The following is a 144,179-nucleotide window of genomic DNA, read 5'->3' as shown; positions in this document are numbered from 1 at the left end:
CAGCTAAAACCTGAAATGGTATATCAGGCTTAGAAAATTTGACCCCCACTGGAGATCCTGCCTTATATTAGAATGGTGGGGTCCCTGTCACTCCATCTCCTAAGGCCCCATTCACACTTGACCTTTTTGGAACTTGAACCTCCAAAATGCTAGAGGAGCAAAATCAATTCTCTGTGGAGATGGTTCACATTTCCACGCCAAGTGGCCTAAAGCCCCTAAAGGACTTGTTTACACCAGGTACGTTGATTCACACTGATCAATGCAGGCTTAACACATGGTCCCTATACACACCATACATGTACTTTGGGATGCGTTGCTCAAAAATGCAGCATGTCAGCATGCTGCAATGAGCTGCATGCATTAATTGTAAATAAAGTTAAAAAAGAAATATGTAAGCATTGTGATGCATAACAATGCATTTCACCACCCCTACACAACACACACCAACGGTTATACAGACCATAACGTGTGCTTGCTGGTGTGAACGGGCCCTAAGAGGTAATTTCCCCTAATTTGAAGAGACTTCATCTCCCTTTCTTTTGTGTTTCCAGGACAGGAATTATTACAGGGATCTACCGTATTTATCAGCGTATACCACGCACTATTTTGCCCTGAAAATCAGGGCAAAATCGTGGGTGCGCGATATACGCCGATACCCGCTTTCCCGCCACGAGTTTGAATACTGCGCCGGCATATACCGAGCGCAGTACACTCGTGTATCTTCGGGCAGTCTCGGCGCCTCTCGCACTGACGTCCTGAGCATACAGGACGTCAGCGCGACAGTTGCCGAGCCTGCCCGAAGATACACGAGTGTACTGCGCTCGGTATATGCCGACGCAGTATTCAAACTCGTGGTGGGAAATGAGCGGGGAGGACGCCGCAGAAGGACGCCGGACCCGCCGAAGAGGACACCCGACCCGCCGAAGAGGACACCCGACCCGCCAAAGACAGACGCGGGACCCGCCGAAGATGGACGCCGGACCCGCCGAAGAGGACACCCGAAGCCGCAGAAGGACGCCGGAACCCGACGAGGCCGCCGATGGACGCCGCGCAAGACACCAAAACTGTAAGTACGAAAAAAACAAAAAAACTTTTTTTCCACAGGATTGGGGGCCACTTTAGGGGTGCGCGGTATACGCGGGAGCGCGTTATACCGCGATAAATACGGTAACTAATCCCTATGCTCTACAAAACAAAACAAAAAAATTTTTTAGGCCTCAGGTTCTTTATACTTCCTTTGCAAGTAAGTACATATCACTTGGATTTCTACACACATACCTTTACGTAAAAAGGTGCCTTTTGAGTGATCTAAAACGTCTGATGTTACTTGAGACCAGTTAGCCATCTTGTTTTCCTTCATGCTGCTGAAAGATGAATGCTTTACAACGGAGTCAATCTGAGAATCATCCAACTGCTTTCCTAGAAACTTACAGAGCTTCACCACACTTCCACGAGGGTCCTAAAAATAATGTTTCCATGTAATTACTATTTGCATGAATAGTATAATAATGTAATCAGTATATTGCAGAATGACAATGTTCATTCATTGTACTGTATCTATGGAGGAGCAGTGTTGTCACCCTGGGACAGCAAGTGTGTTTAGACTACAGAACACCTTTTTCTCTGCTCATATCTTTAACATGGTGGGAGTGTAACCACAGCTAGGCTGCTAATACTTCTTGAGATAACTCCTTATGCTGCGTACACATGACCGTTTTTCATAATGAGAAAAATGCAATTTTTTTAATTGGTCTTTCAAAACGTTCGTGTGTAGGCTCCAGAGCATTTTTCTCAACAAGAAAAATGGGCATTAAAAATTTAGAACCTGCTCTATTTTTTCTCTACGTTTTTCACGTTGTCGTTTTTCTCATCTTGAAAAATGGTCGTGTGTAGGCTTTAACGACGCAGAAAAAAGGTGCATGCTCAGAAGCAAGTTATGAAAAGGGAAATTTGCATAATCAGCCCAAAGGGTGGTGCCATTCAAATGGAACTTCCCCTTTATAGTGCTGTCGTACGTGTTGTATGTCACCACGCTTTGCTCGAGCATTTTTTTTCACGATCGTGTGTATGCAAGGCAGGCTTGACAAGAATCACGTTGATAAAAACGTTGTTTTTTTCCATGACATTAAAACCGGTCGTGTGTACGTGGCATAAGAGGGGACAGGACACAGCAAAGCTCTAGTTTAGCTTTTCACTTTAACACAGAGGAACCTTTGAAATAACTCTCTGGTCACAGGGAACCCCTGCTAAAAATAACTATATGTTACATTAATGTGGTGGTCAGTGGGAAAAATGCTCCTTACACTTGTGGTCATTGGGAAGAATTTTACCCCCTTACAGATAGCTAAAAAGATCAATGGTGTCAGTGAGAACTCATGTGGGAGGCAGAAACTGCTAATTTCTGAAGGAACTCCTAGCAACCTCGGGAGGAACCCTTGAGTTCCATGGAACCCTGGTTGAGAAACCCTGCTCTAGATTTTGGGAAGGAGCAACAGGTATTTTTAAACCTATTGAACAGATTTAACAAAACCTTGTCAAATGTATATTGTATTTAGAGGATCAAACAGGAGCAAATAAGAGGAGTTCATTATTAGGGGTTACATAGGGTATAGAAAAGAATCACCCCCTTCAAAATAATCAAATTGTGTTGCTTTGAAGCCTGAAATTAAGACAGACACAATTTTTGTTTTATCCAGCTGTATCTACTCTTTACACCTTATAATATCCAATTGAAAGATTTACCACCAACATGTCAGAAAAAATAATAATATTTTGTCAGTATTTTGTTAAATTACATTTTGCTTTAATTAAAGCCTTTAGTAGTGTCAGGACACTCTCTACTTTGCAAATAGAGAAAGGAGCTGTGTGTTAGTGGGCGTCCTGACACTCCTGCTCACCCCCTGCCCCCTCAAGAGGCTTTCTCCACACCAGGGAGAAAGCCTCGCATTTTGGTGTGTAGTTACAGACAGAAGAACAGGAAGTGAGGATTTCTCAGAATAAATAAGGACATTTAAAAGCAAAATCGAAGGATGAGGTAAGTGAAGGAGGAGTGCACTAAGGTAGAGGAAGCTATTTAGGGAAAAGAAAATGTACCTTTACAACTCCTTTAAGTCTGGGCTATGACAAGGTCATGCAAGGACATTCACCTTTTTTTCCTTCAACCACTGTGTGGTAATTTTTGCTGTGTATTTTGAGACATTGTCATGTTGGAAGGCAAACCTCCTTCCCATTGACAACTTTCTGGCAGATTTTCCTTAAGAATTTGATGGTATTTTGCCCCATCCATTTTCCTTCTATCCTGACAAGTGTTCCAGTCCCTGCTGCAGAGAAACACCCCCATAACAGGATACAGTAAAACCTTGGTTTGCGAGCCTAAGTCGTTCCAGAAACATGCTTGTAATCCAAAGCACTTGTATATCAAAGCATTTTTTTTTACAGGGTATAAAAGAGAAGAGAGGCATCTCTAAGTGTAGCAATAAGTTGCTAAATGTTATACCTTCATTAAATGTAACCATATTGCTACACTTAGAGGGTCCTCTCTTCTTTTTTTATATTCAGTTGTGACATGACGCTGCTCTTATATCAAGACATCGCTTGTATATCTAAGGCAAAATGTATTAAAAAATGTTACTTGTCTTGCAAAACGCTCTCAAACCAAGTTACTCTCAAACCAAGGTTTTACTGTATTACCACCTTTATGCTTTACTGTAGGAATGGTTATTTGGATGGTGAGCTGTACTAGATTTCTGCCAGACATATTGTTTGGTGCTGAAGTCAAATAATAACATTTTAGTCTCATCTGACCATAACACTCTTTTCCATGTAGCCTGATGTCGCGTACACACGATCGGTTAAACCGATGAGAATGGTCTGATGGACCCTTTTCATCGGTCCAAACCGATCGTGTGTGGGCGCCATCGGTTATATAACCATTCGGTAAAAAAAAAAAGCCAACTTGTTTTAAATTTAACTGATGGATTCCTAACCGATGGGAAAAAAACGATCATTAGTAGGCACAACCATCGGTTAAAAATCTACGCATGCTCAGAATCAAGTCGACGCATGCTTGGAAGCATTGAACTTCGTTTTTTTCAGCACATCGTTGTGTTTTACGTCACCGCGTTCTGACACGATCGTTTTTTTTACCGATGGTGTGTAGGCGCGACGGACCATCAGTCAGCTTCATCGGTTAACCGATGAAAACGGTCCATCGGTCCGTTCTCATCGGATGGACCGATCGTGTGTACGCGGCATCAGAATCTTCAAGGTGCGTTTTGGCAAAGCTCAGTCATGTCTACATGTGGCCTTTCTTGAGGAGTGTTTTTTTTCTTGCAACCCAGCCATACAAGTCACATTTGTAGAGAAGTTGTGATAGTGTTTTCACATACACACAATGACCACTCTTTGTCAAAAATTCCTGCAACTGCTTTCAGAGATGCTGTAGGCCTCTTGGTAGCCTCTCTGACCAGTTTCCTTCTGGTTCTTTCATCCTGTTTGGAGCAACGTCCTGATCCAGGGAGGGTCTGTGTTGTACCAAATAGCTTCCATTTCCTAATAATAAACGTCACTGTGCTTCTAGGAATTGATAAAGCATGTCGCCTGACTTGTGCCTATCCACAACTTTATCCCAGAGAGTGCCTTGTCACCCATAGTTGATTGTTTGCTTCAGTTGCACTATCAGGGACTGAAATACTCCAGGAAAGCTCTTTTTACACTGAGCTAATCAAAATGACTACAGCTGATCACAGTTGAAAGTCAAATGGCTTTGTGTGCCATTGAGAAGGTGATTCGCCACATCTGATGGAGTTTACAAGTAATTTTTAGGAGGGGAGTGATCCCTTTTTTAACTCTCACTTGGATGCTAGAAGTATAAGCATAACCACAGCTGGATAAAACAAAAAATAATTTTAGGACACAAAATGTGATTATTTTAAAGGAGGGTGATTCTTTTCTATGCCCACTGTATTCAACCTTATATAGTAAATATAGTAACCGTAAATATCAATGTTACATAGTTAAAAAATCAAAGTCAAAATGTATTTATTATTTTGTGCTAAAAAACAAACAAACAGCCAACACGTTTTGGGGGGTCAGAGAAATTTTCCTTTATCAGGGCTTCAGTTAAAATAAGAACGTAGAATATACTCAAAATAGAGCTTTGCTGTGTGAATCTGTGCAGGGAAGCTAATTGCTGTATCGGGAGAGTTAGACCCCTTTCACACTGAGGAGTTTTTCAGGCGGCACATCGCTAAAAATAGCGCTGCTATACCGCCTGAAAAACTCCTGCCCAGCTACCTCAATGTGAAAGCCGGAGGGTATACCGCTCCTTCACTGCTCCTTCCCATTGAAAACAATGGGAAACCGCGGCTATACCGCCCGCAATGCGCCTCTGCAGAGGTGCATTGCGGGCGGTATTAACCCTTTATCAGCCACTAGCGGGGGTTAATACCGCACCGCTAGCGGCCTATTCCAGCGGCAATCCCGGTGGTATTGCGCCGCTAATTTTAGCGGCGATATACCGCCAACGCGGCTCTCGGTCCAATGTGAAAGGGGCCTTACTGGTGAGCAGTATCTGTGTGAACAATCCAGATATCTCATAAAAGTTGTATAGGGAGGTCTAGAGAGGTTTGGAGATGTTAGGCCAGCACAATTAGATTGCTAATTAGATATACTCATCAAATCACAGAGGGTGTGTTTACTCTTCCTTAAATAGTAAGATTTTGTAGAAAAATCAAAGGCACATTGCAAGTGAATGAAAAAACATTTATGGAATGGAAAATGCTGCAAAAAAAATGTTATGTACTTGTTTGTCCTGTACTTTTACCTGCAATTTTGCAAGTTGATGAAACTATGTCCTAAGTCTAACATGGACTCAGAAGTGTTTTTTCAAATGTATTAGCTTATTTGTTTCAGTTCAGGAGGAATGAGTGTACGTTCAATCAATTTCCTTGCCTTTCCATACCTTTAAAAGCTCCTCATATGTAATAAAGAAGAATCTGCTGTCGTCTTTCATTTGCATCCAGCCTTTGACATGGTCAAACCAAGACCCATAGAGAGCTGGAAAAATGAATAGAATATATTAGTCAATAAAGTTACAACTAGATAGCATATAAAAAAAAGTGCACCTTTGTTAAAGGAGTTGTAAAGGAAAACATTTTTTTTTTTTGCTGAAAAGACTGTTTACAGGGTATAGAGACATAATAGTTAATTGATTCCTTTTAAAAATGATTAAAAATAGATAAAAATCAATCATATAATGTACCTGTAGTTTCAGTTTCGTTTATGCATCTAGTTTCATGCTTCTGTGAAGTACAGAGACACAGAGCCAATAGAGGGCAGTGATGGTTTGTAAAACGAAAGTTATTGGTTCTGAGGGGTTTAAGACACACAGTAATCACACCTCCTTGATTAGTGCCACAGAGAGAAAGCTCCCATGACTTTTTTCATCAGGAAACAGACTGTTCAGAACAGAGAAGGATTACAGCAACATCATAGCAAAAACTAACAATGAGGACATGAAAATAGCACTGCAGTAAGGTAAAGGAAGCTATTTAGCTTAAAAAAAAAAATTCCTTTAGTGACCCTTTAAATCAAGTAACGATAGTTTGATATATATCAAAAAGCGAACAATTTGGGGTGTTCGCGGCAAATTCGAAAAGCCGTGGAACACCCTTTAAAATTCTATGGGAGAAATCTAAAGTGCTAATTTTGCGTGCTCGGAATAGGGCCTGGTATGGATTTTTGGGGGGAACCCCACGCCATTTTCTTTTAATTTTGGCGTGGAGTTCCCCTTAAAATCCACACCAGACCTTTGGCGCAGGGTTCCCCTTAATATCTATACCAGACCTGAAGGGTTTTTATTTTTCAATGACTTTTATCTGTATTGCCGGGACCCGACAATTCATAGTTTTAAATGACTATGTTTTCCTTTAGAAACGTTTTTTTTTACTTTAAGCATTATTAAAATCACTGCTCCCAAAAAAACTTTAGTTTGTAAAACTATTTTTGCATTGATACATGTCCCCTAGGGCAGGAGGCAGGTCCCCAAACACCTTTTATGACAATAACTTGCATATTAACCTTTAAAATTAGCACTTTTGATTTTTCATGTTCGTGTCCAATAGACTTTAACGGTGTTCATGTGTTCGGACAAATGTTTTGCCTGTACGTATGTTCTGCTGTGAACCGAACCAGGGGGTGTTCGGCTCATCCCTAGTATGGATATGGAAATTGGCAGTGGCATAGAGTTGGTTGTAAGCACCCAGGGCAAGACAAGTAGTTTGCGCCCCCTAACCCATGGACTTTTAGCCCTCCATGAGTCCCTTCCACTAGTACAGTATTAAAGCGGATGTCCGCTGAAAAAAAAAAAATATTAAAAGCCAGCAGCTACAAATAATGCAGCCGCTGACTTTTAATATTAGGACACTTACCTGTCCTGGAGTCCAGCGCCGTCCGCAGCAGAGGACGATCGATCACTCGTCACTCTGCTGCCCCCCGCCATCCTTGGTGAGGGAACCAAGAAGTGAAGCACTCCGGCTTCACTGCCCGGTTCCCTACGGCGCATGCGCGAGTCGCGCTACGCCTGCCGATTGGCTCCCGCTGTGTACTGGGAGCCGAGTGTTCCCAGAACACAACGGGGGGGACGGGGACGGGAGGTGACGTCATGCCCGCAGTCTGCCCGAGACTGTGTGGCCGGAAGTGGGTGCAAATACCTGTCTTTAGACAGGTATCTGCACCCCCCCTTGAAAGGTGTCAAAGGTGTCAAATGTGACACCGAAGGGGGAGAGGGTTCAGATCAGCGGGAGTTCCACTTTAGGGTGGAGCTCCGCTTTAAGCCCCTTATGGTAAATTTTAGGATTATCCATACATACACTATATTGCCAAAAGTATTGGTACACCTGCCTTTACACAAACATGAACTTTAATGGCATCCCAGTATTAGTTCGTAGGGTTCAATATTGAGTTAGCCCTCCCTTTGCAGCGATAACAGCTTCAAGTCTTCTGGGAAGGCTGTCCACTAGGGATGAGCTTCGAGTTCGAGTCGAACTCATGTTCGACTCGAACATTGCCTGTTCGGCGAACAACGAACAATTTGGGATGTTCGCGGCAAATTCGAAAAGCCGAGGAACACCCTGTTAAAGTCTATTGGAAAAATCGAAAGTGCTAATTTTAAAGGCTAATATGCAAGTTATTGTCCTAAAAAGTGTTTGTGGACCTGGGTCCTGTCCCAGGGGACATGTATCAATGCAAAAAAAAGTTTTAAAAATGGCAGTTTTTTCGGGAGCAGTGAATTTATTAATGCTAAAAGTGAAACAATAAAAGTGAAATATTCCTTTAACCTCTTGACCACCGCCCCATGTCAAAAAGACGTCCTCCTTTTTAAAGTTGAATATCTCGATAACGGCAGCAGCTGCTGCCACAACCGAGACATTCATCTTTTCAGGGGGCGGTGGTGTACACGATAACGGCGGTCTCCGCGGCGGATTCGCCGCGAGATCGCCGTTATCGGTGGCGGGAGAGGGGCCCCCCCCCCTCCCGCCGCTCTCCCGCGCTCTCCGCCGCTTACCGGAGCCGTCGGTAGCGGCGGAGGGGATCCGATGTGTCCGGCAGCTGAGCGGGGACGGGACTGAAGGAGAAATCTCCTTCACCCGTCCTCATAGCTCTGCTGGGCGGAAGTGACGTCAAAACGTCAGTCCCGCCCAGCCTCTTAAAGAAACATTTTTTTTTTTGTCATTTGAAAAAATGACATTTTTTTTTTTTTTTTTTTTTTTTTTGCATTTAAGTCTAATTATGAGATCTGAGGTCTTTTTGACCCCAGATCTCATATTTAAGAGGACCTGTCATGCTTTTTTCTATTACAAGGGATGTTTACATTCCTTGTAATAGGAATAAAAGTGATCAATTTTTTTTATTTATTTTTTTTCAGTGTAAAAAATTATAAAACTAAATAAAAATAAATAAGAAAACCAAAAAAAATTTTTTTAAAGCGCCCCGTCCCGACGATCTCTCGCGCAGAAGCAAACGCATACGCGAGTAGCGCCCGCATATGAAAACGGTATTCAAACCACACAAGTGAGGTATCGCCGCGATCGTTAGAGTGAGAGCAATAATTCTAGCCCTAGACCTACTCTGCAACTCAAAAAATGCAACCTGTAGAATTTTTTAAACGTCGCCTATCGAGATTTTTAAGGGTAAAAGTTTGACGCCATGCCACGAGCGGGCGCAATTTTTAAGCGTGACATGTTGGGTATCATTTTACTCGGCATAACATTATCTTTCACAATATATAAAAAAATTGGGCAAAATGTATTGTTGTCTTATTTTTTAATTCAAAAAAGTGATTTTTATCCAAAAAAAGTGCGCTTGTAAGACCGCTGCGCAAATACGGTGTGACAAAAAGTATTGCAATGACTGCCATTTTATTCCCTAGGATGTCTGCTAAAAAAAAATATATAATGTTTGGGGGTTCTGATTAATTTTCTAGCAAAAAAGTTGTGATTTTCACATGAAGGAGAGAAGTGCCAGAATTTACCTGGTGGGCAAGTGGTTAAATTTCGTACCTAGGGGGGGGGGGGTGTAAAGTTAGCATGTGAAATATCACATGTTTCCAGTACTTAGAAATGTCCCTGCACAAAGTGTAATTTCTGAAAGAAAAAAAAGACATTTAAAACTGACTTGCGGCTATAATGAATTGTCGGCTCTGGCAATTCAGAGAGAATTCATTCATAAAAAAGCATGGGGGTCCCCCCGAATTCAATTACCAGGCCCTTCAGGTCTGGAATGGATATTAAGGGGAATACCGCCATCAATTTAAAAAAAAAATGACGTGGGGTTCCCCCCAAATATCCATTCCATTCCCTTCAGGTCTGGTGTGGATTTTAAGGGGAACTCCACCCCATTACCAATTCACATGGGGGGGGGCAGGATCTGGGGGTTCCAATTGTTAAAGGTGTCTTCCAGATTCTGATAAGCCCCCCGCCCGCAGACCCCCACAACCACCGGGCAAGGGTTGTGGGGATGAGGCCCTTGTCCCCATCAACATGGGGACATCCTGTCCCCCCTCTTTTCTGTGCCTGGTCAGGTTAACGTGCTTGGATTAGGGGTCTGGTGTGGATTTTTGGGGGAACTCCACGGCATTTTTTTTTAAATTTGGGGTGGAGTTCCTCTTAAAATCCACACCAGACCTGAAGGGTCTGGAATGGATATTTGGGGGGAACCCCACGTCATTTTTTTTTAAATTGACGGCTGGGTTCCCCTTAATATCCATACCAGACCTGAAGGGCCTGGTAATTGAATTTGGGGACCCCCCCCCCACGTTTTATTTTTTTATGAATGAATCCTCTCTGAATTGCCAGAGCCGACAATTCATTATAGCCGCAAGTCCGGTTTTAAATGTCTTTTTTTTCTTTCAGAAATGACACTTTGTGCAGGGACAGTTCTAAGTACGGGAAACATGCGATATTTCACATGCTAACTTTACACCCCCCCCCCCCCAGGTACGAAATTTAAAGGAATATATCACGTTTATTGTTTCACTTTTAGCATTATTAAAATCACTGCTCCTGAAAAAACGGCCATTTTTAAAACTTTTTTTGCATTGATACATGTCCCATGGGACAGGACCCAGGTCTCCAAACACTTTTTAGGACAATAACTTGCATATTAGCCTTTAAAATGAGCACTTTAGATTTCAAACATTCGAGTCCCATAGACTTTAATGGGGTTCTAAAGTTCACATGAACGTTTGGTGTGTTCGCAAGTTCTGGTGCCAACCGAACAGGGGGGTGTTTGGCTCATCCCTACTGTCCACAAGGTTTAGGAGTGTGTCTATGGGAATGTTTGACCATTCTTCCAGAAGCACATTTGTGAGGTCAGGCACTGATGTTTAACTAACAAACTTTTGAACCAGTTATAGCAACAGGTTTTTTTTAATCCCTTTTGAAATAAAGGTTTTACATAAATGAATAAAAGCTGACCATTGTAAGAATCCCTGTCTGTGTTGTTATATAGTTTGTCTCATCCTTCTAACTACTGCTTTTGCTGGATATCTTGGTCCATTAAAGGAAGTTGAAAAATAGCAGACTTACTGGTCAGATCAACAGGTGAAAATAAAGCTTTTGTTTTAGGGTTCAATACTTCTGATAGGTCTGGTTTAAGTTTCCATAAACCTGCACTTAGATGAGCACCTTCTGACATTATCATGTAAAAGATGTGTAGCGCCTGTGTACTTTTCAGTACAGGTGCTATGTCAAATTTAGTTGGGGAATGAGAGAGTTACTTGTTCTCATTCATATTGATTTGTTAGATTAGGTTTCTGCCAGCCCTGGGCTGTCCTGTGGGTTCATTTTGTGTTCCAAGGATACCTTTCCCATCTTTGGAGGCAGGTGGCACCAGAGGGGTCCAGGCAGAGTGCTTTTCTCCAGCAGCCAATCAGAGGAGTGTTTCCCTCGCGGGGCATGCTGGGGGAGGGTATTTCTGTGGCAGACGCCATTTTGTGAGGGTCTTCGCGGGTTCCTGGTGCGGCACCCACCTTCAGGGTGTGCGCACATCACGGGCCCCGGTGATATGGCCTACCAGGCCGGGGCACACGTGCCTGACTCTGGGCCCTCATGGCCCGGAGCAACTGATGCTACTAAGGGGCCCCAGTGACTTTCTGGGTTCCCATCTCTTATCAAGAGGATCCCAAGCGAGTTATGCTGTTCGGTGGGAAGTCGGTCTGAGGTGAATCCGGAGGCAGAATCCGGAGGCAGGTGATCCAATAGGACTCAGACAAAACCATTGGGGATCTGGTTGACCGAACACTGGCAGGTTGTATGCTGCAAACTGTCAGTCGGACGGTGACCCCAAGGAATAGAAGTCTAACTGAGGGAGATTCAGGCAAAATATCTACTGGGAGGATTCGCTCTACCATCCATGTTCTCAAGTGCCAGGCCTGTGGCAGAGGTCTCATCACTAATTCTAATCCTAATAGAGCCAAGTCAGTGGCAGAGACTTGTTCCTTCCCAGAAGTTCCTAAGTGACGCTCTGGCTGCCAGGCCTGTGAGAGGGACCTGTCCAGGGGCACTTTACCTACTTCAGCTGAAGTGGCGACGAGGAAATAGTTGCTATTGGAAGCAGGACTGCTTCTGTTTATTAATAGGCCTGAATCTGCAAGTTCTCCTTTCACCAATCTAATTCTATCTACCTCGGTTTGACTGTTGGTCATGTTGGACCATTAATAAAGCACAGAAAATGTCACCCTGCTATCTGGACATTCCGTTATTGCTCTGCACCATCATCATCATCCCTAGACACATCATAGAGGTAACATAATTACGCCGATCCCAAATCTAAACATCGGCTCCTACGGGGGTAGCGCTACAGATGTATGTGGCCACCTATTCTGTCATAGCACCCACTCCTGCCTGCTCTATCGGCAACCCAGTCACACTGGCAACACTGGTAACACAGGTGCCATCCAGCTGGAGACCTCTCCCTTCTTCAAGTTCATCCCCCCCCCGCCACCCCCACCTCCCTCCGTACATTAGCATCCATTGCAAACCTGAATTTCTGCAATTTGACACATTAGTATAAAAACCAAGCTTAGATTAGGATGAAATCTGGTATTGCAGTACCATATACAGGGTGAGGTAAGCGTCACATAATTACAAGAGCTTAGCTGACACACAATATATAAAAGAATAAGTTAGTGGTTTAAATGTTTTTTTCCTGCACCTGTCTTTTACTTAAAATTTTAGTAAATTCTTTGTATTGTGTTGTATTGTGTATTCTTTCACGTCAAAAACTCACCATTCCCTTTCACAAAGTCCTCCATCAGTTGTTGAAAATTTTCAGATTCCTTGAAAATGTAAAGAATCTTGCTGAAGTGGAATAAAGAAACAATTATGTCCTTAGGATTTCGCATTGTATATATAATCTGAAAAGAACCAAAAGAATTCCGGATATTTTAGCAATAAAAGGTTCTCTGTTTTCATGCGTCTGTGCTACAAGGCTGACTTTTAAGGCAGATAATAAAATAAATAAATAAAGGAGAACTAAACTCTCTTACTATTATCTGCCCCCTCTTACAGAAAAGCTAAAAAATTGTATTCTATTTTACACCTTTTCATAACTTTTTGTGCTGCAAACTGACAAACTTGACACTCCTGCTTTAATACATATTATGAAGATATGAAGGTGGTAAACTTGTCTGAATTTCAGTTGAATGTCCATCACATCCAATTATTACAAAGAGGGCTATCCTTCTCCCCAACATCTTCACTAAATGAATTTAAAGTCTTTTTAAGACTTAAATATGTTTTTGCAAAAAGTTTTGGCATTAAAGGAGGGACTCTTCTTTGGGCCCCAATCTGGACAAAACATTGGAGGAAGGGGACAAAAGAAGCCCTGAATAATCTAATCTCCCTTCTGGAGGAGAACATAGATAGCAAAACGGATAAAGAACATGTTAAATGACCTTCTAATATTCGTATCCGGTCAACTAAAATGCCATCTCTCTCTAAGCATAAATGGCTGAGACTCTAAAGGTCAATTAGAACTGGCGTTGGATTAATAATTTATCAATAGAGGAACGTACAGCCCTTAAAGTATTAGATGAGGCCCCAAACCTAGTGACAAAGAAGATCTATAAGGGCAGCAATGTGGTTCTCCTGAGTGAGTCTGTGTATGAGATGGAAGTCTTGAGACAACTCAGGGATACTACCACCTATAAAAGTTTCATGGGGTACCCAATTCCCGCCCCTGCGAATGCATTCAATTCTAAATTAAAGCTAGAGTTAGAAACAGGATTGATCTCTAAATAAGAGTACCTGCTAGTAGGGGTTATAATATGCAAACTTTTTATATTATCCCTAAAACTACACAAATCTTTACAAAAGCCCCCCCCCCCCCCCCCCAGAATATCGATTGTGCATGTGATTAAGGGTCTTCTGGAAAAAATAGGGAAATATGTAGATTCACTAATTAAGAAAATGATTAACCATCTTCCTCTCAGGGCTGGGCTCAGCCCTTCCTTCTCTGAGCTGGCCGCTTAGTTGTCGACTAATTGCAAGCTCCTATCTCTTCACAGTGACTCTGACTCACCTGTTGATGATATCCTGCTCGTCCAGCCCAGATGATCTCTGCCTTCGCCTTGGTCAACATCTCCTGCGTTTCTGTTAAATACTTGCTTGTCTGACATTTTTTCTGGCTCCGGATCCTGCTTGCTGTTCCACTACGCTGATTCCTGTTTTCCTGACTTTCTGGCTTGTCTGACTATCCATTCCGGTTACCGAACTTTGGCTGTGTTGACTATGTTTGTTCTTGGTCTTTACTTTTATTATTAAACAAGTGTGATTTAACTGTACTTCTGTCTCGGTCTGATTCATGGTTACTGACACTTCCCTCCTTTGTTAAAGATACCAGTAATGTCCTACTTAAACTCCTAACAGAGCCTACTGGAGCCCTATTAGTGGGTATAGATGTAGAAACACTATAAACATCTGACCCCCATGATTGAGGCTTAAAGCAGTTTCCTATTTCCTGGAAGATTAATACCCCCACCTTGGGGCACACAATGAGTTCATAGTTTAACTCCTGGAATTCATGTTATCCCATAATTTCTTCCAGTTTTTAGGTACTAGTTATTAACAACAAAGGGGTACTTCCATGGGAGCAGCGTACTTACTGGCTTATGAATGCCTTCATCTGGGTTTTTGGGAAGAGGAGGTCGGGTATAGATCCTCGATGTCCCTTAGCCACTGCAACATGTGGCTGAGGTACATCGATGACATTCTCATGGTGCAAAGTAGTACCACTGAACAACTGGCGAAATTCCTGAATGAACTAAATGCTAATGAGAGAAATATCAAACTTACCTACTCCCATCATGAGAAGACACTGCCTTTCCTAGACTTACAAATCTCTATTGAGGGTACTAAAATCATTGCCAAAATCAAAAAGAGACAGCGGCATACACCCTCCTACAGGCGCAAAGCCGTCATTCTAGTTCCCTGATTCACGGATTTCCAACTGGTCAATACCTGCGGATCAGGAGGAATTGTTCCAAAAATCAGGACTTCAGTAATGAAGCCATAGATATGTACCAATGCTGTAGGGAACAAGAATATTCTCATAACACCATAAGGAGAGCTAGGAAGAGGGCAGTGAGTGTAAAAGGGAGAACCTTGTGAGGAAATTAGAAATAAATGAAAATAAAGTTAAAGTGTTTGTTACTGCAAAATTATTCATTTCTGCCAGACTCTCTATTATGGGCAGGCATATCACACTGTGCAAGTATTTTTTTTATAAAAATGAGGCATGTAAATACCTTTTTAGAGCTATCTTCAGGCCGGTCACGTGACTCGTTACATACATTGCCACTGCAGGAGGGGCCGAGATCTCCCTCTGATGTCAGTTGGGGAGGTCAGGTGGGCACTCAGTCCTTCCCGCAGAAGTCATGTATTGGGGGAGGAGACAAGGAGACACATGACGGCGGGGGGGGGGGGGCGTCGAGAGAGACACAGAAGGCAGAGCTGAGAGGCAGAAAGGAGGGGGTGAGGGGGAGAGAGGACAGATGTAGGTGACAAAGGGACGTACAGTGGTCAGGGCTCAGTAGCCCTGATTATCGTGGTCAGCACAGAGAGGGGGATACAGGAAGGATTGAGTTTTTTTTGGGGGGGGTTAACAAACACTTTAACAAGTTGGAGTACCCAAGAATTATCACCAGATGTGGCTCCCAGTGGCATCAAGTCAAGACCATTTTCAAAAAGCATTGACACATTTTAACCTGATCTCCACTTATTACGGATATAGTGGTACTGCAACCTCTATTGACCGCACGTAGAGCCTGTAATCGTAATGATACCATGGTTCACTCTGAGTACCAGTGAAATCTAACCAAAAATTGGTTGACTGATCTCACTCCTATCCCTGGAATGAATGCTTGTGGACACTGTTACATTTGTAAATATGTCCATAAAACTGATTGGTTCCAATTTTGACATGGCAAAGAACTTCAAGATCAACAAATTCATTAACTGCTATTTGACTAGAGTAGTATATATGCTATACTGCCCATGCAATAAAGCCTATGTGGGCAAAATGAAGAGACCACTTTGTGTTAAAATTGGTGAACACCTAAAAAGTATTAAAAAAAAGGATGATGAGCCTCCGCTGGCAGTGCATTTTACCCAGTTTCATCAGGGCAATCCCAGTGGTTTAAGAGTGAAGGGCATATATGTTCTAAATGTACCTACTAGAAGAGGTGATTTTGATACCATCTTTCAACAGAAGGTAAAAAATTTGGATTTATAGACTCTGAACTTTAATTCCCAATGGCCTCAACAATGAATGTAGTTTACAACCCTTCCTTGAGGCATGACCTTCAACTTGTACTCAATAATTAGATAATTGCTTGCCAGATGCCACCGTTAGAGTATCTCTTTAAGATGGGCTTGCCCTTTTTGTTAATTTATCCCCTATTGTTTTGGCTATTTTGGTAAGTTCTGTGTCCACCCCCTCCTTTTTGCTGTAAATGACTAGAATTTTCTGTAGTTAGAATCGCCAATATATTTGATCTGTAAGCACTCAGTGGTATTTTATCTATAACAGCTTGATAATTGTTTAGAAGTGTTAATGTGTTATATCTTGTGGTGAAAAGGCATTACTACATTGAGTAAATGGTATTAAAAGATGATGCAGGTAAACCCCTGCTCGCTCTAAAGGAAGCTAGTGCTAATTGGCTAACAAAATGCGTCAACATAGCGTCAACATAGCGTCATCACATCAGCGTTGTGACATTTTCTCCCAGGACAGCAGCTCTGGACATGCGCAGATGATCCTGTGGACGCTGAATCTGTGATAGTCGTTTGGAGAGCCTGATGCCGGTGCTGTGTAGGCAACTTTACATCCGGGGTTCCGCAATGCAATGAAGCAGGATGCAGCCAACATGCTCAAGGTGGTGAGAAATGGTGATATCTAATCCTTGGCCATATCATAGACCTGTTGTTCCACAAGTAGCTTCCTGGACATTCCCCCATTACATATGCACTTAGGCTCCAACCCTCCCAATATATCAGCATACTTACATCGTTTCACAGAAGTAGCTTCCACTCAACATCTGCACCTTAAGGAAACACATTTGTTGTCGGACAATTTCAGAGCATGACTATCCAACATTTGTTGTTGGAGATTCCGACAACAATTGTCCGATGGAGCATACAGACAGTCGGATTACCCGACAAAACCCTTCCATCACACAATTGTTGTCGGAATATCGGATCGTGTGTACGGGCCTTTAGTCTTCATTTTTTTTACATATATGCTTTGGTTATGTGGACTGTACCAGATATTGTTTTTGTTCATTCCATGGTGTTATGGTTGACGCAGCCAAGACAGAAAACCTTGCATTGTCTGGTGTCTGAAATTCATTACTGTGTGTGTTGATCCAGGGAATCCTTTTTATTCTTTCGTGTTATTTATGTCAAAAAAACCCTGCCTGTCAGCAGTTTTGTCAAAAGTGAGTTTAATACCACATACCCAGTTTGTATAGGTACCTTTTAAATGTAAGTCAATTCTAGCTATAACTTTTGTACAGTTCCTAAGACAGTAATTTAGATTTGAAAGCATATATAACAGTCAGGTTGTCTCATACACACCTTTGCTTTAGATTTGAAAAACGATTTTGCAAACAAGTGGTGGGGGAGGTGGGAGGATATGATTCTTGGCTGGGTAAGACTTGCTTCTTGTTCTTGAAAAGCAACAGTCTCTTGCCATGGTGCCCTGTCAAAGCTTGGTATACTCTGACATATTGTTGCATCCCCATTGTGTTTGATTAAACTCAAGATCTCTATCATCCAATTTGTACCTGTAAACAAACCAAACACAATCTATATGTAAAAAAAAAGCCAGTGGGGGTGATTTACTAAAACTGGACTGTGCGAAATCAGATGCAGCTCTACATAGAAACCAATCAGCTTCCAGATTGTATTGTTAAAGCTAAACTAAACAAGCTGAAGTTAGAAGCTGGTTGGCTACCATTTAGAGCTGCACCAAATTCTGAGTATTTCAGTTTTAGTAAATCTTCTGCACTGCACAGTGAATCATGGAGGATTGCATCCACACTGCCACAGATTTAAAAGGATTTCAGCTAGAGTTACCTAAGATCAGTTTGCAAATAGTGATGTACAGTAATGAACATGAACAGTTATAGTAGAATAGTTGCCAACCTTCTTAAAAAAATAATAGGGACACTTTTTTTTGTATGTAAGCAGAGTCCTATTTTAATTAGGGGCGGGAATTCATTTGTAGGCATGGTTTAGCTAAGAGAAAGAATGCGGCACATGTAGAACAAAGATAAAAAGCCTTCTGTGGGCAGCAGCCTCCCCAGCACCCCCTAATACCTACCTGAGCCCCATCTCTGTCCAGCAATTTCCACAAGTCCCTTGGCCACCCGAGACTCTCCTTCCTGATTGGCTGAGATACAGCAGAGGCGTCATTGGCTCCTGCAACAGGCGAGAAAGGGGCGAGGCCAAACAGCGGCTCCATGTCTGAATGGACACACAGAGCTACAGCTCAGCTCGGATGCCCCCAGAGCAAACTGCTTGCTGTGGGGGCACTTAACAGTAGGGAGGTGCCAGGAGCAGCGAAGATGAACCTGAGATGAGGAGGATCCAGGCTGTTCTGTGCAAAACCAACTGCACAGAGGAGGTAAGTATAACATGTTTGTTATAAAAAAAAAAGAGATTTTACAATCCATTAGTCTGGAGGTTTTGAAGTTTTGATAAAAGTTTTGCTGAAGTCAAGTGGGCAACCCATAACCTCCCATTCCTATCCAAGTTATTAAACTTAATAAATAACAAAAACAAAGTCACAGACTGTTCTCGGATTCTGGGTGAAAATCTGGCGTGCCTGGCTGGGCAGGAGTTGGGGATCCAAGTTCATCAGCAGTCCTTATGGGGGTGTGTTACATATACATTCTCTGCCTTATAAATACTGTATGTGTAGCGCTACCCCCGAAGGAGCCGCTGATTGATTTTGGGATCGGCCTGCTAGGTCACCTTGGCAATGTCTAGGGGTGTTATTTGTGAGAACAGCAGGAGTGAATGGAGGTCCGGACATTCAATAAAGAATTTTCTATGCTTTATTGCTTAGGCCAAACACGGCCAACATCAACACAATGCAGGGAGGTCAAAGTTGATGAAGGAAAGAAAGAACCATGCGGTATCAGGCCTGGATGTAGAACTGAGCAATTCTTTGCTCTGCGTTAAATCAATTAGAGAACACACCACCACTCTACACGGAGTGGGTAATGTGCCCCCCGGACAGACCCCTATGACAGGCCTGGCAGCCAGAGCGTCACTCTGGATAACACTGGGATAAACAGGTCTACAACACAGACCTCTCTCTAGGCCCCATCATAGGCCATCTTCAATATATAGACTTTAGTAAGTGAAAACATTCCCAGTAGGCTGATTTAAAGCAAGTCCCTGGATGACAGTAAGCATACCTGTCAGCTGCCGGACTCCCGATCCTGTCAATAAGTCCTGGAACCCAGCAGAGCGTGGAGATTTTCTCCCTCTCTAGAATGTGATCCACTGCAAGGTCCGGTCCTGGCCAGGAGGGCCACGCCGGCGGGGTCCATGGATGCGTGTACTCTAAAGGTGGGTACCGCACCTGGAATGGGGACCCCGCGGGAAAAAGAGCACACGGACACCTGACCTCCCTCACGGATATACCCTCTCCCAGCATGCCCCGCGAGACTAAACGTCCTCTGATTGGCCGCAAGGAGAAGATCTTCTCCGTCAGAACCCCTCTGGCGCCATCTGCTGACCAAATGTGGCACTGCACTTCCTGACCACAGTCTGACCCAGTGGATTTCTGAAACGACAGAGGTCCCAAATTTAGACAAACACATAGAAGGGAGCAAAGTAACTCTCCCTTCTTCACTAAATTTAGGCGTAGCGCCCATGATAAAAGCAAGGGGGCGCTACATATGGAAAAACAATAATCCCACTTTAATGGAAAAAGTGACAGTGGGACTTGTGCTGCCTCTGCAGGACATAGAAAATGCTGTTACATTTGTGTATTCAGCCTGTGTTGTTTTTAGGTTAAAGGGATTGTAAAGGTAAAAAAAAAAATTCCCTAAATAGCTTCCTTTACCTTAGTGCAGTCCTCCTTCACTTACCTCATCCTTCGATTTTGCTTTTGAATGTCCTAATTTCTTCTGAGAAACCCTCACTTCCGGTTCTTCTGTCTGTATCTACACACAGTAATGCAAGGCTTTCTCCCTGGTGTGGAGAGTGTCAGGACACTCTCTACTTTGCAGATAGAGAAAGGAGCTGTGTGTTAGTGGGCGTCCTGACACTCCTGCTCGCCCCCTCTCCCCTCAAGAGACACCAGGGAGAAAGCCTTGCATTACTGTGTGGAGTTACAGACACAAGGACAGGAAGTGGGGATTTCTCAGAAAAAATAAGGACGTTTAAAAGCAAAATGGAAGGATGAGGTAAGTGAAGGAGGACTGCACTAAGGCCACGTACACACGACCGGTTTTCTCGGCAGAATCCAGCAAGAAACTCGATGGGAGACGTAGTCGTGTGTACACTTTTCGCCGAGAAACCCGTTGAGCCAAAAAGAGAGCATGTTCTCTATTTCCTCGTCGGGCAATGGGAAAATTTGGCTCGATGAGTTTTTTGACAGCCGAACAAGGAACTCGACGGGGAAAACGATGTGTTTCGCCCGTCGAGTTTCTCGGACGTGTGTACGCGGCCTAAGGTAAAGGAAGTTATTTAGGGAAAACATTTTTTACCTTTACAACCCCTTTAAGTGTTGGTTCACCCTAGGGTGACTTGTCAGTCCATTCAGTGCAATGGAACTGTTCTAATTGGAGCGACTAAAGTCACTCTGACTTCAGCAAGCTGCCAACCATCAAAGCAGGCATAAGACTGAGAAGATTATTGTCTCTTTACACTTCAAATGACTGGTCCAATGTACTGCATGTTGTATTAAACTGCAATGTTTTTTTTTTGGAGAGTTGAGCTGTCTTTGGAGGGGACTTATTCAGTAGGTGATCATACTGGCAGAATAGACCGAACCATATAGTAGATATGTCAATGGCTAAAGCCCTCAAAACAACAGTTCCTGTAGACTTATAACTAATAGATTTGCTTTCATTTACCTGATTTGGGGTAGGTAACATTGAAAATATCATCATCCAAGACTTTAAGTTCATTTTCCACATAACTGACACTCTTTTCTGAGTGAACTGTATGGGCAAATCTGACTCCTTTGTAGTCAAAATGATCAAATGACATGTTTATCTGTAATAAGATGAAAATACAAATGTTATAAATGAATAAAACCAATGACACAATCCAGACCTAACTGCTTAGTAATGACTACACTACCTACATAGAGATTAGATAACACTGATACACTGCTCTCAAAGGTCTAAAAAAGTCTAATCAACTCTCATTTGGTCAGAGTTCATCGGTCAAACAGGGTAAGTGTATGTCTAAGCAAAAACACTCAGTACAACTCTTTAATACAATCACATTTACTTAAATGCTAGTGGGGGTTAAAAGCGCCCCGCTAGCGGCCGAATAGCGCCTCTTTTTACAGAAAACGCGGCCAGCTGGCAGTGTGAAATTCAGCTTCACTCCATGCCCATATAAATATAGCCTAGAGAATGTACAGACCCCCCTTCAGCACAGATGGACCCCCCTTCTGCACAGACCCCTCAATTCAGCACATATGGACCCCCCTTCAGCACAGACCCCTCTATTCAGCACAGACCCCCCCTTCAGCACAGATGGACCCCCTTTAAGCCCAGACCCCCCTTTTAGCACAGATGGACCCCCACTTCAGCACATACCCCCCATTCAGTACAGACCCCATTCAGCACAGATGGACCCCCCATTTAGCACAAACCCCCCCTTCAGCACAGACGGACCCCCATCTCATTCAGTACCCCAGATCAGCCATCAGTTCGGCACAGGTAGCAGGTTCCCTCCCCCTGTGTACACATAAACACTGGAGGGGGAGGCGGCTTCACTCTGCTCGCTGTGCCTGTGTGACATCCGGCCCGGGACTGCTCAGACAGCCCGCGACCACGAGACTTTTCAACACCTTCTCGATTTTCCAGGGGGGTCAATTGCCCCCCCTTGCCCTATGGAGCGGACGCCAATGGCTCACAGATATTTTCTTTCATGTTGGAAGATCTCTGTGATTATTGAAGGGTTGGTCCTTTTTCTACAACTATATGCCACAACAATGTCACCCAGTGTCAGGGGCGGACTGACCATTCGGGAACTCTGGCACTGCCCGAGGGCCCCATGTCACTAGGGGGCCCCATCAGGGTTGCCAGGCACAGTAAAACCAGGGACAGTATGGCAACAAGTAAAACACAGGACACTTTGGCCCAGATTCTGAAAGGACTTACGATGGCGCAGCGCCATGTACGCCGTTGTAAGTCCTAATCCGACCCATGGTATCTATGCGTCTGATTCTTAGAATCAGTTACGCATAGATATCCATTAGATCCGACAGGTGTAAGTCTCTTACGCCGTCGGATCTTAACTGCATTTTTTTTTACCGCTAGGTGGCGCTTCCGTCGAATTCTGCATTGAGTATGCAAATTAGCTAGATACACGAATTCCTGAACGTACGCGCGGCCGACGCAGTAAAGTTACGACGTTTACGTTAGGCTTTTCCCAGCGTAAAGTTGCCCCTGCTATATGAGGCGCAGCCAATGTTAAGTATGGCCGTCGTTCCCGCGTCGAAATTTTAAAAAGTTACGTCGTTTGCGTAAGTCGTCCGTGAATGGGGCTGGACGTCATTTACGTTCACGTCGAAACCAATGACCTCCTTGTGGCGTACTTTGGAGCAATGCACACTGGGAAATTCCACGGACGGCGCATGCGCCGTTCCGCAAAAACATCAATCACGTCGGGTCACAGTAGTTTTACATAAAACACGCCCCCCCGATCCAAATTTGAATTAGGCGGGCTTACGCCGGCCGATTTACGCTACGCCGCCGCAACTTACGGAGCAAGTGCTTTGAGAATACAGCACTTGCCCGTGTAAGTTGCGGAGGCGTAAACCTGCTCGGGTCAGTCTTTCCCCTACACACGGCCGGTTTTCCCAATAGAAAAACTGCGATGGAGCTTTGGCCGAGAATGCCAGCCATGTGTATGCTGCATCGCAGTTTTTCCCATAGGAAAACTGCCAAAAACAGCCAGGCAAAAGTCCGCCAGATTTCCCGGCGGGAAAAAAAAGAGCCGATTCTCATTTTTTGTCCGGCGGTATTTGGGCAGTTTTCCCGTCGGAAAAACTGCGAGGAGCATACACACGGCCAAAAGCTCTCCTCACAGTTTTTCCTGTCTGGAAAACTGATCATGTGTACGAGGCTTTAGGCACTACACCATTGCAGGGAGGGGAACCGAAACAAAAGAAATCCAGACAAATCTAAAGCAGCCTGACTATGTACTCAAAATCACCCAGGTACAAGAAGAGACGATTGCGATAAAGGAAACAGTTTCTCATTCATTTGAACACAACTCTGAGAGCATTGAAATGACTTTCATACAAATGCCTGCAACGTCAACACAGTATCGAAACATGCCTCTAGGCAGCTATGCATATGGGAAAGAGGAGGAAAGTCCAAAAAGAAAACATCTGGGGCAACTGTTAAAGAGTACTGGGTTGGAAGAGGTGTTAAGGCCAAGTTCACAGAATATGCATATTATATTCAAGATACAACCAAAATCCAAGAGTAAGACAAGACTTCAAAAAAGAAAAGAAAACACAAGTTTTCACAAGAATGATACAGAAGAGATACTGTAGATGCATGGGAAATCCCCAGATCCCTCTCATATACTGTAGAGGTCACAGCTTAAGGAAGGATGGCACCAATAAGAAGTAGCTCATCTGCTTTATATTGTGTATTTAAACAAAATGTAAACGTCTATTAATGTCTTTATATGTGTGAGTAAGTGTTGCATGAGAGGGAGTCCTACCTACAAATTACTGTATACTGTAACATTGTACTTTTTTTATGCACTGGAGAAGGAAACTGATGGCAAGTCCATAAGGCTTAAGACCCTTGGCAGGAACCCTAAGGCCCCGTACACACGAGAGGATCGATCCGCTGAAATTGATCCGCGGATCGGTTTCAGCGGATAGATCCGCTGGTGTGTACGATCCAGCGGATATTTATCCGCGGATATATTTCGGGCCGACCGATTTCCAGCGGATAAAAATTTCTTAGCATGCTAAGAAATCTATCCGCTGGAATCGGCTCCAGCGGATCGATCCAGTGGTCTGTACAGACTCACCGGATCGATCCGTCCGAACTCATCCCTCGCATGCGTCGTAATGATTCGACGCATGCGTGGATATCCTTATATGACAGCGTCGCACACGTCGCCGCGTCATCATCGAGCGACGGCACGACACGTCACCGCGAACGGAATTCCGCGGGGATTTTGATCTCCTGGTTAGTACAACCAGGAGATCAAAATCCGCCAGAGGATTTATCTGCGGATACGGTCCGGAGGACCGTTTCCGCGGATAAATCCTCTCGTGTGTACCCGGCATAAGTAGGCTCCTATCACTTTTATTTTCTCTGGATAAGAGGGAAAAATATTTGAATAGAGCTCTGTAACAATATAAACAACTCTGTTACAAAGAACATGTTGCCCTATTCATTGAAGCAGAGTAAAGAGCAAAGTACATGCAGAAATCAATAAGTGATTATGGGAAAGTCAAGGGAGTTTATATTGTGCATTCCAGGTCATGAAGTAACAAGTTAAGGCAAGAGTATGGCTTGTTCATACTATCTCCATTGAACTTCATTGATCTACATGGATCAATGCAGGCTCAACGCAAGGGCACATAGAAAACAATTGTTTTCACATCGCAGCACTATTTTTAGGTGGATTACGTATAGATGCAGACAACAGGAGTCCAGCACTCTGCCTGGGAGCTGAAACAATCAACTCCTGGACTTCTGATGTAGTGGCGTCTCCAGCTTTTATATTGGGGGGGGGGGGCACATGGGGGGACAGGGACAAAAGTAGGGGGTTCAACCATAAAAACACAATTATATTAGGACTGTTACTGATCACAATTTTTGTGTTTGATGAATCAATTTTTTTTTAATCAATTGATTGACTAATTTCGATTAATTATAACGCACAAACAGATCCAAAGTTTCCCAGTGCAGCTACCAACCACTGGAAAAATGGATAGCAGGATGCAAAAAACACACAAAGGCAGCGCTCGATGGGAATAGCATTAAAACGTTTATAGTCTTCAAGTAGGTAACTAAATAAATATTGCACTGGAGATAAAACCGATGTAGCTACATAAACGTAAAAATACATAAAAATGGTGCGAGTAATACCAAACAGTAGCAAAAGGAGTCATAAAAACATGTAGCTAAGTATGATACTGGTATAAAAATGTGTACAACGATGCCACTGCTGAATCCAGATGAGGAGGGGTTAACATCAGTCCGTCGGCATGTAGATGTCCCGTGAAGGGAACTATCACAACTCCCAGTGGATGGTTGTAGAATCCCAGTTTGATAGAGGGAAGTGTAACAGCCCTTGCGTGTGGCAGATAGTAAGGTCCCACCGGCATGCACATATGAAGGCACAGCAAAGGAGCCCTTCAGGCGGAGAGGTGAGTACCAATCAAAAGAATTTTGATCGATCAAAAATAAAAATTTTATTGATCAAAAAAATTAAAGATTAATCGATGAATTAATAGTTAATTTTCACAGCCCTAAATTATATATATGTATATATATATATATATATATATATATATATATATATATATATATATATATACATATACACATATCTATCTATCTATCTATCTATCTATCTATCTATCTATCTATCTATCTATCTATCTATCTATCTATATCAAGAATAGAATGCGCTCCAGAGGTCATCAATGCAGCCTCACCAGTGCCCATCAGCTGCAGTCTCACCAGTGTAGATCAATGCAGCCTGATGAGTGCCCATTATTGCAGCCTCACTAGTGCCTATCAATACATCATCACCAGTGATTGGAGAGAGGAGAGAGAAGGGGGAGCGCCGCCGGATCGCACAGAGCGGGGATCTTCCACTTACCCGGCAGCCGCTGTTATATGAAGTCCCGCCTCCTGGATGGGTTCCTATGATAGACTGCACACAGCGGCCGTGCCATGTAAAGGCAGCCCAATGGGCCCAGTGGTACTGATGTTAGGGTTGTGGGGACAGACTTGGTCCAGGGACAGTGTCCTCAGTGCAGGGACTGTCCCTGGAAACTGGAGACTTCTGGTCACCCTAGGCTAGGGGCCTGCGGGACTCACAGATCCACGGCCAGCTCCCAGCAGGACCCACAGTCCATAGGTCCTGCTGGGAGCTGGCTGTGGACCTGTGGGTCCTGCTGGCCACTGACCTTTGGGTTCTGCTGGGAGCGGACAATAGTCTATGGGTCCTGCTGGCCTGTGGGTCTTTCTGGGAAATAGACATGGACTATGGGTTCTGCTGGCCTGTAGGCCATGGCCAGCGGCCGGCAGGACCCATAGGCCAGCAGGACCCACAGGTCCGCGGTCAGCTCCCAGCAGGCCATTGGCACTGAGGTGTATGGGGAGGGGGGGAGATAGATGGAATGATCATGTGGGGGTCAGCTGGGGGTGTCAGGGTCTCTCACCTCAGCTATGGGCCGAATTGGCAGGTGCCAGCTCAGGCTCAGCAGGACAGGTCCTCCTCCTTGCATGGCCTCCTCCAGTCCTGGGTCAACTTCTGGTGCACAGTGTACTGCAGCCACCAGCGGCATGCCCAGGCCAGCCACTTTTTTGTCCACTGTCCAAAAACAAGAGATCGACTGCGGCGACCGGGAGTTGTAGCTCTCTCTGGCTGGCCGCGCTGCTCTTCAGACTCCACCCACTGGGAGCAGCGAGCTGCCGCAGACTACAACTCCCATAAACAACAGCGGCGGCCAGCGAGTGATGCCACTCAGCCCCGACTTCCTCGAGGCAGCGGCTCCAAGACTGACAGACGATTCAGTCGTGTAGCCGCAGTGCTGGCCTTTTTTAATGCGTTTTACTTGGGGGGCACACTATAATATTGGGGGTGTCTTGGCCCCCTCAGGCCTCACCCTAGTGATGCCACTGTTCTAATGCTAATACAGATGACTCCATCAAAGTGTGCTGTAGATGTGAATGAAAACATTACATACGTAATGTTTGTATCAGGATTGTTTTGACTTCACCACACTTCCTAACAGTTTGAAGAACTGGGCAGAGCTGATGCATCCCTCTCCAACTTCTCCCTACAGCAGTAGATCACTGCTATAGTGATCAATTGCTGGCTGATGGCTATTTCAAGTGATCTCCTACTGTAGCTGCATGAGGGGTCTGGATCTTGTCTCCACTAACCAGGTCTATACACCCCCTGAAGAAAAAAAGTGTAAATAAAATAAGTAATTATGCAGGGTATTAAATGTTTATATACACCAATAAGCCATACCTTTATGACCACCCACCTTATATTTAGTAGGTCCCCCTTTTGCCACCAAATAAGGCCTTGCCCAATTGAGGCATAGACACCACTAGACCTCTGAAAGTATGCTCTGGCATCTAGCACCAAGCCATAAGTAGCAGATCCTTTAAAGCAGTAGTAAACCCGGCTGCATGTACAGTAAATATTTCCTAAACAGTGAAAGTTTAGGAGATATTTACAGTACCTATAGGTAAGGCTTATATTCAAGTAAAAGTCAGAGGCCCAGATTCAGGTACGACTTGCGCGGGAGCAAGTGTGATTTGCGCCGCGCAAGTACGGATTTGCTCCCAGGCAAATTTGCGGGTGACCCAGAAAGCAAGCTAAGCCAGAAATGTGCCATTTTTGCACGGAGGCAGTTTCTCTGCCCCGGCGCAATTAAGGGGCAATTTTGCTCAGGGAGCAACTTGCGCTCTCATGGTTTTCCCTCAGCAAATATGCAAATGAGGAACTGCCACTGATTCATAAACTTGCGCTTGTGAGGAGCATTTTGCTCCCAAAGCGCGCAAGCTGTTTGGCCGGGGCAAATTTGCACTTTATAAAAGCAGGGGCAAGTTAGCAACAGATGGCCACAGGTCAGCTGGAGAGCAACTACAGCAGCACCAAGACGGACGAGCTGAACAAGCAGAGCACCCACACTTTCTGGATCTCACATCTGTGTGCCAACATGCCAGGGGCAGCTACAAAATAAAAAAAAGCTCATAATCTGAGCATCAATAAAAATAAAAAAACTCAAAATCTGAGCATAACCAAAAAACAAGCTCATAATCTGAGCCACAAAAAAAAAAAAAAAATGGTCATAAATGTTTTTTTCTTTTGGACATCCTTGGCCCAAGAGTGCCCCGGCTCTGGCTCCTCAGACGCCGTGGTGGAGCATGGGGTGGGGATGGAGGGGGGGAGCATCAACCCCTACTTCATCTCTCCTGGCAGGTGGTGCCTGCAAGCCCTCCATGGCGTTGGCCAGGCGGTTGAGGACGGTGTTGGTCTGTCCCAACATCCTCATCTGGTGGTGGTGATCCTCAACTGCCGTCGGGTAAGTCTCCCCTCCTCCCACATAGCAGCAGTGTTGGCCTCCACCGCACCTGCCAACCTGCTCACCTCCGAAGTTAATAATGCAGTGGCATCCTGCTGTTCAACCAGACAGGTCACAATGGCTGCGCAGTTGCCACTAACATCCTCCACGGTCTCATTATGTCGTCCCCCCGGTCAGCATGGTGGGTGAGGGCCTGCTGGACAGAGGAGGAGGAGGATGCCAGGCTGTCCGCCACCCGCCTCAGGTCTCCCACCATCTCCCCTATATGGTGGGTCTGCCGGGCCTGCTCCTCCTGCAGACCCTCATGGAGGCTGGAGGGTACACCCCTAGTTTTAGAAAGAGCCTTCCTTGGAGGAGAGGCTGGGGCACGAACTGAGGGAGCAGAAGGGGAGGGGATCACACAGGAGGGAGTGACACTGGAGGGGGGGACACTGGAGGGGGGGACACTGGAGGGAGGGACACTGGAGGGAGGGACACTGGAGGGAGGGACACTGGAGGGGCTTGCCCTGGAGGGGGATGATGTTATGGTCGGGGGGGTGGTGGGTCGGTCAGGGATGGTGGGATCCTCCTGGAGGGACACTGCTTCCTCCAGATTGAGGATAACGGCCTCCTCCACCACTTCCTCCTCCCTAGATGGACTCTGGCCGAAATCCTCCTCCACCAACATGCCCAGGATCTGCAGAGGGCCTGACTGCACCCCATGATGTTCTGGGGATGACGTGGGTCGCCCTACAGCCGACGACGGCCCAGCCTCATCATCAACATCTGTGGATGACACAAAACAAAAATGTTGCTGGAGCAACACACTTATCATATGTTCACTTCTACCCCCTCCCATGATACACAGCGAATATGAGATAACAAAACTTGTTACATGTTCCCTTCTACCCCCTCATATGTTCACTTCTACCCCCTCCCATGATACACAGCAGATATGAGAAACAAAAACTTGTTACATGTTCCCTTCTACCCCCTCATATGTTCACTTCTACCCCCTCCCATGATACACAGCAGATATGAGAAACAAAAACTTTTTACATCTTCCCTTCTACCCCCTCATATGTTCCCTTCTACCCCCTCCCATGATACACAGCAAATATGAGAAAAAAAACTTACCAGTCCCCAAGTCCCCAACAGTGGAGTCATAGCCTGGCAGTCCCTCCACCTGCTCCAGCGCTAGACTCTGAGAGATGACCTCCTCCTCCGGATTGAGTCGCACAGAACAGGCTGGTCCTCTTCCGGTGCCCCTGCTGTGCTTTTTAATGAGGACAATTTTGTCCCGGACGCGACGCCGCATGTCTGTGAACTTTTTCTGGATGTCCATCCAAGTCCGGTCCTCAAAGCCCAGGGCATTGATGTCTAAGGTTATCGCCTCAAATATTGCCCTCCTTTGGGCTACGGTAGTATTTTGGCGTTCAGCGCCATACAGAACAGCAGTATGGCGCGTCAGTGCCTCCAGCATGATCTCCATCTCCGCTGCCACAAAATTAGCCTTTTTTTTTTGGCCGGGAGGTGCCATCTCGCAGCAAAGGGCAAAATTACCTTGCTCAGGGGGGGGGGTGGAACAAGCAGGATGTAATTTTGCACAGGACCTGCGCAGGTCTGCCCCTATTTATTTGCTCAGTGCAAGCAGTTGGGCAAAATTTGCCCTGAAAATAGGCACAAACCACTGCTGAGTGGAAAAAAGATCATTTGCATAGGGCACACCCACTTTCACTTGCGCTGCCTTAGGCCCTGATTTTTGCCTTACAAAGGAGCAAGTTAGCAGACAAAAGGAATCCTGAATCAGGTGGCAATCTTTCCAATTTGCCCCAGCGCAGAGCAAATCAGCTGCTCTTCACATGTGCAACTAAAGGGCAAATCTACCTGAATCTGGGCCAGAGATGGGAGTTTACTCCCACTTTAGGTCCTGTAAGTTGCACGGTAAAGCTTTCACAGATGTTTGATTGTTTTGAGATGTGGAGAATTTGGAGGCCAAGTCAACACCCCCAAGCTGGTTGGTTTGTTCCTCAAACCACTCTTGAGTAATCCGCAGTGCAACAATATCGTTGGATGATCTGGATGACATTTGCTGTCACAGAAAAAAGCATCAAATGCTCACGTAAAGGAACGCAATGTCAGTCTAATTTTTAGTGATGCCAAGCCTATGAAGAATTCACTTTGTGCTGTTGTGCTCATTTTTGCCCTTGCCAACCTGACTTAATTCTTTGTTAATATTACCATAACAATTTACGTAAACCCTTTATTTTCCCTGTGTGTGTCGTAAAGTAACATTAGCATCGCAAGGGGAATAAAGCACTACTAAAGTACCGGTAAATTGCATTTAACATTTTGCTATGTTACATAAAAGCCCCACTAATGTGATATCATTTAAATGTGCAGACTTGGTTGATTACATTTTGAGTTAAGTTTATGGGGGTGCGTAATTTACATTTACATTTTGTTCTCAAAAGTTACAGGAAGCTACATTTTGTTTTCAAGTTTTTATCTATTTATTGCCTGTAAAAGTAAAATTGTATCCAAATTTGCTACCAAATTATGGGCCAGTTTCACAAAAGAGATACGACGGCGTATCTCCTGATACGCCGTCGTATCTCTGAGAGTATCTATGCGGCTGATTCATAGAATCAGTTACGCATAGATAGCCCTAAGATCCGACAGGTGTAATTGACTTACACCGTCGGATCTTAGGATGCAATACTTCGGCCGCCGCTGGGTGGAGTTTGCGTCGTTTTCCAGCGTCGGGTATGCAAATTAGCTTTTACGGCGATCCACGAAGGTACGCGTGTTCGTTACGTCGTCGCTAGTCAGTTTTTCCCGTCGCAAAGTTAGGCCTGCTTTTTCATGGCTTAACTTTAGACAAACCATGTTAAAGTATGGCCGTCGTTCCCGGGTCGAATTTCAATTTTTTTTTTGTTTTGCGTAAGACGTCCGGGAATACGAAAGTACGTTACGCACGTCGCCATTCAAAAAACACGTTGGGGCGCCGTAATTTCACGCAATGCACGTCGGGAAATTTCCTAACGGAACATGCGCAGAACGTTCGGCGTGGGAACGCGCCTAATTTAAATGGTACACACCCCATTTGAATTAGGCGGGCTTGCGCCGGACGTGTTTACGTTACTCCGCCGCAAATTTATACTCAAGTGCTTTGTGAATCAAGCACTTACAAGGAAAACTTGCGGCGGTGTAACTTAAAGACGATACGTTATGCCGCCGCAGTTCTCTCTGAATCTGGCCCTAAAGCTCTATCTGGCTAAAAAAAACTACTGGTATGTATAATACATTAGGGTAGATTACAGAACAAAAAAGCTATAATGTGCGGAACCTACATATCCCCAAATGGAAAAACAAATGCTCTGGGATTCAAGGAAATTCATAAGAAAAAGTCTTGGGGCCCTAGTGGTTTAGACCCCATTCACACATTAGCTATTAAATGCGGCAAACCCAGCGGGGGTTCATGGTGGGTAGCTGTAGGCAGAAGCCCCATTTAAAGCAATTGGAGGTTGACAGCTTCCCAGCTAATCGTGGTCACGGGCATGTAATTGCTCATGGAGTGATTACTTTCTACTGATCGACCCTGGGCTGATTATTCACAGCCAATCGCTGCCTGATTGAGCAGCCCCCAATTAGCTGTGGGGTCTGTGAGTCTCTCATTGCTTTCAATGGGACTTCAACCCGCACCTAATTGCCATGAACCCCAACTGGGTCTCCTGCACGTAATCGCTAATGGTCCTATTTGCACATGAGAATGGGGCCCAAAGATTTTTAACTATTTAGGCCAAATGAAAATGAAACTAGAAAAATTACGAGAGTCAAGCAAAAATCACGACACTGGCTCCTGACTAATTATTGGAAAATTATTACTCTTTATACTATTTATATTCAACTTATAAGCAGGTCATCCCCTTCATCTAAGGAGGTCAGGTATAATTTCTGTTATTAAATAGCTTTCATGGAAAAATATTCATAGGAGAACCATATCATGTGTATGAAGTGCTTGTACACCCATTGCTATTATCTAATATCTACCGTAATTCAGGCACTTATGTGGGTGGCAAATATCCAAATCATCAGATTAGGCCTTCACTGCTAATTGGGTCACCCAATACAATTGACACCCAAATCTGACTAGGTATGGATTGCATTAACTTAACCCATGGCCAGGCTATGGGTTTTCTTACTAAGCAGTGAAGGAGCTTCAGTGCGCTGCTATGAACTTTGAGACTGATGCAGCTACAGAGGTCAGTGAAGGCTTATTTTAAAGGCTAAACTAAAACAAAAAGAAACAGATCTAGGGCCTACATACTATTCAATGTAAAGCAGCTATTACTATGCCCAAATACACAGGGCATTGCATAACAAAAGGCATAGGGCGGAGCTGGAATACACGCTACCATGCATGTGCGAACAGCCATATTGGATTCTGGCAATAGGAAGTCCTATGTACACAATGAATGCCAGCTTGCTGTTTGCCAAATGTAAGTGCATATATTGTACCAGCTAAAATCCTTTGCATCATATGGTTTTTCACTATAGGCAGCCCTTTTTTTCTTACATGATGCCTGTGTATTGGAATCCGGTTATCTTATAAGTTGAATCTATCCCGAGAGTGCCAGTTTGAGGAGACAATGCTGGTGAAGCTTACAATTTGGAGTATTGCTAGAGTAGAGTAACCATATGATGTGGAATACACTAAGCACTGTTTGGCCACTCTTTATTGAGGGTCATTCCTATCTGGTAAGCCCCCCACCTGTTTCATTAGGGTGGTGTGCTGTGCTATCTTCTTTACAGTCTAAAGGCTTCTGGGACCCATGTTTATCTTTTCACTATTCCTTATGAGGATTACCCTTCTCCTCGGCTCTTCATTGGGACTGATTCATAACTAGTTTATGCTATTTATTTATTTACACATTTTCTTCATTCGTTTTTCACGTATACTTTATATACGGTGGAGTTGATCACCTTCATTTTTATGTAGAAATTCATATAATAATACATATATCACTTTTAGAAGTAATATAGAATGATTTTTTTTGCATTGCTCATTTGTATATTTAAAATAAATGTTATCTAGAGCCACTTTTTTATTTTTGGTTTAGAGTAGCCATGCGTTAGAACCACAGTTGATATTTTGATTGGTAGGAAGTAGAAGTAGGACGTTGGGCCCTGGATCTCCTGTAGCAGTGGGTATTAAAGCGGTTGTAAAAAGCATATATAATTTTTTTTTTTTTTTTAAACCTGCAAGGCAAAAGGCGTATGCGCCGCATACTAGCTGATTATGAAATACTTACCTCAGAACGAGGTGTGTAGCACTTACCTGGTCCACGCCGAGCGAGATGTCATCTTGCTCCGGCGTGTCTTCCGGGTATCGCCGCTCCAGCGCTGTGATTGGCTGGAGCGGCGATGAAGTCACTCCCGCGCGTGCGCGCGGGAGATTTAAACGCGGCAAGGTCCGGCGGCTGCTGGTCCTTTTTGCCGTGGATCCCCCCTGCGCATGCGCCACTGCAATCAGCGGTGCATTGCAATGGGAATATCTCCTAAACCGTACAGGTTTAGGAGATATTCTTTATACCTACAGGTAAGCCGTATTATAGGCTTACCTGTAGGTAAAAGTGAAAAATAAGGGTTTACAACCACTTTAAGTAGATCTTAATCAGTGTGGAGGAAATGATTACCATTGGGCAGCTCTCCTAGGAGCTGAGGGAGAAGGTCAATACTTTGTTGAATGCAAGAAGAAAAGTTTAAATAGCAGAATGTATAAGTCCAGATTTTATTTTAGCTTCTTATATCATAAATATAAAAAAAAATTCGAGTCCAGAGGAGTTCTGAGGGGTAATAGGTATGATAACTCTGGCATTGAGATTAATTATACAAAATACCCCTTAAGATTCCTCCAATGTTATCAGTTCAGTATATGCCTCCTACCAAGTCTCGATGAAGGGAACCCTCAAAATGCATTATTTTTTATGATTCAGGAGTCTGAATAAAATTAAATCTGGACTTTTTATGCATTCTGCATTTGGTGCTTTCCTCCTTGCACGCTTAGCTCTAATGTGCAGATTTCTATTGATGTCTGTGGATACTTATTTTTCATGGTGACTGTTGTCAGTGGGGAAGAAACTGATGGAAATAATACTTTTAGATTTGCTGAAAAGGGAATAGTGGGGAAATCTTCCATTGGGGACACTTGGGCCCGGATTCACAAAGCACTTGCGCCGACGTATCTCCAGATACGCCGCGTAAGTGCAAATATGCGCCGTCGTATCTATGCGCCGGACTCAGAAACTAAGATACGCCTGAAAATAGGCTTCATCCGACCGACGTAACTTGTCTACGCCGGCGTAGAGTGTGCGCATATTTATGCTGGACGTATTTGGCGCTCCCATTGATTTTTTATTCACATATGCAAATGAGGGAGATACGCCGATTTACAAACGTCCGTCCGTCCGACGCAGTGCACGTAAAGTCATACGTCCGGCGTAAAGTTATGCCCCATAAAGGAGGTGTAACTCAGCAGCATCCATGCAAAGGGAACACAAGCCGACGTATTTTACGTAGTGCCGTTCGTTATACGTATCTGTCTGGCACTCGGCCCATCATTTGCATGGGGTCACGCCTCATTTGCATGGCTCACTCCCACTTCCACATACACCGGCTTACGCCTAGGAAACCCAGCGCAGTTTTGGCAGCACTGGCTTTATGAATCCAGTGCTTGCCTCTCTGCGCTGTGTCAGCGTAGCGTAAAGGAGCAATACATTCACATTTCCACATGCTTTATTCCTTTAAAGACCCTGCAAGTACAGAAAAAAATGCATGTCTTTTTGCTAGAAATGCAATCTAATGCTCTGCATTAAGGTAAAAAAAAACTTTTATATGCCGTTACCCCGTGCCCTCCCCCCCTAAATACTTACCTTAGTCCGATCTTGATCCAGTCCCATTCCCTAGAGCAGTGTTTTTCAACTCCAGTCCTCAAGGCACACCAACAGGTCATGTTTTCAGGATTTCCTTTAGATGAAACGGCTGTGGTGATTACTAAGGCAGTGAAACTGATAAAATCACCTGTGCAAAATAATGGAAAGCCTGAAAACATGACGTGTTGGTGTGCCTTGAGGACTGGAGTTGAAAAACACTGCCCTAGAGCAGCATTGCTGCTTTCTCCCTCTTCTCACTGGACTCAAATTCAGAGATGAGGGAGCCCGTGTGTATTAATAGACGCACACAGCCCAGCTCGGGATCAATCCTGCACATGTGCCAACACAGGACAAAGCTTGCTATGGTGGCACACAGAGAAAAGGAGGAGCCCAGAGAGTTGGCAAGGGACCCCAGAGGAGAAGGTTCGGGGCTGCTCTGTGCAAAACCATTGCACCATTTTATTTTACAAAAAAATAACCTTAACAATCAATTTAAATCCTGTTGTTGACAGAAAACACACAGCTTTTCATAATGAAGTGGTCTCCGCCCTGCCTAGTTGATCTTTGCTAATCTTACTCAAACCTTCTCAGTCTCCTAATCTCTACAACATGGACACTAAGGGCTGGATTCAGATACATTGGCGCATTGTTATGCCGGCGTAGCGTATATTCGATACGCTACGCCGGCATAACTATGCGCCAATGTATCTGAACAGACGTATCGCAGAGCGGCAAACACAGTATTCACAAAGCCTTTGCTCCCAACGTTGTGCTGGCGTAACGTTAATTAGTCGGCGTAAACCGGCCTAATTCAAAGTAGGTGGAAGTGGGCGTGAACCATTTAAATGAAGCGTGACCCCATGCAAATGATGGGCCGAACGAACGGCGCATGCGCCGTCCCGTGGAAGCATCCCAGTGCGCATGCTCAGAATCACGTCGGAAATACTCCCTAAGACAGCCCTCAAAATTTCCACTCGCCTACTAGCATTTGGCGAGTGGATTTAAGCTGGGGGCGAGTGATGACAGGGCTGCATGACCAATCTTCCTCCAATCTGTGCCTACACTTAGAGTCCCGATGAGATTGGCGGCCGAAGAGGAAAGGTGCATGCTCGGGAAAAAGTAGTCTGGTGAGCCGCACACATGCAGAGCAGTACACAGGTGATCTCCTTACAATTCTCATTAAGCCATGGGACCCAACAGTATGACCTCTCTGAGCCTGCCCCTCTCACCCCCCCGACCAATGTAGCTGGAGAGCAGAAAGTAATGAGTGAGGTGGAGGATTGCAAAAATTACCACTCCGGTGCAGCGCTCACTGAAAGTTGCCCTAACATGAGAGTGGCAGCCTTCTAGTTTGTGCAGTTTTCTTCTCCTTGTGCTCTATGTAAGTTTAGCCTGAGCACTGTGAACAGACTGGTCTCAATGTGTGCTGTGCGCTCTGCTATGGTGTCAATGGCTGTACAGTTGTGTGGATCTCAGCACTGGATTGTACTCCCTCCCGCTGTGCAGCAGCTCCTCTCCTCTCTGCCAGCCTGAATAAAAGGGGGAAGTGGGGACATGCAAGCGTAGAGCCGCACACACAGGCTCCTGATGATGAGATGAATGGGAGAGAGAGAGAGGATGGATGGGAGTTGCAGAGGAGACAGAAAGAGAATGGGGAAGAGACCCAGTTCTAGTGCCCTGTCCCTCTGGTCTGTCCCCAGTGTCCTGTCCCTCTGGTCTGCCCCCAGTGCCCTGTCCCTCTGGTCTGCCCCCAGTGCCCTGTCCCTCTGGTCTGCCCCCCAGTGCCCTGTCCCTCTGGTCTGCCCCCAGTGCCCTGTCCCTCTGGTCTGCCCCCTGTCCCATTTTGTTAAAGTTGTTGTTAGTAATATTTTATTTTGTAACTTGATTCTGCATAAAACATTGTCATTCCATGAGATAATCTACGAGGGCGTGTTTACGGGTGCAATTAGGCGCAGGGCAGTGTATGAATTAGGTGGGGCAACTGGTGGCGAGTAACTTTTGAGGCCTGGCTAGTAGCTCAGGACTTGAAATTTTGAGCCCTGCCCTAAGATACGTCGAATCACTGCCTACGACGTGAACGTAACCTACGCCCAGCCCTATTCACGCACTACTACGTAAACAACGCAAAAACAACGGCTGTTCCCTGGTCCATACCTTAACATGACTTACACCTGCTTTATGAGGCTTAACTTTACGCCGGACGTACGACTTACGTAAACCGCGTATATAAGTACGTTCGTGAATCGGCGTATCTCACTCACTTGCATATTTGCAATGAGGCGGCCGGCGTAGGAAAGTTACGTCGGCCGGAGGAAGCCTATTTTCAGGCGTATCTAGTTCTATGGGCACGGCGCATAGATACGACGGCGCACATTTACACTTACGCGGCGTATCTCGAGATACGTCGGCGTAAATGCTACGAGAATCCGGGCCTAATTATTCTGTAATCCAAGATAAGAACTATGGGCCAGATTCAGGTACCTGCGGCGCAGCGTAACGTATCCCGTTTACGTTACACCGCCGCAAGTTTTCAGTGTAAGTGCCTGATTCGCAAAGCACTTACCTGTAAACTTGCGGCAGTGTAATGTAAAGCCGTTCGGCGCAAGCCCGCCCAATTCAAATGGGGCGTGTACCATTTAAATTAGGCGTGCTCCCGCGCCGGACGTTCTGCGCATGCTCCGTTCGCAATTTTCTCGACGTGCTTTGCGCGAAATTATGGCGGCCCGACGTGTTTGTGAATCGCGGCGTGCGTAACGTACTTACGCCGGAAAAAAAAATTCTAATTCGACGCGGGAACGACGGCCATACTTTAACATGGGTTGTGTAAAGTTAAGGCATGAAAAAACATGACTAACTTTGCGACGGGAAAAAAGACTTGCGACGACGTAACGAATGCGAAAACCTTTGTGGATCGCCGTAAAACCTAATTTGCATACCCGACGCTGGAAAACGACGCAAACTCCACCCAGCGGCGGCCGAAGTATTGCATCCTAAGATCCGACGGTGTAAGTCAATTACACCTGTCGGATCTTAGGGCTATTTATGCGGAACTGGTTCTATGAATCAGCCGCATAGATACGCCAAGTGATACGACGGTGTATCAGGAGATACGCCGTCGTATCTCTTCTGTGAATCTGGCCCTAGGAGGGCTAATTAGACTTCTTGCAGTGAAGTATGCCAAGGAAAGCTAAGAATTTCTTACATGATCAGCAGGTATGTTTGCATTTGTTGAACAGATATTACAAAACTTTTTTAGTGACCTTGACCTTTGATCTACATTAAGTTCATTTTCTGCTTGTTAAAGCAGAACTTCACATTCTCAACATTTACTTTTTTTTTCATTCTTTATTTATGTTGGCATGACATAGTGCAGGGGTAGGTAACCTTTTGAGCACAGTGTGAAAAATGTTTTCAAAGAAATTGAGCGTGCCGATTTTATAACAAATAAATGTCAACTTCACACTCTCAATCACGAAAAGGATTTTTTATAAAGTAAATGCTGTAAACTACTTGAGTAGTGAGAAATTAACATCCTGCACTCTCACACCTCAGATCAGCCCAAATTCCTGAGAGAGAAGGGAGGGGGCTTAGAGAGAGGGGCTGAGAGAATAGGGTGGGCTGATAGAGACGGGTTGGCTGAGAGAGGGGGGGCTGAGAGAATAGGGATGGTTAAGAGAGAAGGAAGCTGAGAGAATAGGAAGGGGTGAGAGACGGGGCTGAGAGAGAAAGCAGGGGGCTTAGAGAGAGGGGGGTGGCTGAGAGAGGGGGGATGGCTGAGAGAGAAGGGATGGGTCTGATTGAGAGGGGAGGGCTGGGAGGAGAGGGGCTGAGAGAGAGGGGAGGAGACTTAGAGAGAGAGGGGCTGAGAAAGAAGGGAGGGGGCTTAGAGAGAGGAGGAGAGCTGAGAGAGAAGGGAGGGGGCTAAGAGCGAGGGAAGGGCTGAGAGAGAAGGGAGGGGGGCTTTGAGAGAGGGGGGCTGAGAAAGCAGGGAGGGGGGCTTTGAGAGAGGGGGCTGATGGAGAAGTGGGCTTGGAGAGAAGGGAGGGGGGCTTAGAGAGAAGAGAGGGGGACTTGGAGCGAGGGGGGCTTGGAGAGAGGGGGCATGGAGAGAAGGGAGGGTGGCTGAGAGAGGGTGGCTTGGAGAGAGGGGGAGGGGGGCTTGGAGAGAGGGAGGGGGGAGGTGGGGGGGAGATAAGAGACCCCTAGCCCGGTTCCTGCAGTCCCACCTCTGTCCCAATCTGTCTGCATGTGTGTATACTATGATGATGACAGACAGTACCTTCAATAACATGATGCCGCCCAATTCCAGCGGCTCCCGCAGCAGCCTGTGCCTCCTGTCCGTCCTCTGCGACAGCTCTGTGTCCCCAGTGAGCGATGAGCCTGTCTGTTCTCCAGCTCCGGGCCTCGAATCAGAGCGCGGAGAGGAACTTGGAGCAGTCCATGCTCTGGAAGCATGGTGTACGCTCACGCTGCGCCCGCTTTCCTCCTCGGGGAGGTGGGGTCAGGGGACGAGGTCAAGGAGGAGGAGGCGCGGGCTCTCGGCTTAGGAAACTTACGTCGGTCTGATAAAGCCACAATTCAGGCGTATCTAGCATTCAGAATCAGGCGCATAGATACGACGGCGCATCTGTGCACTTACACGGCGTATAGAAAGATACGTCGGCGTAAGTGCTTTAAGAATCCGGGCCTCTGTGTTTTTTGGAGTAGCTCATTGAGCATAATAAAATAAATATTCCCCTGTTCAATATTTGTTAACATACTTAGCACCGGCACTTTACATTTTTCAATCTTACTAGCTCCTGTTGTCTCAGTGCAGCTTCTTTGAGTCATCACAGGAAAGAGTTTTCAGTGGACAGCGCAGTCTCCAGTCACTCTGTTAGCTTAGAAGAGGGATGGAAGGAGGAGGGAGGAGCAAGGGAGTGCCTTGCCATTTCTAGGCATCCAATTCGCAATAGTGTGAACCAAGCCTGAATCAGCTGCTGAACGTGCTTTAACAATTGAGGGTTAAATATGACTTGAACTCCAGGAATGATCCTTATTGCATACTTACATTGGTCCAGCTTTGAACTATGTAAAGCTGACCTTACACCTGTAGAATTTCATTACATTATATTTCATACCCTGGCAGAATTTATGATTTCTTGGGTATTTTTCAAAAAATATGAATGATAACACAAAACGTTTCTTTCACTCGTGGTTAGTGTTTGGCTGAAGGCATTTTCAATCAATCAACTGTGTTTACTCTTTTTAAATCATAATCACAACAGAAACTACCCAAATGACCCTGTTTAAAGGAATACATACATACCCTGGTGACTTTGGCCTGATAACATGCACACAAGTTGACACAAAGGGTTTGAATGGCCCCTTTCACACCAGGCAGATTCGTCGCAGCGGAGTCCGCCAGCTCCTGCCAGCTCAGCGGGAGATCTCTCCGTGGATCTCCGCTGAGCCGGGAACTGGCAGAATCAACAGATATTTATGAAACATTCACTCACACCAATATAAAAAATCTTGCATGGGGGCATGGCCTGCCACTGGAGCGAGATGGAGGCTTGAGTACAGAGCTCCGACACCTTGGGCTTCTGTATCAGACTTTTTTCAGCGGGAGAGTTCAAGATTTGGGCAGCAAGGATGCCGGAGAGCAGCAATTTAGCCACCCTTTCCTAAATGGACACTGGCATGCATCCGAGTCGGAATATACCCGCAATGTTCTGAACACAGCAGACTGTCTCCCAGGCCTCCTCTCAGGCTTCAGATCACCATGCTGCCAGCCACGCTGTTCCCTCAGACACCATGGGAACAATGGGGCTGGCACTATCAGTACACAGCCCTCACCGCTGCTCAGTCTAGCCAACTTACAGCTTGTGGCAATGGACAACAAGAACACTTTGTCAGTGGCAATTGCGGACCTCAGGACAGATCTGAGAGCAGTGGCTTCTCACTTAGAACATGTGGAGTCTGCGCCCCTGACTCATGGTGCTGCTATGCAGCAGGTGCAGTGGGTTTCCAGTGTTCATACACAGAATCTGATTGACATGAACCACCACCGTGAAGATTTGGACAATAGGGGTCAAAGGCGAAATCTACACATTAGAGGGATCCCTGAGTCGGTGGAGGGTCCTCAGCTACAGTCTGTTGTGCAGCCTCATCAGTGCCTTTTGATCAGTTCCCACCAGTGCCGCCTCATCAGTGTTGCCCACCAGTGCCTTCTCATCAGTGCCCATCAGTGCAGTCCACCAGTGCCCATCAGAGCTGCCTCATCAGTGCACATCAGTGAAGAAGAGAAATTACCTGTTTGCAAAATGTTATAACAAAATATGAAAAAGCTCTATTTGTGTAAAAAATTTAAATAAATTAGTTTGGGTATAGTGTTGCATGACCATGCAATTGTCATTTAAAGTTCAACAGCGCTGAAAGCTAAAAAATGGCCTGGGCAGGAAGGTGGTATAAGTACCCAGTAGGCAATTGGTTAAATGTATCATTTATGCCTACCACAATAACTACAGAGTGTCTGATTTAGAACTCAACTTTTTAAGCCAAAGACACACAGAGCAGGGCTTGGCCCTGCCCCCATTCTCTCCTTACAGGCTCATTGGCTCCTGCTGCTTTTTCTAAGCCTGAGGGGAGAGAGTCCCGGGAGAGCCTCAGGTAAGTATAAGTAGGGGTCTGGGGGAGGGGAATTAGCAGCACCATTGTATTCAGACCAGTGGCGGCTGGTGGAAAACAATCCACCTGCCGCCATCCTCATCAGTTGGTCGGGACACAGGCACCCCCCTGCCAGGTCGGTCGGTCAGTCACCAGCCCCACACTTATCCCATCTAGATTGCGGGCAGTGCTTCCTCTAGGCAGCGTCTCCTCCTCCTGGTGCTTCAAGGCACTCTTCCCCTGCATCTCCTCCTTGTCGGCCAATGGGATCACTTCTCCTCTTGGCCAATCGGGTGAGGGGTCTCAGGATCCGCTTCCTGATTGGCTGGGAGGAGAATAAGGAAGACAATAGCAAATATTAATTCGCTATTGTCACACAACTGGGTGGGCTCAGGGGCACAGTGCTCTGTGCCCCGAGCCCACTCTTTTTTTGGAGCCTATTAGAGCCTCTGACTCTAATCACATGCTTCTAAAAAAAAACTCAGTGAAATCCATGTGTCCGGCGCCCCGCATGTAGATTAGGGGGCCGAGAGCATGGATTTGATGGATTAGGGGGTGGTGCCCCTGCGCCCTGCATTACGGGCTGCCACTGATTGAGACACTCTGGGGGCCACGGCTGCCCAAGTATAATAGGAATTAGTAGAGATTCCTCTATCCATACTGTTTATTATGGATATGAGATCTATTACTATTCTTTTTTTCAGTCCGTGGGTTGAACGAGAGAAAATTAAGCCATGTATGGCCATTGGCCAGCATTCTACTGTATACCAATTCCAAAAGAAATTTTGCAAAACTGAAGCTGGGAAAAGCTTTAAATCCTATGGGCCTTTAGTATAAGGAGATCCTGTCACCACCTGATACTCAGCAAGCTAAAGACAGGCAAGGAGTATTTATTAGGATTATTTACATAAGCCCTACCTCAACAATGTGCCTCCAACCAGCCAAAATATCTTTTGTAATCCTATAGCGCTTTGATAAGGGCTTACTATGCAGCAGCTTTGGTTCTGAGCATACTGTATGAGTTTTCTTTATGCTGCTACAATGCTGTGATGACTGGCTGAGGAGGGGGGTGGGGGTGCACTGCATGTGGCCTCTCTATTTGAAAATTTCAAATTTGCTGTAGGACTGCAACAAACATATACAGTCTTATTCCGTAGGGTTCGATGTTGAGTTGGCCCATCCTTTGCAGCTATAACAGCTTCTACTCTTCTGGGAAGGCTGTCCGCAAGGTTTAGGAGTGTGTCTATGGGAATGTTTGACCATTCTTCCAGAAGCGCATTTGTGAGGTCAAGCACTGATGTGGACAAGAATACCTGTCTCACAGTCTCCGCTGTATTTTATCCCAAAGGTGTTCAATTGTGTTGAGGTCAGGACTCTACCCAAAACTCGCTCATCCATGTATTTATAGACCTTGCTTTGCCACTGTGCCCATCAAACGCAGCCACTGTACCCATAAATTGCTGCCAATGTGCCATAAATTGCTGCCACTGTGCCCATCAATTGCTGCCACTGTGCCCATCAATTGCTGTAAGTGTGCCCATCAATTGCCATCACTGTGCCCATCAATCAATTGCAGCTACTGTGTCCATCAATTGCCGCTACTGTGCCCATCAATTTCTGCCAGTGTGCCCATCAATTGCTCACATTGTGCCCATCAATTGCTGCCAGTGTCTCGGTGGAGCAGCGGGTCTGTGTCCTCTACGCTCCTTGATGTCTTCTCCCGTCCTCTCTTCCTGTCCTCTGCTATAGTTGGACGCCTGATAGGCCATTAAAGTTCATGTGCGTGTGAAGGCAGATGTCCCAATACTTTTTGTAATATAGTGTATCTGCTGATCCTAGGGACATGACTGCAACTTGCAGGGTATCTGTAAGCACCCTTTATTCATATTCCCTGAGTAGCAGGTGGTGACGGGGTTTCTTTAAGAAAAGTTTGGAGGGCCTAGGATATTGCCAATACTAGGAGCAGTGAAACACCTTGGACTTTTTGTGTGTTTATTTCAACATTTTGACTGAATTAAGGTAAGTATATCTTCCTTCCTTTTTTGGCTTTAGCAATTAAGGGTTTTTGTTTTTGTTTTTTTAGGACTGGCATATACCGTACATTAGTATAAAAATGCATTTATATATACAAAGTACTTTAGCACATCAAAGCTTATCACCAGTAGGTACCTGTGAGTACCATGATTGTTTTTAGATGTGCCAACACACAAAAAAATCCAATCCTTGTTAGATAAGGTTTAACATATTATTTATTTACTTTACAACATCTGCTGCTGTGATATATAAGGGATCATTAGGGATCCCAATTTTCCACCTCTTCCTGATTTATAATTTTTGAGTATGCCGTATTGTTTCTCCCTAGGAAATATATTTACTCCCCTCCTTCAAAATGTATACATTCCAGAGTGTTGCTGGCTTTCCCTGACAGGCTTGCGTTTCATCTTTCCTGGTTTAGGCTGCATGGACATTATCTATAAGGCCTCGTACACACGACCGAACATGTTTGCTGAAACTGGTCCGCGGACCAGTTTCCGGGGACATGTTCGGTCGTCTGTACGGCCGACCGGACCTAATTCCCGGCCTAGCGGACAGGTTTCCAGCGGACAAATGTTTCTTAGCATGCTAAGAAACATGTCTGCTGGAACCATGTCTGTCGGACATGTCCGATGGTCAGTACGACTCATCGGACATCTCCGCTCGACCGAAATCCCTCGCATGCGTCAAAGTGATTCGCCACATGCGTGGAAGCATTGACCTTCCAGGGTCGCGCACGTCGCCGCGTCATCATCGCAGCCACGTCGCGGCCACGTCACCGCGTTCGCTGTCCGCGGGGATTTTGGTCTGATGGTGTGTACACACATCAGACCAAAATCCGGCAGCGGACATGTCCGATGAAACCTGTCCGGCGGACCGTTTTCATCGGACCGTCCGACCGTGTGTACAAGGCCTAACAGGTAGTATTACTTTTCCAAAAAATGCATGTTCTTGTTCAATCTTACCCGTTTATTTGCCCATTTGAATGTATTTACATGATGCTTAATTTGAACTTGTTGGTAATCTCCAGAGTTCTATGCGGAGAAAGCAGGCATTGTCACCAGAAAACATGACAGAGATTTCTGCATGGAACATTCCATAGGACTATCTGGGGATATGTCTATTTGTAACTGGCAATCTGTTAACTGCAGTTTTTCATAATTGACACTTCTGTGCTAGAGCAGGGGTGCCCAAATAATGTTTTGATCTTACATGTTTTTTTTTTTTTTTTAATAATTTTTATTGTTTTTTCAACAGTAACAGCCAGAAAGGATAAAGGCACAGTAATTGGTACAAAATCTGCATAGAAATGACAGAAAGCAAGATTTCCACACCCCCAAACCTTATCCCCTCCTTATTAATAAGTACCCCGGTCCCTCAACGGAGGGACCAATTGTTACACTTGGACACTTAGACCCAACATGGCCCCCTGTCGTGAATACATGACATCCAGTGGAAAAAAACATTCAGAAACCTAACAGACCTTTCGCCACCTACACACACACCAACACACATACCCACATCCATACCGGCCTCCCTACCCACCCCCCCCACCCCCCCCACCCACGCCCAGACCACACACCATTGACCTTACATTTTAATACATCTATGAATCATTGATCAACCAGTCATCACTCCCACCAAAAGACGTCCACCCCTCTTTGCATATAAATGAAAGTACCCCTGCAATTAGAGGTGCAGTAATCTAGAGGTGATCGCTGCCATCACTGCAGGGTTCAAGCTGGATAAACATTGCAAGATTAAAGTCATTTCAGGAAAATGATCAGTGCCAATTACACAAAAACGTGACGTTTGGGAGATACATTTTCCTTTATTTATTCGAAATAATCTTATTCTAAAATAGCATATACATTTCTTTAAAAAGTTATCCTGTAAATTAAAAAAATATATATATCCCAATCTAAAGGTTAAGAGAATAAATTAGGAGAGATGAACAGTACCTTCTGTACTCTGGTCACCAGTTGTAGATAAAAGAGCGTTGTTTGCTACTGTGCCGGGAACTTGTACTTTGTAGCAAGCCTCTGCAATCTGAGCTGAGCTGCTACGTTACTCCTTTTTTATATAGCATGCAATTGTCCCACCTCTTCTTTTGTTATTGGGCTTTTTATTTGGAAGTATTAGTTGCAGAGAAGGAATGTGGATTCAGTTCAATCCAAGTGGATATGCAAGTTTAGAGAAGATATTTAAATAATAACAATACAATATAATAAATTAAGTCATTTGTATACCTAATTATCAAGAAGCTGGGTCAGTGTAGGCTCAGCATAGAAGAGCTGCATAATTTATTTACCTCTACAAACAAAATGTAGTTTCTGCATGTGCTATTATTTCTGAGCCCACTTTGATTAAAATAAAGAGGATGTCCTAAGTCGGACCTACAAAACCTTTCGACTACTTTTTCCTTCAAAACCGGTTCCACTTCCATCCGATACCTCAGAATTCAAGTGCCAGTGGACGCATCCCAGCTCTTTTCCCAGAACTATACTCCCTTACTCCTGAGAACCCAAGCAGACTTATCTGCTTATGCGTCCAAAAGGCTCTCATGGCTGGGTAGAGTGAATACCCGGAAAATTGATATTTTCCCTCGGTTCCTGTACTTTTTCTAAACCATCCCTATACACATACCTAATTCATACTTCCAGAAACGACACTAGATGTTTTCCAAATTCATCTGGAACACTGCCCTTCCCAGAATAGTGTTGAGCGGAATAAACCATATTCGATTTCGCGATATATCACGAATATATAGACGAATATTCGTGAAATATTCGCTAAAATCGAATATTCGTGATATTTTATCAAAAAAATTTTTTGCAAAATTTCGCTAATGCGAAATTGATTGCGAAATTCTGAAACATTCAATTTCACTTGCCCTTTGGAAAAAGTGTGGTTTTACGTAATGGACCCTGCAACTAACAACAAGGTATTAATAAAATAAATACATTATATAGATTTGAGGGTTTACTTTGACCAATTTGTATATTGATTAGTTTAATAAATATTGAATAACCATAGATTTGGAAAATACAGATCTCTCCTCTAGACTGACCTGTATTGAGTTAGGTAAAGATCAACCGCACACTGGGGCCCCTGATTCTGTTGAGTTAAAAAAAAGCCAAGTAAACCGTTTACGTTGACATCTCTTAAATGTCTTTATGTTAAACAGTTATTATTCTCATTAAAGAGGTGAAATGCAAATGATGACACAAGACAAAAGATGGAAAATTCTTTGAAGATGTGATACACTGGAAAAACGCACAGAAACACTCCACTCTCTCTAGCCACCTTGTGAATCTGCACTGAAATACTGCTGGGAGTGATCTTATATACTGGTCGTGCAGGCAGGTTCCTATTGGTTGCTATGGAGGTTGCTAACCTCTGACAACTGTGGTAGGAGAACTCTGATTGGCTCTGATGCAAAAGAAGGGCGGAGAAAGTATTCGCGAATAATCGTAATACGAATATTCGCGATAGCGAATATTCCTCAACATAAAAGGATCGCCTCAGCTTAGCTACTCGGCCCAGGGTCTCTAATCATACCAGCAATGCTTTTAGACGTCGATGGAGATCACTAGGATGTGATCTGTTTTAAAAATAAATTTGAAAAAATGCGAATATTCGTAATAGCGAATTTTGGCCGCGATATTCGAGTTATTCGCGAATAATCGAATATGCAATATTCGTAACGAATATTCCCAATACGAATATTCGTGAGCAACACTATCCCAGAATACGATATGAAACATTATCTCTCCCAAAAGTTCGAGGGGGGCTGGAGCCCTGGATGCCTCACTATACCATAAGACAGCGGTGCTCACTCGCATCTTAGATTGGTTTTACCACTCTTCAATAGGGATAAGCCCGATGTTCGAGTCAAACGTAAGTTCGACTCGAACATCGGGTGTTTGCCTGTTCGCCGAACAGCGAACACTATGCGGTGTTCGCGGCAAATTCGAAAGCCAGGGAACACCGTTTAAAAGTCTATGGGAGATTAACATGAAAAATCAAAAGTGCTAATTTTAAAGGCTTATATGCATGATATTGTAATAAAAAGTGTTTGGGGACCCGAGTCTTGCCCCAGGGGACATGTATCAATGCAAAAAAAAGTTTTAAAAACAATTTTTTTTTCGGCAGAAGTGATTTTAACCACTAGCCGACCAGCCACCGTCATTATACGGCGGCAGGTCGGCTCTCCTGGGCGAGAGCCCGTAGCTATACGTCCGCTCTTCGAGCGGCCACTAGGGGGCGCGTGCGCGCCGCCGGAGGCGCGCGCGCACCCCCCGCTCGCCCCCGACTCCCGTGCGTGTGCCCGGTGGGCGCGATCGCCGCCGGGCACACGCGATCGCTCGTTACAGAGTGGGGACCGGGAGCTGTGTGTGTAAACACACAGCTCTCGGTCCTGTCAGCGGGGGAAATGCTGATTTTCTGTTCATACAATGTATGAACAGAGGATCAGTGTTTCCCCTAGTGAGGCCACCCCCCCCACAGTAAGAACACACCCAGGCATACTTAACCCTTTCCCCACCCCCTAGTGTTAACCCCTTCACTGCCAGTGGCATTTTTATAGTAATCCAATGCATTTTTATAGCATTGATCGCTATAAAAATGCCAATGGTCCCAAAAATTTGTCAAAAGTGTCTGAAGTGTCCGCCATAATTTCGCAGTAAGGAAAAAAAATCGCTGATCACCGCCATTACTAGTAAAAAAAATATATTAATAAAAATGCCATAAAAATACCCCCTATTTTGTAAACGCTATAACTTTTGCGCAAACCAATCAATAATCGCTTATTGCGATTTTTTTTACGAAAAATATGTAGAAGAATACGTATCGGCCTAAACTAAGGAAATTTTTTTTTTTTTATATATATATTTTTGGGGGATATTTATTACAGCAAAATGTAAAAAATATTATTTTTTTTCAAAATTGTCGCTCTATTTTTGTTTATGGCGCAAAAAATTAAAAACCGCAGAGGTGATCAAATACCACCAAAAGAAAGCTCTATTTGTGAAAAAAAAAGGACGCCACGTCGCACGACCGTGCAATTGTCAGTTAAAGCGTCGCAGTCCCGAATCGCAAAAAGTGCTCTGGTCTTTGACCAGCAATATGGTCTGGGGGTTAAGTAGTTAATAATGCTTAAAGTGAAACAATAAAAATGTAATATTCCTTTAACTATTGTGCCTGGGGGTGTCTATAGTATGCCTGTAAAGTGGCGCATTTTTCCCATGTTTAGAACAGTCCCGCAGCAAAATTTAATTTCTAAAGGGAAAAAAAGACATTTAAAACTGCTTGTGGCTATAATAAATTGTCAGGTCCCGGCAATACAGATAAAGGTAATTGAAAGAAACGACATGGGTTCCCCCCAGTCCACTACCAGGCCCTTTGGGTCTGGTATGAATATTAAGGGAAACCCCAAACCAAAATTAAAATAAAAACTTGTTTGGGGGTCCCCCCAAACCCACACCAGGTCCTTCAGGTCTGGCATGGATTTTAAGGGGAACCCTGTGCCAAAAAAAAAAATGGCATAGGGGGACCCGTAAAATCCATACCAGACCCTTATCTGAGCATGCAACCTGGCAGGCCGTAGGAAAAGAGGGGGGGGAGAGAGAGCGCCCTCCACCCCAAAGCACCTGGTCCCCATGTTGATGGGGACAAGGGCCTCATCCCCACAACCCTTGCCCGGTGGTTGTGGGGATCTGCGGGCAGGAGGCTTATCGGAATATGGAATCCCCCTTTAACAAGGGGACCCACAAATTCCTCCCCCCTATGTAAATTGGTAACGGGTACATTGTACCCCTACCATTTCACAAAAAAAGTGTCAAAAATAGTAAAAAAGAGTCCTTTATTAACCACTTCTGCCCCGGACCATTTTGCTGGTCAATGACCGGGCCACTTTTTGCGATTCGGCACTGCGTCGCTTTAACTGACGTGGCTCCCAAACATAATTGGCGTCCTTTTTTTCACACAAGTAGAGCATTCTTTTGGTGGTACTTGATCACCTCTGTGCTATAAACAAAATTAGAGCGACAATTTTGAAAAAAAAAAAGAATATTTTTTACTTTTTGCTAGAATAAATATCCCCCAAAAATATATATATATAAAAAAATATTTCCTCAGTTTAGGCGGATACGTATTCTTCTACATATTTTTCATAAAAAAAATTGCAATAAGTGTTTATTGATTGTTTTGTGCAAAAGTTATAGGGCCAGATCCAGAAAGAAATACATTGGCGCAGCGTATCAGAGATACACTACGCCGCCGTACCTTACCTGGCGCATTTTCGAATCCTCAGCGAGTTTGCGCCGTAAGTTATGGCGGCGTAGTGTATTTCTGGCGGTGTATTTCAAATTGGGCGGGTTGGGGGCGGGTTTCATTTAAATGAAGCACGTCCCCACGCCGAATTAGATGCGCATGCGTCGTTCCTAAATTTCCCGCTGTGCATTGCGCTAAATGACGTCGCAACAATGTAATTTTTTAAACTTAGACGTGAGTTACGTCCATCCCTATTCACGGACGACTTACGCCAAAAAAAAAAAATTCAAATTTCGACGCGGGAACGACGGCCATACTTAACATGGCAATTCTATCTATACGCCGCAAAATACCAGCTTTAACTATATGCTGGAAAAAGCCGACTACAGACGACGTTAGAAAATGCGACGGCCGCGCATACGTTCGTGGATCGACGTAAATCGCTAATTTGCATACCCGACACGGAAAACGCCACCCAGCGGATGCCAAAGTATTGCATCTTAGATCCGAAGGCGTACGAAGACGTACACCTGTCAGATCTAACCCAGAAGCCGTCGTATCTTGTTTTGAGGATTCAAAATAACGATACGACGCGGGAAATTTGAAAGTACGCCGGCGTATCAGTAGATACGCCGGCGTACTTCGTCTGTGGATCTGGCCCATAGCATCTACAAAATAGGGGATAGTTTTATGGCATTTTTATTAATATTTTTTTTTACTAGTAATGGCAGCGATCTGCGATTTTTATCAGTACTGCGACCTTATGGCAGACACTTTGACACATTTTTGGCATTTTTATAGTGATCAGTGCTATAAAAATGCATTGATTACTGTAAAAATGTCACTGGCAGGGAAGGGGTTAACACTAGGGGGGATCAAGGGGTTAATTATGTTCCCTCATTGTGTTCTAACTGAAGAGGGGGGGTGGGACTGACTAGGGGAAATGACAGATCGCTGTTCATACATTGGATGAACATACGATCTGTCATTTCTCCCACTGAAAGAACCGGGAGCTGCGTGTTTACACACACAGCTCCCGGTTCTCGCTCTGTAACGAGCGATAGCGGGTACCCGGCAGTGATCGCGCCCACTGGGCAATCGCATCGGCACCAGGGGCGAGCAGGGGGTGTGCGCGCACCCCCATCGGCCGCAATGCGAAATCACGTTATATTACGTGATTTTGCACAGCCGAGCCGACCTGCCGCAGTAAAACTATGGTGGGTGGTCGGCAAGCGGTTAAAAAATAAAAATGTCAAGCAAGGGCGGGGCCACCTGGTGACTTAAATGGGTTACCTCGCCCCGCCTCAGTCGGCTGGAGCCTCCCATGGAGGCGGAGCTGTTGTGGCTTTTTTTTTACAGATTCTGATAAGCCCCCTGCCCGCAGACCCACACAACCACCAGGCAAGTCTTGTGGGGATGAGACCCTTGTCCCCATCAACATGGGGCAAGGTGATTTGGGGTAGGGGGGCGCAAAGCCCCCCGCCCGAAAGCACCCATCCCCCATGTTGAAGGCGTGTGGCCTGGTATGGTAAAGGGGGGCCGCTGTCTCGTTCCCCTCTTTTCCTGCGGCCTGTCAGGTTGTGTGCTCGGATAAGAGTCTGGTATGGACCCCCTACTGACGATATACGTCGGCAGAATGGCACGGCTGGGCACATCCTCGTACATGTACGTGGCTCTTTAAGCCCAGCCGTGGGGTTGCGCGCGTGCCGCGGGCACGTGCACGCGACCCGGTCCAAAGCTCCGTGACCACGGGCGCGGGACTCGCGGACCCGATTGCCGCTGGAGTCCCGCGATCAGTCCCCGGAGCTGAAGAACGGGGAGAGCTGTGTGTAAACACAGCTTCCCCGTTCTTCACGGTGGCGCTGTCATCGATCGTGTGTTCCCTTTTATAGGGAAACACAATCGATGACGTCACACCTACAGCCACACCCCCCTACAGTTAGAAACACAAATGAGGTCACACATAACCCCTTCAGCGCCCCCTTGTGGTTAACTCCCAAACTGCAATTGTCATTTTCACAGTAAACAATGCATTTTTATTGCATTTTTTTCTGTGAAAATGACAATGGTCCCAAAAATGTGTCAAAATTGTCCGAAGTGTCCGCCATAATGTCGCAGTCATGAAAAAAATCGCTGATCGCCGCCATTAGTAGTAAAAAAAAAAAAATTATAAAAATGCAATAAAACTATCCCCTTTTTTGTAAACGGTTTAAATTTTGCGCAAACCAATCGATAAACGCTTATTGCAATTTTTTTACCAAAAATAGGTAGAAGAATACGTATCGGCTTAAACTGAGGAAAAAAAATATGTTTTATATATTTTTGAGGGATATTTATTATAGAAAAAAGAAAAAAAATTGAATTTATTTCAAAATTGTCGCTCTATTTTTGTTTATAGCGCAAAAAATAAAAACCGCAGAGGTGATCAAATACCACCAAAAGAAATCTCTATTTGTGGAAAAAAATAGGAGGCCAATTTTGTTTGGGAACCACGTCGCACGACCGCGCAATTGTCAGTTAAAGTGACGCAGTGCTGAATCGCAAAAACTGTCCGGGTCCTTTAGCTGCCTAAAGGTCCGGGACTTAAGTGGTTAAAGGTATAAAAAATCTTAGACCTTCTAAAAAAAAAATGGGAACTGTCCTGTCTACAAACAAGTGGTTTTCTAGGCCTGGGCTTCAGTTCATGGTACAGTTAACATAAAATTGATTGATATGCTAACTTACTGTATACTCATTATTAGTGACTTCATTTTACCCCTATTGTGATCTGGAGAGTTACATCAGAGGTCTAGCAGTATTTGGCATAGTGCCCAATTGTCCCTCTGTCCCTCATGCAGCTTCAGTTGTCCCTCTTTTTAGTCTGATATGTACATCTCTATATAAAATGTACTATTTTGCTGCCAAAAGTGTTATGCTGCACTAAACTTTTTATCCAGCCTCTATATTACTGCATTTGTTATTTTGAAAAATCATTATAAAGGAAAAGTAGAGGTAAGTAAAAAGCACATGTATTGTTTAGCCAATCATTTTCTGCATATTAGATCCTTGAGTTCCCTGTAACCGGGGACATGTCCTTTACTACTTATTGTGCAGGGGGGTGCCCCTCTTTATAATTTCAGAAATTTGGGAGGTATGTTTTTGGTACATTTTCTTCGTCATTGGTAAGGGCATTTTCAATGCTAGATTGTGAAGAGTGATTTTTTAGGCCGCGGTGGTGGGATGGGGCGAGGTTGGTAACCTGGCTTTTGGGTAATGTTGCCCACTTTGTGGGTGGACAGTGGTTTATTTTGGTTGTTTGTTAAATAAAAGGCAGAATAGGCCATTTAAATCCAGCAGGTGTCAGCGTTTCATTTGTAGTAATTTTAAAGGATCACTAAAGGAATTTTTTTTTTTAGCTAAATAGCTTCCTTTACCTTACTGCAGTACTGTTTTCATGTCCTCATTGTTCGTTTTTGCTTTGAAGTTGCTGTAATTCTGCTGTGATCTCCACACTTCCTGCTTGTCTGGCTCCTTATGAAAAATCTCATGGCGGCTTTTCACTGTGGTCCAAGCTGTGTGTCTAAAACTCCTCAGAACCAATCAGATTCATTTTAAAAACAAAACACTGCCCTGGATTTGTTTTTGTTCTGTGGGTCTCTTTACTTCACAGAAACATGAAACCAGTTTAAAAACGAAAGTGAAACTAGAGGCACATTATATGATTGAATTTAATCTATTTTTAATAATTTTTAAAAGGAATCAGTGGAGTTCCCCCAAAAATCCACACCAGACCCCTTATCCGAGCAAGTAACCTGGCCGGCTGCAGAAAAGAGGGGGGGACGAGAGAGTGCCCCCCTCCTGAACAGTACCAGGCCACATGCCCTCAACATGGGGAGGATGTCCCCATGTTGATGGGGACAAGGGTCTCATCCCCACAACCCTGGCCGGTGGTTGTGGGGGTCTGCGGGTGGGGGGCTTATCAGAATCTGGAAGACCCCTTTAACAAAGGGGACCCCCAGATCCTGGCCCCCCTATGTGAATTGGTAATGGGGTACATTGTACCCCTACCATTTCACAAAGGAAGTGTAAATAATTGTAAAAAAACACACACACACACCTTGGAAAAAAAGTCCTTTATAAAAAAAGAAAAAAAAAAGAAAATCCAGCAGTGGTAATCCAGTCTCGATCCCGCTCCAATGTTGTCGGTATCCAGCGACGGGCGATCTCCTCCCTGCCGGGGTCCAGCGATGAGAAGATCCATCCAGGTCCGGGATCCAGAGCGCAGCATCGCCGGCCGCCTGTCTCCACCGGAGACAGCCCGGCGAATGACGCGGCTGGAGCTAGTGACTCTTATATAGGTGAGGCAGGGCCACCCGGCACGTGACCCTGCCCCCTCTGATGCAAGGGGGAAGCATGGGCTTTCCCAGTGACATAGCAGAAGGTGCGTCAGAGGGGGATGGGGGCACGTGACGGGTGGCCCCGCCTCACTTATACAAGAGCTGTCACTAGCTCTAGCCACGTCATTGGCCGGGCTGTCTCCCGTGGAGACAGGCGGCCAGCTATGCTGCGCTTTGGATCCCGGACCTGGATTGATCTTCTCATCGCTGGACCCTGGCAGAAAGGAGATCACCTATCGCTGGATAACGACAAAGTTGGAGCGGGATCGAGAGTGGATTACCACCGCTGGATTTTTTTTTCTTTTTAATAAAGGACTTTTTTCCACAGTGTGTGTGTGTTTTTTTACACTTCCTTCGTGAAATGGTAGGGGTACAATGTAGGGGGGCCAGGATCTGGGGGTCCCCTTTGTTAAAGGGGTCTTCCAGATTCTGATAAGCCCCCCGCCCGCAGACCCCCACAACCACCGGCCAGGGTTGTGGGGATGAGGCCCTTGTCCCCATCAACATCAGGACATCCTCCCCATGTTGAGGGCATGTGGCCTGGTACGGTTCAGGAGGGGGGCGCTCTATTGCCCCCCTCTTTTCTGCGGCCAGCCAGGTTACGTGCTCGGATAAAGGGTCTGGTGTGGATTTTTGGGGGAATTCCACACCATTTTTTTTATTTGGAGTGGAGTTCCCTTTAAAATCCACACCAGACCTGAAGGGTCTGGAATGGATATTTGGGGGGAACCCCACGTAATTCTTTTTTTTAAATTGATGGCGGGGTTCCCCTTAATATCCATACCAGACCTGAAGGGCCTGGTAATTACATTTGGGGGGACCCCCACGCTTTTTTTTTTTATGAATGAATTATCTCTGAATTGCCGGAAGCTGACAAATCATTATAGCCGCGAGTCATTTTTAAATGACTTTTTTTCCTTCAGAAATTACACTTTGTGCAGAGACAGTTCTAAGTACGGGAGACATGCGCTATTTCACAGGCATACTTTACACCCCCCCCCCCTCGGTACGAAATTTAAAGGAATACTTTACTTTTATTGTTTCACTTTAAGCATTATTAAATTCACTGCTCCCGAAAGCATTGATACATATCCCCTGGGGCAGGACCCAGGTCCCCAAACACTTTTTAGGACAATAACTTGCATATTAGCCTTTAAAATTAGCACTTTAGATTCCTCCCATAGACTTTAACAGGGTGTTCCACAGCTTTTCGAATTTGCCGCAAACACCCCAAATTGTTTGTTGTTCGCCGAACAGGCAATGTTCGAGTCGAACATGAGTTTGACTCGAACTCGAAGCTCATCTCTAGTTAAGAATATACTGGGACTTTTCAGGCTTTACATAGATGTATTCCACATACACACTGGGCCAGATTCACGTAGATCAGCGGATCTATAGATCCGCTCGATCTACGTGATTTAAGATCCGCTCCCGCAAGTTTGAGAGGCAAGTGGCTAATTCACAAACCACTTACCTCCAAACTTGCGGCGGCGGATCCTAAATCCCCCGGCGGAATTCAAATTCCGCGGCTAGGGGGAGTGTACTATTTAAATCAGGCGCGTTCCCGCGCCGATTTAAATGCGCATGCGCCGTCCGGGGAATTTCCCAGCGTGCATTGCTCCCACTGACGTCACTAGGACGTCAGTGGTTTCGACGTGAGCGTGACTTGCGACGCGCGTGTTTGTGAATCGGCGTACGCAAACGACGTTAGAAAATTCAAATTCGACGCGGGAACGCCGGCTATACTTAACATTGGCTGCTCCTGATAAAAGCAGGGGTAAGTATACGACGGGAAAGCCGCTACGGAAACGTCGTAAGAAGACTGCGTCGGGTCCGCGTACGTTCGTGAATTTGCGTATCTCGCTGATTTACATATTATTCAAGGTAAATCAGCGGGAACCCCCCGGCGCCATTTTTAAATCGAAAATAAGATCCGACAGTGTAACACATTGTAACACTGTCGGATCTAAGCCCTATCTACGCGTAACTGATTCTATGAATCAGGCGCATAGATAGGACCAGTGTAAGTCAGAGATACAATGGTGTATCTGTAGATACGATGGTGTATCTGTAGATACACCGTCGTATCTCTTTGTGAATCTGGCCCACTATATTTTATTAAAAGGCACATTTTTCATTAGGATACAGTGTGCGTGTAAAATTCATCTATGTAGAGCCTGAAGAGTCCCAGTATATTCATAACCTATTCAAAGACATTTTACTTTCTGTTACAGCACAGCATTGCACAGTCTGAAAGGCAGAACAGGTCGGGACTCCCAGGAGGAGAGAAACTAGTCTTTTAAAGGGACACTGAAGGCAAGATTTTTTTTGTTTAAAAATAACAAACATATTATACTTACCTCCGCTGTGCAGTTCGTGTTGCACAGAGTGGCCCCGATCCGTGTCTTCTGGGGGTCCCTCGGGGACTGTCTCTGCTCCTCCTTGCAAAAGCTTTCCACGTTCATGCGAGCTCCCTTGCATGGTGGAAAGCTTTTGCGAGCGCGCTCCCGTGATACAGCAGCGGCCATTTCCGCCGACTGTATCACTCGGCCCTGCCCCCCGGCACGTCGCGTCATCCGCTGTGATTGACAGCAGCGCCAGCCAATGGCTGCGCCGCTATCAATCCCCCCAGCCTAGCCAATCAACGGCCAGGCTGGGAACCGAACAGAATGACAAGAACACGCCCGGGACTTTTGAGGGGTGAGGTAAGTAAAATGGGGGCTCGGGGGGGGGGGGGCGGTGCTGTCAGATTTTTTTACCTTAATGCTTAGGATGCATTAAGGTAAACATTTTTTTACCTTTACAACCCCTTTAACTGTCATCTGTTATCTTCAGTCTACCCAAGGAGAGAGGAAAGCTCCAACAACTACACTGACACGTACACTTACCTACACTGACACATACACAGACCTACCTGACACCTACACTGACGTACCCGACACCTACACTAACCTACACTGACACAGACCTACCTGACACCTACACTGACCTACCCAACACCTACATTAACCTACACTGACACATACACTGACCTACCTGACACCTGCACTGACCTATCTGACACCTACACTGAACTACCCGACACCTACACTAAACTACCCAACACCTACACTGAACTACCTGAAACCTACACTGAACTACCTGACACCTACACTGAACTACCTGACACCTACACTGAACTACATAACACATACACTGACCTACCTGACTCCTACTTCCTGCACTACCCACCCCCCCCACCCCCAGCTTGATGTAGATTGGAAGATCCATCCTCCTCCTTATCTCTTCATGGCTTCATCGTCCATCTCATCAGGGCTCTCCTCAGCAGCAAGGAGTCTCTGCTAGCACCATCCAGCCACTCTGTGGTGTCCCCCAATGTCTGGGAGGTCAGCTAACAGTCGCTGCTGTCAATGCTCCCATCTCCACGAGCCCCACCCCCTCCGCTGTACTCACACACAGGCCGCACCAAAGGGACAGGCTGGAGCAACGAGTCCCGGGGCTGGTTCTGTTCAGCTATTACTGTGAGGAGGAGATGTGACAGCGGGGCACTCAGTGGGGAAACACATCGGGGGATTGGCAGCACCTGCAGCGGATGTGTTCCCGGGATAGCCAGCCGGCACTGAACGGGGACAAGCGATTAGGAGAGCAAAGCTCACACACACCTGGAGCTTCACCGGGACAGAGGCAGTGGCTGCGCCCTTGCTGGTAGTGCGCCCTAGGTGGCTACCTAGTTAGCCTAGTAGTAGCACCGGCCCTGGATCGAAGCTGCGGTGTACTGCCAACTGGCTGCTCCACCCACCTGTACGGGAGCTCTCACTGCCCGATCCAGCCTTTCAGGGAGATTATTTATGTCAATTCCGGAAAGGGGCGGGGAAGCCTGCAGGAGGTATAGGCATATGTTACAAAATGAATACAGTGTTTTGCTGTGGTGAAAGATGATCTTTATTTATATTAAATGTCATCACCAACTTTGGATCGTCTTTAATTACAAAGAAAACATATATTGACAAATTCAACATCTTCTAACATTTGTAAGTAAAGTATGTCTAACAGTTTTAGTTATTACAATCATTTACATTTGCCAGTGACTGAATCAGAATTATTCCCAGGAAAAAGACATGTTGAGGTCTTTCATTTTCTCCTCATAAATTTTATCGAAATACTCACTCTGGGCCACTGTAAAATGGTTTTTCCAGTCTCCAGAGACTCCTGTAAGAAGCACAGCAATGATATGAGTACAGTAAAGCTTGAATGTTTCTAAACAGCTAAAACCTGAAATGGTATATCAGGCTTTACAAATGACCCCCACTGGAGATCCTGCCTTATATTAGAATGGTGGGGTCCCTGTCACTCCATCTCCTAAGGCCCCATTCACACTTGACCATTTTGGAACTCAAAGCTCCAAAACGCTGGAGGAGAAAAAATAATTTCTCTGTGGAGATGGTTCACATTTCTACTCCAAGTGACCTAAAGCCAAACACCTGAAGCTCAAAAAAGTTTTGGCGCTTTTTTGTAGCCTGAATCGGACAGATTAACCACCCGTCGACCAGTGTTAATTTTGTCGACTAAAACGACTAAAACATTTTAGTCTACTAAAATACGACAAAAACAATTGAGATGATTAAAATGCGACTTAAACTAAAATGGCATTTTAGTCTACTAAAATACGACAAAAACAATTGAGATGATTAAAATGCGACTTAAACTAAAATGGCATTTTAGTCAAAAGACTAAAATGGGACTAAAACTAAAATGCAATTTTAGTCAAAAGACTAAGATTAAAACGAAATTGAAATTTGATGTCAAAATTGACACTGGTCTGTAGTGCATGTTCATTCTTCAATACCATAAATAATAACATATTTAGATTTTTCACTCCAGCAGTATATAACGAGTTTGTAAATTGTAGAGAAATGCTTAAATACTGCATTACAATTTAACTACACCAATAAGATTTTAGATGACTAAAGTGAATTTTAGTAAACTAATATGAATTTTAGTCAACTAAAATGTCCTGGAGATTTAGTCGAATAAATATGACTAAAACTAAAACAATTGCAGAAGACTAAAATGGGAGTAAAACTGAAATGCCATTTTAGACCTAAGACTAAAACTAAATCAAAATTTCCTGCCAAAATTAACACTGCTGACGACATCCTAACAACTTTTGGGGAAAAAAAGCAGCATTGGCCCCCCAATCTATACCAGGCCATTTGGGTCTGGTAATGATTTTCAATGGGTTTCCATGTCAAAAAACAAAGCCCAAAAAAAAATGCTTGGAATTTCCTCTAAAATCCATACTAGGCCCTCTGGTCTTCTATGGATTTTGAGGGAAACCCCCACCAAGAAAAATGGCATCGCCCCCAAAAAAAAATCCATACCAGACAGTTATACAAACATGCAGCTCTATCACAGGCCAGGAAAGAGGGGAGAAGACAGGGTGCCCCCGTACCATACCAGGCCACATATGCCCTCAACATGGGGGGACAGGTTGACAAGGGCGTCTTCCACCTAACCCTGGCCCAGTCTTTGTGAGGGTGCGAGGGCTAGCTTATCGGAAACTGGAAGCCCCCTTTAAGAAGGAGGTCCCCAGATCCTGCAAAGTTATGACTCCACCCCTTTTTTTTCCCTTAGAGACGGGCGAAGCAGGGCTGTCAGTTGGTCAGTGACAAGCAAAGGGACCAGTCGGGTTCAGTGGGCGGCTGGTTGTTCTTTTTGGTGCGGGTCGGGTACCGATACTTACAGTCAAGTACTCACCGATACCGAGTACCAATACTTACACATACACTGATACATACAAAATTAATGGGCTCAAGTTGCACTGCAAAGAATCACATGAGATTTGAACAGGAATGCAGTGTGATTCCTATCCAAATCGCATGCGGTTTCCTGCATCGCACTGAAGTGACTATGACAAGCCTGGGTTCACACAGTAGTGGTGGGGGAAACCGCATTCGGTTCGGACGGAAATTGCACCGTATTCCTGTTCAAATTGCATGTGATTCTTTGCAGTGCAATTTGAGCCCATTAGTTTTGAATTCATTGCATCGCAAAAGTATCGGTTTCAGGTATCGGAACATTTTCACGCAAGTACTTGTGCAAATGCAAATGCAACCCTACATCTAATAGTGGATATGCTTGCATTGCCTGTTATGACCCAAGGAAATACTGTATATTGGAATGAATGAGTAGTGCCAGTCATGCCAAACAGGTTTAGGTTTTGTGTAAATTCCCGGCTCGACTACGCAAACTCCCTCTATATTGGACTACCTAAATATCAGATATCGCGTCTACAAGTCATCCAGAACACAGCAGCCAGACTGGTAACGGGGAAAAAACCCTGGGAATCCATCACCCCTTCACTGAGGACCCTTCATTGACTAACCGTAAAGGATAGGGTCACATTCAAGACCCTCTGTCTTACACACAAGTGCGCACAAGGAAACACTCCTCAATACTTGTGCGAAAAAATAAAGCATTACACCCCCAATCGAATTCTCCGATCAACCAACCAAAACCTTCTCCACATCCCCAAGTCCCGCTACAAATCAAAGGGAGAATGAAGATTTGCAGTCCAAGGACCACGGCTATGGAACGCTCTGCCCACAAACATCCGCATGGAAGAAAACCACCGGGCCTTCCGGAAAAAAACTTAAGACTCATCTCTTCTGAAGTATAAGGACGGCACTGGATGGAAATAAGTGCCTTGAGGCGATTTAGTTTGCATTTGTAGCACTATACAAGTTATTCACTCACTCACTCAAATCTTGTGGTGATTTGTTGTAACATTATATGTAGCATGCAGTCCTGCAGGCTTCTCACTAAGAACCATGATGTTCTACTGTACCTTTGGGAAGTTTATGTAAAATAATGAAAAGATGAGAGTGACACACTTACTATAACTAAGGACCTATGGTTTGGGCAGAAATGCGTCAACTCTTTGATATGATGGCTAAAAGGCTTCACTTCCGGTTTTCCTTACCTTGAATGGCGGCGGCAGCACCCGAAAGCCGATCCAAAAATCGGCTTTGGGTGCCGGCATTGCGGAAACCCTGGACAGGTAAGTGTACTAATATTAAAAGTCAGCAGCTACAGTATTTGTAGCTGCTGACTTCATTTTAAAGAAGGGGACATACCCTGAAAGCTTGTCCTGAAAAATTGTATGTTAGTAAATGTTAGCAAATAAAAAAGAGTATCACGGACAGTACTCAATCTTCTAAGTTGGAAACGCAAATACTTTCCATTTTTTTTTGTTATCTTGGGTTTACGTTGAGGGGGAGTTTACATGCCACAGATTGTACATGAAATCTTTGTATTGATTGCAGTCTCAATTATTTTGAGGCTTACAGTACTCTTAAAGGGGTTGTAAAGGTAAAAAAAAAAAAAAAAATCCCTAAATAGCTTCCTTTACCTTAGTGCAGTCCTCCTTCACTTACCTCATACTTCCATTTTGGTTTTAAATGTCCTTATTTCTTCTGAGAAATCCTCACTTCCAGTTCTTCTGTCTGTAACTTCACACAGTAATGCCAGGCTTTTTCCCTGGTGTGGAAAAAGCCTCTTGAGGGGGAAGGGGGCGAGCAGGAGTGTCAGGACGCCCACTAACACATAGCTCCTTTCTTTATCTGCAATGTAGAGAGTGTCCTGACTTGCCTGCTCGCCCCCTCAAGAGGCTTTCTCCACACCAGTGAGAAAGCCTTGCATTACTGTGTGGAGTTACAGACAGAAGAACAGGAAGTGAGGATTTCTCAGAAGAAATAAGGACATTTAAAAGCAAAATCGAAGGATGAGGTAAGTGAAGGAGGACTGCACTAAGATAAAGGAAGCTATTTAGGAAAACATTTTTTTTTTACCTTTACAACCCCTTTAAGGCCCGTACGCACAATCGGATTTTCCGACAACAAACGTGTGATGGCAGGGTTTTTGTTGGATAATCCAACACAGTGTATGGGAAAGAATTGTCCAGAATACACAATACACAGACATGTATTGAGGAGATGTTTTCATGGAAGTTTCCGGTTCATCATTGATTATAGGCTATCACCATAAAATGAACACAATTACCAAATTTCACATCCAAGTCGAGGAAACATCCACACAGTTGTTGATAGGAGGAAGATCTCTAGAATGAATATTGAGTTTCAAAAATAAGTTAATGAATGGAATAAAACTGGAAGCAATATTTTCCAGGTGATAAGGGAAAAGCTCATTAAGATGATCAGCATTACAATGAGCAAGCGCCCAATGTCTGTTCTGTATTTAAAGCGGAGGTTCACCCTAAAACAATTATATAACATTATGTCCAGCATACTTCCGACATCTACAGTATGCTGTTTTTTTTTTTGCCGTACATACCGTTTTATTGTTATTTTCCCCCCGGCTTCCTATTCAGAGGTTAGATGATTGACGTCTGGTGAAAAACTTCCTCTGTCGCATAAGGCGCGTCACCAGTTTTCCGTAACTAGCTGACCTGCAAGTCGGCTCTATATGGCGCCTGCGCAGTCAGCTCTACACCAGGCGGGCGCAGGCGCCGTATAGCGCTGTATAGAGCCGACTCGCAGTTATGGAAAACTGGTGACGCATACTGTAGATGTCGGAAGTATGCTGGATGTAATGGTATATAGATGTTTTTTAGGGTGAACCTCCGCTTTAAGAATATGTCTGCTCCCGTGCGCACAACGATTAAACGCATCCGGCGCATATCGACAGCTGTTTTCTATTTGTTTAAGTATGCGCCATGTTGCAATAATTTTTCCTGCGCACACAAATGCACCAACATGTTCGTAAATCAGCCCCATAGTGTCAGTTCACCTGAGACCAGGTGACAGATGCACACCGCTGAGGTCAGGAGTGCGCCGCTATGCTTGTGGACCTTTTGGCTGAGTGCTGCGGATGGGGCTCTGGGCGGTTCAGGAAAACAGCAGCTCCACTTGAGCACCGACACAGCTCGAAAAGGGAGCTAGAGCAGAAGATTCCCCAGGGTGTGGAGTCCAGCAGGTTTTCACCAGAGCCTTTGATGGTGAGGATGGAATTCGCTGCAGCTGACTCCAGGTTGCTGCCCCCAGGGTCTCCCAGCTCACGCTCATGGCTGGCTCTGGTGGATGGGGAGGAAGCAGCAGTACAGAGCAACAAGGAATAGTCAGAAGGATAAACCAAGGGTTGAGGTAACAAGCAAACCGGGATCGTCAGGAGAAGACGCCAAAGGTCGGGGCTACAAGCAGACAGGAATGGTCAGGAGGACACACCATAGGTAGGGGGAAACAAGCAGACAGAGATGTGTATAAAAATAGTGCTGAGCTGTTAAAATTAAAATGTATATACAATGTGCAATGTGCAAAAATCTCCAATGAAAGAGAAAGTTCGGGGCCCCGCCTTCCTAAACATATTCTGTCATGTGCGTGTGACGTCACCAGACGGCAATACACCCCTCAGCTGTGAGGAGAGAACCGGAGAACGGGGCGAGGTACGGCCTACACTGACCGAGAGAGAGCGGGGAGGGTGTGATTCCCAGATCGGGATTGGGCTGATTTACTTGCTGTAACCTCACAGCAGTGAGGTAAGGAGCCACCCATCCACAACCACAAGAAGAGCACTTCAGGCAGATTCAGGTACATTGGATTATAGTTACGGCGGCGTAGCTTAGCCTGTTTAGGCTACGCCGCCGTAAATTAGCTAGGCTAGTAATGATTCTTAATATACTTGCCTGCTAATATTTGGCGGCGTAGCCTAAAGCGGGCGGGCGTAAGGGCGCCAAATTCAAATGTGTTGGAGGGGGGCGTGTTTGATGGTAATGAGGCTTGACCTCACGTTTTTTACGTTTTTCTTTCACTGCGCATGCGCCGGGCGCCTACATTTCCCAGTGTGCATTTCAGCTACGTACGCCGCACGGGCCTATTGATTTCGACGTGGACGTAAACGACGTAAATCCCGATTCGCGGACGACTTACGCAAACGACGTAAAAAATTCGAATCTCGCGGCGGGAACGGCGGCCATACTTTAACATTGTTATTCCACCTAATAGGTGGAATAACTTTAGGCCTGCCAATGCCTTACGGAAACGGCGTAAATTGACTGCGGCGGCCGGGCGTACGTTCGTGAATCGGCGTATCCCCTCATTTACATATTCTACGCCGACCGCAATGGAAGCGCCACCTAGCGGCCATCCAAACTATTGCAATCTAAGATAGGACGGCGCAAGCCGTCGTATCTTAGATATGTTTAAACGTATCTCTGTTTGAGCATACGCTTAAGATTTCTGAGTTAGGTCGGCTTATCTACTGATAAGCCGGCCTAACTCTACCTGAATCTACCTATATATAAGAAATCGCCACTTAGCACCTTTATTCAGCACATAACACTTTACTTGTGCACTTTGGACTTTCATATTTATCATGCATGTCTTTGTTGATCATGCAATAAGTTATTTATAGTTTTTTTCTGTACTGTGTACTACTTGGATCATCACGCATGTTTTGCATGTTTGTATTTTTTATTCAATTAAGGATCTGTTTGTTTATATTTGCACTTTACCATTGCCACAGCACTTGCTGGTAGGATTTTTTCACATGTAGTACTTTTCGTTTTTTCCTTTGGATCCAGCACCCAGCATTGCATCTGTTTTATATTTTTTAGCAAATAAATTTTTTTACAGCTCAGCACTATTTTTATACACATTATTTTTCATAAGGTATGGTTACACCTTTTTAAGTGTTTTGTAGCAGTTGATATATCACTTATAGTAGCGCGGTAATATTTTTATACACAAGCAGACAGAGATAGTCAGGAGAACAAGACAAAGTCGGTACACGGAATCAAACGTAGAGCACACAGCAAGAAACACACAGGGTAGCCTGAACACACTATTTTTTGGGCAAGGCTGGCTTGCAGTGCATGGTGTTAAATAGTGTTTCCTGTTAGAAGCTTGGGTGGAGCAATGCTGAGAGAAGATTACTTAAACATGCAGGTGTGAGGCCTCGTACACACGACAGAGTTTCTCGGCAGAATTCACCGAGAAACTCGGTCAAACCCGGATTCTGCCGAGAAACTCTGTCGTCTGTACACTTTTGGCCCGATGGAGCCGCCGAGGAACTCGTCGAGAAAATAGAGAACATGTTCTCTATTTTCTCGTTGTTCTATGGGAGAAGGCGGCCCGCCGAGCTCCTCGGCGGCTTCATCCCTGAACTCGACGAGGAACTCGACGTGTTTGGCACGTCGAGTTCCTCGGCCGTGTGTACGGGGCCTCAGAGCGTGGTCCTTAAGCTGATGTACAGTCCAGAAGTAAGCAGACAGAACATGAAACATTACTGCAGATTCATGTCAGTACCACCCCCTTACGAGGCCTCCCCCTCTCTCGCTTGGGCCCAGGCTTGAAGGGGAACCTCAAATGAAACCTCTTCAAATTACGAGGTGCAAAGACATCAGATGCAGGGATCCAAGACCTCTCCTCAGGACCAAAACCTTTCCAGTGCACGAGGTACTGAAGAATAGGGATGAGCTCCGGCGTGTTCGCAGAGTCCATGTGCAGATCCCGCCATGAAGTCTGCATGGCGCTGCGCTAATTACAAGCAGGGAGACATTGTCCTGATGCTTGGCTGCAGAGATCGGGAAATGTCTCCCTGCCTGTGGTTAGCGCAGCGCCGTGCAGACTTACAGGAGCCAATGCAACTAACATCATGTCTTTGGGACGTGGATGGAAACCAGGGTACCTGGAGAGAAACTCATGCAGGCACAGGGAGAACATTCAAACCCCAGGCAGTTAGTGCCTTGGTTGGGATTCAAGCCAACAACCCTAGTGCTGCTAGGTGGAACATAAATATTGTTAATTTGCAAGTTTTATCTAAAGACAAGTTATAGTAGGTGTTTTTCTATAACATGCTAGACTGGCCTACAAAAAAGCATGTATGTAACATAATTAGAGGGCAGATCCAGAACAAGGTAATGGTAGGGGAGGCATTGTGCTATAGAGGATGCAGCTGGTGTGGAAGCATCCCCTGCGTTCTCATTGCCTGGCCATCTCCTACACTGTACTCAACCAAACAGAAAAGCTGACAGCTCAGTTCTGCAGGTAACAGTGGGAAAGTGTGTCTCTCCCAATGTAATCAGCAGGGCTCTGCTATTCGTATGACAGCCACCTACTCTGCATCAGGATCACCGGGCACTACGGATAAATAAAGCACAGCAAACTGGTTACACAGAGGCTTTAATAATGGGTCAAACCACAGAATAAATGTAGCACTTTTAAAGCGCTATAAACTACTTCCAGCCAAAAGAACATATTTTTGTGATGATAACAGCTCTCATTTAAAATGCTTATCATGACTAAATCACACTGGTTCAATTATATCACAGTAACTCCCCCATCAAGTTTGGTTTTCCTTGGTCCAAAAGAAAAAAAACCTAAAGGGACGTACACACGGGCCAAATATCAGGCGTTATCGACATTCAGCCCCTGTGTACAGCAGCCGATCTGACAGAAGCCTGCCGAGCATTTCTGGCTTCTGTCGAAGGGTCAAGACCGAAAAAGGTCTGCCAATCAGTATTCGATCAGCACAAGAGCGCCGACCGGTGTGTTATGGGGGAGGTGTCCCCCCTGTCAGAACACAATATCCCAGTGGGGGATATTGCTGTACTAACATCAGATGGTTGGTACAGGATCTCCTCCCAAGCTCTTCAGTTTTTATTTTTGTTAAAAAAAACTGCTAGTGTGTACTAGGCTTAAGTCCACAGACATTTCTGCACAAACAAGCACACGGCTTTGTTCCCTTCCCACACATTGCAGTCTTCCCTCTTTCACTCTTTCAGAATGCTGAACTGTGTCAGAGTGTACTGCACATGCCTGGGTAGGGAAAAAAGCCAAGTGCTCTTTTGTGAGTTTCTGGGGTTACACATCCATGGCTCAGTACATCCTGAAACTGCAGGATACAAGGAAGGGTATTGAAATAGGCAGATGAAAAAGTAACCCTTCTTTTTCAAAACAGAGCACTTCATGTTAATATACTGAGATCAATGTAATGCATAGTGATGTTAATGGCAAAAATCAGTAAAGGCGAACAAACCCTTTAATTCAAATTTAGGCTTAACACGTATAAAAGATATTACTTTTGCAGAATGAACGGCATAAGCATATTGCTTCAGGTTTGGATGGACTTGTTAGGTCACCAACTAAAGGTAGCAGCTCCCAGGGTCAGCACACCCAATAGGCAAACTAGGCAGCCTCCTAGGGCCAACTAGGTCGCAGACACGGCCGCTGGTTTCCCTACTTTCTGCTGGTTTCTGGGGGCAGGTAGGATGGTGGATGTTGGGGGGGTCTCCATGGCACTGGTGGTCTTTCGCACTCATTGAGGAGAAAAATCCCTGATTAAATGAGATGCCGGGATATCTTCGGGCAGGGGACAGGAGGTGTCCATAGAGGAATGATGACTATTGGGGCCGGACACCAATTATCTGTACTCCACTATGTACACAGCCATCTCTCCTCTCCCTAGCACAGCTCCTTCCACCGCTCTGTGCACAGCTCCTCCCATTCTCTCTCACCATCCAGACTGCAAACACAGATAATCATTGCATCCTTCTTCTACAGGTGGGACGAACCGGGAGGGGTAGGGTAGAACCAACTTACTCTCCGCCTCCATAGTAGGCCCAGGATGTGAGAGCTGATGTCAGGGCTCCGCACTCAGGATATACAGAGACCAAGGTTTCTGTGATTCCAGTGCGGCACACCGCCAGAACCCTTCTGGGCATTACACAAAGTCCAGTGTCCAGAGAAACATCAAAGATATCAGGTGATATAAAGAGGGACTGTGTCACCCGAGCTACAGGCTGTTTTAAAAATGTCTACTGTCTTTGAAAATGTTGAAAAATTGTCTAGCACTGGCCCTGCCAGCTCTCTAGGAATATAGAATGTGGCCCTTAAAATTTTACTGCTATAACTTAAAGTACTTAAAGCGGGGTTCCAACCACAATTAGCATTTTTTAAATGTATGTCCTTTCATCATGTGTTTTTATAATATAAATCCGGTCACTTACTATTTTACAATCTGCCGCGGCTCCGCATAGTTATTCAAAAAAGATCGTTTATAAAACTATGTCCACACTGTTGTCATTTTGCTTGTGGGCATTGTGAAGCCCACAAGCATTTACTTCCTGGAAGTCTTGGATGGGGAGTTATAATGGGGAAGCGCACTGCATCCTGGGAAATTATGACACACATTTCCCAGGAGCATTAGCATGCTGAGGAGCAGAGGGGGGGGGGATGTCAGAATCCTAGGTGATTCCTAAGGCAGATTTTGCGGGATCGCATAGCAACAGGCATTTCCAGGTGAGTAAAACATTTTTTTTTCTTTTTTTAGGTCTAATGAGCACAATAATGATTTTTTTTTAGGATGGAAAATCCACTTTAATATTTGGTTTGTAACTGGAAGGGTTCAAGGCTGCACAGCAGGCATGAATTAGGACAGAGAGGTGTTCTGGCAGTGACAGACATGGAAACAATAGGAACCAGAGGACAAATTAGATGATAACTGGAGAAACAATATGATACCCAAAATAGAGACCATCAGGGACCTTTTGTTGAAGCCATGACAAAATGCACTGAACAGGATTTGATCTACGACTGAAAAAAAAATAACAGTGAGAATCATGTGACCTGGTTTTTGACCATAAAAGGTGGAAGTCTATGTTATATTTTCACAGCTTTTACTGTGAAAAATTATTTCTGTATGTGGAGGGTAAACCTTGTTTTCTGTAAAAGCAAATGGCGCCCCCTTCATTATTTGCAATGACCTTAAAGTGAACAACTTTGCACCAAGTTTACTACATGGACCATTTGAGTATTTATACAAGGTGATCGAATTGTCCATTAAACACCTCTTCTGAAGTGTATTTACATGTTTTATGTTTTGCCTTATGGTGAAATGCAACCTCTCTATTAGTCCCAGTGACAGCTTTCAATTGAGCAAATGATGGGAAAGCCAAAATTTTACAGTCACCACCAGAACAGGAATACAAGTAAAACCTTTTACTAGAGACAAGAGTTTTGGTGACAACTGTCTAAGGACTTGTTCACACCAGGTACATTGATTTACACTGATCAATGCAGGCTCAACACACAGGCCCTATACACACCACACATGTGCTTTGGGATACATTGCTTAAAAATGCACAATGACAACGTCCCGCAACGAGCTGCATGCATTGTTTTTTCATTAACTGAATAAAGTTAAAGCGGTGGTTCACCCTAATAACAAGTTTCTACCATTAAATCCAGCATACTAGCGTGAGCTACAGTATGCCTTTATTTATTGTTTTGGCGCCGTACTCACAGTTTAATCCCATAGTGAAGTTTCAGACTCCCCGAATGGGTGTTCCTATGCAGAGGGAAGATGATTGACGGCCGGCTATGGCACGTCACGCTTCCCGAAAATAGCCGGTGTAGGTCTCGGCTCTTCACGGCGATATACGGCGCCTGTGCACAGACTAGGAGCTGACTGCGCAGGCGCGGCGAAGAGCCAAGTCCTATTTCGGCTATTTTCGGGAACCGTGACACGCCATAGCCGGCCGTCAATCATCTTCACTCTGAATAGGAACACCCATTCCCCACGGGGAGTCTGAAACTTCACTACGGGATTAAACTGTAAGTACGGCGCCAAAAAAATAGATAAAGGCATACTGTAGCTCGCGCTAGTATGCTTAATGGCATGCTAGAAAAAAAAATGTTTTTTTAGGGTGAACCCCTGCTTTAAGAAAGAAAACATGTAAGCATTGTGATGCATAACACCACGTTTCATCACCCCTACACAACACGCACCAGTGGTTATACAGACTATAACGTGTGCTTGCTGGTGTGAAATAAGAGGTAATGTCCCCTAATTTGAAGAGACTTCATCTCACTTCCTTTTGTGTCTCCAGGACAGGAATTATACATAAAACTACAGGGTATCTAATTAATCCCTATGCTCTACAAAACAAAAAAGAAACAGGTTCTTTATACTTCCTTTGGAAGTAAGTGAATATCACTTGAAATTCTACCCACATACCTTTACGTAAAAAGGTGCCTTTCGAGTGATCTAACATGTCAGATGCTGCGTGAGTCCAGTTAGACATCTTGTTTTCCTTCATGCTGCTGAAAGATGAATGCTTTACAACGGAGTCAATCTGAGAATCATCCAACTGCTTTCCTAGAAACTTACAGAGTTTCACCACACTTCCACGAGGGTCCTAAAAAAATGTTTCATGTTGCATCAATAGTATAATAATGTCATTTGTATAATGCAGAATGCCAAATTATTGCACTGTATCTATGGAAGAGCATGACCAGTGTAGTCCAGATGTACCCAACCTCCCGTCACTGCTTTACCACTCATACTCCCCAATCTCCTTTTCTTACCATTCAAATGATGAAACCACACCTGAATTTGGAATATAAATGGCCATAGCAGCCTTTTTATTAACACAATATGAAATAATTCCCAATTTTTACCACAAAACATCTGTAACAACTTTTGAATCTCTTTGACTGCACCCTGAACTTAAACACATATTCCACCACTAGACTTGGGGGACCTTTTTCTCCATGATAGGCCTCCAGCCGTACCACCAGCTCGGAGACAAACCCCTTCCCGCAGTGCAACCATTACCGTATTCCAGCTAACTGTTCTACTGGAATACACCAGAGGGGCACATACTACTGGTGACTCCCCAACACTTCCATCACGTATGTTTACTGCCACCATCAAAGACCAGCAAAACACAGCCATTACACAGCTGCTATGACAAACCTGATTCCACTGCACCTGAAATTAAAGAAAACAAACAAACACACAGAAACACAATATAGGGCAGGTGGGAAAACTGCCTCCTCCTTTCTTTCCCCCAGCTTCTGTTGCCCGGAAGTCCCGCCTCTTCCTTAAATACCACCCCTTCCACTCAGAGTCTTCACACTGTATCCTCCCTCCTTGTACCTCTCCTGTTAACCCTTCTGTTGTCTCCCCTTTACACACTGTCATGCCCGGCCCTGCACTACTTTTCCTTCTTCTATTTTCCGTTCCGGGCCTCACTTGACCAGTGTTGTCCAGATGTACCCAACCTTTCCTTACTGCTTTATCACTCATACTCCCCAATTCCCTTTTCTTACCATTCAAATAATGAGACAACACCTGAATTTGGAGTATAAACGGCCATAGCAACCTTTTTATTAACACAATATGAAATAATTCCCAATTCTTAACATATAACATCTGTAACAATTTTTTTAATCACAGTCTGTTGGTCTTTGATGGCACCCCAAACTTAAACACATATTCCGCCACTACACTGTGGGACCTTTTTCTCCATGATAGGCCTCCAGCCGTACCACCAGCCCGGAGACAACCCCCTTCCCGCAGTGCAACCATTACCATATTCCAGCTAACCGTTCTACTGAAATACACACTAGAGGGGCACATACTACTGATGAGCCCCCCAACACTTCCATCACGTATGTTTACTGCCACCATCAAAGACCAACAAAACACAGCTAAAGCACGCAAGGAAAACACCTCAACCTTAAGGGCCCCTCCACACCCACAGGGACTGCTGAATCCCATTTTGTAGCCCCAGCGCTCATAAATCAATCTCCACTGCTGAGAGGTGCACCTCGCAGATACAGGCCCACATTAGATTCTAACTCAACATGTCGGATGACCATGTCCCCATTCCGAAAAACAAACCTCCCCACCATCTTGTTCACTTTTATGCAAGCCTTATTAAGCCTCACCACTGATCTTGCCACGTCGTCCGCGCAGCTATGTCAGTTTACAGCAGCAGCATGTCAGGAAAAGCCATGCGGAGCTTTAAAAATCTGACTTGATGTCCGAAATCAGCTCCCTGATAGTCCGGACCCCCAAATCATTTCCACCCACATGCAGTACCAAAACGTCCGGCGGCCGATCCAGCCGTGCATAATGTACTTCCGCCACGACCCTACTCCACATCATCCCAGGTATCCCTAGCCAGCGAATACATGCCTCCCTCCTAGACATACCTAGCTGTCTGCCATCTGGTCTAACGTCTGCTCTCCTGGCCCCCCCAACAGACATATGAATGACCAAGAATACAGACAAGGCATATAAGCACTCCATCTGGAATGAAAAATGAATAAAACAATGGCAGCACCAACACTAAACACATAACACACCACAAAAGAAGGCAAAGAGAACAAATTTGACAGCCCTGCCACCCCGTCTTTCACCCACCATAGCTAATCCACCACCAATTGCGGGCAAATTTAAGTCCAGAATCTCCTTGATTCCCACCTGCCAATCCTTTTAACTGCCACCTCATCCAACCCACACCTGTCAGCTTCTGTGGCTGCCCCGATGTGAAAGGAGTGTGAGGCGTATTTTGTGTCATCCAAATCCGCCTCCTTGAGGCATTTTCGGAAAACTGATACGAACCGGAAATTTGACAAATAAGACCCATCCTTGTGTAACAAGAACAGCCCCTCCCCGGTAGCCGGAACCCCCAAGAACTCCCTCACCACCCTCACAGGGCAGACCCGGGAGCCCGGCAGCGTAAACAGCAGCACGCTCACCCCTTTCCCCCCTTGGTCAGTCTTTGACCTGCGCAGCCCTAAGCACACCCTGTCATCCCTGACACACACGTCCCGTTCCATAAGCCCACCTACAATCCGCTGCGATGGGCTCGCTAATTCCCCAATGCGAAACGCACCAAAGAACGCTAAGGAAAACACTGCCTTAAACAGGGAGGCCTCGTAAACCCGAGGTACACAAGGACCCCAATTTGCACAAATGGCCTGAAGATTTTCGAAAAGGATACGGGCTGCCTAGGATCCTTGTGCTTGTGAAGCTTCCAATAGCCCTTAATTGCCTGCCGCACCCAAAAATCCTTTGTTAAATCTGCCATGCCCAGTAGTTTAAAGAAAAACGCCAAACCAGCCAGGTTTTCGCTCAATGGCAGACACCGACCCCCCTCGTTCCATTTTTCTGGAAACAAAGTACAAGACCAACAGACTCCCGACACTTCCATTTCTGCCCCGGCTTGCCAGACCAAACCCAACCACTCCTGCCATACCTTGGAATAAGCCACCCATGTGGACTCACTGACTGCCGGATCCATCCCATGGTGACTCCAAGGCAATCTCCCATATCCAACCCAGGCAAGGAACCCCTTCCTTCTCGGAGCCAGCTCTCTGAACCTGTCCCACTGAAACCAAGACAAGGAGTCAGCCAACGTGTTGTCGATGCCCGGAAGATGAACAGCATAGAGAAAAATGTTCAACTGCAAGCAACGCAACACCAAATGGCGCGGCAGCCGTATTACTGGCTGTGACGACTTGCACTACACCAATTCAACCTTAATTTCAAGTTCCTACAAGACACGTCCCAGAACTACTGGAAAGAGTTCCAGGAGCACCAGGTTATGAAGGAACCCTGCTTCCACCCAAGGCCATGGCCAAGGTTCCGCGCTCCATTGTCCCTGAAAGAAAGCCCCCATATCCTGTCGACCCTGCCGCGTCTGTGACCAACTCAAAATTACACAGTGGGCCGGACATCCAAACCGATCGACCATTATATGACTCCAAAAACACGTGCCAAACCTTTAAATCCTCCCGATGTTCTCTAGTAAGCCGTATAAAATGGGTCGGGCCTGAACCCCAGTGGTAGCTGCCAACAGCTGCCAACAAAAAACCCTACCCATCGCAATAATCCGACAGGCAAAATTTAACTTAAACAATAACGACTGCAACGTCTGAAGCTGCACCTTGCTCAGTCCCAGGATCCCCCGAATCTCCATCTCTAGTGCTTCCAATTTGTCCGCCAGCAGGCGACAGTCCATGGCCCCAGAGTCAATCACTATGGCTAAGAAACTGATCTTAGTAGTCGGGCCTTCCGTCTTTTCGGCCGCCAACGGCACACTGAACCTAACCGCAATGTGCTGTAACATAGAGAGGAGAATCGCACACACACTGGAGGAAGGCGGCCCCATGCAATGAAAACCATCCAAATAATGGATAACAGAATCTAGGCCAACACATGTCTAACCACCCACTCCAAAAAAGAGCTGAACATTTCAAACATGGCACAGGAAATGGAGCAGCCCATGGGCAGGCATCGATCCACATAAAACTTCTCTTGCCAGCAGCACCCCAGCAGCCTAATGCTATCCTGGTGTACTGGAAGCAGCCTCAAAAGAAGTATAAGACACCGTACAAGCTTTGGGGTCAATCGAATCGTTAAACGAACCCCCTTTTGGAAAAGATAGATGTTGAATAAGGCAAAACATTTTTTGGTTCCTTCTTAGGCACCACCCCCAATGGAGAAACCACCAGGTCCTGCAAAGGCTTAACCGCGAACGGCCCCTCCATGCGACCTAGCGCCACCTCCTTAGCCAATTTCTCCAAAACAGCCCCCGGATGCTGCAGGGCTGACCGCAAATTCCGCGCCATTGGCGGTACTACAGACAGTGAACCCGGTATCCTAAAACCCTCCAAAAACCCAGAGGCTAGTAGCCTAGCTGCCTCCCGATCCGGGTACCCATTTAGAAATACTGCATCCTTTCCCCCCTCACCGGCGTCGTCCCTCTTGTTAGCAAACTCACCGGCACGCTTACCTTTTTGAAGCAACAGAACAGGGACTGCGACCCCCCACAGCCCGACCACTCATATAAGTTACATAATAGGTAAGTTTGAAAAAAAGACACAAGTCCATCATGTCCAACCTATGTGTGTGATTATATGTCAGTATTACCTTGTATATCCCTGTATGTTGTGGTCGTTCAGGTGCTTATCTAATAGTTTCTTGAAACCATTGATGCCCCCCGCCGAGACCACCGCCTGTGGAAGGGAATTCCACATCCGCGCTGCACTTACAGTAAAGAACCCTCTACGTAGTTTAAGGTTAAACCTCTTTTCTTCTAATTTAAATGAGTGGTCATGTGTCTTGTTAAACTCCCTTCCAGGAAAAAGTTTTATCCCTATTGTGTGGTCAATAATATGGTATTTGTAAATTGAAATCATATCCCCTCTCAAGTGTTACTTCTTTAGAGAGAATAAGTTCAGTGCTCCCAACCTTTCCTTATAACTAATATCCTAGACCCTTTATTAGCCTTGTTGTCTTTTGTACTCTTACAGGCCCAGATTCTCAAAGGGCTTACGATGGCGCAACGCAATGTACGCCGTCGTGAGTCCTAATCTGGGCCGTCGTATCTATGTGACTGATTCTTAGAATCAGTTACGCATAGATATCCATTAGATCCGACAGGCGTAAGGCTCTTACGCTGTCGGATCTTAAATGCATTTTTTTTTCGCCGCTAGGTGTCGCCTCCGTCGTTTTCCCCGTCGAGTATGCAAATGAGCAAAATACGCAAATTCCCGAACGTATGCGCGGTTGACGCAGTGACGTTTACGTTAGATTTGTGACGCGTAAAGTTGCCCCTGCTATATGAGGGGCAACCAATGTTAAGTATGGCCGTCGTTCCCGCGTCGAAATTTTAAAATTTTCGTCGTTTGCGTAATTCGTCCGTGAATGGGGCTGGACGCCATTTACGTTCACGTAGAAACCAATGACGTCCTTGCGACGTCATTTAGCGCAATGCATGTCGGGAAATTTTAGGGACGGCGCATGCGCATTACGTTCGGTGCGGGAACGCGCCTAATTTAAATGCTCCACGCCCCCTACCCGGCTCATTTGAATTAGGCGGGCTTGCGCCGGGGGATTTACGCTACGCCGCCGCAACTTTACAGGCAAGTTCTTTGTGAATAAAGCACTTGCCTCAATTTCCAGTACATTCTTTCTGAGGACTGGTGCCCAGAACTGGACAGCATACTCTAGATGTGGCTGGACCAGAGTCTTGTAGAGCAGAAGAATTATCGTTTTATCCCTGGAATTAATCCATCCTATTTTTGCCACCCAAATGCATTATTTTACATTTTTCTACATTGAACCTCATTTGCCATGTAGTTGCCCACCCCACTAATTTGTTCAGATCTTTTTGCAAGGTTTCCACATCCTGCGGAGAAGTTATTGCCCTGCTTAGCTTAGTATTGTCCACAAATACAGAGATTGCACTGCTTACCCCATCCTCCAGGTTGTTTATGAACAAATTAAACAGGATTGGTCCCAGCACATAACCCTGGGGGACTCCACTACCCACCCCTGACCATTCAGAGTACTCCCCATTGATCAGCACCCTCTGAACTCGCCCTTGTAGCCAGATTTCAATCAATGTACTCCCCCTATGGTCCATGCTTGTTTTGTACAGTAAACGTTTATGGAGAACTGCGTCAAATGCTTTTGCAAAATCCAGATACACCACGTCTACGGGCCTTCCTTTATCTACATGGCAACTCACCTCCTCATAGAAGATTAATAGATTGGTTTGGCAAGAACGATTCTTCATGAATCCATGATGATTACTGCTAATGATACCGTTCTCATTACTAAAATCTTGTATATAGTCCCTTATCATCCCCTCCAAGAGCTTACATTCTATTGATGTTAGGCTAACTGGTCTGTAATTCCAAGGGATGTATTTTGGGCCCTTTTTAAATATTGGTGCTACATTGGCTTTTTTCTTCAATCAGCTGGTACCATTCCAGTCAGTAGACTGTCAGTAAAAATTAGGAACAATGGTCTGGCAATTACTTGACTAAGTTCCCCAAGTACCCTTGGGTGCAAGCCATCTGGTCCCGGTGATTTATTAATGTTAGGTTTCCCAAATCTAAATTTTAATTCTGTCCTCTAACCATGGAGATGCTTCCTATGATGTGTCATGAGGATAGACACTGCAGTTTTGGTTACTGAAGTCCCAGATTACCTTGTGAAGACTGAGGAGGAGAATAAATTCAATACCTTTGCCATCTCCCCATCCTTTGTAACCAGATGTCCTTCCTCACTCTTTATGGGGCCAATATGGTCTGTCCTTCCTTTTTTACTGTTCACATACTTAAATAATTTATCTTTGCTCTCCACCACTATTTGTCTTTAATGTTCTATCTTAGCCACCCTAATTGCACCCTTACATTTCTTGTTGCAATCTTTATAAAGTCTGAATGCTAATGATGATCCCTCAACCTTATATTTTTTGAAGGCCTTCTTGCTTTTTCTTGCTTTTATATGCATTTTTACACATTGGGGTAAGTAGGATTGTCCCGATACCGATATGAATATTGGTATTGAGACCGATACCAAGCATTTGTGCAAGTACTTGTACTTGCACAAACGCTCCCGATGCCTGACCCGATACTTGGTCGGCGGGCGGACTCAGTGGGCGGGGAGGGCTGGCGGTGTCAGTAGATGGAGAGGGTGGGCGGTGTCAGTAGGCGGAGAGGGCGGGCGGCATCAATAGGCGGAGCGGGCAAAGTCAGCGGGCCGGAGAGTCCTCACCTGCAGTAGAGAAATAGCTAGGTAAGCTGTCAGGGTGCAGCTGCATCAGGATTGGTGAACGGACCATCACATTCGGTCACCGTCAGCTTGGACATCCCCAATGCCCATCTTGGCACACCCTGCACTTGGCCACAGTAAGCCAGCAGCTGACACCTTGTTACACCCAGCCCATATAATTTGGGCTGGGTGTAACAAGATGTCTGATGATACTTACTGATGCCGAGTGCAGGGTGTATCATTTAGTCATGTCATTTATTGCTGCATTTCAGTGCTAGCCACCTGTCAGTGCCAGGCACCCATCAGTGCCATCAGTGCCCATAAATGCCGCCTATCAGTGCCAGCCACCTGTCAGTGCCATCAGTGCCGCCAATTAGTGCCAGCCACCTGTCAGTGCCATCTAACAGTGCCAGCCATCAGTGTCAGTGTCCATAACTGCCGTCTATCAGTGCCAGCCACCTGTCAGTGCCACCAGTGCCCATAACTGCCACCTATGCAGCTGCATCAGGATTGGTGAACGGACCGTCACATTCGGTCACCGTCAGCTTGGACATCCCAATGCCCATCTTGGCACACCCTGCACTTGGCCACAGTAAGCTAGCAGCTGACACCTTGTTACACCCAGCCCACCAGTGCCCATAACTGCCGCCTATCAGTGCCAGCCACCTGTCAGTGCCATCAGTGCCTATAAGTGTCATCTATCAGTGCCATCAGTGCCACATGTCAGTGCCACCTATCAGTGCCATCAGTCAGTCCCCATCGGTCAGTGTCACCTATCAGTGCCCATCAGTCAAACTGTCACATGGCATTAAAAAAAAAGTATCGGTATCGGCGAGTACATGAAAAAAGTATCGGTACTTGTACTCGGTCCTTAAAAAGTGGTATTGGGACAACCCTAGAGTTAAGCCACCCCGGACTTTTGCTTGCTCTTTTAAATTTATTACCCAAGGGGATGCATTGGCTAATGCCCTTATTTAACATGTCCTTAAAGCAAACCTATCTCTCCTCCGTGTTCTTTGTTCCTAAGATTTTATCCCAATTTATGCCTTCTAGCAAGGTAGTTTAGGGAAGTTGGCTATTTTGAAATTCAGTGTCTTTGTATTCCCCTTATGTTTCCTATTTGTGTGATTTATACTGAAGCCAAATGACCAGTGATCCCTGTTACCTAAATTGCCCCGTATTTCCACATCTATGATCAGGTCTGTATTGTTGGCAATCAGTAGATCCAGTAACGCTTTATTTCTAGTTGGTGCGTCCACCATCTGACCCATAAAATTGTCCTGCAAGACATTTAGGAACTGGCGAGCCTTAGATGAATGTGTGGTTCCCTCCGCCCAGTCTATGTCTGGATAATTAAAATCCCCCATTATTTATGAAACAAAAAAAAATAAAATCCCCCATTATGATAACACTTTCCATCCTTGCTGCTAATCCAAATTGTGATAGATCTGTCTCCCCCTCCTCCCTCAGGTAAGGGGGCCCATAGCATACTCCCAGTATTATTTTGCCCTTAGCTTCATCCCTTTGGAGCTCTAACCATAAGGATTCGACCTCCTCCCTAGTTCCCTTAGTGATGTCATCTCTCACATTCACTTGTACATTATTCTTGATATATAGGCATACCCCTCCCCCTTTTTTACCCTCTCTATCCTTGAGATAAAGGGTATACCCTTGAATGGTTGCCAGCCAATCATGAGAGCTGTTGAACCAGGTCTCTGAAATTCCCACAAAATCCAAATCCTCCTCGTACAACAGTATCTCTAGTTCATCCATCTTGTACGCCAGGCTCCTGGCATTGGTGAACATGCCATGTAGTTTAGACCGGTCACATACTATCCTCTTATTGAGTGTTCCGAGATTGCAACTAGGACTTGCTACTATACTTATCTTGGGTTTATGTGCTTTGGTTACCCTACCACTAATGCCCCCAATACTACCCTTTGGAATATGTTCCGCGCTGTCTACCTCTACCTCTGGACCACCCCCCCCCCCCCCCATCGCCTAGTTTAAAAACCCCTCTAACTCTTTGGCCATCTTCATTCCCAGCTGATCTGCACCCTCCTCATTTAGGTGCAGTCCGTCCCTTCTATAGTACTGGTTATTGAATGAGAAGTTAGCCAGTCCTCCAGGAACCCAAACCCCTCCTTACTACACCAGCTCTTCAACCACTTGTTTACATCCCTAATCTCCCTCTGCCTTTCTGGTGTGGCTCGATGTACCGGTAGTATTCCTGAGAATACTACCTTGGAGGTCCTTTTCCTCAATTTGTCCCTAAAATCGTTCTTTGGAACACTCCATTTGCCTCTGAGTTTGTCATTGGTGCCAACATGCACCATGACAGCTGGGTCTTCCCCAGTCCATCCCAGTAATCTGTCCACCAGATCCGTGATGTGCCAAACCAGAGCGCCCGGTAGACAACATACAGTTCGGCGCTTCAGGTCTGTTACAGATTGCCCTCTCTGTCCCTCTAAGAATTGAGTCCCCTACCACCAGAATCTCTTTCCTTTCCCTTCCCCCGCACTCTCACTGGAGGAGTTTTTTGCCCGGCAGCTAGGAGAGTTCCTCAGCTCCAGCAGTGCTGGTCCCTGACTGGTTTCACCAATGTCACTCAATGGAGCATGTGATAAGGATACCCCCTGGCACAACTCCAGGGCATAACCCATTCTGCCTCTGAGCCTAATTTCATAATAGTGAAGCACGCAGACAAGAGGGAAATTCAGTCTACATCTTCCACCATCCCAACAGCAAGAGAGAGAGAGGTGGAACCTTTATTGGCATTGTAGCTTTATAGACAGAGTGACATCATTCATACGAGTACATCTGAATGGCTGATCCATATATGGTCTTCTCTTGTGACGTCTGTTCTTGACCACGAGTCAAGCATTCCACACTCATGGGGGCCATCTTTCTTTGGTTGATGGAAGGGGTCAGAAGGAGGGAGGAGGGGACAAGTAGTCTCTCTCTCTCTCTCTCTCTCTCTCTCTCTCTCTCATATTTGAGTGGTTAAGAGAAAAATAACAAACACAAAATAATCATTTTATCAACTCCATCACACATGCTTATTGGAATGCTCCAGCCCTGGATCAGCCTCCCTGGCACCTTCCTCTCTACCCTTGCTGTCACCCATCTACTATTTTTTAGTACCTGCACCTCTTTGTCTCCGCCCACCTCTGTGCTGGCCCCTGCTGTCACCTGCCGGGTACATTCCCGACTCTCCTTTAGTGTAGAGGGTCTTCTCAGTGCTGACAGTTGCTTCCCCAGAACCTGGGCTTCCAGGGAAACAATGTGCTTACATTTGGAACAGCACTTTTGCCCTCGATCGGACGATCAAGGAGTGCATACATCCCGCAAGACAGCGAGTTGACTCTCCACACCCACTGGGCATCGTACTTATTAATTTAATGAGGATTGGTGCTTATACCCTGTCCAAATTACCTAACAACTAGCTTCCTGACACTAATATTCAACAACACAATACACAGGTACTCAACAGGACAATACAACGGTACTCACAGACCTAAGTGCACTAGCAGACCAAAGGACCTACGTGCACACGCAGACCTACGTGCACACGCAGACCTACGTGCACACGCAATACACTAACGATCCACAACACAACTCTCAGGTACTCACACTACACAGGTACTATGACCCCTGTTCTAACCTCCTGTTTTGAACTCTTAGTTCCAGAGGCCAGAGGCCTAGACCTCCGTGCATGTGGGGACACATCACCTCCCGCAGTGGATCCTGTCGCTTGGTCCTCGATAAGGGCAGACACCTGACTGTGCAGCCACTCCAGTCCCCTGCTGGCAGCCACTGCCCTCAACCAGGCCAGGATCATGTCGATGTCGGCCATACCGGAGGAGCGTTGGGTGAAAAACTGCCTTCTCTTTTCTTTCCCCCAGCTTCTGTTACTGGAAGTCCCGCCTCCTCCTTAAATACCACCCCTCCCACTCAGATTCTTCACACTGTATCCTTCCCTCCTTTTACCTCTCCTGTTAACCCTTCTGTTGTCTCCCCTTAACACACTGTCATGCCTGGCCCTGCACTACTTTTCCTTCTCTTTTTCATTCAAGGCATTACTGTGTTGTCACCCTGGGATAGCAAGCATGTTTAGATTACAGAACACCTTCTACCCTGCTCATATCTATAGCATGGGGGGAGGTAACCACAGCAAGGCTGATAACCCTGATTGAGATAACCCCTAGAGGGGACAGGACACAGGAAAGCTCTAGTTCAGCTTTTCTCTTCAACATGGAGGAGCTTTTGAAATAACTTTCAGGGAACCCCTGCTAAAAATAACTATATCTAGAACTCATGGTACATTAACCACTTGCAGTGGGCACCTAAACCCCCTTTATAACCACACAAATATTCAACTTTCAGTGCTCTCAGTCATGCAACACTGTACCCATATGACATTTTAGTCCTTTTTTCACACAAATAGAGCTTTCTTTTGGTAGTGATCACCACTTGTTTTTTTATTTAATGTGCTATAAATGATAAATTTATACTGCTAATTTTTTTTGTAAAAATAACCCAAATCAGTGTATATTATTTGTTTTTTGTGAAAGTTATAGAGTCTACAAGCTATGGTGCCAATCTCTGAAAATTGATCACACCTCATGTACTGATCACCTATCTAATTTCTTGAGAGAGTGCCGGTTCACACAGGGGCGGCTTCAAAGTTGTCTGACTCTGAAGCCGCCCCGTACAGCATGACTTCAGCGCAGCTTGAAAATTACTTCTGTAATTTGTAAAGTAGTACAGGACTTGAGTCGCTCCTATTAGAATGATTCAATTGCACTGAATGTAGCATGACTTTTTTTATATATTTTTGGGGGATATTTATTATAGAAAAAAGTAAAAAAATATAAAAAAAATTCAAAATTGTCGCTCTATTTTTGTTTATAGCGCAAAAAATAAAAACCGCAGAGGTGATCAAATACCACCAAAAGAAAGCTCTATTTGTGGGGAAAAAAGGACGCCAATTTTGTTTGGGAGCCACGTTGCACGACCGCGCAATTGTCAGTTAAAGTGGCGCAGTCCCGAATCGCAAAAAGTGCTCTGGTCTTTGGGCAGCAATATGGTCCGGGGGTTAAGTGGTTAAGAGGCATTGTGAGTTTTTTTAAGTTGTAGTTTTTTCCCCACAATTCTTTGCAAAATAAAGTTTTTTTACACAAAATTGTCCAAAATTGTCGCTCCTATTAGAACGGTTCTATTGCATAGATTGGGACGCGATTCGTCAGGTGGCTGAGCCGCCTGACGAGTCGCCCCAGTGTGAACCGGCTCTCAGTGATTCAGTTTTTTATTTTGTTTTATTTTGTTTCTGATATGTTGGTGTTATATCTTTCACTTGGATGCTAGAAGTATAAATACAGCTGGATAAAACAAAAACTGTGTCTGTCTTTATTTCAGGCTGCAACAAAACAAAATTTTAATGGAGGGGGATTCCTTTCTATACCCACTGTATTCAGGGGGGATGGTGGCACCGCAGAGGGTGGGGAATGGAGACAGGGGTTGTTGGTGGCACCATAGAGGGTCATGGAGACAGGGGAAGATGGAGGCAGGGGGCCTGGGGGAGATTGGAGGCAGAGGGAGATTGGAAGCACCGCAGAGGGGGGTGAAGGCAGGGGGTGATGTGACTAAATAATTTGCCCTTATTATATATCGATAACAACAATAATATGTTTTTTTAAATTTAACATCTACCTTAAATCACATTGCTATTTGCCTAGCGTACTTGTTTGTAGCCTAAATACTGAAATTTGCACCTAAAAATGTAATTTAGTAACTTTTGTGAAATGCCAGTAAAAATGTGGCTTCACCAGTAAATTTCAGGTGTCGTGCCAGTAAATTTTAATCTGGTAGGTCGGCAACACTGTCCAGATATATCATAAAAGTTTGTGTGGGGAGATCTAGAGAGGTGTGGAGATGTTAGGCCAGCACAGAGTAATTAGTAATGTACCCATCAGAGCACAGAGGGTGTGTTAACTCTCCCTAAATAGTAAGATTTTGTAGCAAAAATAAAGGCACATTGCAAGTGAATGAAAAAGCATTTATGGAATAGAAAATGCTGCAATTAGCATATTTGTTTCAGTTCAGGAAGGAATGAGTCAAGTTCAATCCATTTCCTTGCCTTTCCTTACCTTTAAAAGCTCCTCATATGTAATAAAGAAGAATCTGCTGTCGTCTTTCATTTGCATCCAGCCTTTGACATGGTCAAACCAAGACCCATAGAGAGCTGCAAAAATGAATAGAACATATTAGACAATAAAGTTACAACATGATAGCATATATAAATAATAATGCGCACCTTTGTTAAATCAAGTAACGATAGTTTTATATACTGTAGAGTAGGCTTAAGTGGATGTAACAAATCTTTTTTTCTAGTTCCTTAAAGGGTGCCATAGATGGAACGTAATTCAGTCGTTTCAGCAGGGACCAGACAAATTTTAATCCATGTGAGGTCATTGCAGTCTAACACAAGTTGATCAATTAATTGACTTTTATTAAATCACCCTGTTGGATAGACGCCACTTGATCAGCAAATGCCGCCATCGATGGCGGCAGCCCTGATCTGTATAGTCTGATAGCAAGGGAGTCTCCCCGCTGTAAGAATACAAGAGCATAGCGGGGAGCATTCCCCCATCCACCTCAAATGCATGGATATGGGAATTGGCCGTGGCATTGCGTGGGTTGAAAGCACCCAGGGCAAGACAAGTAGTTGGCGCCCCCTAACCCATGGACTTTGAGCACTCCCTGAGTCCCTTCCACTAGTACAATATTAAGCCATTTATGGTAAATTTTAGGATTATCCATACATACGCTTTATTGCCAAAGGTATTGGTACGCCTTCCTTTACACGCACATGAAATTTAATGGCATCCCAGGCATAGTCCGTAGGGTTTAATATTAAGTTGGCCTTCCCTTTGCAGCTATACCAGCTTCAACTCTTCTGGGAAGGCTGTCCACAAAGTTTAGGAGTGTGTCTATGGGAATGTTTAACCATTCATCCAGAAGCGCATTTGTGAGGTCAGGCACTGATGTTGGGCACAAGAAGAAGAGAAGGCCTGGCTCGCAGTCTCCACTCTAATTTATCATTCATCGAAGGTGTTCTATTGGGTTGAGGTCAGGTCTCTGTGCAGGCCACTCAAGTTCCTCCACCCCAAACTCGCTCATCCATGTCTTTATGGACCTTGCTTTATGTACTGATGTGCAGTCATGTTGGAACAAGAAGGGGCTGTCCCCAGCTGTTCCCAACAAGTTGGGAGCATAAAATTGTCCAAAATGTCTACGTATTTTGACGCCTTAACCACTTGCCAGCCGCCATATGACAGAATGACGGCGGCAAACTGGTTGTGATATCCTGACCAGATGTCATATGACGTTATCAGGATAACACAGCCGACACGCGCCCGTAGGAGCATGCAGCGCAGCGATCGGAGGTGCTGTGTGTCAGTCTGACACACAGCAACTCTGATCGTGGTATGGAGCCTCTGACAGAGGCTTCTTACTACGTGATCAGCTGTGACCAACCACAGCTGATCATCGTGTGAACCAGGAAGTGCCAGGAATCGGCTTTCCTCGGTTCACGCTGACAGGGAGAGCCGATCGGCGGCTTTCCTTGTCAGAGGGGGGGGGGGTCTTTGCTGATAATCAGCACATTGATTATGAGTAGGGATGGGCCAAACGAACCCCTGTTCGGTTTGGACCCGAGCATTCAGACACCACGAAAGTTTGGACCCGAATAACGAACCCAATTAAAGTCAATGGGACCCGAACGTCAAATATCAAAAGTGCCCAATTCGAAGGCTTAAATGCAAGTAATTGGGCATACAATGGTTATAGGGGTCCAGGTCCTGCCCTGTATCAATAAAAGTAAAGTTTGTGAAAAACATCATTTTAAAATGAGCAGTGATTTTTTGATTTTTAAAGTGAAAGTCTAAAAATGAAAAATTCCTTCCAATATAGTGCCTGGGGGGGGGGGGGGGCCTTGGGCTAACTGTAAAGTGGCAGATCTGTACCATGTCTAGGATCTGCTGCAGCAATAATTGAAATTATAAAGCCAAAAAAATGAAGTTTTTCCTGCAAGCTGCCTTTATTTTGCTCAGCAACAATTGGGGAGCATGTGTATAATGAGGCCACAATGTAGTGCACTGGGAACAAGATTATAGATGTTTTGGATATATTCTGGTGTCACTTTAACTTTGGATAGAAGTAATGGGTGCGTTAAAATTGGTCTTCCCACCGTAACTCTATAGAGATAATCTTAATGAAAGCAAGAATTTGCCTTTCTTTAAAAAATTGCATTGATATGCACCTGTCAGACAGGGGCTGAACAATTGGTCTTTGGGTGTTAATTGTGCCCATGAAACCTATACCAAAAACATTCTTCCAGATGAAATGATTGAACAACCTCAAAGCTAGACAGCCTCAAAGTCCTGCAGAGATTCCACATCTCAAAAAGACTTAATCAGTGACATCGGAATCAGGGGCTTCATAGCTGGTTGTAACGGAACGTCCCACACTCCGCTTGAGTGATTCCGTCATATACCGCTTCCTATCCGTCTGGATATAGATATCAGATATTCCAGCTGCTCGCAACGAGACTTGTTTGTCTGCTGAACATGGAGTGTTTATTAGAACAAGAATACAACCTTATATACAGTTAAAGAGGAGGTAACCAGAACATAAATTAACATGAGCTAATTAACTAATCATTTACCCAGACTAAGTGACTCATAGATATGACCTTTCAGGGTAGACGTCACGCCTCCTTGCTCACCTGCTATACAATACACATTATCATAAGTGTAAACACAGGACATCTTCACACAATAGCAGGGTCAATTAGCAAAGAGAACAGACAGGTGGCTGGAGGTGATGGCATTAGCATCTCCTTACACTGTATGTCCCAACAGTATGAATCAGTCACTCTAATATGGCATATACAGGGTCCCCAGGCATACAGCCCACAAAGAGCACCATCCCCCCAAATGCCAGGGCCCATGATCGCAAGGCAAGAGGCTAGCATTCAGTCCCCTCCAAAAGCATCTGTCCCAGGTGAGTCTGTCACACTGGTAATCCAGGACGGATTCATTTTTTATAAAAAGTCAAACGGTCCACAGAGTAATGCAAGGCTTTCTCCCTGGTATGGAGAAAGCCTCTTGAGAGGGTGAGCAGGACAGATAGAGAAAGCAGCTGTGTGTTAGTGGGCGTCCTGACACTCCTGCCTGCCCCCTCCCCCCTTAAGAGGCTTTCTCCACACCAGGGAGAAAGCCTTGCATTACTGTGTGGAGTTACAGACAGAAGAACAGGAAGTGAGGATTTCTCAGAAGAAATAAGGACATTTAACCACTTCAATACAGGGCTTTTATACACACCTCCATACCGGGCCTATTCTGGCACTTCTCTCCTACATGTACAAATCATAATTTTTTTGCTAGAAAATTACACAGAACCCCCAAACATTATATATGTTTTTTTAGCAGACACCCTAGGGAATAAAACAACGGTCATTGCAACGTTTTATCTTGCACGGTATTTGCGCAATCATTTTTCAAACGCCTTTTTTTTGGGAAAAAAAATGTTTCATGAATTAAAATAAAAAAACAACAAAAACAGTAAAGTTAGCCCAATTTTTTGTAAAATATGAAAGATTACGTTACACCGAGTAAAAACTTTGGTACTTAAAAATCCCCATAGGCAACGCTTTTAAAATGTTTACAGGTTACCAGTTTAGATTTACAGCGGAGATCTGGTGCTAGAATTGTTGCTGGCACTCTAACGCACGCGGCGCTACCTCACATATGTGGTTTAAACGGCGTTTACTTATGTCGGCGGGACTTGCGTGTGCGTTCGCTTCTGCGCGCAAGCTACCGGGGACAGGGGCGTTTTAATATTTTTTTTTTTTTTTTTTTTACATATTTGGAATGTAAACATCCCTTGTAATAGGAATGTGTGTGACAGGTCCTCTTTATGGAGAGATGCGGGGTCAAAAGGACCCCGCATCTCTCCTCCAGGCTGGAAAGCATGAGATCGGTGAAAAAAAATTCACCGATCTCATGATTACTGTTGCTTAGTAGCCGCAATCGCGGCTTTGTTTACTTACGGGGAACCGGACGTGACGTCATCACATCGCGCCCGGGTCCTCCGACGGTCATAGAGATGACTGGTGACCATCTGGTCACCAGTCATCTCTATGCTTCCTGCCAGCGGCAGACGATTCTTTCTCCGGGCCCCCCGATGGCACAGGAGAGCCCGGAGAAGCACCGGATGGCGGCAGGAGGGGGTGTCCCCTCCCGCCGCCTATAAGAACGATCAAGCGGTGGAACCGCCGCTATGATCATTCTTATGTTGCACAGAATCGCCGGTAGAAGAGAATGATATCTGAATGATGCCTCTAGCTGCAGGCATCAGTCAGATATCCCCCCACAAAGCCCAGGACATCATATGACGTCCACCCAGGATGAGAGATCCCCTCTGTGGACGTCGAATGACTATGGGCCGGTATTGAAGTGGTTAAAAGCAAAATTGAGGTTGAGGTAAGTGAAGGAGGACTGAACTGAGGTAAAGGAAGCCATTTAGGGATTTTTTTTTTTACCTTTACAACCCCTTTAATAATAAACCATTGGTGTGGGGAAAAAAGCCAAGGTGGCCTGAGCCTGTCGTCGTGCCGTACTGAGATAAGTACTCGTTGACGGCCCTCTGCTGCATGTATAGTCGCTGCAGCATTCCCAAAGTTGAGTTCCACCTGGAGGGCATGTCACAAATCAGTCGGTTTACGGGCAGGTGGAATTCCCGCTGAATTTCAGCCAACTGAGCACTGGCTATGTATGACCGCCTGAAATGGTTACAGACTCTTCTGGCCTGCTTTAGTACATCTTGCAAACCTGGGTAGGTACTTAGGAAATGCAGCACCACCAAATTGAGCACATGTGCAAGGCATGGCACATGTGTCAACTTTCCCTGTCTAAGGGCAGACAGGAGGTTTGAGCCATCATCGGACACCACCATTCCTGGCTCCAGCTGGCATGGTGTGAACCACCTCTGGGCCTGTCCTTGCAGAGCTGCAATAATCTCTGCTCTGCTGTGGTTCCGGTCCCCTAAACACACCAGCTGAAGCACTGCATGGCACCTTTTAGCCTAACTCTGGGAAAAGCCCTTTGAACGCTTAGGGGGTACCTGATGTTCAAAGAACAATTCTGCAGAGGAAGGCATGCATGTGGCGGAGGAGGAGGGGGTAGAGCTCACAGGTCTGGCATCATCACCACCAGCTGTATGGAGACGTAGGGGCACAACAAGCTGCAGCACTAAGCCCTGTCCTGCATCATTTTGAGTTGCAAGCAGCGTTATCCAGTGTGCTGTGAACAAAATATATCATCCCTGCCCATGCTTGCCAGACCATGTGTCAGCAGTGAGGTGTATTTTACAGCTGACTGCCTTGCCCAACAATGCCAGAACATTCCCATCCACGTGATGGTAGAGGAATGGAACGGCCTTACGTGAAAAGTAGTAGTGACTGGGAACCTGCCATTGTGCGAATTCATGGAAGGGGGCAGAATCCATCAGGCTGAACGGCAGAAGTTGGAGAGCCAACAGCTTTGACAAGCTTGCATTCAGGCGCTGGGCATGTGGGTGGCAGGGACTGTATTTCTTTTTCCACTGCATAAGATGGAGCAGAGAAATTTGCTGACTACAGTCTACAGCTGGTGGTGTGCTGCTGGCAGATGAGCTGCTAGGACCTTGGACACCTTGTGCTATACCATTATCCCTGTCAGTGGAGGCTGCTGAAAGGTAACGACTCGGTATCACAGGGGCAGACTGAAGTGAGTAAAGAGGAGGAGGGACAGATTTGTGCTCATTTTGTGTGGCTTTTAGGTGCTCTTGCCAATGGGCTGAGTGGTTGGAATTTAAATGCCTTGTTAGGCATGTGGTACCCAAATGGTTGGTATTTTTGCCACGTTTGATGTGCCTGTGATACAGTTTGCAGATAGCAACAGTGCAATCTGCTGCAGATGTGCTGAAAAAGGTCCAGACAGCTGAGCTGTGGGGAGTGGGCCGGGGATAACAGCTGCAGAATGTGATGGAATAGGGTGACTGCTCTCTACTCTCTTGATGTCGACCTCCTTGGGGTTGTGCCGCCTCAGCTTCAGTTTCCTCCTCTGCTCTATCTGGCACCCAAGTCGCATCAGTGACATCATCATCCTCTCCACCTCCATCATTACCACTGGAGACAACTTGGCAGTACACTGGGGCTTGGGGAACCAAAAAAGCCAATTTGTCTACCAGTGTTTCTCCCTCTCTCTAGGCTCATGTTCCTGTCATCCTCAACCTCAGAACCAGCATCTGAATCCAGTAATGGCTGGGCATCATCAAGGGAGCAAGTGGCTGACGCTGTGGTCAAATAACTCAGCTGACTCCTCAATGGCTGATGTTAGGGCTATGGCAGGAATAGATATGGACAAGGAGGCAGGTTTATCCACTCTGGCAACTGCAGGGGACTGCACACTTGTCTCTGCTTGTGTGACAGAGGATGAGGAGGATGAGGAAGGTTTAGTAAGCCAGTCCATCACCTCCTCTGCATGCTGTGGCTGGATAGCATGGGCAAGCTCACTAAACAGAGGAAATGATGCCCTGCCTGTGGACTGACCACCACCATGTCCACCTTTGCCTGTGGACACTTTTGTTGCTGGCCCCCTTACAGTGCCAAGGGAACGTCTGCCTCGCCTTGCTGTCCTCCCAGACGGTGCTTGTAAGCAAATGTAAAGGAGAAGTTAAAATCAGTATGTAGATGCACTTTAATCAATGTAAAGAGGTGTTTGGTGCCCTTTAATATGAGTACTCTCACTATACAGATAAAATATAATATACTGCAATATAATGCGCCAAATGTACAATGACGCACAGAACTACATGGCGTTAAACTTGCAGTAACGCACACAAAACGAAATTGCGTTAAACTGGCAGTAATGCACGCAAAATGTTATGGCATTAAACTGGCAGTAACGCATGCAAAACGATATGGTGTTAAACTGGAAGTAAGGCACACAGAACTACATGGTGTTAAACTGGCAAAAACTCACACAGAACTATATGGCCTTAAACTCTCAGTAGCGCACACAGAACTATATGGTGTAAAACTGTCAGTAATGCACGCAAAACGATATGGCGTTAAACTAAAATATAAATAAATATTGTGCCTGTTTAAAAAGAACAAAATAAAAGCTGCTACACAACAATGTGACAAAATTTCAAAAGTAGTGAATATATAAATGTAGCGCTGGTGATGGGAAGGAGAACTTTGAGTGCATGTGGAAACAAATATGAACTAATCAATATAAGTGAGTGTGCCAAAAAGTCCACAAAAAAAGAAAAGAAAAAATGACAAACAAATGAATGTCCATGAATAGAACATGTGGGTTGACACTGAAAAACATAAGGCCACGTGGATCATCATGGGGAAAACATTCCTTCCGACTATATAAAGTAGATGGAATACGCTTACCAGAACAAGCGGGTCTACTTGTCAAAGACAGCAGATCTTGAAGAAATGAAAAATCCCAAAACGGATCAACTCGACTTGTCTGGCGACTCTAATGCCGCGTACACACGGTGTTTTTTTGTGATGAAATAAAACAACGTTTTTTATCATGAAACAAAACGTTTTTCAAACTTCATTTTAAAAAACTACGTTGCCTACACACCATCGTTTTTTCAAAATGCTCTAGCAAAGTGCGGTTACGTTCAGCACGTACGACGGCACTCTGTCATAACTTGCTTCTGAGCATGCGCGGGTTTAAAAATGTAGTTTTACCCACACACTATCATTTAAAATGACACAAAAAACAACGTTTTGAAAAACGACATAAAAAATTGAAGCATGTTCGAATTTTTTTTTTGTCGTTTTTCAGAAGACATAAAACAACGTTTTCCCCACACACGGTCATTTTAAATGACGGTTTTTTAAAAAAAAAACGACCGTGTGTACGCGGCATAAGTGGCTGGAACCACAAACTTGGCCTGTTGGGACCCAACAGTCCTCGACTGGAGACTCTGGATGGATGGATGGCAGTCTGGATCAATGGAATGGACCAGAAATAAAAGGAGCAACCACCCTTCTTCCAATGAGTGTGCACAATATAGCACACTAACTAACTAATAGCACTGAACAGAGCCTTGTTCTATCTCTCTCCACACCGAAATCACACTGATAATGGCTGCAATTGCAAGAATACCTTTATACTGTGGGACGAGAATGAGCCATTATTGGAGAAAGTCATCATGACTATGTCCAATCATGACTTTGACAGTGCTCTGTGCCCCTATTGGCTGAAGCTTTCACTGCTTCAGCCAATCAGAGCTTGCAATGCACTGTTCAGCTTTGTAATGCATTGTGGTCGAACTTATGCTTAGGCCGAACCGTTCGCCCATCTCTCAACACTCGTTGGAAGCAGGGCGGTTGCCCCTTTTATTTCTGGTCCATTCCATTGATCCAGACCGTCATCCATCCATCCAGAGTCTCCAGTCGAGGACTGTCGGGTCCCAACAGGCCAAGTTTGTGGTTCCAACCACTTAGGCCTCGTACACACCACCGGATCTATCCGCTGGGATTTATTCGCGGATCAGTTCCAGCGGATAGATCCGGTGGTGTGTACGTCCGAGCGGACATTTATCGGCGGAAAAAATTCCAGCCGACGGATTTCCAGCGGATAAAAATTTCTTAGCATGCTAAGAAATCTATCCGCTGAAATCCTGTCCAGCGGATTGATCCGGTGGTCTGTACAGACTCACCGGATCAATCCGTCCGCTCCTCTCCCTCGCATGCGTCGTAATGATTCAAAGCATGCGTGGAAGTCTTTATCTTCCAGCGTCGCGCACGTCGTAGCGTCATCATTGCGGCGACGGCGCGACACGTCACCGCGGATGGATTCCGCACGGATTTCGATCTGATGGTTAGTACAACCATCAGATCAAAATCCGCCAGAAGATTTATCTGCAGGAACGGTCTGGAGGACCGTTTCCAGCGGATAATCCTCTTGTGTGAACGGGGCCTTAGAGTCGCCAGACAAGTCGAGTTGATCCATTTTGGGATTTTCCATGTCTTCATGATCTGCTGTCGTTGACAAGTAGATCCACTGGTTCTGGTAAGCGTATTCCATCTATTTTATATAGTCGGAAGGAATGTTTTCCCCATGATGATCCACATGGCCTTATGTTTTTCAGCGTCAACCCACATGTTATATTGATGGACATTCATTTGTTTGTCATTTTTTCTTTGCTTTTTTTGTGGACTTTTTGGCACATTCACTTATATTGATTAGTTCATATTTGTTTCCACATGCACTCAGTGTGAAACTGAGTTCTCCTTACCATTACCATCGCTACATTTATATATTCATGGCGTTAAACTTGCAGTAACGCACACAGAAGTAAATGGCATTAAACTGGCAGTAATGCAATCAGACGGTGTTCAACCGACACTACACTGACGCTATCTGAACTGTCCCTACTCTAGCTATACACTAATGTCAAGATTACTGACACAGTCTCACTACACTACACTGAAACTATCTGAGTTGTCCCTACTCTACACTAATGTATGTATAAATGTGACGGTCTCACTACACTACAGTGAAACTATCTGAGCTGTCCCTACTCTAGCTGCACACTGTGCAAAGCAGAATGATGGTCCTCCTCACTACACTCACACTATCTCTAGACTGACACTAAACTAGTATTCTACACTGACAATTGAAGCAAAATAGCACAGTATAGCACACTAACTAACTAATAGCACTGAACAGAGCCTTGTTCTATCTCTCTCAACACCGAAATCACACTGATAATGGCTGCAATTGCAAGAATACTTTTATACTGTGGGAGCTTTCACTGCTTCAGCCAATCAGGGCTTGCAATGCACTGTTTAGCGCTGTAATGCATTGTGGTCGAACTCTTGCTTGGGCCGAACCGTTCGCCATCCCTAATTATGAGCACAGCCCCCCCATCAAAAGGTTCCAATCAGTGCCCAACACCTGCCAGTCTGTCCCCTAATAAATGCCTGTCAGTGCCCACAACAGAGCTGATCAGTGCTCACAACAGTGGCAATCAGTGTCCAAAAAAGTGCCAACTAGTGCCCTATCAGTAAGGCATGTCAGTGCCCCATCAAAGTGCCAATCAGTGCCACTCAGTAATGCCTGCCAGTAGCTCCTCATCAATCCAGTGCCGCCTATCAGTGCCATCAGTGCCGCCTATCAGTGCCGCCTATCAGCGCCATCAGTTTTTCGTCTAAAAAAAATTGTTTACATCGCAAAAACTAAAAACCACAAAGGTGATCAAATACCACCAAAAGAAAGCTCTGGGAAGAAAATTGTAATTTAGTTTGGGTACAATGTAGCATGGCCGACAAAATGTCAAAGTGCGACAGCGCTGAAAGCTAAAAATTGTACTGGGCAGGGGGGGGGGGGGAGTGCCTGGTATGGAAGTGGTTAAAGGGGTTGTAAACCCTCCTGATTTTTCATCTTAATGCATCCTATGCATCTTAATGCATCCTATTTCATCTTAATGCATCCTATGCATCCTATGCATTAAGGTGAAAAAACTTCTGTCAGTTACCGGCCCCCCAGCCCCCTCGTTTTACTTACACGAGCCCTGGAATGTCCCACACCAAGGATGCGCCGTCTCTCTGCTCGGCTCTTGATTGGATAGATTGATAGCAGCGCAGCCATTGGCTCCCGCTACTGTCAATCAAATCCAATGATGCGGGCGCCAGGGGGGTGGGCGAGTCCTGCATTTGGCGGCTATGAACACCGAATGCTGTACACGGGAGCGTGCCTGCAAGGTAACTCCCCAGGAGAGTGCTTCTCTTAGGGGGGGTTATCTGATCCGGGGAGGAGCCACGAGAGCCACCGAGGGACCCCAGAAGATGGTGTTTGGGGCCACTCTGTATAAAACGAACTGCACAGTGGAGGTAAGTATGATATGGTTGTTATTAAAAAAAAAAAAAATATCGAACCTTTAGTATAAAACTTTAAAGCTCTGTACACACGATCGGTCCATCCAATGAGAACAGTCTGATGGACCGTTTTCATCAGTTAACCGATGATGCTGACTGATGGTTAGTCGTGCCTACACACCATCGGTTAAAATAACGATCGTGTCAGAACGTGGTGACGTAAAACATACGACGTGCTGAAAAAAAATAAGTTCAATGCTTCCAAGCATGCGTCGACTTGATTCTGAGCATGCGTGGATTTTTGACCGATGGTTGTGCCTACTAACGATCGTTTTTTTTTCCCATCGGTTAGGAATCCATTGGTTAAATTTAAAACAGGTTGGCTTTTTTTTAACTGATGGATAAATAACCGATGGCACCCACACACGATCGGTTTGGACCAATGAAAACGGTCCATCAGACCGTTCTCATCGGTTTAACCGATCGTGTGTACGTGGCCTAAGAGTTCCCTTCACTGGAACCAAGGGGCCAAGCCCAACCCCTGAAAAACAACCCCACGCCATAATCCCCCCTCTACCAAATTATTTGGACCAGTGCACAAACCAAGGTCCATAAAGACATGAAAGAGAGTTTAGGGTGGAGGAACTTTTTTTTTTTTTAACAGGGTTTACAACCTCTTTAACAAACTAGTTACCGCAACAGGTTTTTTTATCCCTTTTGGCATAAAGGTTTTACATAAATTAATAAAAGCTGGCCGTTGTAAGAATCCCTGTCTGTGTTATATAGTTTGTCTCATCCTTCTAACTGCTGCTTTTGCTGGATATCTTTGTCCATTAAAGGATGTTGAAAAATCGTAGACTAATTGGCCAGATCAACAGGTCCAAATAAAGCTTTGTTTTTGGGTTCTATACTTCAATGTTAGCCTGCACTTAGATGAGCACTTTCTGAAATTATCATGTGAAAGATTGAGTATATGGCAACCTAATCTGTCAAAGCACCCACTTCTGCCTGCTCTATGGGCAACCCAGTCACACTGGAAACACTGGTGCCATCCAGCTGGAGATCTCTCCCTTTGGTTCACCACTCCCATCCCACCTCCCTCTATACATTAGCATCCATTGCAAACCTGAATTTCTGCAATGTGAGACTTTAGTATAAAAACCAAGCTTAGATTAGGATGAAATCTGGTATTGCAGTACCATATACAGGGTGAGGTAAGCGTCAACTCATTCACATAATTACACAAGCTTAGCTGACACACAATATATAAAGGAACAAATTAGTGGTTTAAATGTTTTTTTCCTTCATTCCTTCTTTTACTACAAATTTTAGTAAATTCTTTGTATTGTGTTTCATATTCTTTCATATCATAAACTCACCATTCCCTTTCACAATGTCCTCTATCGCTTGTTGAAAACTCTCATATTCCTTGAAAATGCAAACAATCTTGGCGAAGTAAAATAAAGAAACAATTATGTCCTTAGGATTCCGCATTGTATATATAATCTGAAAAGAACCAAAAGAATTCAGGATATTTTAGCAATCAAAGGTACTCTATTTTCATGTGTCTGGGCTGAAAAGCTGGCTTTTAAGGCAGATATAAAAAAAATAAAAAAAGGGGAACTAAACTCACTTACTATTATCCGCCCCCGGTTACAGAAAAGCTAAAAAAAAATTATTACATTTTACACCTTTTCATATCTTTTTGTGCTGCAAACGGTATGCTGGCAGCATTTGTGCACACGCGCAAAGATCATGGCACACGTGCGCATACGCACCGCTGGTATCTGGCAGAAACCTGACACACATATGCGCACATGCACCAGGACTTCTGCGCATGTGGACAAATGCTGCCAGCTTGCCATTATACTGCCTGGCAGTGTTAGTGTGCATGCGCATAAACCACACAGCTGCAGCTTAGTAACGCATAAGCATACGTGTGAGTTTAAACCCCTTTCCGCCAACCGCCTCCCGGCCCTTTAAGAGTTCTAAAAGCCAGGAGGCAGAGGTGGGCATTCAGGTCATGTGACCGCTGTGATTGACTGTCACATGATCAGAAAGCTCCCGATCGCAAGTATGCATCAGGAGCTTACTGATCCCAGCCAGCTAGAATACCGATAGCATGCAGGAAGAACACTCTCAGCATGGTAAGTTGTTTGCACAGGGCCACAAGTATGCTGGCGCTCGACGTTAAGGCCCACGCGCCAAGAGGCCTCATATATGTTTACTGTCTGTGCCAAGGGATTAAAAATGGTGATGTGGAGGGGGGGTCGACCATTCGTTCAGCAGTTTAGCTCTGCTTCAGCCTAAATTCGCACTGCTGCAATGCGGCACATCGCATGTGAATTGAACAGGTACAAGAGGGAGGGCAATTCATCTGATGCTGTAAATAGTGGAAGAAGAGCAACTACAATTACAAGAACATCAGGTAGAATTGTATTTAAGTGTTAAACAACTAGAACCCATTAAGGAAGACCAAGACTTCAGGAGGCATAATGGCTTTCTGAAAAAAGAAATAGAAAGAATTCAAAGGAACCTAAGAATTACAAAACAAGAAAAATTCAGACACAATTTGAATTTTTCTTGTTTTTTAATTCTTAGGTTCTTTTAAATTCTTTCTATTTCTTTTTTCAGACATGTATTAGACTGGGAGAAGGCTGACATGTTTAATCCCATTGCTGAGAGAAGCCGAAGTAGATCTATTAGCTGGATTCACGTAGGGCGGCGTATGTTTCAGCCGGCGTAGCGTATCGTATTTACGCTATGCCGCTGTAAGTCAGAGAGGCAAGTGCTGTATTCACAAAGCACTTGCCTCCTAAGTTACGGCGGCGTAGCGGAAATGGGCCGGCGTAAGCACGCCGAATTCAAATTGTGAAGAGGTGGGTGTGTTTTATGTAAATAAACCATGACCCGACGTGATTGACATTTTTAACGAACGGCGCATGCGCCGTCCGTGCACATATCCCAGTGTGCATTGCTCCAAAGTACGCCGCAAGGATATATTGGTTTCGACGTGAACGTAAATTACGTCCAGCCCCATTCACGGACGACTTACGCAAACGACGTAAAATTTTCAAAATTTGACGCGGGAACGACATCCATACTTAACATTGGCTAGGCCAGCTATTTGTTCGACCAACTTTACGCCTGAAAACGCCTTACGTAAACGGCGTATCTTTACTGCGACGGGCAAGCGTACGTTCGTGAATAGGCGTATCTCGCTGATTTACGCATTCTAGGCGTAAATCAGCGTTCACGCCCCTAGCGGCCGGCGAAACTAGACAGCTAAGATAGGACGGCGCAGGCCATCGTATCTTATCTACATTTAAGTATCTCAATTTGAGAATACACTTAAATGTACGACGGCTTAGATTCAGAGTTATGACGCCGTATCTACTGATACGCCGGCTTAACTCTTTGTGAATCTAGCTATGTGTGTTTTAGGTTGCAAACACAGACTCCCTTTAAACAGACACAGTCATCATCAGACAGTGAAAACGATAATGCAGAGTTATTTTTTTAAAAGAGACCAGCCCAAACCCATAAAAGGGAAAATAAGGAGGATTTGATGGATGGAAAAAGGAAAAAGGAATAGAGTTAAATGGAAATCAGAGAAGTACTCAACAGAGGTATCAGAGGAAATATTAGACATTGAAACTAAGGAGCCTGTAATACAAGGAGGTGGTAAACTTGTCTGATTTACAGTTGAATGTACATCACATCTAATTACAAAGAGGGCTTCTCCCCCAACATCTTCAATAAAGTCTTTAAAGACCAAAGACCTAAATATGTTTTTACGAAATGTTTTTGTTTTTGGTGTGAAAGGAGGGACTCTACATTGGGCCCCAATCTGGAGAAAACTTTGGTTGATGGGGACAAAGAAGCCCTGAATAATCTAATCTCCACTCTGGATGAGAACATAGATAACGAACATATTGACCGGTTAGACAATCTTCTAATATTCGTATATGGTCTACTAAAATGGCATCTCTCTAAGCATAAATGGCTGAGCCTCTTCCTTGACTTTGTCCAAAAATATCTGGAAAAGGTCAATTGGAACTGGCGTGATATTGATAATTTTTCAATAGAGGAATGTAAAGCCCTTAAAGCATTAGAAGGCCCCAAACCTAGTGATAAAGAAGATCAAATGTGGTTCTCCCGAGTGAGTCTATGTATAAGATGGAGGTCTTGAAAGAACTTAAGGATACTACCACCTATAGAAGTCGCATGGGGTACCTATTTCCCACTCTTGTGGATGCATTCATTTCTAAATTAAACCTAGGGTTAGAAACAGAATTGATCTCTAAATAAGAAGCTGAGTACCTGCTAGTAGGGGAATATAATATTTCAAACTTTTTATATTATCCCTAAACTACAAAAATATTTACAAAAGCCCCCCGGAAGATCGATTGTGTATGCAATTAAGGGTCTGCTTGAAAAGATAGGGAAATATGTGGCTTCATTAATTAAGGAAATGGTTAACCATCTTCCTTCCTTTGTTAAACATACCAGTGATGTTCTACTTAAACTCCTTAATCTTACAGTGCCTACTGGAGCCTCTATTAGTGGGTATAGATGTAGAAACACTATACGCATCAACCCCCCATGATTGAGGCTTAAATCAGTATCCTATTTCCTGGAAGAGGAATACCCCCACCTTGGGGCACACAATGAGTTCATAGTTTTACTCCTGGAATCCATGTTATCCCACTATTTCTTCCAGTTTTTAGGTACTAGTTTTTAACAGCTAAGGGGTACTTCCATGGGAGCACCGTGTGCACCAGCTTACCATGCCTTAATCTGGGTTTTGGGAAGAGGAGGTTGGGTATAGATCCTCAATGTACCTCAGCCACTCTATTATCACTACTAGTAGATTCCATCGCTGACCAATTTAGGACTCTCGTCAGCACAGGGAGCATCATCCTTCCATGATGCCGATAAGTCTCAGCCGGGAGACCATCTGGGCCTGGGTACTTCTGTCCCACAATTTCCTGCATTATCCGCTCTATTTTCTCCAATGATATACAGTGGGGATCGAAAGTTTGGGCACTCCAGGTAAAAATTTGTATTAATGTGCATAACGAAGCCAAGGAAAGATGGAAAATACTCCAAAAGGCATCAAATTACAGATTAGACATTCTTATAATATGTAAAAAAAATTATTTCCATCATTTACACTTTCAAAATTACAGAAAAAAAAAATGGCGTCTGCAAAAGTTTGGGCACCCTGCAGAGTTAATATCTTGTACTGCCCCCTTTGGCAAGTATCACAGCTTGTAGCCAGCCAAGAGTCTTTCAATTCTTGTTTGAGGTATCTTTGCCCATTCTTCCTTACAAAAGTCTTCCAGTTCTTTGAGATTTCTGGGCTGTCTCGCACTGCTCTTTTAAGGTCTATCCATAGATTTTCAATTATGTTGAGGTCAGGAGATTGTGAAGGCCATGGCAAAACCTTCAGCTTACGCCTCTTGATGTAACCCCCCATGGATTTTGGAGGTGTGTTTAGGATCATTATCCATTTGTAGAAGCCATCCTCTCTTTAACTTCAGCTTTTTCACAGATGACATCAAGTTGCCATCCAAAATTTGCTGACGTTTTATTGAATCCATTTTTCCTTCTACTCGTGAAATGTTCCCTGTGCAATACAACCCCAAAGCATGATTGATCCACCCCCATGCTTAACAGTTGGACAGAGGTTCTTTTCATTAAATTCTGTGCCCTTTCTTCTCCAAACATACCTTTGCTCATTCCGGCCAAAAAGTTCTATTTTAACCTCATCGGTCCACAGAACTTGTTTCCAAAATGCATCAGGCTTGTCTATATGTTCATTTGCAAAGTTCAAACGCTGATTTTTGTGGTGAGGACGTAGAAGAGGCTTTCTTCTGATAACTCATCCATGAAGACCATTTTTGTACTAGTATCTCTTTATAGTGGAATAGTGTACCCCAACTCCAGTGTCTGCCAGATCTTTCTGGAGGGATCGTGCAGTCAAACGTGGGTTTTGAATTGCTTTTCTCACAATCCTGAAAGCTGTTCTGTCTGATATTTTTCTTAGTCTTCCAGATCTTGCTTTAACTTCCACTTCTTAATTACATTCCAAACAGAGGATACTGACATCTGAAAACGTTTTGCTATCTTCTTATAGCCTTCTCCAGCTTTGTGAGCGTCAACTATTTTCAGTTTCAGTTTTTGTGGTAGAGACTTTTCAAAACCATATATATGAAGATGTATATGTCATTCTTTTATAAGGCTTTTCTTATTAATGAGACTGAGATGTCGTTGGTCAACTGTCCTGTTTTTCTTAATCAACAGAGTGACTCGTTGTTAGAGTTCAACTAACAAAACGATTTTAAACCTATAATAACATAGGGAGGTTATCTCAAAGGGATGGGGATCTGATAAGCTTAGAGCGGGAAAAGGTACATTTGAGGGGCATTCTTAGAGCGGGAAAAAGGTACATTTGAGAGGCATTCTTAGAGCGGGGAAATGGTACATTTGAGAGGCATTCTTAGAGCGGGAAAAAGGTACATTTGAGGGGCATTCTCAGAGCGGGAAAAGTTACACCGGAAGGGTATATAGAGACAAGTCCTAGGTTGAGTAGAGGCAGACTGGATCATGAGCTGATTGGGAAACCTTGGTGAAGTACTCTGTAAATATATTTTCTCTTTTTTTCTCTCTCTCTCTCTCTCTCTCTCTCTCTCTCTCTGTCTCTCTGTCTCTCTGTCTCTCGGTCTCTCTGTCTCTCTGTCTCTCTCTCTCTCTCCCCCTTAGCTTAATCTCTGTAACTTTTTCTTTCCTATGAATTGTCTTGAGATACTGATTTAGCCATCTGATTGTTTGTATAATTGTGTGATGTTATAGTTGTAAATATTAGAGTAATACAAGTTTCTTCTCTGTAACAATAAATGTAATACTTTTCCCTTTTCCGCAGCGCTATTCTTTGTTTTAATTTTTATATAGACAAAAAGGTTTTCATAGCTTACTTTAATTAGTTACGTGCGACATTAATATTTTTATGAATCGCTGATTATTAATTATGTACGTGCGTTATTAATTTTTCTATGACATTTTCTAGACAACTGCTTAGAAGAACCCATGGTGCTGATTGTTGGGGCAAGGTCAGATGAGTCTGGGCATTTAAAACCTTTGAGATTGACATCACCTGGTCTTCCCAGACGATGATTGAGAACAATCCATGACACTGGCAGGTCTCAGCTTTGCAAAGGGGGCAGTGCATGCTATAAATTCTGCAGGGTGCCCAAACCTTTGCAGACTCTATTTTTTGGTTTTCTGTAATTTTGAAAGTGTAAATGATGGAAATAATTTTTTTTTACATATTATAAGAATGTCTAATCTGTAATTTGATGCCTTTTGGAGGATTTTTCAATATTTCCTTGGCTTTGTTATTGATATGTACCTGAGTGTATTTGAACCAGGATCTTCCTGGTCGCACAGCTGCAGCCTTACCCGTTGTGCTACAGAGGAGATCTGGACTTTTGGAAACTTCCTTGCAGTGTTAAGCATTACCTTGGACTCACTAGCCCCACCTGCTGCCAGCTGTGCACAATTTCCAATCAATGTAGCCCATAAATAGGAAGTGATGCTATCACTCAGCGCCCGTTTATGTGGATTAGTTCCCTGGGTGTTGTGACTGCTTTGTGATCTTGAGTATCGTGTTGAACTTCTGCCTGAATTCCTGACTACTCTCTAGCCTGCTGATTTTGTACTTCACCGCCAGCTTGTGTATGACCTTTGCTTGCCTGACCATTCTGGATTTCAATCGTGTACCATTTTGCCTGATCTGTTGCCAATCTAATCTGCCTGACTAAGTTTTCGCCTGAATCCTCAGCACACAAGCGCCACTTTGGACACTACCTTTCACAGGTACCTTACAGTTATGCACATTAATACAAATTTTTACCTGGGGTGACAAAACTTTCGATCCCCACTGTAGGCATATCCAGTGCCATCGTATCTTCCTTCCTCGGAAAAACAGGAGATCGACAGATTTCCCCCAAAATTATCCATTTCTTCCCCCATTTCCTCCTGCCGGGAGCTGTATAGATCCTCATAATAATCTCTAAACCTATCCACTATCTCTGGTGTATGCGAGAACATGCACCATCGATGAGGGCGAGTTTGTTCTAACCAAATGGGCCAACATTCGCCCCACACTTTCACCTTCACCGAAAGCTACTTTTGGAAGATTTGTTTGTTCTCTGTGTTCCCAAGCATTATTAAGCGGTAGTTCTGTTGTGTCTCTATCCATACCCTGAGCCTATCAGGTTTAGGGTCATTAATGTATTGTTATTCTGTTAATATTTTACCATTCCTTGGATTGTTTTTTCATTTTAAAACCTGTTGTATCAGTATACCTTGGAGAAAACCCTTCAATGTGTCCCATACTACCCCATCTGGGGCAGAATCTATATTCAGTTCAACAAATTCCCCATAGGCCGTCAGCACCGCCTGTGGTTCTCCCATAAGTTTCATCCAAAGGGGACCAATCCTCCACTCCTGCAAGTGATTACCCTCCCCTATTTCCAATGAGGCTGTCACCGGGGAAGGATCCAAAAGGCCTCTTGACATATAGCTCAGATTTTTTACTATGGGCATCACCTCCTCGTTCCCCAAAATTAGATCAATCCTTGATAGTGTGGTAGTGTGTCCTGGAAAAGCACGAGTATCATCAGGACTTTGGGTTCCGTATTCTCCAGATGTCCTTCATGCCCATTTCTCCCAAAAAAACGGGACAGTCGGTCATCCGTTGTACCCCCTGGGGGAACCTGTCAAGTTTCTGGTCCATGACCATGTTGAAGTCCCCCGTGACTAATACCGGGACACCTGACTTGTCCAGCACAAACTCCACCAAACTACGCAGAATCGTGGTATTGAAGGGGGGTGGAATGTACACATTGGCCAATACGTATGTTCTATTCTCTATCTTGCAAAATAAGAAAATATAACACCCTAATTCATCAATCCTAGTTTGCATACAATTGAACATTACCCCTGAATTAATCAAAATACTCATCCCCCTAGAGAAGGAGGTGTGTACCGAGTGATACTGTAATCGAAAGTCTCTCCACCCCAATTGGGGTATGGAGATATTAGTGAGATGTGTCTCCTGCAGACACAGGAATGAGGCCCCGTATATTTTTGCTATTGATAGGACTGCAGCTTTTTTCCCTGGGTCTCCCAAGCCTCTGACATTCCAAGAGCATAACATTTTTTTTTTGTCTGTGTGCCTCTATTCATTAGTGTTCACATTTTCTATAAACATTGTATGATTTCCATTCCTTTAGTAACTCGTGCCAGTTCTTATTCGTGCGTCTTTCCTGTGACGTCTTAGTGACCAGGTGTTGCATGTGAAAAACATGCCTCATGCATTCTCCTGAACCTTGCATACTTACTAAAACTTACGTGCCAAACAATCCAATCATACCATCTACTTCCCCCACATTCCTCTCTCACCACCTTACTAGGTTTAAATTGGGGCCTTCTATTGTGACCTACCCAGTGGCGGTGCGTCCATAGATGGCACCGGAGCGCCGCCCCCTCTCGCTCCCACACCGCCACTGATACAATACATAGATTCATGCATTGCATGAATCTATGTATTCCCGCTGCCGCCAACTATTCAGATGGCTGGCCCCCTGGTGAGCACCGGCAATCTGAATAACGGCAGCTGGTTGGCTGTGGAAGTGCCTATCAGAGCCAACGGCTCTAATAGGCTTTCCGAGTACAGCCCTCAGGCTGTAATCGGCTTCCAAATACTTATCCAAGGGATGCAGGGGGGGGTGCATTCCTTGGATAAGACTGACAGGTGTCTCAGCCAATCAGGTCCACCGGTTCTGGTTACCGGTAACCTGATTGGCTGAAACGTCATTGAGGGCGGGAGACGACATTGAGGGACCGTGGAAGGAGGATGGCCAACCCCAGAAAGGTAAGTGCCGGGGAGGGGGGAAGCATTTTACAGGGCACAGTGGCAACAATTGGCACAGTGGAGACAATAAAGGGCACAGTGGCTGCATTTGATGGCATGGCACAGTGGCTGCATTTGATGGCATGGCACAGTGGTGACAATTGATGGCACAGTGGCTGCGTTTGATGGGCACAGTGGCTGCATTTCATGGGCACAGTGAGGCTGCAATTGTTTGTTTTTTTTCGTTTGTTTGCGCCCCCCCAAAAAATTTTGAGCACCACCTGCCACTGGACCTACCCATACACTTATTTTAAATGTGGTTTTGTCATTATTTTTTATTTTAACCCACCCCCTTCCCTATAAAAAAAACAAAACAAATACAACATACAATGTAAGAGAACACTTTGCTGCACCCCTAAAAAAGGGGGTACCATGCCCTTTGTTCCCTTTATTCCACAATTTCGCAGCTGCTTGACTTGCCTTTGTGGTGCGCTGTAAAGGCACAGAGTTATGAGCGGGGAATTAATACCAAGAGAAGCAATTATTTCTGTACCAATGCTCATCTGTGTCTGGCTGTTCCCGCCACTCTCACTGGTGGCCCGCAGCTCAGCCCGTCACTCCCTTGGTTTCCCTCGGCTAGTGAACCGAAATGCAGCTCTGCAGGATGGATAGGAGACAGGAGTTGAGAGAACGCTGCACTCGCATCCTCATCCGTGAGAGCCTGTAATCTTAATGATACTCAGGGGTGCCCATCCAGTGGCCCGGGGGGCACAGGTGGCCGGCGGAGCCCTTTGACATGGCCCACGACCTTCCTGCTCTGGGATGACAAGTTGGCAAGCCAAGATCACATAAACCAATGCTTCCTGTATAGTTCTGGCTCCTGTCAAAAGCAGAGTGATACCAAATGCACTCTGCCTGGGACAGCAACAACCAGTGATACCTGAATGGAAGACAGTTATTAAAGGTAAGTTTATTACCAAAATCACAATGTATGTCTGGGTATATCTATTCTGCAGTGGTTGCTGGGCTGCTTTCAAACTGATCTGCATGGTTAGCTGCATTGTGCCATAGCCTTCTGTTATTACCTGCAGGTTTGGTGCGCGTTCAGAAAGTGTGTCACACCTGCAGGATGTAATAGAAGCCTATGGAAATGTGCAGCTAACCTGCAGGAAAGTTACAGGTGCACCGCGCGGCACCCGCTGTGTGGATCGTTGTGAAAGCAGCCTTAGGCCCATTTCACATGATTGGTCCGACCCAATCAGACCCTCCATTCACCTCTTGTGTTCATTTACACCTGCCTACCTTTAATTTAATTTGCTATAAATAAAACAGAAGGGGATTCGTCACCTTCCATCTGATCAGATGGGAGGGCCCATAGAGTATAGTGGGCTGTGTCTGCTGTGCATATGCAGAGTGGGCACGGGCCTGTCATCCACTCATTGTGGCCCGCTACAAGTTACCCCTGCGTTAGTTCACTCCGAGTACCAGAGAACTCCAACTAAACATTTGGTGACTGATCTCACTCCTATCCGTGGGATGCATGCTTGTGGACACTGCCACATTTGTAAATATGTCCATAAAACTGATTGGTTCACAAATTTTGACACGACAAAGAACTTCAAGATCCACCAAATAATTAACTGCTCTATGACTAGAGTAGTATATATGCTATACAGCCCATGCAATAAGGCATATGTGGAAAAAATGAAGAGTCCACTTTGTGTTCGAATTTGTGAACATGTAAAACGTATAAAAAAAGTACGATGAGCCTCCGCTAGCAGTGCATTTTGCCCAGTTTCATCGGGGCATCTCCAGTGGTTTAAGAGTGAAGGGCATATATGTTCTAAAGTGATTTTGATACCAATCTTTTAACAGAAGGAAAAAATGTGGATTTATAGACTGAACCTTAATTCCCAATGGCCTCAACAATAAATGTAGTTTACAACCCTTCCTGGAGGCATAACCTTCAACTGGTACTCAATAGTTGGATAATTACTTGCCAGATGCCCCCAGTAGAGCATCTCTTTAAGATGGGCTTGCCCCTTTTTGGTCATGTATCCCCTATTGTTTTGGCTATTTAGTCAAGCTTTGTGTCCACCCCCTCCTTTTTGCTGTAAATTACTAAAATTTTCCATAGTTAGAATCGCCAATATAGTTGATCTGTAAGCACTCAGTGGTATTTTAGCTAAAATAGCATGATGAATGCGGAGGAGAAGTGTTAATGCATGAAATCTTGTGGTGAAAAGGCATTACTAAATTGAGTAAATGGTATTGTCATGGACCTTGGAATGCTGAAGGGTATCTCTTTGAAATCTGTTACACAGTGGGGGGTCTTCTGCTCTGTCTTAAGGCCAGACGGCTCCATTGTTCTGTGTCTGGCTATTGTGTACATTGCTTGCCCCCTGGGGCTTCCGTCTCATTACACATAACAGTCCCTCCATTCAAGCTATCGGACCAATCCCTGCCGACTCATGTTCAAGTCCTCATTTGCATGCCTAAGAGGACCTGAAGGAGAACTTGATGTACTTTACAATTGACCAATAGGAAAGCGATTGTTGGGGGCGGGATGTTCCAAATTCTGTTTAAAAAGAGTGTTGTGTACTTCCAATAGAGGTCTTCCTGTTTGAACTTACATACAGCCTGCCTGGTGTTTTGTTCTAATGGATCCCGAACGGCACATAGCTGTAGTTCGGATCCCGGAGCCTTGGATGACCGAACCATCAGACGTTGCAATCTGCAAGATGACTCAATAGTAGCAGAGGAGTGTCGGGAGAGCGGAAGCGAGCGAGCAAGGGTCTCGTTACAGGTATTAAAAGATGATGCAGGTAAACCCCTGCTCGCTCTGAGGAAGCTAGCGGTGATTAGCGAAACGCGTCAACGTAGTGTCATCAGTACGTTGACGGACGTGACATTTTCTCCCAGGATGGCAGCTGTGGACATGCGCATATGATCTGGTGGACGATGAATCGGTGATGGTCGTTTGGAGAGCCTGATGCCGATGCTGTGTGGCCAACTTTGGATCCAGGGCTCCGCAATGCAATGAAGCAGGATCCAGCCAACATGCTCGAGGTGGTGAGATATTGTGATATCCCATCCTTGGCCATAACATAGACCCATTATACCAGAAGTAGTTTCCTGGACATTTCTCCATTACATATGCACTTAGGCTCCAACCCTCCCAATATATCAGCATACTTCCATCATACCACAGTTGCAGCTTCCACTCAACATCTGCACATTGAGGAAATTGCCTGTGTTACTTAAATGGAGACTGTTCAATTAATTCCCCCCTCCACTACCCCTAACGGGGTGCACCTTGGCATTTCCCAATGATCATCTGCCAATATTGTCTGTCATACAGCCCCACTCTGAACGTTTTACTGATATGGCGTAGTTTCAGTTGGCTTGTATGGCATAGTTTTTCATTCAGGTGGGATATACCCTCTAGCTAGGGTTTCCACCTGTCCGGGATACACCTGGACAGTACTGGTTTTGAATCATGTGTCCAGGTATCCTTCCGCCCTAGTACCCGGACACATGATTCAGACTGCACTGTGGCTCTGTGCTCTATCTGCTTAGCTGGTGGAGGAACATGAGTAGTTAATGTTATCAGGAATAAGTTCTTATCGTTATTCAGCAGTTCCAACAATCTAGTCCTGAAGTCAACTTCTTCATAGATCAACCAGACTTTTGAGTAATGAGTATTGAGTATTGTAATGAGACCCGCACCAGTTCACAGAGGGCAGTGTGAACTGCCTGCTGGAGAGATGCGATGCAGGAACCGGCGCTGGAATTGCGCTGGTTCCCACATTGCATATGTGTGAACCTAGGATCAGGGCTTGTTTACACATGTGGTGTCCTCTGAATTTGGCAGGCAGTGAGGAGGTGTTCTATCACCTCCTTACCACCCGTTTAACCCTTTCATAACTAAGCCTATTTCTGATATTTGATGTTTACAAGATAAAATCCGTATTTTTTTATAGAAAATTACTTAGAACCCCAAACATTAAATATATTTTTTTAGCAGAGAATCTAGAGAATAAAATGGCGATTGTTGCAATATTTTATGTCACACAGTGTTTGTGCAGCAGTGTTTTAAACGCAACTTTTTGGGAAAAATAGAATTTTTGTACTCACCGTAAAATCGTTTTCTCTGTAGTTCATGGACGGACACAGCAGAATCACTTGACAATAGAGTATTTCCCTTCTATTAGAAGAGGACTAGGCAGAAAACATTGTTAAACTGTTAATACAACCTTAAACTGTACAGTACCAGGGGGCGGTCCCTCTAGGTACAACCCCTCTTCCTGCACACAGCAGCATCAGTTTGTCAAAAAGCAGTACAAACATAGAAAAAAGGAGGGGTGGGTGTTGTGTCCGTCCATGAACTACAGAGAAAAGGATTTTACGGCGAGTACAAAAATCCTATTTTCTCTTGTGTTCATGGACGAACCCAGCAGAATCACTTGACAATAGGGACGTCCCAAGCAGTGTCAGAAAAACGAGGGATGGGAACAGCAATCAAAAACAAACTTCACCCCAAACATAACCAGAGCTCCTCAACGGAGGAGATGCAAACTTACACGGTTGCCTGCAAAACCTTGCGGCCGAAGCTAGCATCCGAAGATGCGTTTACATTAACTTTGTAGAATTTTGTGAAAGTGTGAACGAACGACCAAGTCGCCGCCTTACACACCTGGGAGACAGAAGCCTGATGTCGGAAAGCCCAGGAGGCACCTATCACCCGGAATGCACAGTCACAGGAAAAGGAGGTGCCTGTCCACGTATGGCATAGGCCTGAAGTACGACCTGTCTAATCCACCTAGAAATGGTGTTCAATGAGCCCGCCATACCCTTCTTAGGACCAGTCACCGAGACAAACAGTGAGTCCGACTTCCGGAACAAAGCCGTAGCGTACAGGTACAACCTTAGGAAGAAACGAAGGCTGCGGGCGTAGTGTCTTTTGGATGCAATGGTTGAGGGCACAAGGACGGAAGTACAATGTCCTCATTGAGATCAAAAGCCAAAACAACCTTAGGAAGAAATAAAGGCTGTGGGCGTGGCACGCCTTATCCTTGTGGAGGACCAGATAAGGAGCCTTGCAAGACAAGGCTGCCAGCTTAGAAAGCTGTCTAACTGAAGTAATAGCCACCAAAAAGGCCACCTTTTGAGAGAGAGTAAACAAAGGAATCTCCCCAATATTCTCAAACGGTGGTTTCTTATGTACCGAGAGGACCAAGTTCAAGTCCCACAGAGGTGGACGCACTGGGGGGCCACATGTCGAACCCCCTGTACAAATGTACTCACCATGAAATGCGCAGCCAAAGGCCGTTGAAAAAAAAATAAAAAACGGCCAGGGCAGAAATCTGCCCCTTAATAGTACTCAAAGAAAGTCTTTGGTTCACACCACGCTGTAAAAACAGCAGAATTCTGGCACATAGAGATGTAGGCCTTCCAAGTACAATGATAAATCTTCCTAGAGGAAGACTTCCGTGCTCTCAGGATGGTAGCAATAACCGCATCCGACAGGCCACGGTCCCTCAACACCTGGCTTTCAATAGCCACGCCGTTAAAGCAGTGACTGTAAAGCAGGATGTAGTATGGGACCTTATGACAGAAGGTCCTCTCGCAGCGGTAGTCGCCACAGAACATCTGCCACCAGACGCACTAGGTCGGCATACCAGGGATGGCAAGGCCAATCCGAAACAATTAGAATCATCGGGATTCCCTCGGTCTGCACCCTGCAAAGCAGACGTGGCAGTAGTTTCAGTGGGGGGAAAGGCGTAAATCAGCCGATACTGCCCCCACGGGACCACCAACCACAAACCTCAACAACTTTCGATTGAGTCGCAAAGCCAGAAGGTCCATGTCTGGCGTGCCCCACCTGTTGCAAATGAGTTGAAACACCTCCGGGTGTAACTACCACTCTCCTTGGTCCAGCATCTGGCGGTTCAGATAGTCCGCCTGCCAGTTTTCTACACCCGGAATGTATACGGCCAAAAGAGCCGACACGCTTCGTTCTGCCCACCTCAGAATGTGAGCGACCTCCGAGGCTGGCGCTGAGCTCCTTGTCCCCCGTCCCCCCCCTTGATGGTTGACATATGCCACTGTCGTGGCGTTGTCCGACTGGATCCTGACCGGACACCCCTGAAGGCTCTGAGACCACCAAGAGATGCAATGCCTGATCGCCCGAAGCTCCAGCATGTTGATCGGGAGGTGGGATTCTTCCAGCGTCCAGCGATCCCGAGCCGACTGGACACCCCAAAGGCCTCCCCAACCGATCAGACTGACGTCCGTTGTGATCACTGTCCACTGAAGGGGGAAAAAGGACTTTCCTGTCTGGAGGGTCAGAGACCTCAGCCACCAGACCAGGGAGGCCTTGACCTCCCGGTCCACTCAGATCTGGCAATCCAGGGACAACAGAGACTTGTCGCATTTTGTCAGAATTTCCTTCTGCAGGGCACGAGTGTGAAATTGAGTGTATGGTATTGTCACGAAGGAGGATACCATGAGGCCCAGGACTCGCATGCAACGACCATTTGCGGGAGATCAGCAGACTCACCGCTTCCTGCAAGGTTCTCAGTTTGTCCGAGGGAAGAAAAAAAACTTTTGCCTCTAGGGAATCCAGGACCAGACCCAGGTACTCCAGGCACCGAGTTGGAGCCTGCGGGCGTTTCCATTCCTTGTACAAAAGCTTATCTAAGTAAGGCACACAAGGAAACACCTTTTCAATGTGGGCAGGCTTGCGGAACCCAAAAGTGACCGACACCTCTGCAGATGAGCCTGACTTATCCTCCAATTTAAGGGTATCTCGCACCGCTGTGATAAGTGCTCCAACCAGTGCCCTATCATGCGCTGACACGGAGTCATACTCACTGTCCGAAGGTTCGTGGTCCATATCCTCTGAAACCTCAGAACTTGGGTCGGGAGCCGTAGCAGGGAACGAATCTGAGTTAGATAACGCCCCAGATGATGGTGGGGGAGGGGATGCTTTTTACCCACCTTCTTCCCACACACCGCAGCCACCCTGGCCACAAAGGCCTCCAGGGTTGCCGACATAGCCTCCACAGATACTGCAGGTGCAGGCTCACCAGTTGCCATGACAGGTATGTCAGGGGAAGAAGCATCCGATTCGGACGCCATAGATACTGCAGGTGCAGGCTCACCAGTTGCCATTACAGGTATGTCAGGGGAAGAAGCATCCGATTCGGACGCCATAATGACCACACGTCTGATTCTGGGGGAAGTAGCACCAGCACTACGGGTAAAGCGGGGGACCCAGAGGACAATACAAACCATACAAAAACCGCGCGGACCACAAGAAAATGGGCGCCGAGCAGCCCTCCTATAGAGCAAAAAGGTGCACCGTACAAGCAAAAAGGCGGGCCGTACAAGAAAATGGCTGCCGTACAAGAAAGCTGGATGGCTAAGGGAAAATGTCCGCCGAACAGAAACGAAAAAGGAAAATGACACAGCGGCACAGGCGATAAGGCAGAGCACAGCATAAAAAACTTTCACCAGGACCCCTGCGCGGTGGGGGGACCCCCCCCAGGTTCAATCCCCAGGACAGAAGACCAGTGCGCAGCCCCCCAGAGAGAGAAAAGCCCCCCCAGGCACAGCAGGCCCATCAGAGGCATGAGGAGGAGGGATGGGAGGGAGAGAAGAAAGGAAGGGTGACAAGGACCCCCGATCGACCTCCCAGGGAATGTCCAGCCATTCCTCCCCACCAAGCATCCCACCACAGACCCACCACCCGAGCAGTACGGAGGTAGCTGTCGGCACAGCACACTGTGACTGAGACAGTAGTTAGCCCAGTCATATGTATGCCCCGGGGCACGGAGATCACCGGCCACCCCTGGAGCAAATGGGGTATGTCGTGGCCGACCTAGCACTTAGCTAGAGGCCTGCACACGCTCGCTGGCCAAAACTGGGGTGACTACAAGGAGCTGACGTCCAGCCTGTCGCCAAGTCGGCAGTTGATAGCAGATCTCAGGATCGTAGCAGAGGGAAAAAAAAAAAAACTTTCAAAAAGCTTACGAAAAGCATAAACAAAACTATCAGACCAAGGGCCCAAGGGAGCCATGTCCAACTCCTTTACTAGGCAAAAAAAAAAACTGAGGCTGCTGTGTGCAGGAAGAGGGGTTGTAAATAAAGGGACAGTTTAAGGTTGTATTAACACTTTAACAATGTTTTCTGCCTAGTCCTCTCCTGATGGAAGGGAAATACCCTATTGTCAAATGATTCTGCTGTGTCAATCCATGAACACAAGAGAAAATACACTTTCATGAATTTTAAATAAAAGAAACAGTAATGTTAGCCCAATTTTTTGTATAATGTGAAGGATGATGTTATGCTGAGTAAATAGATACCAAACATGTCACGCTTTATAACTGCACGCACTCGTGGAATGGCGACAAACGACGGTACCTAAAAATCTCCATAGGTGTCGCTTTAATAATTTTTTACGGTTAACAGATTCGAGTTACAGAGGTCTAGGGCTGGAATTATAGCTCTCGCTCTGACGATCGCGGCTATACCCGACATGTGTGATTTGAACACCGTTTACATATGTGGGCGCGACTTCAGTATGCGTTTTCTTTGCTGCGCAAGCTCACAGGGACGCTTTAAAAAAAAATGTTTTTTTTTTATTTCTTTTTATATTATTAAATTGTTTTTAAAAAAAGAAAATGTATCACTTTTATTGCTGTCCCAAGGAATGTAAACATACCTTGTGACAGTTATAGGTAGTGACAGGTACTCTTTATGGAGAGATCGGGGGGGGGGGCTAAAAGACCCCCAATCCCTCCTTTGCACTTCAAAGTATTCAGATCGCCAAAAACTGCGATTCTGAATACTGTATACTTTTTTTAAATCTGGTGCCATTGACAGCAGAGTAAATCGGAAGTGATGTTGTGGCGTGTTTAGTCAGGAGATTGGAATAAAGCCGTTTACGGCTTCGTTCCAGTCTGTGGCTAGGCGCCGGAAGAGACGCATCATGGATCGGGTCTCCTGGTGGGACGGGAGGCCCCGTCAGAGCGGCGGAGGCGGCGGGAGGGGGGGGGATGTCCCCTCCCGCTCCTCCGCGATAACAACCGAGTGGCTTTTAGCTTTTATCACCGGAAAGCCGATTGCCTGCTCTAAACAACGGTACCAGGATGATGCCTGCAGCTGCGGGCATCCTCCCGGTATAACCCTCCGAAAGCCAAGGATGCATATCTGCATACGCTCGGCGGCAAGGGGTTAAACCCCACAGCAGCACAACTGAATGCATTGCACACGGATGCAGGAAACCCCCATTCACTTGGATGGGCCACATTCAGCAGCCATTACTGCTCACTGAACCCAACAGTGCAGACAATTTTTGCCACATTGCGATGCAAAGCATTTTGGCTATTTTGTGTGCACACCCCCCCCCCCCCCCCCCCCCCCACCTGCAGCTTAAGAGGTACAGTTGGGTAGCAGTAAAAACACATCGCAAACTCTATTTTTTTACTGTCCCCCAACCATAAGTGTAAACAAAGTCACAAAGCACTATAAAGAGTAAACCACAGTGGATAGTTTTTGTGGTGAAGAAGTGTTATGTTTTCAACCCCTAAAACTCCCATGCCACTGTGCTGCAGCCATGTGCATTGCACACAGTTACTGCACAGCCCCGTTCAGTTGAATGGGTCGAGTTAAGCAAGCGCAGTGCCATACGCTAGTGGGCTCTTTCACACGGGCGATCCTGCCGGCAAACTCCACTTTGCTCAGCGAGGGATCGATCTGCTGGAGAATGGAGGCTCCGATCAGGTTCACCTGAAAAACTGACATGTGGATCTGATAAGAGCCTGTGTGAATGGGCTTTAGTGTTTGGGTTTGGCTTGACGAAAAGGTGGCAACCCTACCTCTACACATGGTTTTCACCACGAATGGAAGTCTATTTTTGCTCACCCCTGTAAGTATGGATGTGTGTGAAGCTGCTACAGTAGTACCTGTTATTAGACAACGTTGTCTTGCTTTTAACTCTTGCTTGGGTGAAGGTAGTTGTCTTGGTTTTGTATTTGTAATGAGCAATATTTTTCGATAAAGCTGTGAATTTTTATTTATTTTTTTTACTCAACCAAATGTTCCACAATGTGACTTTCTTGGGAGACTTATGCCACGTACATGCGATTGGAAACTCCGACAACAAATGTTCGATGTGAGCGCTTGGTCGGAAATTCGTGTGTAGGCTCCATCGGACATTTGCTGTCGGAATTCCCGACCACAAATTTGAGAGCTGGTTCTCAAATTTTCTTGTCGGAAATTCCAATCGTCTGTATGCAATTCCGATGCACAAAAATCCTACGTATGCTCGGAATCATTGAACTTAATTTTTCTCTGCTCGTCGTAGTGTTGTACGTCACCACTTTCTTGAAGTTCCGATAAGATTTGTGTGAACGTGTTGTGAGGGGGTTAGCCCAGAAGCGGGTGTGTGTGACCCCCTGGATGAGTTCACCACACAAAAAGTTAGGCACATCAGACTATGGTAGGTGGAAAACAAAAAGGTGCGGTTTTGTTTGAACTATATACAAAAAATAAATATAACAGAAAACAAAAGAAACACAAAAATAAATCCTGGTCAACTTGACCTGCTTGCTATACACGTTGGTGTCCCTAACTAACAACTGGGTACAGCCTTGTGCTGCCCCCAGTCCCTGACTCCCTGCTTTTTAAAGTTCTTAATAATAGCCACACAGGCTTTGTCTCACTGCACACTCCCCAGACTATCCACACAGATCTGGTTGGGAGTGCTGGGAGTCCTGCTGGGAGTTTTTGTAGAGGACTTAATGAGCCCACCTAATTCAGCTGGGCTCATCAAGTCCTCCCAGCAGGACTCCCAGCACTCCCCCTAGAGGTATAAACTGGCATAAAGCCTGAACCTAGGACATATATATACTGCATCCTGTATGCAACCAGGGAATTTAACCTGCCTGTTGTCACAGTGTGTATGCAAGACAAGTTTGAGCCAAAATTCAGTCTGAAAAGAAAAATCCACGGTTTTGTTGTCGAAATTTCCGATCAGTCTTCATTTTTTTACATATGTTTTGGTCACGTGAACTGTACCGGATATTGTTTTTGTTTATTCCATGGTGTCATGGTTGACGCAGCCAAGACAGCAAAACTTGCATTGTCTGGTGTCTGAAATTCATTACTGTGTGTGTTGATCCAGAAAATTCTTTTTTATTCTTTCGTGTTATTTATGTCATAAAAACCCTGCCTGTTAGCAGTTTTGTCAAAAGTGAGTTTAATACCACATACCCAGTTTGGATATAGGTACCTAAATAAGTAAGAAAATAAATTATAGCTTTAACTCTTGTACAGTTCCTAAGACAGTAATTTAGATTTGAAAGCATATATAATAGTCAGGTTGTCTCATACCCACCTTTGCTTTAGATTTGAAAAACGATTTTGCAAACAACTGGTGGGGGAGGTGGGAGGTTATGATTCTTGGCTGGGTAAGATTTGCTTCTTGTTCTTGAAATTCAACAATCTCTTGCCATGGTGCTCTTTCCTTGCTTGGTATACTCTGACATATTGTTGCATCCCCATTGTGTTTGATTAAACTCAAGATCTCTATCATCCAATTTGTACCTGTAAACAATCCAAACAAAATATATATGGATAACAAAAAAAAGCCAGTGGGGGTGATTTACTAAAATTGGACCGTGCGAAATCTGATGCAGCTATACATAGAAACCAATCAGCTTCCAGATTTTATTGTCAAAGCTGAAGTTAGAAGCTGGTTGGCTACCATTTAGAGCTGCACCAAATTCTGAGTATTCCAGTTTTGGTAAATCTTCTGCACTGTGTTATATAGTGAATCATGAAGGATTGCATCCACACTGCCACAGATTTAAAGGATTTCAGCTAAGTTAGAGTTACCTAAGATCAGTTTACAAATAGTGACGTACAGTGATAGTAGCATAGTTGCCAACAATCAGAAAAAATTAACAGGGACACTTTTTTTGTATGTAAGCGGAGTCCTATTTTAATTAGAGGTAGGATATTCTTTTGTAGGCGTGGCTTAGCTGAGAAAAATAATGTGGCCCACGTAGTTCTAAGATAAAAAGCCTTCTGTGGGTAGCAGCCTCCCCAACACCCCCTAATACCTACCTCAGCCCCAGTGATTTCAACAAATCCCTCGGCCATCCGAGACTCTCCCTCCTGATTGGCTGAGATAGCAGCGGTATCCTTGGCTCCTGCAGGTATCAATCATAGTCAGTTAGCCAAGAAGGAGAGAGAGGGGGGGGTGAACAGGCACTCCGTATCTGAATGGACGCACACAGCTGCAGCTTGACTCTGGTGCCCCCATAGCAAGCTGCTTGCTCTGGATGCACGCAACAGGAGGGAGGGGCTAGGAGCAGCAAAGAGGGACCTTAGACGAGGAGGATACAGACTGCTCTGTGCAAAACCAACTGTACAGAGGAGGTAAGTATAACATGTTTGTTATAAAAAAAAAAAGAGGCTTTACAATTACTTAGGTCTTCATCCTTCCCGAGAGATCTCCTGAGAGTCAGCCGGGTGAGCTTGTGAAGAGGGGAGGACAGGTGTGAGAGTTAGCCTGGAGGTTTTAAAGTTTTGATGAAGTCAAGTGGGCATCCCATAACCTTCCATTCTTATCCAAGTTATCAACTCCTTACTAAATAACAAAAACAAAGTGACAGACTGTTCTCTGATTCTGGGTGCTTGTGAAAATTCGGGCTGCCTGGCGGGGCAGGAGTGGGGGATCCAAGTTCATCAGCAGTCTCTACGGGGGTGTGCTACATATACATTCTCTGCCTTATAAATATTGTATAAAAAAACAATAATCCCACCTTTTATGGAAAAAGTGACAGTGGAACTTGTACTGCCTCTGCAGGACATAAAAAATGCTGATGTATTTGTGTTATCAACCTGTGTTGTTTTCCGGTTAAAGCGGTTGTATAGTCTTCTTTTTTTTTTTTTTACTTTTACCTACAGGTAAGCCTATACCAAGGCTTACCTGTAGGTTAAAAAAAATATCTCCTAAACCTTTATGTTTTAGGAGATATTTCCCTCGCAATGTGTCGCTGACTGCAGCGGCGCATGCGAACAGGGGATTCTCGGCTGAAGGCCTGGCAGATGCCGGACCTTGCCGGAAAGAAGTCTCCTGCACACGCGCGGGAGTGACGACAATGCGGCTGCAGCCACTCACAGCGCTGGAGCCGCGATACCCAGAAGACACGCCGAGGCGAAATGTCAGCTACCTACCATGTGGCCCGCGGAGCCTTCTGACGTGGCCCGCAGAGCTCTCTGATGTGAACCACGACCTCCTGCTCTGGGATGGAATACAATAGGTCAGTTTGTTACTAAAATCACAGTGTATATATGGGCATATGTGTTATGCAGTGGTTATTGGGCTCCTTTCAAACTGACCCGCAGATGCAGAGCAGCGTACCTGCGGGTTACCTGCACTGAGTCATAGACTTCTGTTATTACCTGCAAGTTTGAGCTTTCTGAAAGTGCACCAAACCCGCAGAATATAATAGAAGTCTATTGCAAAGTGCAGGAAAGCCAAAGGTTGACAGGGGCCCAACCGCAGCGCATCAGTGTGAAAGCAACCTTGGGCCCCTGTCAGTCCCACCCAACTGGACCCTTCATTCACCTATAAGGAGTGGCAGATGTAAACCGACTTGTGTCCTACCTCCAATTCGATCCACACAGAAAAAAAAATATACAGAACAGACACGGACCCGCCATCTGCCTACTCCGTTTATTGTGGCCCGCGACCAGTTACCAAGTCGCTTAAGTGGCCCTCATGCTTTAAAAGGTTGGGCATCCCTGGTCTATACCTTGCATACATTAATTTTAGCCCAAAAATGTTTTTCCTTTACAACTCCTTTAAGTTTATTGACTACTTTTCCATGATTAAAACTGCGTTTTCTTGTTCTACTATTGTGGTATATTGTAAAGTCAGGAGTTTGTTCCTGTTCTGAAACACTTATAATGTATTCATTACTGTTGCACAGGATCGCAGTATGTATGTATGTATTAATATCTTGATGATGACATGTAATGGCAATTCAGTGTAACTATTTATATATTTGTTAATGGTATAATCCAGCTTCCCTGTATGTAGGGGCTAGCTAAAGAAGAAGTTTCCTTTTTTTTCTATGAGAAATCATACTTGCCTAGGTGGATGCAGCATCAATCTGAGGCTGCATTTGTCCCCCACTGGCTCTAATGCCGCGTACACACGATCATTTTTCGGCATGAAAAAAACGACGGTTTTAAAAAATGTAATTTAAAATGATCGTGTGTGGGTTCTGAAAAACGACAACATCCTTTTTCGAACATGCTGCATTTTTTAACAACGTTTTAAACAATTTCGTTTTGCGAGTTGTAAAAAATGATCGTGTATGGGCTAAAACGACGTTAAAAACCAGCGCATGCTCAGAAGCAAGATATGAGACGGGAGCGCTCGTTCTGGTAAAATTACCATTCGTAATGGAGTAAGCACATTCATCACACTGTAACAGACAGAAAAGCGTGAATAGTCTTTTACTAACAGGAAATCAGCTAAAGCAGGGTGGCGTCATCCGCATGGAACTTCCCCTTTATAGTGCCGTCGTACGTGTTGTACGTCACCGCGCTTTGCTATAGCATTTTTTTTAAATATTGTGTGTGGGCAACGTCGTTTTAATGATGAAGTTGGAAAAGACTGTTTTTTCTACATGCCGAAAAATGATCGTGTGCACGCGGCATCAGGCTCAGAGCTGAGCGATCAACACTGCTAATTGTTCAGTTCTCACTGCTCCATGAGAGACATGAGGCCCCACTCACGCTCATAATGGTGAAAAATAATTTAAGCAATAAAAATGGCTGCAGAAAGATGCATGGATCTAGCACACAGTTCATCAGCACCACTTCCAGGGCACCCTCCTCACCCATCAGACATATGCAGCCAATAAAACATCTGGGACCCAAAAAGGTGACAACCGCTTTAGGAATTTTCCCTGTGCCTTGGGTAAATAAGGAGGGGTGTCACTGAGTCATTCTACATCCACAGGAGAAGAGTGGGCGGATCCCAGCACAGCATATAGAGAGAAAGAGGGGGAGGGGAGAGAGAGAGAGAAAGTGGAGGAGAGAGGGGAAGAGAGATAGAGAAAGGGGGGTGATGGAGAGAAAGATCCCTAGCTCTGTCCTTGTCTGCAGCCCCTCCTGTGCCCCACGTCCCAGTCTGCAGTCCCTGTCCATGGGAAGGTGTGTGTGTAATGCTTAGTACGGTACCTTCCATGCCAGTGCCAGCAGCAGACAGGGTCTGTTTACATTCTGGATGGGGACAGTATTTTTCTCCTTCCAGAGGATCTGTTTGGTGTGAGATGGAGTGGTCCCTGGCCATCTGCACCTTCTACCTGTCCTAATTTTCTGGCCCCAGTCAGCCTGTCCTGGGGAGGTTTTCAGAGCTCTTCCTCCTCCAAGGCTATCAGTGCTTGCTGCCCTCACTGCTCATCTTTCTTGCCAGGCCTACACTGGGACAAAAAAATAAAAATAGGCCCAGCATTTTAGACTGAGCAGCCCATGATACTGGTCCCTTCCCCGCTCTCCATCCTGACAGATCCCCTGCAGCGGCCAGCAGGAGAAAGGAGGGGGGAACCTAGCAGAGCTGCAGGAAGTGAGGGAAGCCAGGAAAGAGCACAGGGTTGGTGCAGAGAACTGGGGGGTGTGGAAAGCACTGGGCAGGAGCTGGAGAGCAGGGGGAGCACTGGCGGGGTTGGAGAGCACATGGGTGGGGCAAAGAGCAGGGAGGAGTGGAGAGCACTGGGGGAGTGAAAAGGACAGGGGTGGGGAGCGGAGAGCACTGGGGGGAGCTTGAGAGCACTAGTGAGAGCCAAAAAGTACATGGGTGGAGACTACGGGGCAGAAAATGCACTGAGGGGGCAGAAATAACAGGCATGGAGAGCATGAGGGGTTGGAGAGCACTCTGGTGGAGTTGGAGAGCACTGGTGGGAGAGCACAGGGGTGGGGGCTGGAGAGCAATGGGGGGAGCTTAAGAGCACGGGGGGCAGAAAGAACAGGGGTGGAGAGCATGGGGGGCTGGAGAGCACTGTGGGGGCGGAGAGCACTGGAGTGGGGACTAAAGAGAACAGGGGTGGAAGCTGGGGAGTGGCAGGGAGAGCTAGAGAGCACTGGGGGGGGCAAAGAGCACTGGGGGGCAGAGAGCACTGGGGGGAGGCTCGAGAACACAGGGGTGGAGGCTGGGGAGTGATGGGAAGAGCTGGGGGGCCATAAAGAACAGGGTGGAGAGCACAGGGGTTTAAAAAGCACTGGTGGGACAGAATAGCAGGGGGCAGAGAGCACTGGGGGGGGGGGCGAAGAGCGATGGGAAGAGCTGTAGAGCACTGGGTGGGGAGCAGAAAGAACAGGGGTGGTGAGCATGGGGGGCTGGAGAGCACTGTGGGTGGCAGAGAGTACAGGAAGATGAGTAGAGAGCACTAGGGGGGGTGGAGAGCACAGGGGGGCTTGAGAGTGATGACGAGAGCTGAAGAGCAGGGGGGAAGAAAGAACAGGGATTGAGAGCACTGGGGGGAGCTGAAGAGCACTATGGGGGGAGGGCATGAGAGGAGAGAGCACTGGGGGACCAATAGGGAGAGCACCAGGGTGCACAAGGAGGGGCTGGAGAGCACAGGGGGTGTTAAAAAAAGAAGTTGGATAGAAGGAAAACCGGGGCGGGTGCATACAGAGGAATTGAGCTTTCCATATTCCTCCATGCAGCCACTAAATGCTCACGTCTCCTCCTCTTTCTCCTGTAAGCATTCAGCGGCTGCATGGAGGAATATGGAAAGCTTAATTCCTCTATATCCGCCGACCCACTGATCCTCCTTTCCAGGCATTGAGGGGGGTGCACGGGCACGGGCACTTACTTTCTCTCCAGTCGCAGGGGTCAGCCAGGCAGCATCAAAGAAATCAGAGCTCTGTCCTTCCTTTTCACATTCATGAGGACTACTGACTCCAATAGGTAGCCGGGCAGGTGTGGGGTGGACGGTTAAGCGGTGTGGGCTAAAGGAGCATCCCCAGCTGCCTTAGGGATCCACATGGACATGCCGCCCACACGTCTTGCAGAGATGACACCCAGAGCCGGGTGCCATCATCCAGACACTGCTGCCACCTAAAGGCCTTTGCTGTCCCGTACCTGCTGCCCCTGGACCAGATGCTCCATGACAAGGCTGCTATTGGCCTGTCCCCAATTGGTTACAGAGTCCCAGCAGGGGTAGAGTGAGCCGCCGGCACTGTAATCAGTGTTTGATCACAGGCAAATTAGGTGGCCGTGAGTGTGAGGCCTTAGGCGATCGCCTAATTTGCCTAATTAGAGAGCCACGTCTGCTGTCAATCGTCGGCTCTCTGCTCTGCCCCTCTCTCACTGGAGCACTGGGATGTGGAGGGGGTGAGAGTGGCTGTCTCAGGCTCTCAGCGGCTCACTGAGAGGCTGAGTTAGGTGCTGGCCAGGCTGGGAAAAGATTGCGACCATATGGCTCTGTAACGTCAGCAGACAGCAGGTTTCAGCTTTGGCTGTACTTTTCCTTTAATTTAATCCTTAAACAGACCCGTCCCGCTGAAAACTATCATAGCAGCACAAGACTAAGAAGATTATTGTCTCTTTACACTTCAAGGAACTGGTCCAATGTTCTGCATTTTAAAGGGGTTGTAAAGGTAAAAAAATGTTTTCCTAAATATCTTCCTTTACCTTAGTGCAGTCCTCTTTCACTTACCTCATCCTTCGATTTTGCTTTTAAATGTCCTTATTTCTTCTGAGAAATCCTCACTTCCTGTTCTTCTGTCTGTAACTCCACACAGTAATGCAAGGCTTTCTCCCTGGTGTGGAGCGTCGTGCTCGACCCCCTCCCCTGGAATACAGGAGAGTCAGGACGCTCTCTACGTTGCAGATAGAGAAAGGAGCTGTGTGTTAGTGGGCGTCCTGACTCTCCTGTATTCCAGGGGAGGGGTTGAGCACAACACTCCACACCAGGGAGAAAGCCCCGCATTACTGTATGGAGTTACAGACAGAAGAACTGGAAGTGAGGATTTCTCATAAGAAATAAGGACATTTTAAAGCAAAATCGAAGGATGAGGTAAGTGAAGGAGGACTGCACTAAGGTAAAGGAAGCTATTTAGGAAAAAAAAATGTTACCTTTACAACCCCTTTAAGAAGTATAACTATGTTGGATTAAACTGCTATTTTTTTTTTGGAGAGTTGAGCAGTCTTTGGAGGGGACTTATTCAGTAGGTGATCATACTGGCAGAATGGGACGAACCATATAGTAGATATGTCAATGGCTAAAGCCCTCGAAACAACAGTTCCTGTAGACTTGTAACTAATAGATTTGCTTTCATTTACCTGATTTGGGGTAGGTAACATTGAAAATATCATCATCCAAGACTTTAAGTTCATTTTCCACATAACTGATACTCTTTTCTGAGTGAACTTTTTGGATAAATCTGACTCCTTTGTAGTCAAAATGATCAAAAGACATTTTAATCTGTAATGAGATGAAAATACAAATGTTATAAAGGAACAAAACCAATAAAACAATTTAACTGCTCAGTAATGACTACACTACCTACATAGATTAGATAACACTGATACACTGCTCTCCAAGATCTCAAAAAGTCTAATCAACTCTCATTTGGTTCATTGGTCAAACAGGGTAAGTGTATGTCTAAGCAAAAACACTCAGTACAACTCTTCAATACAATCTCTAATTTCCTGATGTTTTGTCTCCTAAAAATGTTTGTTGCTCACAGATATTTTCCTTCATGTTGGAAGAGCTTTGTGTAGAGCTACCCCCGGAGGAGCCGCTTAATGTATGTTTAATTCTGTACTCTGCCTCTCAATAGTGATGTCGCAAACCTAAAATTTTCCATTCGCGAACGTCGAACGCGAACTTCCGCAAATGTTCGCGAATGGGCAAACCGCCATAGACTTTAATGGGCAAGCAAATTTTAAAACCCACAGGGACTCTTTCTGGCCACAATAGGGATGGAAAAGTTGTTTCAAGGGGACTAACACCTGGACTGTGGCATGCCGTAGGGGGATCCATGAAAAATTACGTAGTTGTCGCAGAGTGCGTTTTTAATCCATAAAGGGCATAAATCACCTAACATTCAGAAATTGTTTGGAATAACGTGCTTTAAAACATCAGGTATGATGTTGTATCGATCAGGTAGTGTAAGGGTTGGGGTTAGGGTTAGGGTTACAGACAGGGTTAGGGTTACAGATAGGGTTAGGGTTACAGACAGGGTTAGGGTTACAGTCTGTAACCCTAACCCTGTCTGTAACCCTGTCTGTAACCCTAACCCTGTCTGTAACTTCCAGACAGGGTTAGGGTTACAGATAGGGTTAGGTTTAGGGTTCACAGTGACAGACCAAACTCTGACAGACCAAACTCCCCGTTTAACGCACTGCAAACAACCGCAAACAGTCCATTTGCACAACCGCAAACTCCCCATTTACACAAGGTTGGATACCAAGCTAGCCATGTCCCGTTCCTTGTTCTCGCTGACGTCATTGTATGTCTCTTCCTCCACCCAGCCACGTACAACACCAAGGGTCCCTAAAAGGTGACAACAAGCCCCCTGGGACGCCTGCTGTGGTTGGTCTTCCACCTCCTCAAAGCCACCTTCCTCCTCTGACTCCTCTTCTTCAGACTCCTCTCTCTGTGTTGCTGCAGGTCCAGCAATCGGCGACGACAAGGCTGCTTCTGGTGGTGATGGTGACCACAACTCTTCCTCTTCATGCTCATCTATGGCCTGATCCAGCACTCTTCGCAGGGAACGCTCCAGAAAAAACGCATATGAGATGAGGTTGATGATGTTGCCTTGGGTTTGACTGACCAGGTTTGTCACCTCCACAAAAAAAAAATACCCAGCTCCGCAGAGGCTGTGTTCTTTTTTTTTTTTTTTTTTTTTTATATATTAACAAAAATCTGTTCTTAACAGTCATCTCTGTTTTGTCCCCTATCAGGGGCCGGTGTATTGAATAGATTTTAGGAACCGGGAGATGGAAAAAGATGCTTGGTCGGTCCTCTTACTTCATATTTGGGGCACTGCGCGTGCGCCGTGTAATGTACTGTGCAATCCCAATATAAGTGGTATGTTAAGTAGTACTATTCTTATCAGTTTAATCACTGTTACGTCCCCTATCAGGGGACGTGTATGGAATAGAATTTAGACAACCGCAAAGAGTTGTCAATAGTTGACACACTCATGACATAAATTGTATTCCTCTATGCGTCAATCTTGGTGTAGTGATGACTGTGCTCGTGCGAACGTTTGGGAGATTCCAGGCGATGGGTGTTTTTCAAAGCCTATGGTCGTGCTGAGGTAGTTCAGTGACAGTTAAGTGACCCAGAAAACAATTAGGTAGATTCACAAAGAGTTAGGCCGGCTTATCTGTAGATAAGCCGACCTAACTCTGAATCTAAGCCAACCTATGTTTAAGTGTATTCTCTAACAGAGATACACTTAAACATATCTAAGATAGGACGGCTTGCGCCGTCCTATCTTAGATTGCAATGTATTGGCTTACCGCTAGGTGGCCTAGATTATGGAAATGAGGGGATACGACGATTCACGACGATTCACGAGCGTACGCCGGGCCTACACGTCGCATTACATCGTTTCCGTACGCGATAGGCCGCCTAAAGTTATTCCTATGAGGTGGAATAACAATGTTAAGTATGGCCGCCGTTCCCGCCGCGAGGTTCGAATTTTTTACGTCGTTTGCGCAAGTCGTCCGCGAATCGGGATTTACGTCGTTTACGTACGTGTCGAAATCAATAGGCCCGTACGGCCTACTTAGCCGCAATGCGCACTGGGAAATGTAGTCAAAAACTTCAAAAAACGTGAGGTCAAGCTTCATTTCCATACTACACGCCCCCCTCCCAGTCATTTGAATTAGGCGCGCCTACGCCCGCTCGTTTTTAGGCTACGCCGCCGAAAATTTGAAGGTAAGTGGTTTGAGAATCACTTCTAACCTAAATAATTTACAGCGGTGTAGCCTATAAAGAGTAGGCTAGGCCGTCCTAATTTTAGGCGTCCCTACGTGAATCTACCCAAATGATTCTGCAGTGTGGGCCCATTGTTGGCCTAGTAGGCTTTAATGATCACCCTAGATGAACACAAAGAAAATTTATGTTTTTTCTATGAAAGATTATCAAGCCGATCGCTTTTGGTCTGTTCACAATGAAGCAACGACCTTATCTGCGGTGTGCCAACACACTCATAGAGGTAGTCGCTTCATTGTGATACGCAAGCCCCTTCACCACAACAAGGTAACGATCACGAAGGGGAATTGACACATGTATGTGCCTTTTTTTTTTTTGGTTTTGTTTTTGCAGCCACAGTGCAGCACCAGAAGCCAGAAAAATTTGGCATGTACACATGCCTGAAAAAGTAGGTATTGTTGCAGCCGCTGTTTTCCAGGCAGAAAGTGCACTAAAACATTGGCTTGAACCCTAGTTGGTGGCGGATAAGTCACGCAAGTCATCCGGCATGCAGAGATAAAATACAGCAGCGTATGGACCATTTTTAGCCCAAGGCAGCTCATCTCATCAGGCCTTTAATCAAATGTATCGCCCACTGTCAGTCCCTTCGGGATCCATGCCTCATTCATCTTAATAAAGGTGAGGTAAGCTAGACTTTTTTGACCTAGGCAACTTCTCTTCTCAGTGACAATACCTCCTGCTGCAAATTGGGATAGCTCAGGCCACAGGTCAAGCCTGCACACCCAGTAGTCAAGGGGTTCATCGCTCCTCAGAGTGTCGATATCTGCAGTTAAGGCGAGGTAGTCTGCTACCTGTCGGTCGAGTCATTCTCTGAGGGTGGACCCCGAAGGGCTGTGGGGATGTGTAGGACTTAAGCGGCTGGGCCCACACACAGGAAGTCGTCCAAATAATGGATGATCAAGTTCACCTCAGACACATCCCGAACCACCCATTCTTTAAAAGAGCTGAACCACTCAAACAAAGCACAGGAAATCAAACATCCCATAGGCAAGCAGCGGTCCACGTAGAACGCATTTTCCCAGTAACATCCCAGCAACCAAAAACGATTGGGTTGCACTGGTAGCAGTCTAAAAGCCGACTCAATATCCACCTTCGCCATCATGGCCACGTCGAAGGAAGAATAACTTACCTCACACTCCTCCGAGCCAATGGCATCATTAACGACCCCCCTTTAGGGAAAGAAAGATGGTGAATGAGTCGGAAATTTATTGTGCTCCTTCTTCGGCACAACCCCCAAGGGAGACACGACAAAATCCACCAAAGGGATCTCTGGAAATGGGCCACACATGCGGCCTAATGCCACCTCCTTCCGTAGTTTCTCTGAAACCATGTCAGAAGGTTGCACAGCCGATCGCAAGTTCTGGGACCTCAGAGGTGCCTCGGCATGCTGCCAGCCACGCTGTGTTCTCAGACTCCATGGGAGCAGGGGGGCTGGCGCTTTCAGTACAAAGCCCTCACCGCTTTGTTAATTAGCTATTGTGGACCTCAAGACAGATCTGAAAGTGGTGGCTTCTCACTTAGAACACGTGGAGTCTGCGGCCCTGACTCATGGTGCTGCTATCCAGCAGGTTGTAAGGATTGGTATTACTTACTGCCGTGCAGTGTTATTTATTGTGTATGGACCGCAGCTGCAGAGGCTTGTCAGGTCTAACCACCAGGTCACTCTCAATTTAGTTTAGAAAGTTTGGGGTTAAATCATCATATCCTCTAACCGAAACCAACTCAAACTAGCTTATTACCTCATAAGCTCAAAAGGAAGGAATAATGAGTATACTCCTTTAAATGGACTATTAAGCAGATATTGAGATATTGATATTAGTGCATATACATCCTCAATAGATAGAAACTATATTGTTACTTCACAATAGAGTGGATCATAGAGATAGATATAGTCCATTTATATCATGAGACATATGTAATGTGAAACCAGAGAAATCACCAATGTAACTAGTATCAATGTAGAAAGGAAATCAGATTATACACCAAGATACTTGAGGTTCTGCTGAGAGCAGTAGTCCATGGATTAAGGAACTAGTGATAATACTGACAGCTGAACAGATTGATTATCAAAGATACTTGCGGTTCTGCTGAGAACAGTAGTCCCTGGGTAAAGATCCTGTCTGTATAGAGATTGTCAACAGTGAAGATGGAATGAGAGGATCAGTGGATGTCAGGTAGAAGTCCTCTGAGGTCTGTGCTGTCAAAGCGCTGCTGACTGTAGATCAGGTCTGGTCTCTGGAGGTGACTGAGGTGGAGCGTGTAGGCAGGGTGTTCCAAGGTGACGGCAGGTATCCGACAAAATAACAGAACACCCTGCCGTCATCTTTGGGGGTTTAAATAGCCGCAAATTCGCGGGGAAATTGGAAGAGACGCTGGTCGCACTTCCGCGTTCCAGCGTGGAACGCACATGTCCGCGCACCGGAAGTGACGCGGGTAACCTGCAAAACCAAGCGCAGCTGTCTGAATCGGACAGATCTGGGACTGTATGAGAGAAGTAGCATCAAAGATGTTACACAGGTGCAGTGGGTTTCCAGTGTTCATACACAGCATCTGATTGATGGTAGGGGTCGGAGGTGAAATCTACACATTAGAGGGATCCTTCAGTGGCTGGAGGATCCTTAGCTACAGTCTGTTGTGTGGACAATCTTTATTATCTTGTTGGGCAGACCACCAGATGCACCTGTGGAAATGGAGAGATGTCACAGAGCACTCAAACCTAGAGGTAGGGAAACTGATCCGCCCTAGGGACACTTTTTGAAATCTTACGCCTGTCACGTAATCATGGTCAATTTCATGAGTGGGCACATATCCAAATTTTTGAGGATCTGTCTGCCATCACTCTCCAACATAGGAGAGATTACGCCCACTTCTCAACGTTTTATGTGACAGGCATATTGTGTACCGTTGGAAGTTCCCCTTCTGTTTGCAAGTCACAGTAGGGCTCTTATAATAAATATTTGTCTAGAGGTTGTGTCTGCAGAGGTATCCTCCTCTGAGTTTATTATACCATCAGTCTGATTGACTCACTAGGTGTATTCCTACCTGAGTTCAATCCCTCCGGGAATGCCTAGTACACATGACCAGTTTTCCCATCGGGGAAAACTGCCATGACAACTTTTGGCCGGAAAAACCGGCCGTGTGTACGCTCCATAGCAGTTTTCCCGACAGGAAAACCGCTGGGAATCCCGGCAGGAAAAATTAGAACATGTTTTCTTTTTTCCCACTGGGATTCCCGGTGGTTTTTAAGCCGGCAGTTTTTCTATGGGGAAAGCCTTTGGTGGAGCATGCACACAGCCAGGTTTCCCGACCAAAGCTCTCATGACAGTTTTCCTGCCAGGAAAACCGGCAGTGTGTAATGCCGCATACACACGACTGTTTTTCAGGTTCTAAAAAATTTAGGGCCAGATTCAGAGAAGTACGCCGGAGTATCTGCTGATACTCCGGCATACTTTCAAATTTCCCGCGTCGTATCTTAATTTGTGATTCACAAACAAGATACGACGGCATTTGGCTAAGATCCGACAGGCGTACGCCTTCGTACACCTTCGGATCTTAGGATGCAATACTTCGGCCGCCGCTGGGTGGAGTTTGCGTAATTTTCCAGCGTCGGGTATGCAAATTAGCTTTTACGGCGATCCACGAAGGTACGCGCGTTCGTTACGTCGTCGCTAGTCGTTTTTTCGTAAAGTTACAGCTGCTATTGAGGTGGTGTAACAATAGACAGCCCATGTTAAAGTATGGCCGTCGTTCCCGTGTCGAATTTCAATTTTTTTTTTTTTTGCCGTAAGACGTCGGAAAACACGAAAGTACATTACGCACGTCACCGTTCAAAAAACACGTCGGGCGCCGTAATTTCGCGCAAAGCACGGCGGGAAATTTCCAAACGGAGCATGCGCAGAACATTTGGCACGGGAACGAGCCTAATTTAAATGGTACACGCCCCATTTGAATTAGGCGGGCTTGCGCTGGACGGTTTTACGTTACACCGCCATAAGTTTACACGCAAGTGCTTGGTGAATCAGGCACTTGCGCTGAAAACTTGCGGCGGTGTAACGTAAAGACGATACGTTACACCGCTGCGATTCTTTATGAATCTGGCCCTTAGTTTTTCAGGGTCTAGAAAAAACAAATTTTTTTTCAACCCGATCATTAAAACGACCTTGCCTACACATGATCGTGAAAAAAAAATGCTTCCATGCAGATGGTGCCACCCTTTGGGCTACTTTAGCTGATTTTGTTTTAGTAAAAGACGGTTTGCGCTTTTCAGCTTGTTACATCGTGATGAATGTGCTATCTCCATTACGAACGCTAGTTTTACCAGAACGAGCGCTCCCATCTCATAACTTTTGAGCATGCGCCTTTTTTTACGTCATTAAAGCCCACACACGACCATTTTTTACAACCTTAAAAATGACAACGTTAAAAACGTTGTGAAAAAATAGAGCATGTTCGAAATTTTAAATGTCCATTTTTTAGACCGTGAAAAATGCTCTGGAGCCCACACACGATCATTGTTAATGACATAAAAAAATAATAATTTTAGAACCCGAAAAACGGTCGTGTGTACGCGGTATAAGGGGAAAAAGCTACTGACCAGGTTCTCGGTTTTCCCCTTGGTTTTCCCAGTGGACTTTTTACCGCCGGGAAAACCAATCGTGTGTACAAGGCATAAGCCTGTGAAGTTGTTGGTGGTGGATCTCCTATCAAACTTTTTTGCACTATTCCACGTCAATGTTTAGCTTACCACTCGTTTTGATTATTATCATCCTTTTTTAAATCAATGTTTGAGAGTTTGAACATTCTTAAGGACTGTTTTTAACACTAAGGACAATTCATCTTTGGATTTTCACTACCTCAAAGTTTTATCATATTTTGTGTATTTGTATCAAGTTCACTTGCACAGCACATCTACTATTTATTTACATGTAATTACAGTCCCAGTTTATCCTGAGACTATTTACTTTACCGCTGCACTTATTTACCTTTATGTCACATTTTGAAAATTGATCTTCTGCTGTGCTATATTTTCATTTAAAAAGACACCGCGGTATATGAGTTTTCCTTTTCACAAAGCCACAGTAGGGAACCGCTCGGCACTTCTGCAAACACCTGTGGACATGCAAGCCTTCTGTGACACCCATGGCGTCCAGGTGGTAGATGTTCCAGATTGGTATGGCTCCTTTCTGCAACCGAAACCCTGGATCTCCACTGTCATGAAAGGTTTCACCTGCTGAAGGGCACTGTTAGATCCTTGGGCCACAGTACCAATGTCCACCAGCGGGTGTCTCCTAGCAGTGTGGAGCAGACATTACCTCCTGCGATCAGGCGTCACGTGAGGTTAATTGCAGGTGTGTGTATTAACCACTTGGGGTCCACGTTATAGCCGACCCCTTACCACGTGATCAGCTGTCAGCTAATGACAGCTGATCATGTGACGTAAACAGAGCCGGTAATCGGCTATTTTTTCTCCTCATGCTATCAGGCTATAAAAAAAGAGCTGATCACCGGCAGGTGACAGAGGTACATCGGTCCCGATCAGGGAAAGCTGCCCAGCTCATCTGTGCCCATGTGTGTCCCCTGTCAGTGCCACCTACCAGTGCACAACAGTGCCACCTACCAGTGCCCATCAGCACCACCTACCAGTGCCCACAGTGCCACCTATTAAAGTCACTAATCAGTGTCTCATCAATAGTGCTGCCCATCATTGTCACCTACCAGTGCCCATCATTGTCACCTACTAGTGCCCATCAGTGTCACCTACCAGTGCCCATCAGGGCCACCTATCAGTGCCCATCAGTAACACCTATCAGGGCCCATCAGTGCCACCTTATCTGTGCCCATCAGTACCGCCTTATCTGTCCCTATCAGTGCCGCCTTATTTGTGCCTATCAGTGCCACCTTATCTGTGCCTATCCGTGCCCACCAGTGCAGCCTATCAGTGCCGCCTCATCAGCGCATATTAATGAAGGAGAAAAATTACCCATTTGCAAAATTGTATAACAAAATATAAAACATGATTTTTTTCAACATTTTTCCATTCTTTTTTGTTTGTTTAGCAAAACATAAAAACCCCAGAGGTGATCAAATACCACCAAAAGAAAGCTCTATTTGTGTGAAAAAAATTATAAAAATTTCTTTTGGGTACAGTGTTATATAACCACGCAATTGTCATTCAAAGTGCATCAGCGCTGAAAGCTGAAAATTGGTCTGGGCAGGAAGGGGGTTTAAGTGCCCAGTAAGCAAGTGGTTAAAATCTAATTGTGTTGCTTTGCAGCCTGAAATTAAGACTACTGTTTATCCAGCTATATTTACACAGTGCTAGAAAAAACACACATACACAAGAAATGGTGTAATGCTCTGTGCTGAACCATCTGATGATTTGGAATTAGTGAGAAGGCATGAATCCGCATGCTGGTACATTGAGAGCAAAAATAATGATAATAAAAGCGCTTAAAATAAAAATGAGTGATTAGAAAGTCTATAAGATAAAAAGGAATGAACAAAAAGTTCTGGGAGATGAGCCCCTATAAATTAAAGTCTCTAAATAGATGCTGCAAAGGGAGCGAGGCTGCTTAGGGTGCAGGCTGGGGGATCCGATCACTGTGGGGAAAAAGAAGGCAAAAAGGAGAGAGAAGCGCCAAGCAAATCCTTTGACAGCATACCATTTATTTAACCTGCCTAGCAGTATTCCCGAGTATGGCTCGGGGTGAATTTTACATAACAAAAGCAGTAACCCCGAACCAGACTCGGGATCGCATTGCAGGATACAGGGGAAGTTACTTACCTTTTCCCTGGATCCTGCGATGTCTCCTCGCTCGATTAACACACTGGTGACTGCCGAGTGCCGCCGAGCTCCATTCCCGAGCGGCGCGACGCACGGGGCAGAGTTTGGCGCCAAATTTAAAAAAGGAAAAACAGTATAGACACAGTATACTGTAATCTTACAGATTACAGTACTGTATCAAATAATTACACATCCCCATTGTCCCTAGTGGTTAGTCCAGTGTCCTGCATGTGTCATGCATATTATAAAAACTGTTCTTTCTGCCTGGAAACTGTAGATTGTCCATAGCAACTAAAAAGTGTCCCTTTATGTCAAAAGTGGTTTTAGAGCAGCTAGAAAACAGCGATAATAAATTAGAATCACTTGCAGAAATGAGCGATATCGATTTGTGGTTAAATTCATCATCAAACACTGAAAGTAATGACAGCGACAATTCTGCAACTGAGCAAATTTCAGTGTTTTTAATTTGATTACATTATTGAATAATTTTTATTATATCTACATTATTAGTTATAATTATTTAGTTATTTATTATATTATAATTTATGATTTTGTGTTTCAAACTTTATCATACCCAGGATGTCTACTAGACTCTTATTTGGACTCTTGTTCGGACAGATTTAAGTGTTATTTCTAAGAATTGCAGGCCTACAATATAAAATACCAAATTTTCATGCAAAATAATGGTACCCCTTTCGGCACCAAAAATCAGAAAAAAAATCATACCACCAGGGAGCTAATCGGTAAAATCAAACAAGGGCTGCTTGGGGCCTAGTTGATTGACCATAGATCAAAAAAAAAAAAAAGGAAAGGTTGGGATTTTCAAGGCACTGATATGAGACAATGTATTAAAAATATATAAATATTTATTTGACAAAATATAATAATACAAAAAGTACAAGACATTTGGGACAAACCCCACAAATCAGATCGATCACAAGACCGATATTGTCTAATCGGTGGAGTCGTAATCTCGAGCACAGGCGATAACCAATCAGGTTCCGTGGAGTGTCAGCGCGACCCCAGGGAGAGCTCCGTGGGGACGCGCTGACACTCCACGGAACCTGATTGGTTATCGCCTGAGCTAAAATACTCTGGCTCTATTGCCATCCTGCCGGTTCCTCTTTTAAAACTTTGTGTCACTCGCCCCAGTATCATTAAATTGATTACTAAATATTGACCGAGCCCGTCTTTATTATCCCCCACGTGCGCCCCAGGGGGTATTGCCCGAGCAAGCACACGATCACTTTGGCAAACCGAGACATTCTCCTGAAGAAGCAGTTTTATACTGCAAAACCGGTCGAGATTACGACTCCACCGATTAGACAATATCGGTCTTGTGATCGATCTGATTTGTGGGGTTTGTCCCAAATGTCTTGTACTTTTTGTATTATTATATTTTGTCAAATAAATATTTATATATTTTTAATACATTGTCTCATATCAGTGCCTTGAAAATCCCAACCTTTCCTTTTTTTTTTTTTTTGATCTATGGTCAATCAACTAGGCCCCAAGCAGCCCTTGTTTGATTTTACCGATTAGGTCCCACCAATTACAAATAACAGGGATGCTGGCACATTTTATAAATATTGCTATCAAACTTAATAGAGGCAATACTCGCAATTTTCAAATACCACCAGGGAGGTTAATAAAAACACAAAAAATGGTGGACAATATAGGGTGCACTTACAGAGTCTGTAAGTGCACCCTATATTGTCCACCGTCTATTGGGCCAGATCCACAAAGAATTTACGCCGGCGTATCTATTGATACGCCGCGTAAGTTCTACGATGCCCCGTCGTATCTTTGTTTTGTATCCACAAAAGATACGACTGAATGTGGGCTCAATCCGACTGACGTATACCTCTTAGTACGCCGTCGGATCTTAGGTGCATATTTCCGCTGGCCGCTAGGTGGCGCTTCCGTTGATTTCCGTGTAGAGTATGCAAATTAGCTAGATACGCCGATCCTCAAACGTACGTCCGCCGCATTTTTTACGTCATTTACGTAAGGCTTTTTTCGGCGCAACGTTCCCTCTGGGTCTATGAGGCGTACGCAATGTTAAGTATGGACGTCGGGACAGCGTAAAATTTTCGGTTGTTTGCGTAAAACGTTCGCGAATAGGGCTTTGCGTCAATTACGTTCACGTCGAAAGCATTGACTATTTGCGACGTGATTTCGAGCATGCGCACTGGGATACCCCCACGGACGGCGCATTCACACACTTGCCTTGGTATCTTCCTTGTGCCCTGACCAGTTTATCCTGGTTATCCTGTGTACCTGTGAACCTGAACCTGAGCTTGATCCCATCCCTCCTGTTACCCTGTGATCCTGCATCCCTGCCCTGTAGCCTGATCCCGTCCACCTTCTCCCTGTCCTGTCCTGTTCCTCGTCCCCATCTGCTGATCTCCTGTGTATGACCATGGCCTGGCTACGATTATGATTCCGGTACTCCCCATCTATTGTATTTAGTTATTTGTGGGTCACTGTCTGGTTGGTGGTTCACTGTTTAGTATTGGAGGTGTTTGTGTATTTATACCACTTATCTTAAATAAACGTAATTATTCACTTTATATACTGTATGTTTTGTTTCCTCTGTCGCAGTGTACATGGTTTACACGGTTCTGGTTACACCTGTTCATGACATCCACTCACTCAGAGGTTACTCCACGCTTCCGTCACAACAGACAGATCCTCGTCTGACTCGCCCCGGAAAGGCCAGGGTGACACGGATACAGATCGCAGCTCAAGAACCTCACCATCCTCTGCCAGACTTTAAAGTGAGAAAGCTAAAAATTGGCCTGGGCAGGAAGGGGGTATAAGTGTCCAGTAGACAAGTGGTTAAATGTCTCATTTATGCCTACCACAATAACCACAGAGTGTCTGATTTAGAACTCAACCTTTTAAGCCAAAGCCTCTTCTGTAATCTTGTTTTTTATCTTCCTTCTGTGAAACATACACCCTGTTTTCTCCTGCTTTGCCAAGAAATGTACATCAAACTCTGACCTGTTTTATGTTGTGCTGATGCAGATTAGAGACGCTGTAACACCCTTTCCCTGTGACCTCATTGTTAAGGTGAATATGCTTGGCAGCTGTCATTTCTCCCCTGTGGGGTGTAGGTGTCCTTATAGCTTTAATGGCTAGATTTTGGCAAGATCCTTTTTAAGAACAAAAAAATATATAATTTACTTTTATGACTCAGTCTGTCTAAAGCTTGACTGCTATAACTTTTGTGCTTCCTGTTGTAAATCAATATATACCTTTCCTTGGTTTCCTGAATTATATGATCAAATTATGTGTTGTTCTGTGAGATTTGCATTTACTTATCAGAGCACTGCTGTGCTTTAGATGTGCTATATCGAAATACTGGGGAAGATGGGATAGAAGCAGGGGTCTCCAAACTACGGCCCTCCAGTTGTTTAGGAACTACAATTCCCATCATGCCTAGTCATGTCTGTGAATGTCAGAGTTTTACAATGCCTCATGGGACATGTAGTTTCGCACCAGCTGGAGGGCCGTAGTTTGGAGACTCCTGGGATAGAGGAACACAATGTATCCAACAGCATAGGCAATGGCAGCCTCCATACTTCTTTTATGAAAGTTTTTCTTACTAAAGTCACCAACATAAGAATGTGAGGATGTTGTCGTCAGTGGGGGCCGCTCATGCTGGGCTCAGGGATTCCAATGTTTTCTTTTTATTCATTTATTTTGAAGCACGTGATTAGAGACTGAGGCTCTAATTCGCTTCAGAAAGGGTGAGCTCAGGGCGAAGAGTACCCAGTTATGTGACATTAGCGAATTAATATTTGCTAATGTCTTTCTGTTTCTCCTCCTGGGAGTCCTAAGGCCGATTGGCCGTGAGTTCTAAGTTCTGGTTGGCCATGAGGAGAAGCAACTCGGAAGGTGAGTGATGCCAGGGGGAAGCTGCCAAAGACGCTACCTGAATGGGGTAAGGTTAAGGGCTAGGGGGGCCTGGCAGGCGATGGGCAAGTAATGCGACGATTGAGTGTTGAGGGGGAAGCAGCAATCAATCTAACAAGCGCTGGGGGGGGTTGGGGTTTGGTTGGCTAGCTGGCTGGGAAGTCTGTGAGCCGCCACAAGAAACTGAGCACCAGCTGCTACTGGTTTTCACTATATTTTGAATAAGGATTTGCTCCCAAGCTAGCTGTGAGTAGGTTCAAATCAAATAAGCATGTATTCAACACATGTGTTGGGGTTCAGCATACCAGCTAAAAGACAGCTGAACCCCCCCTAGAGAAAATCGTTTTTTTAAGTTCTGTTTATCAAGCTTAAGCTCAAGTTCTGTGAGAAATGTACTACAGCGCTAACTTTTAATTAAATTTGAAAGGAAAAAAACAACAAAAATTCCCAAATGATATCGCTGCATACACACAGGTGTACAAAACCAGAATGATACAAAAAAGGAAAAATAGTGATGCACTGAAATCAACTTTTGCTGATAATATGTGTACAATATGTGCAGAATTGATACCAAATATACACACTCAGGAGGGTATCAATAAGAAACCACAACAAAAAACAAATAAATTGTGAGATGATCCATAAGTGCAAAAAACAACCTCAAGTGTAGCAAATGTCCAGTTTTGAGTAGTAGTACTTATAATACAAAAGGGTTCCACACCCGCTTGCTATCACAGGCTGACGTGTTGTTGAGCTTTCAAACAAAACACAGGCAGACACCTTGAAACTTCAGATTAATAAGTGTGGACTGGTGCTTAATTGCTTCCAAATGGCACAGCATATGAGGACGCCTTGCTGCTTCAGGGCGATATAAGAATACCCTCTTCAGATACAGCCTTTGAACATAGCCTTACAAGCCGCTCAGTATAGCGATCTCCTCACACGGATTAACGTCCGTTGATCACGTCACTAGGCTCTTCCCACACGCATTACATCACTCGGCACGTGACTTAATTTTTTTTTTTTTTTAAGCTCAAGTTATAACACCATTGGTCCTCATAAGTAGCTATAAAAATGACAGCCATCCGATCATAAATCAACATTTTATTAGTTATATAGATGCCCATGTTGTTAACCTGCCCTGTGACATGACTTTACAGAGTTGCCATCTTCCCAGAGGTTCTTGATATACTCTTCTAACTTATTAAGGCCCCTTTTATATGGGGCGGATACGTCCAAGCAGAATCTGCCTGCTCAGTCAGGGATCTCTCTGCTGATTCCCGCTGAGCAGGCGGATGACACAGACACAGCCCGATCCCCTCTATGGGACAGTTGGATGTAAAACGGACTACATGTCTGTCTCCATTAGATGCCGCCACCCTCATCAGTTGGTCGGGACACAGGCACACCCCCGGTGGGTCAGTCACCAGTCCTGCACTTACCCCATCTAGATCGCATTCTCCAGGCGGAGTCCCCTCCTCCTGGTACTTCATGGCGCCTTCCCCTGCATATCCTTCCTCCTCCTCGTCAGCCAATAGGATCGCTTCTCTCGGCCAATCGGGTAACAGGTCTCAGAAACCACCTCCTGATTGGCTGGGAGGAGTATCAGGAAGAAGATAGAGAATATTAATTTGCTATTGTCACACAAATGGGTGGACTCGGGGCGCAGTGCTCTGCGCCCCAAGCCCACTCCTTTTTGAAGCATATTAGAGCTTCATGGGCCTTTTGTGTAAAGAGACCCTGTCACCACCTGATACTCAGCAAACTAAAGACAGGCAAGGAGTCTTTATTAGGATTATTTACATAAGCCCTACCTCAACAATGTGCCTCCAACCAGCCAAAATATCTTTTGTAATCCTATAGCACTTCAACCAGGGCTTACTATGCAGCAGCTTTGGTTCTGAGCATATGAGTTTTCTTTATGCTGCTAAAATGCTGTGATGACTGGTGGGGGGTGCACTGCATGTGGGCCTCTCTATTTGAAAATGTCAAATTTGCTGTAGGACTGCAAAAAACATATACAGTCTTATTCTGTAAGGTTCAATATTGAGTTGTCTATGGGAATGTTTGACCATTCTCCCAGATGCTCATTTGTGAGGTCAAGTACTGATGTGGACGAGAAGGCCTGGCTCGCAGTCTCCGCTGTAATTTCTCCCAAAGATGTTCAATTGGGTTGTGCAGGTCAGTCAAGTCCCCCTCCCCAAACTCACTCATCCATGGGTGATGACGTCATAAGGGGGCAGGGGTCACCAGATGTCATCACCCGGTGACCCCGCCCCATGCCTATATAAGTCGTTGCGCACCACACACATGTCATTAAAGCGGGAGAGAGTGTTGAGTCAACATCGGAAGAAGAGCAGAGGGAAGAAGACAACAGAGAAGACCGGGCAAGAGCTAGCAAAAGAGCGGGCAAAAGAGCATAAGATAGCAGAGGAGCCCGGCAGAAGACACCGGCCAGCGGGAGAAGAACCGAAGAGAGAGCGGAGAAGAACCAGAAGAGACCACCGGAGCTGCCTAATATATTACTTTAAAAACCTCTGTAGTGTGTTTTATGGTTGTCTGGAAGAGGCCCTTGTTCTCATCAACATGGGGACAAGGTGCTTTTCACCCCCCCCCTCATTTTGAGGGCATGTGGCCTGGTACGGTTCTGGAGGGGGACTGCTCGCTAGTCCCCACCCCCTTTCCTGACCGGCTGGACTGCATGCTCAAATAAGGGTCTGGTACGGATTTTGGGGGGACCCCTATGCTGTATTTTCCGAAGGGCCTGGTATGTACTTGAAGGGGGAACCCATGCCATTTTTTTTAATTTGCCGTGGTGTTCTTTCTTAAGATTTACACCAGACACAGTACCTGGTATTGTCGGGGATCGAAGTCGGATCCCTGTTCATTGAAGTCGGATGCATGTCGGACTTCAAGTCGCAGGGCAAAGTTGGATCCAAAATAGTACGACTGTCGTGTCATAACAGTGTTCTGGAAAATGTAGCATTTCCTCACTTTCTGCCCCAATAATATGATAAATAGGATATATAGACAAGGTGAATTGCCCCACCCAGACACAAAAAAACTTCCATTAAAGCACCCACACTACTCAAAATAAAAGAAAGTTTTGACCTTAGATACATTATTAATACATCTATGAATCATTGATTCAATCAGTCATCTCTTCCACCAAAAGAGGTCCACCCCTCTTTGGATATAAATGAAAGTACCCCTGCAATTAGAGGTGCAGTAATCTGGAGGTGATCGCTGCCATCACTGCAGGGTTCAAGCTGGATAAACATTGCAAGATTAAAGTCATTTCAGGAAAAAATATCAGTGCCAATTACACAAAAATGTTTCCTTTATTCATTCAAAATAATTTTTTTCTAAAATAGCATCTACATTTCTTTAAAAAAAATCCTGTAAATTAAAAATTTTTTTTATATATATATATATATATATATATATATATATATATATATATATATATATATATATATATATATATATATATATATATATATATGTATATATATATATATATCCCAATCTAAAGGTTAAGAGAATAAATTAGGAGAGATAAACTGTACCTTCTGTTCTCTGGTCACCAGTTATGGATAAAAGAGCCTTTGTTTGTTATAATTGTATTCTGCTACTGTGCCAGGATCTTGTACTTTGTAGCAAGCCTCTGCAATCTGAGCTGAGCTGCTACGTTACTCCTTTTTTATATAGCATGCAATTGTCCCACCTCTTCTTTTGCTATTGGGCTTTTTATTTGGAACTATTTGTTGCAGAGAAGGAATGTGGATTCAGTTCAATCCAAGTGGATATGTCATTTTAATGAAGATATTTAAATAATAACAATACAATAAAATAAATTAAGTCATTTGTATACCTAATTATCAAGAAGCTGGGTAAGTGTAGGCTCAGCATAGAAGAGCTGCACAATTTATTTACCTCTACAAACAAAATGTAGTTTTTCTGCATGTGCTATTATTTCTGAGCCCACTTTGATTAAAATAAAGAGGATGTCCTAAGTCGGACCTACAAAGACTTTCAGTGAAAAATATGGATTGCGCTGCCGTGAATATTTAATTCTATGTGATAATTAAGTAACACCTATAGACGTTAATATGTGTACTTCCACCGCATAACAAAATATCTATCCCCTAAGAAAAATATATATATATTCTATGTATATTCTTAAAAATCTTAAAAATATATATGTGCTTATGAACCACTCATTAATACATGCGTGTATTAATATATCCAAAAAACGGGCTATTTAGCCCCCTAGCAAACATATAAAAGTATCAATTCTTTATAACACAAACATTATAGACAAACAGGTGTATATTATAGTGTCACCAGCTCAAAATTGGTTTGGTGCGGGAAATAAAAATATATATAGGTGCAAGAGAGTTCCTGTATGGAGCCTCTTCCCTTCGCTGGAAAAACAAACAAACAAAGGAAAAAAGAAGGCAACAGAAAAAAAGTCCCAATATAGTAACCAGGTGCTCTTAATCAATATTCCTTCCGTGAAATATTCAAATGCCATGTGATTTCACCACTTCCGTGCTCTTCCCATCACCGTAAAAAATGGCCACTCACCAGATCCCATTCAATGAATGCCTTTGGTTCATTCCCAGGATAACCAATCCTATTCCGTATTACCACGGTTGTTAAGTATCTTTAGATATTTGGGTGCTGCGTCTCTTTCTCTATAAAAACTCACAGAGAAAGGGTGCCCGACATAGTGTAGTAGGTAAAAAAAAATTGTATTCAATTTAAAAACAAGACAAGTATTGCACTCATATTTTTGTGTGCCTATTTGCTGGCATAGAAGGAAAAAACACTCTTTCTTACGACCGGCGTGATCTCCTATGGGTTACAGCAGCCTCTACACATTTCACAAATTTTATTGCGTCGTCAGGAATAAAAAAAATATATAAAAAAATGTTTTTTTTTTTTATAAAAAAAAGGGAGGTTGTCATCCGGGCCCTTGGGGACCACCATACCCCTAAAAAAAATTAATTGTCCCTTTTAATGAAAAATAAAATAAAAAAAAATAAAAAAAGGGGGGTTGCCATCCAGGGCCCTGGGGGCCTCCGGACCTCTAAAAAAAAAAAAAATTGGCCCTTTAATAAAAAATAAATAAATATATTTATTCGGACCTCTAAAAAAAAAAAAAAAAAAATTGTCCCTTTAACCACTTAGCGATCGCCGCACAACGATATACGTCGGCAGAATGGCACGACTGGGCAGATTGACGTACCGGCACATCGTTTACATCTACCCAGCCGTGGGTCGCGGGCGCGCGCCCGCGACCCGGTCCGAAGCTCCGGGACCGCGAGACCCTCGGACCCGATCGCTGCTGGGGTCCCGCGATCGGTCCCCGGAACTGAAGAACGGGGAGAGCCGCGTGTAAACACGGCTTCCCCGTGCTTCACTGTGGCGTCATGACAGGTCCTCTATATACTCCTATATACATGTATAGTGCCATGACAGGTCCTCTTTATATTCCTATGCATGTAAAGAGCCATCACAGGTCCTCTATATACTCCTATATACTCCTATATACATGTATAGAGCCATGACAGGTCCTCTTTATACTCCTACATACATGTATAGAGCATGACAGGTCCTCTTAATACTCCTATATACATGTATAGAGCCATGACAGGTCCTCTTTATACTCCTACATACATGTATAGTGCCATGACAGGTCCTCTTTATACTCCTACATACATGTATCATGCCATGACAGGTTCTCTTTATACTCCTATGCATGTAAAGAGCCATGACAGGTCCTCTATATACTCCTATTTACATGTATAGAGCCATGACAGGTCCTCTTTATACTCCTACATACATGTATAGAGCCATGACATGTCCTCTTTATACTCCTATATACATGTATAGTGCCATGACAGGTCCTCTTTATACTCCTATGCATGTAAAGAGCCATCACATGTCCTCTAAATACTCCTATTTACATGTATAGAGCCATGACAGGTCCTCTTTATACTCCTACATACATGTATAGAGCCATGACAGGTCCTCTTTATACTCCTATATACATGTATAGAGCCATGACAGGTCCTCTTTATACTCCTACATATATGTATAGTGCCATGACAGGTCCTCGTTATACTCCTATGCATGTATAGAGCCATGACAGGTCCTCTATATATTGCTATATACATGTATAGAGCCATGACGGGTCCTCTTTATACTCCTACATGCATGTATAGAACATGACAGGTCCTCTTTATACTCCTACATACATGTATCGAGCCATGACAGGTCCTCTTTATACTTCTATATACATGTATAGAGCCATGACCATTCCTCTTTATACTCCTATATACATGTATAGAGCCATGACAGGCCCTCTTTATACTGCTACATAAATGTGTAGAGTGTTGACAGGTCATCTTTATACTCCTTCATACATGTAAACAACCATGACAGGTCCTCTTTATACTCCTATATACATGTAAACAACCATGACAGGTCTTTTTTATACTCCTATATACATGTATAGAGCCATGACAGGTCCTCTTTATACTCCTTTACATGTATAAAGCCATCACAGGTCCTCTTTATACTTATATATACATGTATAATGCCATGACAGGTCCTCTTTATACTCCAATACATGTATAGAGCCATGACAGGTCCACTTTAGTTATGATATAAAATAATGAATGTGGGGGCATTTTGGTGGGCGTGATTTTTTTTTTTGGGGGGGGGGGGGGGGGCAGCCTTTCATTCTTGGTACCAGGCAGCACAATGTCTTGGGCCGGCACTGACTCTGCCATATTAATTGCCTTAAGAAATAGGCGGAACCGGCTGGCCATTATCCCAAAGGCATTCTCCATGACTCTTCTGGCTCTGGCCAGCCGGTAATTTAAAACCCTCTTCTCCGGGGTGAGGGTCCTCTGGGGGAACGGCCTCATTAGGTGATCACCCAGACCAAACGCTTTATCAGCGACAAACATGAACTGGAGTACTTCCACGTTCTCCATAGCAGGTGGCAATGCCAAGCCACCACTCTGGAACCGTCTGGAAAACTCTGTCTGGGCGAAGACTCCACCATCCGACATCCGGCCATTCTTCACCAAGTCCACATATAGAAACTCATATGTTGCCGACACCACCGCCATCAACACAATACTTTTGAACCCCTTATAATCAAAATAGTATGACCCCGAGTGGGGTGGTGGGACGATGTGGACGTGTTTCCCATCGATTGCCCCTCTGCAGTTATGAAAGTCCCACCGCTGTGCAAACTGGGATGCCATGGTCTGCCTTTCCTGTGGCGTTGAAGGAAACTGTGGAGTCAAACCAGAAAAGCGTCCTGACGACATCAATAGATGAAA

General features: G+C 45.0%; 2 protein-coding genes across 2 annotated transcripts in view; both read right to left on the bottom strand.

Moving 5' to 3' along the window:
- The window catches only part of LOC120915279 (sulfotransferase 2B1-like), a 46,569-nt gene extending 344 nt beyond the window's left edge, over positions 1 to 46,225 (bottom strand). The window contains exons 1-6 of the mRNA XM_040325658.1: positions 46,124 to 46,225; positions 21,155 to 21,296; positions 17,637 to 17,845; positions 12,790 to 12,916; positions 5,963 to 6,057; positions 1,279 to 1,459 (exon numbers count right to left, since the gene is read on the bottom strand). Of these exons, the coding sequence (XP_040181592.1) occupies positions 1,279 to 1,459; positions 5,963 to 6,057; positions 12,790 to 12,916; positions 17,637 to 17,845; positions 21,155 to 21,290 (748 nt within the window). The 5' untranslated portion in view covers positions 21,291 to 21,296; positions 46,124 to 46,225. The remainder of the gene's footprint in view (positions 1 to 1,278; positions 1,460 to 5,962; positions 6,058 to 12,789; positions 12,917 to 17,636; positions 17,846 to 21,154; positions 21,297 to 46,123) is intronic.
- A 12,552-nt stretch (positions 46,226 to 58,777) lies between these two features.
- LOC120915278 (sulfotransferase 2B1-like) lies at positions 58,778 to 140,509 on the bottom strand. Its single transcript, XM_040325657.1, has 7 exons — positions 140,385 to 140,509; positions 123,443 to 123,584; positions 116,471 to 116,679; positions 96,524 to 96,650; positions 84,337 to 84,431; positions 70,844 to 71,024; positions 58,778 to 59,020 (listed from the first exon to the last, which is right to left on the bottom strand). Exons 2-7 carry the CDS (start codon positions 123,576 to 123,578, stop codon positions 58,911 to 58,913), a joined length of 858 nt encoding a protein of 285 aa, XP_040181591.1. The 5' UTR covers positions 123,579 to 123,584; positions 140,385 to 140,509; the 3' UTR covers positions 58,778 to 58,910.
- Positions 140,510 to 144,179: the final 3,670 nt, after the last annotated feature.

The sequence above is a fragment of the Rana temporaria genome, chromosome 10 (assembly GCF_905171775.1).
Source record: "Rana temporaria chromosome 10, aRanTem1.1, whole genome shotgun sequence".
NCBI lineage: Eukaryota > Metazoa > Chordata > Amphibia > Anura > Ranidae > Rana > Rana temporaria.
This window is presented reverse-complemented; position numbering and strand designations above follow the sequence as displayed.

Bases quoted from the DNA above. Each gene is read 5' to 3' on its own strand.
- LOC120915278 (XM_040325657.1), bottom strand. From the start codon at position 123,578: ATGTCTTTTGATCATTTTGACTACAAAGGAGTCAGATTTATCCAAAAA. The intron at 96,651-116,470 runs GTGGGTATGAGA...GGTTCTTTTCAG, and splicing joins TTTTCAAATCTAAAGCAAAG to ATTATATATACAATGCGGAA. The intron at 59,021-70,843 runs GTATGTGGGTAG...TGCTTCTTACAG, and splicing joins AGGCACCTTTTTACGTAAAG to GAGTCTCTGGAGACTGGAAA.